This window comes from Cyrtonyx montezumae, unplaced genomic scaffold (assembly GCF_038088225.1).
Source record: "Cyrtonyx montezumae isolate F1298 unplaced genomic scaffold, pur_monq_1.0 scaffold_2, whole genome shotgun sequence".
Classification (NCBI taxonomy): domain Eukaryota; kingdom Metazoa; phylum Chordata; class Aves; order Galliformes; family Odontophoridae; genus Cyrtonyx; species Cyrtonyx montezumae.
In genome coordinates, this window is record NW_027071936.1 from 23,783,128 (window position 1) to 23,926,553 (window position 143,426).

The following is a 143,426-nucleotide window of genomic DNA, read 5'->3' on the forward strand; positions in this document are numbered from 1 at the left end:
GAATAGTTGTGTCTGTGCTTTCAAGATATGACATGTTGTCACTTTCACAGAGAAGTACTGTCATTTGATACTAACTTGGAGTACAGTGGAATGATTAAGACAAAATTAATTTGATTCTTGAGATGGGGAGGCTTTATTCCTCTCTGCAACACCCTGAAAGGAGGTCATGGTAAGGTGGGGGTCAGCCTCTTCTCCCCAATAACAGAGATAGGATGAGAAGTGATGGCCTCAAGTTGCACCAGGAGAGGTTCAGGTTGGATATTAGGAAACATTTAATCTCATTAGGAAGAGCAGTGGAGCATTGGCACAGACTGCCCAGGGAGGTTGGGGAGTCACCATCCCTGGGTGTACTCAGGAGCTGTGGAAATGTGGTACTGAGGGACAGGACATGGTTAGTGGGCATGGTGGGATGGGTTGGGGTGGGACTTAATGGTCTTAGTGGTCTTTTGTAATCTTAATGATTATATGGCAAAGGTTTCCTTTAATGACTCCCGTGTCACCATTTGGGGAGGAGCAGAGACACTGTTCCAGTATGAAAACCACATCAGATCATTTGACATCTGGTTTCAGTCTGAACTTGAACTGGAAACTTAAGTCAAGTTATTGGGCAAGGAGCACTTCCCCAAAGCTGTTTTAGGGAACGGTGACAAAACATTGCTGCTGGTGGCCATGCTTCCTATGGAACAGAAGCTGTTTTTCTATAAAGCGCTTCCTCAAAATTCCACTTGTGTTGGTGAAATTCCAGTTTTCCTCCCTCACTGTCTATGGAGAAGTCACAGAAAGCTGTTGCTTTCATCTCCAGACGTGTATTTTCACCACACCTTTTCAGCCACTAAATGCTGCTTGCTGCTTCGGCCACTCGTGGGTGGAGACCCATTGCCCGTCGCCCCTTTCTTCCAGCCATTCCTCCTACGAGAAGCACAGTGCAGCCGCCACACAGCACTCAGCCACCCACGGCCGTCAGGACGGACGGACACACCGCCCCACACGCGCCCCACACGCGCCCCACACGCGCCCCACACGCGCTGCTCGGCCCCGCCCACCCGCGCTCCACGTGCCTCTCGATGCTGACAGCGTCACTTCCGGCCGCGCGCATGCCTGCTGGGGGCGGGTTTGCGCCTGCGCGCTGCGGCGCCCTTCGCTCCCTCCCCCGAGGCGCGGTGCGGGGCAGTGCCTCCGCGGCTCCCCGGCTCCTCCCCTTCAACCCCGCGGCGGGCAGAGGCAGCGGCGGCATGTGATAGCGGGCACCCCCCCCGTCATCTCCGGCCGCCTCGGGGCCCCGCTCGCCATGAAGAAGTTCTCCCGCATGCCCAAGGCCGAGGGGAGCGGCGGCGGCGGAGCGGGCGGCGGAGCCGGAGGAGCGGGCGGTGCGGCCGCCCTGGGCCGGGTGTTCGCCGTCGGACGGCACCAGGTCACCGCCGAGGAGCTGCTGGCCGAGGGTAACGCTAGAACCGGGGCCGGGGGGCAGCGAGGTGCTCGTTTAGCTGCGGTGGGCCCCGCTGCAGGCCCCGCTGTCATGCTGCAGGGCGGTGGAGCCCGAGGCGTGCAGCTGCAGGGTTGCACGCAGCTTTGTTGGGCTCTGCGTTTTAATGCAAGTTTTCTTGGTTTTCCTGTAGCTTGCGGTGAGCACGCGTTGAAACAGCGGGGAGTTGTGCGAGTGCGCTTCCTTCTTCTGAGAGCAGAATTAGCAAGGGTTTTACAGCTTGCTTCCCCTAAAAGCGGGGGAGAGCTAAGGGTCAGGGCTGCGTCGGTCTGTTGCATCTCGTGAGAAGGCTTCAAAGCCGGAGCTATTAAACCCCAAAGGGCTTCAGAGCAAGGAGTGCAGGTGGCTGTTGTAAGTGCACGGGTAAGGTCGTGGCCAAGAAGCCACAGAGCGAGCGGCTGGGGCAGAAGTGCGTGCTGGGGAATGGTGGGACTCTCGCTGTGAGCTCTCCGTTCAGCCCCGCTCTTCCTGGCACATTGCAGCAGCTCATGAATGAAAAGTTTCCTTTTACCTGGGAGTTACTTCCTGACACTCATGTTTTCCTGTGGTGAGGTAAGAATGACTAGTAATTGTTGTCAGATGATGTATTGGTAATATTAAAGTCCCCTGTTAATATAAATCCTGCTTAACAATCCCCTCTCCGTTGGGGCAAGAACAACCACATTTTTTCCTCCAATCCCTCTGTGAGTTACTGGTTTTATTCTATGGAAACCCTGTTCTATTGAGCTGCTTGGTCTTGTCAGGTAGGTCCGATTATTCAGTGCTGGTAAAATACTATTTATGAGTGAGTTTAAGAGATTTATTTAGATTTATTTTATTTAGATCATGTAACAAGAGGTATTGTTTAATACACTAATGACTTTTAACCAACTTAACGAGCCTCTTTCAATATAGATGCATGGCAACATTCTGTGGTATGGACAAGTCCTTTTGCTAGCTGTTAGGATTAATGGCATGATGTGTCTGCTGGATTCCAAGTGTTCACCCCCACACGTTCCTAACTTTGCTTCTGAATTGACTTGGAAAACCAAGACCTAACTTTCTAAGTGATAAAGGCTTCCTGTAACTAGAACAAGTGGCAGAAGCAGTGCCAAAGGGCTCGAGTCATAACTACGTTCATTGTTAGGCTGTACTGATTTTAACTCTTGTTATATTTCCTTTGTTGGTACAGGTGTTACCCGCAAAACACTCCTGTAATCTTTTTTATTGCAGTGTTTTAGAAGCAAGGCCACGTAGCATTATGACATAGTTCTCTTGCAAAAGTAGTTTATATAGTGCTGTCTAAAGCACTGCAAACTTAAATAGTGAAATAGGTATAAAGGCCCAAGAGCTGTGCTTAGTAGGATCTTGTTTCTCTCATGTTTAACTTGTCTCTTTTCTGAATACGTCTAGCCTTCAGTAACCCTGAGCTCAGTATGTTGTTAGATGGAGTTATTTGGTTTTGAGATAGGTTATTCAGAGATTGTTTTTCCCCTTTCGTTTTGGGTTGAGCTTTGATGGGGGAAGTGAGTTGCTCATCGTTGCGAAGCATGAGGCAGAAGCAGAGAAGGATGGTAGATCTACACAGGAAGTGTGATGCACTCAGAGCGAAGGCCTGGATCTTTTTGTTGCACAAGAGTGCATGCAGTGAAGCAGAACTTTGGAAAATTAGATCTGATGCAAATATGGAGAAGTCTGTCTTTTCAAAGGTTTGGATGATGTACTGGCAACACTAAAGTTAGTTACGGGGTAGCTCTCATACTGAAAAAGGCTTTCTAGCACAGCAGCTGCAGCAAACTGAATGTGGAAACTATGAAACATCATTTCAAATCCATCTCAAATGTCAAATGCAAAACAGTAAATGTTGTGAACAGTGAAAAGGAAAATAAAAGCAAGGAACTTGCCAAAATATTTTTGATTTATGTAAGAAGGAGGTAGAAGGTTGTGGCTTCAACGTTAGGGTGTGATACTACTTCATTTTTTGCCTCAACTTGCTGTTCAGAAATATATTTAAGAAAAACAGTGAAGCTAATCTTCCTGGAGACTGTAAGGGTAAGCGTTGGAAAGTATTTTGAAATTAGAATTCCGTTCTATTATTGCCCTGATTATTTGGGAGATCTTGGTGTTGTGTTGAAACAGAGGAAATAAAACTTTTTCCAGGTTTGAGCCTGTCTTCGTGCCTTTAGATTTAGCAGGCAGAGATGGGCATGGTAAGCATTCTGTGCAAATTTAGTGTGTTGGTGTTTTTTCACTGAGTGCAGGTAAAGCAGGGAAAGCCACTTTGGGATGTTTAAAAAAAAAAAAAGAAATTAGGAGGAAGGAGGGAGGGATGGTGTGCAGTAGCCTAAAACAGGCTTAGTTTGAAAGCACAGAAAGATGCTCACTATACTGCTTCCTTTGTATTTCCTATTTCGAATTGATCAGGGCAGTCATGGGGTGTATGTAATTGTCTTAAAAAATAAAGCTGCTGTGTAGTGTTTTCTTTTGGTTTTGGCTGTGTTTGGGGTTTGTGTCTTTTGTTTTTCATCTTCTGTGGTACAGCTAATAATCTGCCATTCAGTACCTTGCATGCCTTGAACTGATGTTTCAAAAGAGCAACTGTTTTAATGACTCCTTCAGGCTGGTTGTTCTCCTGTTGCTTGGGACAGCAAGTGTTGTATCTGTCCACTTTGTGATTTCTTAATAAAGCTGTATTTATCTAGTCCAACAGCAAAACGGGTTAATTTCGTGTCAGATGCTAGCCCCTTTTAGGCTACAAAATGTTTGTTCCTTTGGAGTTACTACAGAATGAGGCAGGAATCCATGCCTGTCCTTGTTCTTTAAGCAGAAGCTCTTCAAGCCAGCGAGCTGGGTCTTAGTCCCCTGCTGAAAGAAGGGAAAGGATTGGTCCAACTTAGTCCATCTGGAGTTCATACTTTTTCGAAGCAGTTGAAGGTTTGGAACTTGCATCTGGAAAATACTGTTACTTTGTGAAAGAAGAATAGTGCTGCTGGTAAGTGGTTGTAAGCTTGTATAGTGGGCTGGCACTGGTGGGCCTGGAGCAGTCTTCAGTTGAAGAACCCTAGGCTGTAAGAAGTGGTGCTCTAAAACAACAATAAGTTATTATGGTCGTGAACTGGGAAGGCTAATCTGGCTGTGGGTAAGCTGCTGTGAAGTGGATTTCTCAGGATCATCCAGTAGATACTATTTGCCTGTGACCCTAGTTAGGGATGAAGAATATGCTTGTGTACTTTGAATGCAAGAGGGGGATAACTTACTGAAAACCTCAGTTCTGGGGAAGGAGTCTGCTGATGGTTTTTGCAGGAAGCAAGAGAACTCTCATCATGAGGTCTAAATGCTTTTTTCCCCTCTGACTATCCCACCAGTAAGCTCGTGGAGGTGTGGAGCATTTGTGACTTGCTATGGAGACACTGGTTAATAGCTTGTGCAGTTGGTTCCCAGTTCTCAGAGTACTGTTTTTCTGTGAATGACTATATCTGGGGCCAAAGAAGCTTGGGGACAAAAGCATCTCAAATGGTATTGCTTTTAAGTTAGCATGTGTTTGTATTACATAAAATGTTTGCTTCATTTCTTTTTTTAATATGATAGTTAAATGACTAGTGTCTGTGAGCTGGATCGTTCCGCTTAATCTGAGTGTGCACATACTTGATGACATGCATTATTTAGTTGATCTTTCATTTTTATACTGTCCAAACAGTCCTAAAGCTGCTTTAGTGAGGAGTGCACATTCTGCTCTTCGAGGTCATGTGCTCTGCTTTTGTAGGTTGTCATGCTGTTGGTCTTGTTTCGTTTTCTTTTTATGCTGACAAATATATTTTCTTGGATGTGTTTTTATTTCCCTGAGGAGGAAGGGGAATCTTAAGATGTAACTGTCATCAGAACTGTGGTCAGAATTGTGTCATGTCCAGGAAGGAGACACGCTAAGCTTTCCAAATTTCTCCTCAGAATTAGGATCACCTTGAAAGTTTCTCTGTCTTAGGCATATTAGCAATTGCATTTAAACTGCTAGTTCAAATAGACCAACTTTCTGACATGCAGAAGTTTCTCCTGCCCTTCTGTTCGTTCAAGTCCTGTTTCACTGAAGCTTTCATACGCAGATTTTTAGGGGTTTTTTTGTGGTTAGATATGTAGGGAATTTGCAGTTGAGGAAGCTGCTGTGGATTCTTAAGTGTGCCAGTGAACAGCATCCACTGCTTTCTCTCATGAGCATTTGACATCTCTGTTTGCTCTGCAGGGAGGAGTGCTCTTGTAATGATCTGTTAACTTGAGTACTTGAAAGTGATTAAGTTGGTCCATACCCCATACTGCATTTAACTTAGAGATCCTGATTCTGCAGTGTGCAAGATGCAGCTTAATCTCCAATGTGATGAATGTAGCTGTTGCAGTGTCACTGTTATGGCTCTGGTATGGTGATCTCTCATACAGCAAGCTCAACCTTTTGATTACTGTCTTTCTTCATAGGTTTAGTGTTAATGGAGCACAGCCACTTTCTGCAGTAACTGCTATTTAGTTTTCAGTAGGAATCCAGGTCAGTTGCTGGGATAGATCAGAAGCTGGAAGGTTGTCTGGAAATATTACTTGTGGATTTTGAGTTGGGATTGGTGGTGTCGAGTTTTCAGGGTATAACATTACTGAATCTGTGCTTACACATGATCTTAAAGGTTGTGCCTGTTTCTCATTCTGTCTCAAGCACAGCTCTGCTTTGCTAATATTTGAGCAGCAGATATAACTTGTTTAAGTTTGGAAGGTATGGGGGGAGGAAAAAAGTAGCATAAGGACTTTCTGACTTTGATTTTGACTGAGTGCGTAGAAAAGCATGCACAGCTATGACATCAGTCATGAATGGTGTTCTCCAGTGGTCGGTACTGGGGCCTGTCCTGTTCGTTATCTTTATTGATGGCCTGGACGAGGTCATCGAGCGCGCCTACAGTTAAGTTTGCGGATGACGCCAAGTTGGCAGTAACGATGTCCCTGAGGGTAGTGGGACCCTACTGAGAGATCTGGACAGTCTGGATTGATGGGCTGAGGCCAGTGGGATGAAGTTCAGCAAGACCAAGCGCTGGGTCCTGCACTTTGGTCACAGCAACCTCAGGCAGTGCTTGGAGCTTGGGGTAGAGTGGCTGGAAGACTGTATAGAAGAAATGGACCTGGGGGTATTGGTTGATGCTCATCTGAACGTGAACCAGCCATGTGCCCAGGTGGCCAAGAAGGCCAATGGCATCCTGGCTTGTATCAGAAATAGTGTTGCCAGCAGGAGCAGGGAGGTGATCGTTCCCCTGTGCTAGGCACTGGTGAAACAGCACCTTGAGTACTGTATTCAGTTTTGGGCCCCTTGCTTCATGAAAGACACTGAGGCCCTGGAGAGCGTCCAAAAGAAAGGCATTGAAGCTGGTGAGGGGTCTGGAGCACAAACGTAGTGGGGAGCAGCTGAGGGAACTGGGATTGTTTAGACTGGAGGAGACTCGGGGAGGCCTTATTGCACTCTACAACTGCCTGAAAAGAGGTTGTGGTGAGGCAGGGGTCAGCCTACTGTGGCAGGTGGACAGTTGGACTAGATGGTCTTAGAGGTCTTTTTCAACCTCAGTGATTCTGTGAAGCAGCCCCAGAAGTAAGCATGACTGCCTTATTTCAAACATGATTTCAGAATGGCAGGGTGTGATAAGCTGAAAAGAGTTCTTAAGTAATGGAAATAGGGGGGTTATGCTTTAGTGCTTGGGATTTATCTTCAGTGTTTTCAAGCCTAATGCAGGCACGTAACCTGCAAGTAGAGTGTTGTTTTGCTTCTTACAGTTTGTCAGTGTGTTCCGTGTAATAACAGCCCAAACCTGAGGTGTCTTCAGATATTAGCACATGATCCTTGTCTTACATGAGTGTGCAAGTGAAAATACTGTTTCGTGTAGCATAGTGCACAGAGTGCTTTTAACCTGAGTTGCAGTGATGTGTACACAGGAAGCTTGCATGCTACTGAGTGCGCTACCTTGATGTACTCAAGGAGAAATGCCATTCTCACAGTACCAAGTAGCTGATTTACAACATCAGGACTTTGCTGTTGCTCACCCACTCTCCACAGCTGCTTCATGTAGTTAGAGAAATTGGCAGAACAGTTTAATTGTAATCTGACAGTGGTGTCTATTGTACGACCAAGAGCTGATTTGGCTCTTAGGCATGTGGTATAATGCCCTGCTCTTCCAATTGTCACGTTGGTCTTTGTCTAAGGACAGTCATTCCTGCACTTCACTGCACATGAGCATGCGGTGTAATACCTCTTTGGGCTGCAGATAGTTCATAGAATCATAGGGGATGGAAGGGGCCTCAGGAGATCACCGAGTCCAACCCCCCAGTTGTTCCTTTTTCAATGAAATTATCGGATTAACTTCTAGGGGCCCAGCAGTAGTTAAACTCTGAGCAAGTAGCTTGGAATCTGATAGTTCTGAGCTAAGTTGTTGGGAGAGTGGCCAAGAGTGAGATTGTCATACAATGAAGCGACTTGATTGGAGCAGTATCACATTAATACAATGCAGTCTGAAGCCATCTTTCCTTTGCCTGATGTTGGCAGGCGGATCAAACAAATGAGGGTGCCATCTACTTGTTCTTTTTCCTTGTGTATGAGTTTTGGTAAAACAGGCTAATATTACAGTAGCTGTAATAGAGGTGTATATGTGCAGGTCTTTTTCTAATGTAAAACTCCTGGACAGCCTTGAGGGATAATGCAGCATGAAATAATAGGGAATATACCTTAATCTGTTAAAAGCCTTGATATCTCTTTTAAAAAGAGTATGGTCTTATTTTGGGTGTGATTTTTTTTTATTGGTTCATCTCATGGCTTTCTGGTTTAGATGTGAGTATTTTGTGTGTCAACGTAGAATAGCAAAACTTTGTTAGCTGATAGAAGCAAAATTAACTTTCAGGTGGATGTTCAGTAGAAACTAGTGACTCTGGAGAAGACGTGCTTATTTGTTTGGGTTTTCAGTGTTGTAAATCATTAACTGGTACGTTATCCCTCTGGAAGTACTTGTACATCTTTCCTGTGCTTGGAGAAGTAAACACCGGAGTCTGGGTCCCTACCTAGCTGCTTAATTAGTCTCCCTGTCCTTCTGCATCTGGGAGCAATGTGAGCATGCTTTAACAAATACAGGTGTTAATTGTGTGGACTTCGGTGTTTTCCTAGTTGTAGGTGTGTGTTTTAGCTGTAGCTGTGTGCACACAGTGTCAGGTGAGCGTCTCATTTTTGGCTAAATAAATTGCAGTACAGGTTGAGAGGGGAAAATATTTTGCATAATCGTCGAGGTTGTATTTCTTGTCTCTTGTTTCATGGCATTGTTTTTAAGTCTTCATTCTTGAAAGTGCTTAATTTCTTAACCTTGGGCTATATTGATTTTATTGTAGCTATTTTCTGCCTCCATAAGACTTGAGATAAGTAGGTTAGTGTAAGTCAAAGGAGTTGCAGCTGTCATCAGTGCTGTGTTAACTGACACTGTGAATGCTCTGTGCCTGCCAAAGTGTGCAGTTGTAAGTGTGTCAGATTACAAGTGGTTCTAGTAAACGTTTTATTTTGCATTTGAGGCTAATTGGAGACATAGACACAGTTGGTCACCTACTTGCTTAGGATGTTGTCTTTTTCCTAAGAAATTGCTGGGTTTAATGGCGTCTGTTTTGGAAAGTTTCTCCTCAAGTGTTTTTATAGGTTTAGCTTAGAAGCTGTTAATATCTCAGATGAACAGCTGCTTCCTGAAATGTTTGCCTACTTCTAATACCTTAACCTGAAAAGTTTGAGTTCGGTTTCCAGATCGCAGTGATACCGAGCAGCAATGCTTCTCTGCCACAGATGGTGTCATCCCTGGTGTGTCTTTCTGCTGCAGCAGAGATGTCTTTGTCTTTTATTTTCCTTTCCAGTATGGTGCGGGTTCTGTTTTTTTTTTTCTCATCATTTTCTAGCTATATACAAGGAAGGAAGATTAAGTCCCCTTCCTGTTCTGCTGGTGGTCTTGGGAATCGATTTTTGGTTTCTTGATTGTCTGTTGGTTATGAAGATGGGAACCCTTCCCCTCCTCTCATCTGATTAATGCTTATGCTTTCCATGCATTTGGTTGTCCAGGTTGGATAGTTTGCGCTGGTAGCAGTGGGACATCTTAGATATGCTTGAGAACCATGCTCTCAAGCTAGAAGCAAGTTGAGGGAAAATGCACAGTTACAAACTGGAATGAAAGGAAATAGACGTGATCTTAGGGATTTGATTTAGTGATGTGGGAAATATTTCTTCTGTTTTGAATAGCAAATGACATTTTGCGTTTACTGCTGCTTTGTTCCTGAGCAACATCAACACAGATGTTACAAAACACCAAGGCTATGTTGAGGAACTGAAAGCTGGTTATCTTCCTGTATTCTCTCTGTAAAACTTTTTTTGACCTTAGTTCTTGTCATGTTTGCCTTGCCTCTCCTGATGTAAATGGTAGAAATACTGAAGAAATGATTATGAGAGGGAACAGCTCTGTCTTTTCTTTGTCTTGTTTTTCATGAGGTGTCAAAGTTGGTATTGATCAGAGGAACATCACATCCCCTTAGGGGAAATCATTATCCTGTAGGTGGAGGAACAAAGGAAGGTGAGGGGATTTGCCCACAGTCACACAAGTCTGAACGAGAAATAAGGGCAGAGTTAGGAACTTCCTGTCTCTGAAATGGTTTCTTCCTTATTGCTGCTATCACATACTGGAACGATGTGGTTCTTTAATTATTGTATTGACCTCGTCTGCTCTGTTTGTTCCTTGTTTAGACTGTGATTTGTCTGTGCATTTTGTCTAATGAATTGCTATTGTTGCAGCATTTTGCTGTTTTTTGTACAGAAGAAGAGCTCTAAAAATCATTGATAAATATAGCATGTTGTTATGTTTTAGCTTAGGATGAAAAGTTGCATGTGCTGCTACTTAAAAAGCCTGTTGCTAAACCATGTTTTTAGATTTTAGTTAATTACTAAAGGACTTGAGTGAAGCTGTACTAAAGCAGTGCTTTTTTGGAAAGACAAGCTGTGGACAAACAAGTTAGAAGCTGCTAGATGTGCACTGACTTGGCCTGAGCTGTTTAAGAAGTCACAGAGCCAAGTACTTGTTGGATTGCAGTGATGTAAACAGGAGGTTTCACTACTGACCAGGCTGCTGTGCTAGATACAGAAGATCAGGTCAGTTATTGCTTATGTAGAGTTGCTTGGCTTCGCAAGAATTCATGAAACATCAGGGAGATCATTTATTCTCTGAATGAGATATCCAGGAGGCCCTTAAGCTGCTGAAGACAGAATTATTTTATTATTATTATGATTAAGGCAGTTGTAAAAACAATGTAACCACGCAAACACACATCAAAACGAAACACTGCGTGCTGCATCTAATTTGGTCAAGTTCTTCAAATCTTCATTTGAATTCGAAGTACTACCTTTCCCAGCATTGTGCTTTCTTGAGGTATGCCATTTAATTGTCTTCAGCAGGCAGACTGTTTTGTTTTGTTGTTTTGGCTTGCTGTGTTATTAAACTGATGCTGGATTACATAGCTACATCCATAAGAGGAGATCTGTGTTGAAGGTATCTTTGGGCGTAGGCAGTAGATTGGTCACAGCGTTCTCACTTTCAGGGATTAACCTAGAGTCTTCTGTGCACCGTGAATAACTGCCTTGTTTGGAGTTACTGCTGTTGACTGCCATTCTCTTAAAACGTTTAATGCTTTTGGTGATTTTAACTCTTGTTTGTTAGACTTATCTTGCCATTGCTGCTTAGGTAAAGTGTTCCAGCTGCTCGCACTCCTTGGAAGTTTCAGTGCTTCTGTCTAAATTATCATGTGTCACACTGGAGGTCTGAAAGTGTTGTTAGAGAATGAATCCTGAGCATGAAGTAAGATAATTGAGATAAGTCTTAATAATACAGATGTCTGGTGTGCCTGTGAGGGTATTCTCAAGAATACAGCACGTACAGATAGAGCATTAAGGTGCCAAGGAGAACCATGTCTTAAAATACTTCAGAGTCCCATTTACTGGTGTAAGCAGGGAGCAACTCAGACGTGTTTCTGTTTATTGGTCCCCTGTCCTCTGTGGTCCAGGTAGAACTATATCTGTTGCTGAGAGTTGAAATGCTCACTGGTATTTGTAGACAACTGTAGAAGACAGAATGAGAAATCCTTATAGCTTTAAATACTCATATTTGAATATCTAGGTGTAACAGAATTTTATGGAGTAACTGTCTGGTACAGTGAGATGTAAAAATGGTACAGGACTCAATGTTAGGGTCCTCCAGCAATGAAGAGGTCTGAGTTTCATTGTGATGCTTTGGTGTGCTTACAGTGCCATTAAAACAAAAAACAAAAAAAAAACCTGTAAACCAGAGAATCTTCATGTGACATCTGCCCGGGTCTGATATGCTTTTAGTGCTTACTTTCTGCTTGTGACACTTTGGTTTCTGATGCAGCAGAAGGTGGTACTTCTCCAAAAGGCCATAAAATGACATTTTCCTGAATCTGGAAACCTTATGCTCTGCCTTGTTTCACTGTCAGTTTATGATATTCAGTGGGTGAGTTATTCATCTGCAGGGTAATGGATCGTTTTGCTGACTTAGCTTGCTTTGGATTCTTCTGCTCCCATATTTAAATCACAGTTAAAATAAGGATTTCAAGGAAAACGGAAGATATGCTACAGAGCAAATGGGGATTGGTTGGAGAGGGGCTTCTTGTATGTTAACCATTTGGTATGGAAGTAGAGTTTGGTTCCAGAACAGCTGTGGTGGCTGTGTGCTGTGAGTTCAATGCATCTTTATCCACTAATTTAAACATTTGGTACCTGCACTTTATTTGTCCACTTGTTTACAGTTTTGGAATTCAAAACAAATTAAAAAGAAAATCGGTGATGAAATTCACTGGTCAGGAGAGATGAGGAAATAGCCTGCCCATTTGTGTGAGAGATGAGTGCTGTTCGAAGTAATATTTCTTGTGCTACCAGATGTTGGCTATAGGCTTTTTAGTCAGTGTCTTGGAGACTTTCAGCAGCTTTGTTGTGAAAAGTTGAACAGGAAGCACATCCTGTCTGAAAGCATCTCCTCACTTGCATCTTGAATAATAGGACATCATTGAATAGTATAACATCTAGCCTAGTAAGGTTTGAGAGTCATGAGGCTTAATGGCACCATGAAAAGGAATTTAATTAATTCTTCTGTCTTAAGTTACACAGTTGGCATAATCACGCATAGAAATGTTTAGTCAACAGTCTTGACCTTGAACAAATGAAACACAGCTCGGGTTTGTTTAATAGGGTTCTGTTGTGTGAGTTTGTGCTTTAAGCTTACTGTTTGGAAAGGGAGGTTTTGATGAGAAGTTTTGTCTCTTGGGAAGAAATCTTTTTTTGCTCCTGCAAACAGTTGTCACTGGTGACAAGTGTTCCTTGGCTTCAGAAATGGTGATGTTGTTGCTTGAACTTGCAGTTTTTACTCCAGAGCTGGTTTGCATCAGCTAGGGAGATTCTGAAGTGCACAGCAAGTAAAGGAAGCAATTGAGTAATGCAGTGCACTGTGGATGAGAAATTCAGCAACAGTACTTGACAAACCATAATAGGCTTGTGTATGTTCACTTTAGAAACGCTAACCTGCTCTGTAAAGGGAAAACATGCTTATTTAAGTATCCTGACATATACGAAAAGTCCATGCTTGAAGCAGGAAAGGCTTTGAGGAGAGAAGACAGAGTGATTGGGTTACTGTAGATCTTAAATGTAAGAATGACCTGAAGATTTGTGCATCACTTGAGAATAGCATTGTTCCCTGTCTGGAAGGCAGCTCTTTGAACACCTAACCAACTGTTGTGCGGTCTTCATACACAAAACCACCTGAACTAACTTCATGTTGAAGATTTTCCTGTTGCCCATCAGAGCTGGGAGCAGTCTGGATTAGTCTCTTGAAACGTTAAAAGCATGGATTGTTTCTGTGAGAGGAAAGCTCTTGACCTTTTCCAAGGAGAGGGAGGGAAAAGGAAGAATGAACCCCTATAGAACTCTGACCTTTGTTATGTCTAGCTTGCATTAGGTTTTGATAAAAATGATGTTTCAAGTGCCTGCACGAAGGTGCATCTCTGGAGCTTTAAGAGCTGACTTCTGCAATGAATGTAGCTCAGTGGATTGTGACTTGTTGCCATTCTTATCCTATTATTTCCTGCATTCAGTTTCTGTTACTATAGATAATGGACCCATTGAGTACTGTCAGTGTGATTTCAGAATCTGAAGCTGAAAATAAGTTCGTGTTCTGATCTGCACTATCAATTAACTGCACTGTTGGTGGTCTCCTGGTCGTGTTCTCATACTTACTAAGAGAATAAATGTTAGTTGACTTCACAAATGAGCGTCTGTTAAATATAGTCTAAATGTATTAGATTTTCCTTTCAGTGAATAGGAAGAGGTGTTGATAAGATAGTATTACAAAGCAACTGAGTGGCTGTGACTAATTCTCAGACAGCTTGATTCAGGATTGAGATGTGGAGAAGCTTTCCTTATTTTGTTTAATGAAAGAGATAGACAGGACAATGAGTTTACCCTAATACAGTGTTCTGTTGTGGGTGAACAAGGTGTCATGTGAAATACCAATACTTGCCTTATTTTTATTTTTTCTTTGAACTTAAGTTTAGTGAGCTACATGGTATAGTTTCATCTCCCTGAAGCTTGGCAGCGTATCACAGAAAATGCAAGTGCTTCTATTCTGGGAGCTGTGTTGAATTAAAATAATTTACAAAATCATCTGCATTAGGAGATTGTTTTCTCTTCTTTCCTTTGTTTCTATGGAAAAATAGCAGAGGCAGTCAGAAGTCAGCACAAAATCTGTGCCCTCATTAAAGGAATCAGCGGTGGCTGGCAAGTCACCTGGATGCTCTGAGAAGCATCACGGTAGAGCAGCATGATCATCTTTAATGCAGAACACTGAGCTTTGTTCCTTTGCTGTAGGCTAGATCAAAGCTGGAAGTATCTCAGTCAGCCGTCAGATGAAATGTGCTAAAATCTAGAACTTGGATGTTACGCTTAAATTTGGAAGTTGTCTGTAGCAAATGTTGTTGACGAGCCAGCAGAGAGCTGTGGGACTGCAGCTAACTAGTGCAAGTTTGCTCCATGTAGAAAAGGATTATTCTGAAGTCTGCATCACCTCATTAAACTGTAAGAGTTTTAATGCTGGGTTGACAGAGTAAATATCTAGAGAGTCTTTTTGTGTATGGGAAGCTCTCACAAAACAGTCACACTGCCAACTGTAGCAAGAAAAATGACATCCACTGAGTTCTGTGGAGGCTGCCTATTAACAGACCAATTAATAGCTGCTTGCTCACACACAAACACATGCTTGTCTCTGACTCATTTTGCTTAAAGGATTTTTCCTTGAGAGAAGGATGTTTCCTGATGGAAGAGGGAGAGAAAGTTTTACGGGGGAGAGGGTTTTCAGAACTTAGCCTGCGCTAAGTTGCAGTAGTCCATCTTGGGACTAACTCAGTCTTGCAAGGCGGGAGTGAAGGCAGTATTAGCAGAGGTGGTGGTTAAGCACTCCAATTGAGGCTTTTTTTATTAAGCTGTAATTTCTCTCGTGGGAAGAAATTGTTCAAAAGCCCATTGTCCAGCCTTAGGAATACTTCTTTGCAATCTTTCTTCTTTTAAACCTAATCTGGGACTGCTCTTTTTCTCGTTCCTCTGCCTTCCACCCCTTTGCTTTCTTGCCTGCTCCCTGTTGTCCCCCTGCGAGGGCTTGATTCTGTTATTTCTGAGCAGTTTGCTGATGCGTCACACTTGGTGTCAGGCCTTTGGTACTTGCTCTAAAGAGAAAGTAGAAATGGTGTGAAATCTGAGTGTGAGAACTTTGCTGAGGATAAGGCTTTGTTGCTGCTTGATGATTAGGGGAAAAAGCACCTGTTAGAGTCACTGTGTGTGGGTTTTACGTTGTGACTGCACACTATCAGTTCAACTCTTTGTTTTCAGTGGGTAAAAAGTGAAGTTCTTTGTGTGTGTGGCTCATTGCTTTGTTGTGTATCTGTGTTCTTCCTGGAAAAAGAGAAACCAGATTCTTTTATTCTGGTTTATTGCCTGTGCGTGTCTGGTGTAAGTGTTATTTTACAGTTGGACTGCAGAGAAAAGAAATCCTAGAGCGTCTGCTCATAGGTGGAGGCATTGGTGCAGTTACTGGATTGGGGTATGCACGGCAGATCTGCTGTGAACGGGGTGCAGTTGTGTCCTGTGGGGTTGCCCCGTGCTGCTTGGTTTGTAATTGATGGCTGCTATTTTCGTAGTGCTGCTTTAAGAGCAGATGGTGGTTTGGAGAAAGGAGTGCTTCTGGTCTGAACTACCCATGGCATTCAGAGGGTGTTACACAGTGGGAATTCATGTGGGCAGGGCAGAAAGCTGCTATAGTGGGTCCCTTTGAATGCACTGACTGCATGCACTGGATAAATGCTGAACTCAAGATGTGTGTGTAGAAGGGGTTTATTTTAAGGGTGCAGAGCTACTTCTGCTCTGCGAATGTTCTAGGAATGCTGAGCTCTTATGCTTGCAGACCACCTCTGTCAACTTCTCTTCCAGTTGAAGCTGTGTCTCAGAGCCTTGTGCTGAGACTTGTGGAATATGTTTTACGAGGAATATATGCACATATATACATACACAAGTATGCATATATAAATTTATTTATTTATACATAAAAAATGCTGTCACCTAATGCTTCCTTAGTCACCAGGAAGGGTGCTTCACAGTGCTCCCCAGCAAATGGGCGTGCACAGGTGCCATGGCTTCAGTTGGTAGCCATGCAGCCCCTGAGGTCAGAGCGTGGCACCTTCCCAGCAGCTGGGTAGCTGCTGCTGGGCTTGGGGCAAAGGTTGGCTCTGCAGTGGGGTTAGTAAGATGGACTGGGATGACAAAAGCTGCATGACCTCTGATCTTTTCTCTACAAGCACTGCATGGAGTGTGAGGTATATCCCAGCTGTTGCAGGATTTCTTCTGTCAGTGGAAAACAGAAAGCTTATGTGATATGTCCCATTATTCCCTCATGCAGAGGTTCCTCGGGAATTACAGTCAGTGGCTTCCTGCTCCTATAGAGACTGTGGCAAAAAGAGTGCTGTAGCAAAAATTCTTTGTAAGGCCTGAAAGCTTTATGATAAATTTGTTAGCATGCAGCTTCTCGGACAACCACACTGTGTTTGGTATCTGAAAGAAAAATCTCCAAAGTTTGAGTTCTGCACTGTTTTAAGGGCTTGACTCACAAACAGGTGTTAATTTTATTATCTTGAAGAACTTAACTGTTGTTCTCTACGTAAACAAAAGTGCTGTTTAGTTTGCTTTAAGTCTTCTGTGCACTCAGGAGTGCCTTTACAATCATATCTGTACTGACTATCTGAAGGGGGTACTCCTGCAGAGGAAGGACTTCCCTCCTTGCTTGAACAAGGCAGTTCTTGATGCTGTCAGGATATTGATGCTATTATCCTAATAGGATGCCAGTGAATGCACGCTGTGACAGAGCAAAGGGGGAGCAAAAATCAGGATGGAGAAGAGGCTTGTGTGTATCAGGATCACAGAAGTACAAGAATGTGCTGTGCTTTTCTTAAATGCTATGAGAAGATGTGATCAAAACTGAGCAGCAGGAAAAGACTCTTGACATTGGCTCGTTTATGGATGGTAGGGTTACTTCGGTTTCTGCCAGCAGTCTAGATGCTGCTTAATGCTTACTGAAAAATGACCTTTCCCACTGCTGTATATGGATGTGCATGTGGGCAGTGATAACTGTCTTCTCATGATGTCATGGTTTTATTTTTTTTGCAGAGAAGCAGTTATGTTTTCTTCATGTTTTGTGTCCTGTTTTTCTGGAGGCTGGCTTCGATGTTGTTGTTGCAACTCAGAAGGTTATGGAGGTTGTTGTTTGTTTTAGTTGTATTTTTTTTTCCAGCAAAGGATGTTTTTTGCTAACACAGCATGCACTTGGTGCGTTTAGTGAGCCCTTACTGCTGCTGTTTGTTATGGGCTTGCAGGGACGTTTCTTGCTTAGAGCCTATCTGCAGGGCATTTGTGCTGCTACCTGAGAGGGAGAGTGTGCATATCCCATATTTTGAGTAGATTCATAGCCCCTAAAATGATTCCTGTTTGTGCATATGGCTTCCAAATTACAGTGCTAAGAAGGCTGTGCAGAACCAGAAGGTATGTAACTTTGGAAAAAGGGCATCTCTGCTGAGTTTTCTCTACTGAAACAGGGTCAGCCTGGTTTCAGTAGGTACTGGTGACATGAAGATGATCATGAGCTCCAAAATTAGAGAGCATGTATGTAGACAAAGTGATTGGGTGTCAGGTGATAGAGTGAGACGGTGCAAGTAGTGCTTAAGGCAGAAGTTGTTAATTCACAACACAAATGAATGCACCTAAATTATTAAATTACTTATGTGTTGTGTGTTAGGTTATTTGAAATTCAAGAAAAAAAAAAAGCTTATTGACCTGTGGCTGGTTTGCCATTTTAGTACAGAGATAGATAAGAGCTTACATGTCTGTATTGGGTTGGGTCACTAAAAAATCATCTGCACTTCAGTCTGTTGATCCAGCCTTGTAGATAGAAGGGCACGTGGCCGTCTTGTAAGTCAGTGTCATGTAAGGCTGAGAGCAGTATTTGCTTCAAAATAGAAACTATCCTTCAGGTTTTTCAGCTTCATTAAGGACAGCTTGATATCCTAACTAGAAAACTGCCTCTGGAACTAAATTAATCTTTTTTTTTCTAGTTTTATTGTCTATATATCTATAATAAACAAAAATTTGTTTGGATTATTTTTCTTGGTATTCTTTGTCTTCTTGAAACTGTTACCAGTCTGAAAGATTACAATGATTGCAGAAGATTCTTCAACCTTACTCTTTACCAAAGCAAGCAAAGAAGATACTTTGAATTCCAGCAACTACAGTTTCCTGATTGGAGTTTCAAGAGTGCGAGGTGAAAAATAAGTAGAAAGTTGAGACTGATGAAACCTTAAATGTGCATAGAGAAAAAAGTAAGAAACTCTCAACCAGGAGATGTAGCTGTTGCAGAATTTTTCTTTTAGTTGTTTTCAAATGTGGTTGTTAAGCTTCAGTGTTCTTAAAAATCAGAAGTATCGAAGTTGTCTATCAAGACCTCAAAGACTGCCAGCCTGTTGCTGGTTGCCCCCTTGGTGAAGAATTTGTTCTAGTCAGCTGGTCACTGCACACTTGTCTTGAGACCACTCCTGGCACTTGGTGGTGCCTCTCGTCAGTGAGGGGACTGGGAGGAGTCCATGAAATCCTGAGGAGCTGGGACTTGACGTTGCAGCAAGTAAACAACTGAAATTTGAGAAAGGATCCAGGATGGTAATGATGTTTGATTTATTTTTTTTATGTATTGCGTTACAAGAAACTGAGTTCATTTTCTGTCTTTGCTGACATTAGATAACTTCTTTTTCCAGCTTTTAAAAATGTTGGTACAATGCCAACTGCTGTGCTGACTGACTCATGGAAGTAGCTTTGCTCAGACTCCATTTGTGGATCTTGGGGCAAAGCAACTGCTGGTTATTTCTGATTGTTTTCATACAACTTTTGACCAGGATGCCTATCTGGCTTCCCCTCTTTCCCCCCCCCCTCCAAGGTGTTATTGAGAGTTTGAGTGTTTATAACACTGTTGTTGCTTGATTTGATGCTTTTGGTGGCAAGTTTAACAAGAAAGTATTGAAAAGGTTGAAAGCTTAATGGTTCAGGGTTGCACTTGGTAAAGGTTGCTAGAATGCTGATGACAAACATCCTATAAATATTTATAGACCTATTCAAGTTTTGTTCAGAGTTGATCCATTTATCAGAGAGCCCAGTGGCATTTTGTAGTGGAGATAGCACTTACTAATGGAAAAAAACTTTTCAAGGTCGCATGTTGCTCCTTTGCAAAGTAGGGAATAGTTCTGCTTTCGTGGCTGTTTCAGAGTTTAAGTATTAGTTAATATTGCCACCTAATGGCAAGAAGAACCCTTATCTTGATGCTTTTTCACTACTCTTTTCACCCAATTGTGACTGATCTGTTTGCATGAAAATAGGTGCCGAAGGAATGTGAAATTCAACGTTCAATCTTGTCCTGCTGCTCGGTATTGAGAATATTGACTACAAAATAGTTTTAAGGGTCTATAAAGCTGGTTGAAAAGACAAGAAGTGATTGTCTTCCAATAGTCAGAATTTTGTGCTTTACCTGGATATTCCTTTATATTGCTGGTCAAGTCTTTTTTTTTTTTTTTTTTTTTTTTAGGATGCTGCTAAAATCTTCCAGTAACCATTGTATGCATGCCACATTATTTAATCCCCAAAGCTGGTGGGATGCCATGTGAGATTGCTTTGGCCCACCAGGGTCTGGCCTTAGAACTAGAGTAACTCAGGGGCACGTGTCAGTGTTCCAGGGTACCTTGTGTAAATCAGCTGTAGCTGAAGTGTAGCAAGTTGTAGAGTTTAGGTTGCTGTATTGCAATTGGCACCAACTCTCTTTTGACAGCATTAATACCTCATTTAGCTAAATGAGCAGTTCATTTTTAAGGGTTTTTTACATAAAGAATACATCCTAACACAACTTCCCTCTTTCAACTGTAAATTCTAATGTTCGCATCAGTTCGAGCGCATGAGACTTGTATCAGAAGAGGCACGCTGTGCTTGATGAATGCTGGTTGCTCATTACATTGTGAAACTTGAAGTGTATCGTGCATTTCAGTGGGCTACCTAATTATTAGTGTAGTTAATCCCTTTACTTCACATATTTCTGTCCTGATTTTATGGCTTAGTTCTTGCATGAGTGAAGTTCTTACGGCAGTAGTTGGCTTACTATCAGATGGCAGTTAAATAAGGAAAGCACGGTCTGCCCTGGGGCAGAGTTCTTCAAGCTGTGGGAAAGCTGTCTGTGAACCTTGGGATGATGTGCTTGGAGGCCTTGAGCAGTAGTTCAGAACTGAAAACAGATAAAAGAGGAGAGTATGGGTGCTTTAGTTTATTTTTTTTCCTTTGGCTTGTTGCCTGAATGTTTAGAAGTGTTTTCTGTGCAGACTCTATCTCTTGGCTTCAGTGAATAATTACTGTTTGCATGTTTCTTTTTCTACCAGTAAAGAGGGAGAAGAAAAATGATAATGAGGGGCGTGGAGGTGGGCTTAAGTGTACATCATGTGGTTGAGTCTTCTTCAGTCTCTGCTGAGAAGCTGTGTGACTTGAAAGTCATGAAAGATACTCAGTTACTTACTTTACATCTGTTTTTGTCAAGAATGTTTAATGTTGGTGAAATTGATTCAGTTGTCAAATTGCAGTAATTTTGTCAGTGTTTTTAACTCCTCACTCCATGACTGGCACAAACTTCATTTTTCATTGTCATAGAAGAAAGAGAAGAACTCAGCTTCACTGGCTAGTGTTTGTGTTTTGTTTTGTTTTCCAGGTGGCTTCTCAACTGTGTTTCTGGTGCGTACCCATGGTGGGATACGTTGTGCGCTCAAACGAATGTATGTTAATAATGTGCCAGATCTCAACATATGCAAGAGAGAAATTACTATTATGGTAAGAAATGACTTATTTGTAACTGGAGAATGTGTTCATTTATAATACGCATATATCAAATTTATTTTTAATGACAATCCCTTTCAGACCACCTTTTCACTTTTATGTGCAGTACTGCTTTGCACAGGCTAATACTGAGTGTAGAGCTACTGTGTGATTAATTTCTAAAGCAACTACAAAGGAAGTATAATTTTGCAGTCAATAATGTGATCAGTAATTTTGTTTCCCAATAAAAAAAAGTAATCTTTTCCCTGACTGTAGTGATAACTGATTCTAGAGCCCTCTGCTGGACACAGTTCTGCTAATTGAATTATACTACTGGTCCTTACACGGGCAGTATTATCTCTGCTGGACAGAAGCATGGTCTTGCTAACCAATATGGAAGTAACGGATATGGCTGTAGCTCAGAACTTTGAACAAAATGACATAATCACAGGTTCTGCTGTTTCTGAGCTGCTGACTAGAAAACTGAGAAAGCAGAGGGCTTTATCAGACACGCTTGGATTTGTGATGTCAGGGCAAGAGAAAATCAATTATATTGCTTTCTGGCAGATACTGTGAGGGTAATTTATTTCCATATGCCTCTAGTTTAAACATGTTATAATCATAGCACCTATGTTATCATTGAACATAAGAGCTTCATGTATGTTAAACATAAATGGGCGGAAGCTGTACTGCATACAACAACACTGGTATTGTCAGACATGAAATACGAATGTACCTAATAGTATCTTGCAAAATGGCTCTTCAAAGTTGATGTGTTTTTTTACTGTAGCCTTTTTCTCTTAGGGATATCTTCAGTTGCTTCTGTGTTTTTTACTTGATAGTAGTTCAGGCTATAAATGTTATGACTTGCTTCCAGCTACTTATGGTTGAGGGTTTTTTTTGTTCATAGCATGAGATGCTTTTCTTCAGTGTAGATATTTCTTCTTTTATAATATTGAGATTGGGAATTTACCTTCAAATGGACATGAGTAGCGTGATTCTTCTCTCTCCCTCTCTCCTTCCCTCTCCCTACATATCAAGACTCTAGTTATTGCTACTTGATAATGTTGTTTCTGAATGCTGCAGTGAGGATGTTTACACTGTTGAGCAAATACCGTAAATAAACATTCTTGGTTGAATTGTAGGTATAATGAACTTGATATGTAGCAGTCACTGAACTCTGCTGTCAGTGATGAACTTATGTTCAGTTTTGAGTATTTTATAAAGTTTAGTGCATATGGAGCCAGGACTCACTTTGAAGTCATGAATGCTTCTAATGAAAACCTCTTATATTTATTTGTAAGCATCTTTCTGTGCTGAAGGGTAATGTGTATTTTCTTTTTCAGAAAGAGTTATCTGGACACAAGAATATTGTGAGTTATTTGGATTGTGCTGTTAACTGTATAAGTGATAATGTTTGGGAGGTCCTCATTCTCATGGAGTATTGTCGAGGTAAGAGATGGCTCTTCTGGTTTCAGAGCCAGTGCGAGGGAAATATGTTACGATCACTTGAGATTATTACCTGGTAGTGTTCCTTTAATTCAAAAGGATAGCCTGCATAACTCAAAGCTGCAATCCATTCATTTTGGCTTATTTGTTTGTGCTGGTAGTTACATATTGAATTGCGGAAGTCTGAGAAAATGCTAAAGTCAATTTCACATAGCTTACTTAAGAATATTTAGAAGCAGGGATATTACTTCAAGTAGAAATTGAAATAGTTCTGTTCTACTGTTTGATTAAACATGTAGCTAATATATATTTTGATAGGAAAGATTGGGGAAACTTCTGGCAACTGTCCTGCCTCTCCTATTTTTTGTTTTAAATCATAGGTTCTTTAATCTTAACGTGATGTGTGACTTGTTCTAGGTGAGCATAATGTGGTTAGTGTTGTTGATTCTGGGCATGCAAATAATAGTCAGGTGTCCTGTTTCACAATGTAGCTGTTTCAAACAATATGCGAAACTATGTTACAGACTTCCCTGACTCCCCTCCACTCATATATACTAGAATAAACTTGCTGTTGAGTTGTCGGAGTGAATGTATCTGCCCTTTCTGTGAGAGCTCTTGAGATTCTGTATCACTAGTAATCTTTTCTTACAGTAGTAAATATTAGAGTAATACCTCTTCTGCTGTAGTTCCTGGGAGCGGGTTCCTCAGTGTTCAGCCTACACAGCTAACTGTGTTAGATTTTTCTGAGCCTGGTGTTATGGATAGCTTATTGCCACAAGAAGCTTTTGTTCAACCTTACTTCTGACTCTTCACTTCTAGATTTGAGTTCTGCCTGCATTATTTTGAGGCCACAAGAGCATAAACCATCAGATAACTGGATGATGTTTTCTTGTTGAAGGCCTTCGTATTTAGGAGAAGCACTCTAAGTCCCCATAGGCTGATTTCTGTTAAATGAGCATTATCATGGGAAGAGACAAGTATGATATGTGAAATTACCTTAAGAAACAGGGAAATAACAATTCTTCATCTTAAGAAGGAAACTATGTAAGGGTGGATTAAGGTGGATTAATGTCCTTGTTTTCTTTTTTTCTAAGTCTCTCAGAAAGACAAAGAAAAGTTGTCTGGATTATGAATTACTTTGAACTCTGTTGGGTGACAGCACTTTGGCTGTGGATCTAAATGCAAGAGGCACTTCTGGGGGAGTGTCTTTCTGTGATGGATGCAACGATTTGATAGAAGAATTTCAGTTGGGGATGTTTTTGTTTGAGACCGTACCCTTTCTGCCTAGGATCATACCAGTGGAAGTTTGGAAACAGCTTGATTGTGGTTGTTTTTTTTAAATCAGTGACACAGGAAAGCTGAATTGCACATTATAAATTCTTCTGACATACAAATAACCTACACTTCTGTACATAATGGGAATTATTAAAAAGTAAAATTCTTTGGTGTTCCTTCAGCTGGGCAAGTTGTGAATCAGATGAACCAGCGCCTGCAGACGGGCTTTACTGAGTCAGAAGTAATGAGAATATTTTGTGATACCTGTGAAGCTGTTGCACGGCTGCATCAGTGCAAAACTCCTATAGTTCACCGGGATTTAAAGGTATGAACCTGGTACCTAGAAACATCTGGGTACAAGTTGATGATACACTCAAAAATGGCTGGAAGTGCAGGAACTATTTCACTAAGACTGACTTGTAGTTAGAGAAGCACTTGTAAACAGAGAAACTCAGACAAGAAACTGAAATGCTGTTTTGTTTTTTCTGTTAACTTCCTTGTTAGGGCAAGAATGCATAGTAACAGTTACAGTGGAAATTAATGTAATTATTTTAATCTAATGTTACTGTTTGTGTTAACTTCCTTTCAAGGTGGAGAATATATTGCTAAACGACAGTGGAAATTATGTTCTCTGTGATTTTGGCAGTGCTACAAACAAATTCCTTAATCCTCAAAAAGATGGTGTTAATGTGGTTGAAGAAGAAATTAAAAAGTAAGTTCACATTTAAGTGATGTTAAAAAGTGATGGTTGTGATGTGAGACAGCTGAGTGTGTTATTGTGCATTAGAGAAAGACCTCTGAGTTGTGTGTGCTTACTTTACTATTAAGGATTTTCATTTAACTGTTAAAGATGATTACATTCAAGTTGATGTGAAAATAGTTCAGTTGTTTTATGAAGTACTGATGTTGCTTTTTCTATTTACCTGCTATTTTTGCAAAACAGACTCACATAAAATAAAACTTGAAAGCATGTGACTTCAAAATGAAATGGGTCCTAAATGTGTGCCTGGTTGCTGACCTTTTTAGGAGTTAAAATTTTAACTTCTACTATATTATTATGATTAAGGATAAAGGTCTGAGGGAGAAAAGCACAATAAATTAGCGTTAGAATGAACTTAAGTATGATCTTAGTTATGAGTGCTGTCTGTATCCTTTTCCTTAAGACTGGTCAGAAAATTGTTTTAATTTCATTGCAAGCACAGTATTGAAGTATATTAATTTAGTTTAGTCCCTTCAGGCCATCTGCTGCAGAGAATTAAGCACAGATTACTTGCTCTCAAGTGACCAAGTGATACGTGTGTGTTCTTTCATTTCTTCAGAGTACTTTGCTGCTTTTGTAATGATTTTTCCAGGCTAGTTTTTTTTCCTTTCAAAGCATAGAATCATAGGTTATCTGAAGTTGGAAGGTACCTATGATGATCATTGAGTCCAACTCCATACTGCATTTTTTGATGTAAGATAAAGGCCGTTATAGGACTCAAAATCTTTGCAATGACTTCTTACTGCAGTATTACAGCAGAGCGACTCTTTCATACTGAAGCACATGTATGGGGAGCTAATGTGAGGAGCACATTTTATCTGACTTTAAATTATCATCCATAACACTAAATATTATGTTACTATTCCATACCTTCTGTGATGTTGTAAACACAGTAAATTATTTGCATAGGACTATTTCTGGTGTATATTAGACACTTGTATCTGTGAATGGTATGTGTGTGGCAAATGCACGAAAAGGCCCTGTTGATTCTGAGGCATGTTTCTCATCTCTTCTCTTGCAATTGTGTGCATTTAGGTATACAACACTATCGTACAGAGCTCCTGAAATGATCAATCTTTATGGAGGGAAATCAATTACTACCAAGGCAGATATCTGGGTAAGCAAAAAATCAGGTTCTGTAAAATATGGAACTAATTAAGAGAGGGAGAAGCTGGCTAAAAGTAATGTAGTGAAGCTGGAAAACTAATTATTTAAAATGAAATATACAATGCAAGCATATAATGCGGAGTATACGTTTCTGTGGTAGTTAAGTTTTGTGTAAATAAATTGCATACAATATGTGATGAGCCTGTTAAGGAAGAGATGAAGTAGACTTTCTATCCATTTTATTTGCTCACACTGGTGCCTGAATATCATCAAAGATTTCTCATAGAAATTTGCTCATAGCACAACATGGGAATCCGTTTTTGTTAGACGTGCTTAAGAGCTGTTACGGTGAAGTAAATAAGAACTAAATTCAGCAAAAACACTAATGGTATCCCTGGGTGATGCCAGAATGTGAATGCAGCCCTTGGGTTAGGCTCTACTTTTTGTAGCTTGTTGTCTAAAACACAAGTTAGTGGGAAAGAAGGCCCTTTTAGAGCTGCATTGTATATCAGCTTGTCACATCAACTGTGGTTCATAATGCAGCTGCTACATAACACTGTAAGCATCAGCTGTAGCTAGGATGCAATTAGTTTCTTGTTGGTGCTTCTTTATTGTGTAAATGGCTTGCTCTCATCCTTTTATGGGGCCTGTATTTGTTTTTACAGGCACTTGGCTGCTTGCTGTATAAGCTTTGTTTCTTTTCACTTCCCTTTGGAGAAAGTCAAGTTGCTATTTGTGATGGAAGTTTTACTATTCCAGACAATTCCCGATACACTCACAGTATACACTGTTTGATAAGTAAGTATCTGGGCAGCACAGCAATTCTTTGTGTTGTAAATCAAATAAAACACAAACAGTGCTATTGATGTAGATGAGTTACTTGGGTAGATGTGCATACTGGCTGGGGTTTTGAGTTAGCAGTGGGAGTTGCTCATGGCTACCATGTGCCTTTTAACTCTTGTACTTGTCTGTGAAAGGAGGCTTGCTTACTCCCTAGACTCACTGAATAATTAGGGTTTGAAAAGACCACTAAAGATCATCTAGTCCAACCATTCGCGTAACTGGAGACTCTGCCACCAGGTACAGAACTGAGAAGCTGGCCTGGAGGGAGGTAAGGAAACCTGCAGCAACTTCTTAGAAACTGCCCCAAAAGTGAAATTATTGAGCCAGATACAGATCAGTTTTTCCTATCAGTTATTGTGTTCTAGGCATGTAATGGATGAGTTAATAGCTTAGGAATTAAAATAATCAAAGAAAACACTTCTGAGAACTGCACAGTGAATTATGTATCTCAGCTCAGAGCTTTCTGGTTTCTTTGAGAGATGTGGATTTTCTGTTTGGGCAGCCTTAAAACAGATGCAGAAGGGAGATAAATCAGTAGCTCTCAGTTTGTTTGCCACGATCTTATGTACCTTCTTCGGAGTTTCAGATTAATGGTATTCACTATCTGTGTTAGACAATTGGGTTAACTAGATGAATTTGTAGTTCAAATTTATTGTAGGTACAGAGGTTGTAGAATTGTAGAGGTTGGAATGACTTCTGGAGATCATCAAGTCCAGCCTCCCTGCTGAAAGCAGGTTCCCTGCAGTAGGTTGAGCAGGAAAATGTCCAAGCGTGTTTTGAATGTCTCTAGAAAAGGAGACTCTACAATCTCTCTGAGCAGACTATTTCAGTGCTTTTACCCTCACAGGAAAGAAGTTCTTTTGCATATTGCTGTAAGACTTCTTGAGTTCCAGTTTTTGCCTATTGTCCTGTTGTGTCACACCACTAAAAGAGTCTGACCCCATCCACCTGACTCCTGCATTCTAAATACTTAATACTTGATAGATCCCCTCTCAGCCTTCTCTTTTCCAGGTCTCTCACCCTTTCCTCAAATAAGGGAAATGCTCCATGCCCCTAAGAATTTTTGTGGCCCTCTGCTAAACTCTGTGTAAAAGATCCTGTCATTTTAGAACTGGGGATCCCAGAACTGGGCACAGTGCTTCAGATGCGCCCTCACCTGGGCAGACTAGATGGGAAGAATCACCTCCTGTGCTGTGCTGACAGTATTCTTTTTAGTGCACACCAGGATATCATTATGGCCCTGAGTACACACTGCTGGCTAGTGGCCAGACTGTTGTCCACTAGGACAGTCAGGTCCTTCTCTGCAGAGCTCCTGTGCAGCAGCTTATCCCCTAACCTGTACTGATATATGTGGGTGTTCTCCCTCAGGTGCAAGATGCTATACTTGCTCTTGTTGAACTTTGTCAGATTCCTCTCTGCCCAACTCTCCAGTCTGCCCAGGTTTTGCTAAATGACAGCATAGCTTTCTGCTGTGTCAACCACTCCTCCCAGCTTTCTATCATCAGCAGACTTGCTGAGGGTGCACTCTATCCCTTTGTCCAGGTCATTGATGAAGATGTTGAACGAGAGCAGATCCAGTACTGACCCCTGGGGAACACAGTAGTTACAGGCTTCCAACTAGATTACACTGGTGATCACGATCCTCTGAGCTCTGCCCGTCAGCTCGTTCTCAATCCACCTCACTGTCCATTCATCTATCCTACACTTTCTAACTTCATTAGAAGAATGTTTTGGGAGACAGGATCAAAGCTTTGCTGAAGTCAAGGCACACAGCGCTGCTTTCTCCTCATCTACTCAGCCTTACCAGTCAGAGCTGATAACATCATAGAGCACTTCCATGTTTTTCAAGCATGATTCCCTCCTGGTGATTCCACACTGGCTACTCCTGATAATCTTCCAATTGCTTGGAGATGGCATCAAGAATAAGTTGTTAGATTGCCTTTCCAGGGGCAGAGGTGAGGCTGTCAGACCTGTAGTTTTACTGGGTTGTCCATCCTGCTCTTTTTGAAGACTGGTGTGATTTTGGCTATCCTCCAGTCATCAGACACCTCTCCTGTTCTCTAAGACCTTTCAGAGGTTTGGCAATCACTTCTTCTGGCTCCCTCAGATGCACAGAGATGAATTGTGTGGTGCTGTTTGTAGTGGTTTCACAGCGTATAACATAAATCTGAAAAGGTTTGTGTGCAACCCAAAGGACCAGATGAAACTTTGGTAAAGGTTTGACAGCATGGACAGTATGAAGGAGAATATTGGGAGCGCCTAGTTCTGAGGGCGGTTGTGTGTCTGTTATCTGAATATGGAGATACCGGATCTAATATATGCTGATAAGGAGTGTTTCCAGTTGTCTCTTTCAACTTTAAGCAAGCTTAAAGTTCAACTTTAAGAAAAATTAAGGAAATAGAAACGAGGTCTTATGAACTATTCCTCAGTATTCCTCAGTCTTCAATGTGTAGAGCACACAGTTTGTATTTATATAGTAGAAAATACCATATCCAAAACATGTTCTTGAGGATGCATATGTTATGGAGAATTAGCAGTTACCAAGCCTTCTGCAAATGCTGACAAAGTGAAAACTTTCAAATGATTATTTAATTTTCTTTGTGCTGGGCTGCCAGACAGTGTTACTTTGAGAAGATTACAGGTTCTGATTCTGTCTCTTTGTAAGCATCAATTCTGATTTATTAAGTTTCTGTGAACTGTTGTGCAACATTAAGCATTGCTTTATGGTATGAAATATATGTGGGTGGGGAAGAATCTCATAAGCTAAACTTCTCTTTTTTTTTGGAAAGGAAGCCACACAAAGTTGCAGCTTATCATAAAAGGTATTTAAGGGACTTGTGGCTTTGTTTTAGTTCTTCTGCAGAATGCAAAAAAAAAAAAGTGTTAAGGTGAGCATTGTCTGCCTTGTGAATCTGATATTTTGGGATCAAGTGGCAGGAATTACCTTACAAGAAATGTTTCCACATAATGGCACTGTCATTGTTAATTCAAATCAGCTTTATTTTGTAAAAATCCGTTAAAAAATGGAATTTGCTGTAAACCATGCTGGCTGTGAAATAGTAGCTTCAAGTAAAATTGTATGATCTGTCTAAATGATATTAATACAGAAAATGTTTACATAATTCTGTATGAAACCTTGTTTAAGGTTGACTGCAGTGCTGCATGGTTTCAGAAATGCAGCTTGTATTTTCTCATTAAAAATGGTGACTTAAAATTCCATAGATTTTTCATTTTCTTTGTGGCTGAGTATCTTTTAGAGACTTTTCTGGCTTAGAAAAAAATATTTCACCTTTAAAAAAAAGGTACCTGATGATGTACTAAGTATCATATTGTAAACAAATAAACTAATTTATTTGCTTGATGGATACCAAATGTTATGACTGGGGAAAATTATGTTTGATTGTTGCATCAGAAACTGTGTTTTGTCAGAAGATCCTTGCTGTCTATGCAACTGTAAGAGTACATAATGTACAGGACCTACCAGACAAAAGATGGTGTAGGAGCTTAGTGTGATGTTGACAGAGATCTTTGAATCTCCTTATAGCTGCACAGAATCTTGCATAACCCTAGAAAATTCTAATACTGTCTGTTTTTTTGCTGTTTATTTGAAATTAGTACTTCTGTTAACTATCCTTTCTGCAGCTGATAGTAAAAATATCAAATAGCATGCATCCTTATCAATCATGTTTTACCCTGGAAAACTATTTGACTTGACAGAAAGCATTTAAAAAAAAGAACGTAATCATTCTTTCTGGAGTAAGCTCAGTTGGTAGAGTCAGTTGGATGAATGTGTTCTTGTTGCTAGCATACTGCTTTAGTAGGCTTTCTGCTGTTGAACAATGGCAATTTGGTCTTATCAATTCTTGCAGGATACATGCTTGAACCAGATCAAGAACAGAGACCTGATATTTATCAGGTATCTTACTTTGCCTTTAAACTTGCCAAAAAGGATTGTCCAGTGTCCAATATTAATGTAAGTAATCTTTTTTCCTTGTGCTTTCAGGGGTTTTCATAGCATTGAGAAAAGTAAATCAGCTGAGAAGTTTTCAGTTTTTTAAACATTGTATTTTATTGTATTCTAAAATTTGGAACATTTCTTGATACTGTCTAAACAATGCACTTGCATTTTGAGGATGTATTATGTCTAATATAATTAATACCAAGTACACTGTAGAACTTAGTTTTCTACTGTAAATATGTTGTCTTAATAGTATGAAGTGCCAAGAGAAGTTTCTAGATAAACCATGTTTTTCTTCTCAGTTATCTGTCAATTGTAGCAGTATGCTGAAAAGGGCTGCAATGAACTGAAAGTAAATCAAAATAGTGCATTAGTTAGCTGACTTTTGTGTCTTTGCTTTGCATGAGAGGCCAGACTCCCTTTGAAGTTCTGAACCTTGCATCAAGATGACCTAATTCACTGACCAGACTGCTGTGCCAAAGAATTTCAGGACATATCAGTAGTGTTCAGTTTTATAGGGAGATTCCCAAGATAGGCATTAAGATGTTAGGAAAAAGTCAATGGCAAAATTAATTTTGAAACAAATGTCATTTAATGACATTAATGTTACCTCACTGTTGGTAGTGCATGAATGAGCTGAAGTATCTGACATAGCAGTGAGTCAGACCAGCAGTGTTTCCATTTTGTACTTCTGTAGTAAGTAACAGAAAATAGAAATAGTGCTTGGTAAAAACACTTTCAATCTACAGCCATGTGACCAGGTTCTGCATGAAACTTTGCAGAGTGAAGGATTTGAACTCAATTATTTGACTTGTAATGATTTTTTTTCAGGATTTTGTGCTTCTAATTTATTCACATTTATTTTTCCAAGAATTCTCCTGTCCCTTCAACTCTTCCTGAACCTATGACAGCTAGTGAGGCAGCTGCTAGAAAAAGCCAAATAAAAGCAAGGTAAGATGTGGCTTCACTTTTTTTTATTTAATATTATCAAACTGCACATTTGTCTGTAACTTTTTTCATAATAAAAATCATTCAAGTCGTTCATTAGAACAGATAAAACTAGATTTGTAAGTGCTTCAACTGAGTTCAATTTTTCTTCGATTGTTTTGAGAGTCCACTTATGAAAAACTGAGATACTAATATTCCGTGTTACAGAAAAATGTTCTGGTGCTGAGTCTACCAATATGTGGCTTAATTACTAGCATTTTTAGCTATAACAGCCAGCTCAGCTGCAACTTCATTAGCCTATTGTGAATGAGAAGCAAATATTTGGGCTCACTTAAGCCATATATAGATACATCTATGCTCTTTTAAGGTAGCAATTGGTTTTGTTGACTCTGCTGTCAGTTGGTGAGATGGAGTTGAGGGATGGCATAGAGTATTAATGGAATCATGTTTTAAACTCCACCTGCTAGGCACTACTGGGAAAGCACTGTGAATTTTCCTACTTAAGTTTTTCTAACTACATAAGATACTGAAGGTTAAGGCAGAAAACGTTTAAATAGGATTTCCTAAAGAATTAGTATGAAGTGGTTAGGTACTGGAGTTCAGCTGGTGCATTTGTGTTTCTAGGCAGTGAGACAGTTTTTGAAGATGCCAATACTTTGGAGCTTTAATCGCACTGCATCCAAAGTCCCATTTTGAATATCTTCCTTATCCTGGAGGAGCATGATACAGTGCTAATGTACTACAGAAAGACACAGATATTTAGAGAGGTTTATAAGTGGTAGAACTGCTAGATTTTAAATCTCGTATGAGACTGGAAACTAATTAACAGATGAGATTAAGAGAAATCTTACTCTGTGTGTGTATATGAGAAGCAACCATAACTCTAGTTGCAGGATCACTGCCTTGAGTTTTCCAGGTAATTCTTATTTAGTGCTGTAAACTAAGGAAAGCTTGCACAGAAATTTAATCTAGTGCTTTATTCTCATGGTGAATAAGGCTGTTGCACAGCTATTTCTGAAAGTGTTCTGCAGCAGTCATTTCTCCTATGGCTGTAGTGAGTGGTGAGAAGTAATGTAGGAAACAAATCTTGAGGTATTTAAATTACAGCTCACTTGCATCTTTAACACACAGTTTACTTCTGAGCTCAAAGAGATGACATAATTTGAGTACACAGCAGTTATTTTTATGAGGTCTTGTCTATGGAAATATTGTTTCAGAATAACAGATCCTACTGGACCAACAGAAACCTCAATTGCACCACGACAAAGACCAAAGGCCAATTCAAGCACTGCTGCTTCGAGTGTTCTGACGATCCAGAGCTCAGCAACACCAGTGAAAGTACAAGTTCCTGGTGTATTTGGTAATCGTGGGCAAAAAGGTAATGTGCCAAAGTCTGAGATTTCAATGAAGCAAATGGGGGAAAAAAAAAAGCAGTTTCTTTTCTCCTCAATCTTTTAAGGATAACCTTTGAAACTTAAAGCTAAGTAGATACTACTTTGTCAATAAAGCCCCGTACTTCATCCCTTCTGGGTGACTGAATGTGCAAGTAGTAGGTTTGATCAGGTGCCACAGATGCTAAATACCAAAAACTGAGAAGTGAAGGCATCTTTTTCCTCAATGTGTGCATAATACTGACTTTAGTTCACCTAATTTCTTCATTGCAGGAGAGTAGTTCATACTCTTTCCTCTTCCAAGAGGTTCACTGAACTCTTACATAAGAAGAAAATGCTTTCATTGTATGAGAAAAAATGCATTTCCTGTGTGTACTTACTGTGCCTCAGTCAGTTATTAGATATACCATATAAAAACTTGATTCCTTTAATGATTGACCATGGCACTTTTTACATTGCGCTCTTGGTGCAATAGCAAAGCAACAGAGGACTAATTGAGAGAAATCACATGCCTTTTTGAATAAATCCTTTGAGTTTTTCATCACCTCATTCAAAAAGAGTAATGTCTGTAATAAATAATCACTCAAGTAGTTAAAAAAAAAACAACTATAAAAACTATTTTGGCCTTGACATGCTAAATGACAACTGTCAGGGCAAATGAACAGTTAAATTTTAGAAGGCAGCACGTGTGAAGTGTTGTTTTAATATTACAGGGACCCCAAGACCTGGCAATGGTCAGGAAGCCTTGCTGTCCCAAGGGACCAATCAGCACCATCCACAGCAGAACAGAGTTCTCCAGCAGCTGCAGCAGGGGGACTGGAGGCTGCAGCAGCTGCACCGCTTACATCACCAGCAAAAACAACCATCAATTCAGGAGGCTTACATTCAGCAGGTATAAGTCCCATATTTGAAATGCATTTCTTAAAGAGCAGTGTGTTGTATCTGTTAGCATTTCAAATCATTTGGTAGTTAAACAGTATGATCTGGTTTCTGTCTGCTAGGAGAGAGAGAGGTTGTAGCTGTTGCAGCTCTTGTTTTTTTGTTTTTGTTTTATCTTTGCAAGTTTTTCTTGCGTAGACATTGCAATACTTAACATGGGGAAGTTATTTTCTCTGTGCTGTCTTGCTTTTGTTTCTTGGCCCAGAATTGCTACTTGCTTGGAATCAGCACTAGGTGGCCCAAATAAAGCTTTTCTGTATGTGTAAGTGTGCTCAAGAGAAATATTAGGAATGAGCTAGATGACAATATTGTGCATGTATGAGCCGGTGTAGGTAGGCTGTCCAAGTATGAGTTTTAGATGTTCTTGCATTCTCTTGGCCAATTATGATTTTTTTAGTTGCTCTATTAACCCAGATTTTTCAAGGATTATCTGTGTTCTAACACTGTCCAGCTTGCTTAATTTAAGCAACTACACTTGGCATGTACAGTACTTGTAAAGAGAAAGGAGTAGATCAGACAAGAAGTTTCAGAATGTGTCCAAAGCACCAGTTAGTATTTCTTTTTTCCTCTGTTGAGCCATGTTGCTATTAAAAAGGATGGTTGAACTGCTTTCCAAAGAGGTGTAGTACTCCTGAAAAGTGCAGAAGTTGAACAGGCAGTGCAGAAAATGTATTCTAATTTTTTGTTAATATCTGTGCTTGGAAGCTTTTTTATTTAAAATGCATTGAATGAATTACTGGCTGATTTTTGGTTATGTGATGTCTTAACTGAAAAATGTTGGGGCTCTAAGGTGATACTGAGATCAGCACTTTTTCTAAATATCTGTGTATGCCAAATGGGGGAACGATGAATTCAAGATGTCTTTGTTTTTTTTGACTGTAGTATCAACAAGCAGTGCACCAGCAGGTGATCCAGCAACAACTGTTGATGCAGTCTGTGTACCAGCAGCAACCTTCCCAATCTCAGTATCCTGCTATGGTATGTCAAGAATGGAATGTCGCTGATAGTCTTCAAATATGTCCTATGTTTGTAAGACACTGTGAAGCTGCAGCAGCACAAGTTTGTGAGTAGTTATAATGAGCTGTGGACTTGGTAAATATCTGGAATGTTATTCACTTGAGAGGGGGAAAAAAAGTAGTTCATCCAAACTCAGCTGAGAAAACTTGTCTGGCACTTCAGTATTACATGTGATATATAGTCTAAACTTTGGTCAGTTAAGTACTAATTGGAAACATACTTGATGCTTAAACTTTCTGGTAATGACCTCAGCAACAAATACAAGTTCTTCTGCAAAGCGATAAAACCACTGTGGCATCAAATTTCTACTTCAAGCCTAGGATGACTAATTAGTTAAACCATCTAAGTACAAGTAGCCACTAACTACTTTCACAGGCAGTGTGTTGTGTCTATACATAGCTGTGCTATGCAGCATTTGCAGTTTAAGTTATACCTGAGGAAATCATGCAGGATTTCTGCGTCTTCAAGTAGTGTGAAACCAACAAAATACAGTTGGCACACTTAAACTGATTTAGTACTTCAGAAAGAAAGAAAAAAGGAGAATAGCAGGTTGTTACAAGGAAATAATATTGTTTACAAGCCTAAATAGCCCAGAGAAATCCTTGCCTAACTAACACTGCATCTGTAGCTTGTTCTTATTTTGCAGTAATTATGAAGAGCTGAGCAGTAATACGTTGGAAGAGGGAGAAACTGTATGTTAATGCAGTCTCTTTTCATACATGTACAGGACAACTCTGGTCCCTTGCTGACAGTCTTTTCTATTATATAGTTGTTGCTAATGCATCTGTCTGGGAGGCCGATGTTGTCGCTTGCATAAGAGCTTCACATTGACCTGTCAGAATGTTAGTAATGTGCTGACTGTCTTATTTAGGTGCAGCAATATCAGCAGGCTCTTATACAGCAGCAGATGCTTGCTCAGCAACAGCAGCGATCACAACAGGTGCAATCTCCTGAATATGTCACTTCTCTACAAGACTTCTCGCCAGCCTTAATCTCCTATTCTGCATCACTTCCAGTACAAGCTGGAACAGTGGCAGATTCTCCCTATGCTACAAGCAGGCAAGTATTCTGACACAAATATACTAAGGGTTACTATCTGCTTTCTGTTGTTAACTGTAATGGGCACTACCAAATCCTTTCCTTGGAAGTTAATTGCTTCATCATAAGGTATTGCTAGAACTAATAAATATATGCTGGTTAGTGGTAAAGGATAAAGGCATGAGGGAGGAGAGCAGGACACAACTCATCAATAGATAAGCCTTATCAAACTTCTTTAACAACTTGTATTATTTCTCTCTTTCATGGTTGTCTTCCAAGAAACAGGCTGCGAACCACCTTGCTGGGAGGTCAGCAGCGAAGACTAAATGAAGTAATGAATATGACACTCATTGCAGACACTAATTTTTACCACTTTTTATTCTTTAATCCGGTTTGTAGGATACAGATTTAAGATGGGCTTTATGATTCTGATTTATTTGATTGGAGTTCTTACTCTTCCATCCATTTATCAGTGGTCTGACTTGTACTGTGTAATGGAATATATCTAATTTCAATAATAAAGACTCATTGCAGAGGCCCCATACATCTACCCTTTATTAAGAAAGTATAGTGAAAAATGACTGCTTTTTGAGTTCTCACCATGAATAGTGTGTGGAATTAAAACAAAGCAGCATTAAAAAGAAACAACAAAAAAAAACCTAAGCATTGTGGGCTTGCTAAGTTTTACTGATGTTCCGACCTAAGTTAGTGTTAGCCAAATAAGCACATAAATCCTATTGTTAATACATCTGAAAGAGAAGCCCTTTGCACTTCTGGGAACCCTGCTGTCTGTGGTTGCAGCCGCTGTTGATGTGTAGGCTTTCTTCAGAGTTGCAAGCTTCAGGTGCCGCTGTCATTCATAGTTACTTTGCAGTATGATGAGAAAATAAGAGGCAGAATGTTTTCCCTGCTGGCTGTATTATTGATACGATATATCAGTGTGACAGATTTGGCTTCATGGCACTAATCAGGTGGTGTAATGTCTAGCAGAATGCTTTCCTGCTAGTTTGTGTCCATATTTGAGGTTTAACAGCTGTTCTCTGATCTAGCCTATTGCCCGAGGACTTCTGTTACAAATACTTTTATAAAGAAATAATTCCAGTCTGAAAGTTAATGATATCTTTAGCCATACATAAATAAAATTTTGTACCCTGCTGTTTGACTTTAAGTCAGTGACCAAAGAGTTAGCAACAGTCGGCAGTGCTTAAGGATGATCTTGTAAGGAGAGAAAAGCGGTAGAGCTAATTTGCCCAAACTTGCTTAAAAGTGCAGATGCATCTTGTGACAGGCTTTCTAGCATCTTACCAAAGAGAAGATTAAAATTATGAATATACTTTCTAAGCTTTTTTGTTAAAAAAAAAAAACTGTTTAAGTATAGAAATGAACACCGTTAAGTAGTTTTTCATCTTGCTAAGTTTTGAGTATTGGCTACAATTAATAAATCAGCAACTAAAATGTACAAGGGTTACATACTGAAATAATGCAATCAAACCGTGTGTTTTTAGTTGATTAGTTTTATCTTAATTTTTAGATGCATTTTAGATAAGCTGTTAGTACATATGTGTTGTGTATGCAGTATTTTGATGTAATATAGCATCTGTTTTTGTCCTGATAGAGAATCCTGTAATGTTCCTTTCTATTTTCTTTCTATGGACTGACTTTACAGGTCAGGCATTCTTGATGCTGAGGCAATTACCAGTTACCCAAAGCAGAGCATCAATAACCCACCTGATATGTCAGGTTGGAACCCATTTGGAGAGGACAATTTTTCCAAGTTGACAGAGGAGGAGCTGCTGGACAGAGAATTTGACCTGCTAAGATCAAGTAAGGGACACTTGAAGGCTTATTTTGCTTCACAGTAAATAAGGTCTCGGCAGTACCATCACCTGTTTTACTGAAGGGCCATACAGTCTGTGTACAGAATTCTTTCTGAGCATTTGAGGGCAGAGTTGGGCCTGTCTCCTTTCCTTTCCCTTTCTGAAAATGTGTGCAATAGGAGATGACTGTCTAAAACTGGTAGCTACTGGCTGAAGTACTGCAGAAATGGCTCTATCTTGGTTTTTAAGTCCTGCTTATGTCACCTCAACTGTCAAAAAGCTCTGACTAGCGGAGGTATTTAGCTGCTTGCTTCATTCCTCTTCAGCTCTTTTTTCTTGCACACCAGAACAGAAGATTTTGTGGGTCTGATGTGTCCTTTGAAAATGCCTGAAAGAAAAATGATCTATTACATTATGTTAATGTTTTGTAATGTCCTTTTTGATGAGTGGCTACATGTAAGGGCTGCTTTATTGTTCTGGTATGGCATTAGTTGAATAAACTTTTTTTCTCTTCAAGTCAGTTATCTCAATGGTTTTTACTTGGAGTTAATTTTTTAATTGCTTAACACGTTTGTTAGATGCTTTTCCTGAAAGCTAGTTCTGTCATTTGCAAGACTTATAAGATGTGACAGTGTCAAAATATATATATTGTACGTACTTGACTGACTCAGTACGTTTGCTGCAATTAAAAGCACAGTAAAGCTAAAATTCAAGTAATGGTGGGGAAGAAACGATGCTTTCAGATGTCTGTGGATTTCTGGATGGTTAATTATAGCTGATCAAGAAATGCATGCAACCTGTTCATCCTTACAGAATGTCATTTGGTATTATTTTTGTCAGCGTCTGGTGGTAGTGATGGTTTTCACTTCTATCCTGTGTGATTTCGTAAGACTTTTGTTTTGGAGATACAAATGTAGCTTACACTTGTTCCACAATAAAATTACTGTTCTTGCTAGTGCGTGGGGAGAATGGGTATTGTACTGGCTGAAGAGTGAATGTTCTTTGCAAATTTAAGTTCCAAAATTGGAGTTCTTCCTGGTAGTAGAATTGAATATCCTAGGTTTATTCTTTCCAGTGGAAGCTTTAGAAAACATTTGAAATGACACACTCTTCAATCTGGAGCAGGTTAGCTTGAATCAAAAATTGTGATGTTACTCATTTCTAGAATCCTTACCTGGCTGCTGGATTGCTGACTGTAGTTATGTCAAATTCCATGAGTTTGCTTTGGCTGAGCCATGTGTTACAAACAAATTTGAGTAGAGAAGAATGTATTAACCAAGAATATACTTGAAATGGCTTTATGAAAAAGCTGGAAGATACTGCATAGATATCCTTTTGCCTAGGGTAGCTGAAAAGGCTGCTCATATAGCAAGCTGAGGAAGTAAAAGGTGCTAGGTAAAACAAAGTAAAATAACCAAGTTTCCTGATTTTTTTTTTCAAATTTAAGAAAAAGTTACTTGAGTTTATGGTTCTAGAAATGAGATTTTTCCTTGTAGGCTCTGGTAAGCTCTCTCTAAGGGTGATTAATGAAGAAGTTCTCTAACAGTCTTTGGCACTTATGTTATACGTATTTTATTCTGTATACCTCATCTTAAAAACTTCTGACATTGTGTTAAGTTTGGACTAAGGAAACTTGACACAGAAGCAAGCAAACACAAAGCAGAGGGTTACTGAGATGGTGATAAATTTGTATGAAAGCCCTGACTGCTCCTGCTTGCCAAAGAGCCACAACTGATCACTGCAGTGACCTCATAGCAACGCGGCCCGATTTGTGTGTGCCAAAATGCTGAATTATTCACTGTATTCTGGTCAGTATCTATTATCAACCTGCGAGTGCACTAGGGGGCAGGCTTGTTTATGCATCATATGAGATGTGATTACAATTTTTCTTGGGCTTCGTTTCAGTTAAGAGGTCCAGTTGATCTGTGTTTGTGTACACATAGATACATACTCCAGGGATTTGAAGTACCTTTCACTTTGTTTCCTATTACAGGAACATCTTAATAGCTTCTGCTGCAATGTGACTGCCTCCTCTGCATCTAGAACGGAAATATTTATTCTTGATTTTGCCTACTTGTACTTGCTTAAATTTACATGGGGTAATTTACATGGGAGACTTGTTTAAAATTAAAGATTATGGCTGTCTTTCCCTCTGTAATGCTTTCTGCAGTTTCCTCTGGTGCATCTCAAGGATCAGTGCTCAGTTCTCTTTATATCTAGGCTGTCTTTTATGAGAGAAACTCACTGTTTTACTGCCAAGTACTTTTTCTTCCATTCTTGAGTTTACCGTGAATCATTTTGCCCTCTGGAGGAAGGAGAATTGAAGACTTGGGTTTGTTTAAGAAATTGTTTTGTGACTGAACTCAGTGGCTGTCCTGTGCTGTAGAACTTGTATACAGTGTTACCCAAGTTTGTCTTTTTGCTGTGTTACATAGTGCTGAGTATGGCATTCAACATGCTCATCCTTTCTTTCTGCTTCCGTGAGCTTCTTTGTATTGTTGAGCTGACACATTACCCATTAATTGAAAATATTTTGATCTTGCTTGTTACACTATTGTATGAATTACTAAATGTGCACGGCCGCTGTTAGAGGATCAAGATATGATGACTTTTTGTCAGGCTAACTTTGCTATTTGATTTCATGCATATAGTAGTATAATGCCTTAGTGTGCTTAGTGATAGGTATTGCTGTGACGATTACCCTTTCCATGAAAAAGGGAGCTAGCTTTTAGAACAGAACACCTTGCTTAGACTTAGGGAAGATTTCTAAAGTAAAAAGATAATTGCTGTAATAAGTTATGTACAGCTGTACTTCTTGTTAATGAGCTTAAATGACTGACTTGGTATGAAAGGTCATCTGTGCCATTTGGTACCTGATAGGTCTCTGTCCTGTCTGCAGTTTCAGCTGCATTTGCATTCACTGAGAAGTGAATCTTGGGTCACTGCTTCAGAGGTGCTGCATGTGAAGCACAATAATGCCAGTATGGGCAGTCCCCTTGTCTGCTTCTGCTTGGTTGAGATTGGAGAAAGCATGGCTGCCTGTTGTCTCCAGAGCACTGTTTGATAAGGGTTTGATAAGGGGATGTGAATCTTAGTACAGAATGGACAAAGCACACTTGTGCTTCAGATGGAACTGTTCTTTTCCAATAGCTTTAGCTTTGATTCAATGCATTTTCTATGGGAAATGAAGTTGGAAAAAATAACTTATTCAACAGTGTATCTTATTTCTTCTTGCATGCTTAATATTTCAGTCCATTTCATTTTCTGCTCTCTGTGTTGCTCAGGTAGGAAGATGCTATCAGCTTCTTAGGGCTGGGATATCTGTAGGCCTATATGCCAGCATTAGGAGGGATGGTAGTTCAAGTTATTGCATGCTTCAAAGTCCTTCTAGGTTTTGACTACCTGCAAATGGGTGCAAGTCAGTTCATTCTCCTCTGGAGACAGGAACTAGGAACAATAGAAGCCTGCATTGCTGAAGGTGCAAACTGAAGATTGGGTACATGCAGAAGCTATTCAAGCTAGACTTCTACACATCTTAACTCAAATTGTTCTTCCACATGGCTGCATCACTACTTTATCTCCCCACCAGAAGTTCCTCAGTTGGGTTTAAGTTTAAAGTAGAGACTGCCTGTGATAGAACAGCTCCTACTTCTGATTTCTTTGAGAGTGTAAGTGTAGATAAGAATAAAACAACTGAAACTATGGATGCTTTTATGTGAGGAGAACACTTGTCTGTGAAAACTGGCATGTAATTTCTAAACTCGTGTACTTTGTACATAGAGCTAATATGCATCTGCCTGAAGTAGATAAGCTTGATGTCCTAGTCCTGGTGATTATCTAAAGAAAGCCTCTTGTTTCTTGTGTGGAAGGGCTGAGTAGCACATGTGCAAGGAGCTGGATATGCTGCTTACGCACAGTTCAGCTAAATCTCAAAACTGCATGTTGACAAGGAAGTTATGCTACAAAGTGTTTGGAAGAACAGCTTCTGCTGTGAAGGGGGGAGAGCAAGATGCTGCCTTGTGCTAAGGCTACAGGACAGTTGCTGAGGATGGCAAACCTTGCCCCAGTGGTGGGAGGTGATAATGAGTCTTCCTGGACTCACTTGAGCTGCAGCGTGGTGGCTGGGCTGGATAGTCTGGAGCTCAGTGTGACCTTGCTTTTAAAGAGGAATTTAGGCAGAAAAACTGTTGTCCATTCCCAGTGCTTCTAATTCTTGTGTTGTTAAAAACCTTGGATTAAAGCCTTTAGTAAACTGAAAAATGAGTATCACAGGAGTTGAAAATCATATAAAATAAATACTGCACTTCTCTGTATATAATGGCACAATTTATTTCAAATTATTACGATTTGTATCTTTAATAAGAAAGTATTCCCAGCAATTCTGCTGTGACTGTTAACTTTTTTGTGGTGAAGGCTACTCAAAACTTGGATTAAATGAATGATTTTGCCTTTTAGATGAGCACAGTGGTTTAAAAACCTCAAGTACAGGTGACTAGTTCTGATTTCTGTTACATAGCACATAGGAAGGTCTTATATTCAGCCTATAAAGGATTCCATCAGGAAATACATGTTGGTTTTGATCAGGCAGAGATATTAAAAAGGGATCTGTGCAGATCAATTTTCCTGAATGGTCAAGAAGTATGAATTCAAGATATCTTTAAAACAAAAAGATAATAATAATCAGTACTATATAGCTCATTCACCCCAAAGATAACGTATCATTACATTGGAGTAAGACCTGCCATTTTTATTTTATTTTATTTTTTGTTCTGTTTCATTTTATTTTTTACAGACAGGCTGGTGGACAGGAGAACAACTTCAAATAGGAATGTGGAGCTACATTCTGCTCCACAGAAAAGTCCTCCCGAAGATCCCTTTGGTTCTGTTCCTTTCATTTCTCACTCAGGCAAGTGACATCTGTAACATCGCTACCTCGTGTGTGTGTGTGTACATACATACATATACATATGTATGTATGTTGAGTATGTGTGTCCACTTAAATGACCAAAGATAAAGGTCTTGGCTGCCTCATGATGTGGGTTCAACACGTTAAAAAAAAAGTCTATTACCTCCAAATAAAAATTTCTGCATCCAATTCCTGGTACTTGGACAGTGTGCAGGCTGTGTAGTCTTGACAGTGCAAACACATTGGACCAGTGCAGTGTGAATCACTTGTATAAAACTAGAATACTTATGCTGAAAGCAAATAAGTTACTAAGGACAGATTTCACATCCACATCTACAGTCTACTTACGTGCTTCTTTAGTTCAGTTCTTCAGCCATGTTAATAATGCATGTTCCTGGTGTATTGAATTGTCATTTTTGAAGCAGTTTGATTCAAAACAAATATCTTGCCATATCTAAATTTGGAGGGAGAAGAATTTGTTTTCATTTTGACACTTTTTTATTTTACCTTAGAAGCAAAAATAACAAATGTGTCCATTGACTATGAATGTGAATCTTTTATTTTGCGACTTAATGTTTTAACAGTTTCTTGATCAGCACTTTATAATTTTGATAACCTGAGGCAATGTAAAAACCTATGAGGATCGATGGTTAATATGTGAATGTTGCTTATGGAGCTTCTTACACACATCCCTACAAGTGCTTGTGTAGGGATGAAGTTGTTCTAATATGCCTTCTGTTAACTGTTATCTCAGTTCAAAAGCTTGAAGTGCCTTAAAATAAATCTCTTCTGAGTCAACCAGAGTTAAGATGTATGTTTACTTTTGCTTTCTCTTTGAGTTCTTAAAGATGGCTTGCTAGGTCTTAATGCTCACAAGTGCTCTGCTGCTATACACTCTTTAAGTGTCAACAAGGTAGCATTTTTATATTTTGGAAGATAGTTGATGGTAAAAACATGTTTCTGTATCTATGCCCTCTGTTCTTGTCAGAAAGTCTTGAATTAGTTCCCTTAAATCTGTTACTCTAGTCACTTGATTCTGCTCACTTAGTTAAAGATATGGCTGTTTTCTGTCATTCGGTTGTAATTTAGTAGAACAATGCAATGTGAGAGCAACTCTTGAGTGAAGTAGTATTCACTGTTCCAGTGATGGCCAGTTTGGAAGCGTTTACCCTCTGGTTTTCATAGAAGAGGTTGTTTGTGTTATAGGTTCACATTTGAAATAAACATGAGTTACCTTTAATCTGAAGTGGTAACTGTCGTGTGCTTGTTATTCTGCATTTTGATAAGCATGTGTCTAAGGATCACTTCTGTTTATTCTTTCACCTTGACCTTTGGCATCTGTCTGCTCATTTACGGTTTTAAGATCATTATTTTATAGCTTAGACTTCATTGAACAGCTTTGTCATGTTACGCCATGGTTAATCTTTAATTCTTGACATAATAGAAAATTGAAAACTATATGAAAGTTTGGTCATGGATTGAAACTGACATTTCATTGTGTTTATTAAAAGAAGACAAAAAGGCCCCTCAACACTCATTGTTCAGTAGTTTTTTTTATCCTCCTCATAACTGCCATGTAAACTAACGTATATATTAGCTTGATTTCAAGGAAGGTGCTTGAATTCAGAGTTAACAGTGAATTACACTTAGCTGATGAATCTGATCTGTTAAATGCTTACATCTGAAAATATCTTCAGGAATCTAAATTGTTTTTCCCCACAGAATTGTTCTTGGAAATGTCTTTAGAGCTCGTTGAAGCCAGCCAAGAAAGGAAGAATGATGTTGACAGGCACATTTTATTCCTAGTTGAGGGCTTTCTTGAAGAAAGGAAAAAAAGAAAAGAAAAAAAAAAGGAATAAACAAATGACCTTAATTTGGATTTCTTCTAGTTCTTACCACTGCTGTACAATGTTATTTTCTGGCTTGTTCCTTATAATTATAAAAGCTTTAAGAGATGTGTACCTCATTCAAGGAATAAGAGAGAAGGTGACCAAATAGAAAGTGGAACATAGTTAATGTTTTAAACTATTCCAGTATTTGGGAATGTTGTGTTTTAACCTGGCAGCAGCCAAGCCCTAAACAGTTGTTTGCTCTTTGTCCCCCTCCCTGTGAGATGAGCAAGAGAATTGGGGGTGGGGGATGGAACAGAAACAAAGAATACCCAACAGAGAAGAACTTTCAGACTGAGGTAAAAATTATTTACTAATACAGAAAAGCAAGAGGAAGAAAAGGACAACAATAATTATGTTAAGAATATAATATGTATTTATAAAACAAGTGATTCACATTCAATTGCTTACCACCTGCTGACTGATGCTCAGCTACTCCCAAGCAGAGGCAGCCCCCTTCACCCCCCTCAGCCAACTCCCCTCAGTTTTACAGTTTTTTCACATGATGTTATGGCATGAAATATCTCTGGCCTGTTTAGCTCAGGGCTGTCCTGGTTCTGTCTCCTCCCAGCTCCTTGTGCCCCCCACTCCCTTGCTGGCAGAACAGTATGAGAAGACTGAATGGTATGAGAAATTGAAATGTCCTTGGCTCTGTACAGCACTGTTCAGCAGCAACTAGAAACATTGGTGTAAATTGCCATCAACAATGTTTTTCTCCCAAAGCTAAAACAGCATCATACCAGACACTGTGGAGAAAAGGAAAAAAAAAAAATCAATTCTGCTTCAGCTGAAACCAGGACAGGTGGTGGTGGTTTCCTCCACCCCTTCAGTAGCAGAGGTAAGTACTGGGAGGAACTGAAAAACCCACCTGATCAACATATGGTGTAAGAAGCTGGTGCCATCAGAAGAATTTTGTTTTCTGTGATCGTGGAGTAATTTATTGAGCACCATGCATGCTGGTGACAGATTTGTCTACCTGTCTTGAAGGGAAAGGATCCTAGCCCCGGTGTTGGCAAGGCCTGTTGAGAAGGATTTAATCTAGATTTGAAGGGGAGAAGGGATGAAACCAGACTTGCTAGAGTTGAGCCTAGGGGCAGCATGCCAGGTTTTCTGCAAGACAATTCCAAAATGTCAGAAGTCAAGCATGTGGGGTAGAAGGCAGGCTTGGCTAAACAGGGATCCAAAGCTTAGGTGAAAAAGAAAGTGTATGGCTGCTGGAAGCAAGGTCAGGTGACATGGAAAGACTACAGGGATGTTGCTTACTTTTGTGTGGCCAAAGCTCAGCTGGAGTTGAAGCTGACCAGTACTGTGGGGGGCAATAGAAAGTTTTCCTAAATACGTTAACAACAAAAGGAGGACCAGAAAGAACGTGACTCATTACTTGATGAGAATGATTATCTTACAAAGAGGGGCATAGACAAAGCAGAGATGTTTAATCCCTTTGTAATCCCGCAAGTTAGAGGACTATGACTGCAATAATGATCAACTCCCAGACAGTCCTAAACTTGTGCAAGATTTGCTGTTCTACCTGGATGCACAGGAGTCCATGCGAACTGATAGAATTCACTTCAGGGTGCTCAGATTTGATTGATGTCCTCACAAGACTTCTCTCAATTAGTTTTTCTACCGTCTTGGGAATCTGGAGGGTTCTCAGTTGACTGGAAGCTGGCAAACGTTGTTCTAGTTCTCAAGAAGCATAAAAAAGAAGACCCTCATAAATACAGATTTAATTTTTTATCAGTCTTGCTTCAGTGCCTGGTGAAGTTACGGAGAAAATCATGCTGGGAGTTACTGGAAAAGACCTAAAATGCAATGGTATCATTGACCACAGCCAACACATGTCAGTGATGTGAAGGTCCTGTTTAACTAATTGAATCTCCTTTTATGACAAGGTCACTCATCTAATTGACCAAGGGAAACCAGTTGATTTTATCTTTACTGAAATCCCAAAGGCTTTTGTTACTATTTCTCACAGTAGTCTTCTAGACAAAATGTTCAGCATATGACTAGACAGAAATAACTGATGGGTGAGCAATTGGCTGATAGGTCAGGTTCAAACAGTTATAGCAAATAGGGTTACATCAAGCTCCTCAGGGCTCTGTTTTAGGGCCGTCACTCTTTAATGTTTTCATAACTGGATGTAGAACTAGAAGGAGTTTTGAGTAAGTTTGCTGATAATGCTAAATTGGGAGGAGCTGTTGACTCTCAAGGGTGGAGAGGCCTTTGCAGAGAGATCTAGACAAGTTAGAGAGCTGGGCAATTGCCAACCACGTGAAGTTTAACAAGAGCAAGTGCTGAATTGTGCACCTGGGAAGGGGTGCAGACTAGGGATGTGATGTTAGAGAGCAGCCCCACAGAAAGGAATCTAGGAATCTTGATCAACAGCAAGTTGAATGTGAGCCAAGTATTTCTGGTCAGCCAGGAAGACCAACTGCATCCTGGGGTACGTCAAGCATGGCATTGCCAACTGATGGAAGTGTTTGTCCTGCTGTACACCATAATAGTGCAGCTTCACCTTGAGTACTTTGTGCAGTTTTGGGCACCACAGTACAAAAAGAACGTAAGCCTATTAGAGAGTGTCCGAAGAAGGGCTATGAATGTGTGATGAGTCTAGAGAGGAAGGTGTATGAGGAGATGCTGAAGTCATTTGAAGTCTTCAGCCTGGAGAAGAGGGACTGGGAGAAGATCTCATTATGGCCTATGGCTTCCTGACAAGGAGAAAACAGAGGAGCAGGTGCTGAGCTCTGCTCTCCGGTGACAGTGGCAGGACCCATGGGGAATGGCATTGAGCTGCATCAGGAGAGGGTTGGGTTGGATATTAGGGAAAAGATTCTTCACCAGAAGGTGGTGAGTATGGAACAGGCTCTCCAGGGCAGTGGTCATGGCACAGAACTTGCTGGAGTTCAAGAGGCATCTGGACAACGTTTTTATCCATGCCTTCTGTTTGTGTGGTCCTTTGTAGAGCTGGGAGTTGGACTCAGTGGTCCTTATAGGTCCCTCCAACTCAGGATATTCTATGGTTCTGTAATTCCTTAGTTAACCAGGACAGGGTGTGAGATTGACCTTGTTTCCTTATTGTGTGTGTCTACATTGCAAATAAGGAGTATGCTATCACTGCTCAGCCAGGTCTGATTACTGACTTGACTTCTTGAACCATTATGAAATGTTGATGTTATCAATACAGATTACTTAAAATTGAAGACAGAATGAAAATTTGATGTTATTAAACAGTGAGTTCCTGTTGAAGTGTTCAGCTTTAACAAGCTTTGGATTGGAATTGTGGTCTGTTTCTGTTTTAGTTGCTGTTGTGTGACATGAGTATTAGGTTCTTAACTGATACTGTACGTGGTCTGCAGCTGGGTAGAGTCACTTAAAAAATTTCTCTTGTTTAGGAGGTTTTTGGGTAATTTGAAAACACTATTTGACTAAATAATTTTATTATCTGATAGAAGATACTTGCAAAGAAATCGAAGATCCTGTATTTAACCTTTTTTTATGTAACAGCTTAACGTAATAACATAAGATGCTAATAGTCCAGCAAAATAAGTGCAATCAGGTATGTTCCCACATGTCTGGGAAAGCAATGCAAGGCCAAGGAATATGCAGAGACTGAAACTGGAAATCTGAAAACATTTACCACCGTATCTGGAAAGATTCATGGGGTGCTGTGAGTGGTGTATTCTAGGAATTTTCCCTGGGAACTTTAGAGTCAACTTCAGGTTGCTGCTGCAACAAAGGTCGCCAGGAAGGATTGTCTGGAACTGGATGATGTAAGTCTGCCTGTTCATCAGAGCTCTGCTGGCAACTCCTCTCAGGTGGGAATGGACATCAGCAGCAGCATGTGCATCACTTGGCCTGAGCCAAAATACTGTTGTATTTCTTCTGTTTTGTATCGTTCACACTTGGTTTGTATCCCATTAAAAGTATGCTTGAAAGTGCCACATATGAACTGGCTATAAACACTATTTTATTCCTCTGTATCTGTGGAAAATAGAAATGACTTAGCATGTGAGGTGGCTGGAGGAGGAAATTGTGTTCAGAAGGAACTCTGCCATTCAATCTGATAGATTAAAAAAAAAATATTGCCAAGATTTCTCTAAAAGAAAGAGGGGAAGCTAAAAAAAAAAAAAAAAGAGAACCATGAGATGTTTGTAGTGGAAAAATTGGCTCCTGTAGTCAGCATTTGAGAATGGAAACTGTTGGTTCACAGGTATGTTAAGCAGCTTTTGTTCATATGTCTTTTGTCAACATCTTGAGTGCTTCGGAGACTCAGACAAGATGCAACTTGTCTGCTGTTTTCAAATTCTAAAAAGCAAATATAGTTTAGTTTGCTGTGAAAATTCTGGATTTAGACTGAGCTAGATTGCTTTGTCTTTTTTTCTTCCCTTCAATTTAATTCTGAAATTGACAAGAGTAAGAAAATAGTTGAGGCAACTCTCAAATGATGCAGGTAAGCTGTATAAGGAGTAGAGATGTTGGAAAACTGACTGAGATTTCATTACAAGTGCTGATGTGAAGCTGTCTGCCAGGCATTTGGCTCCTATGGAGGATCTTAGTGATGTGGCACTTCTTACAGGAATAAAGCTCCTATTCTGTTCATCTGTTTCTGCTCTCCTGAATGTTAGTAAAGATTGTCTTTTGTGCTGCAGACGTGAGAGTTCTTGATTAACTCGTTTGGTTTTTTTGAACATAGGGAGGGCAACCATTTTCCAGTTTCTGTGTGCTCTCTGTGTGGAGACCAGGGATAAAAGGAAGCTCAGTTCTATGGTGTCTCTGTTTTGAGTTGTGGGTTGCCTTCACTTGTTAGTGTCTGAATGATCATTCTATGTGTATGGTGTGTGTGGCTGTGCCAGTGGTGTGCTTTTTCTTTCCAAAATGCTTTGTAGCTTTGTGTTTGTTTTTTTTACCAGATCTTAGAGTAATCACAGTTGCCCTTTTCCACGCTTCAGCATGCAGACTGCAAATATTGGCAGGAATTTTTAAGCAGTAGATGATAGGCAGAAGTGATTTTTTTTCTAGAAAGTAAAGGTGGTAAGCAGTGCAAATCCATTACAATATTCAGCAGCTGCTGCTCTGGTTGTTGTCAAAGAAATAGTGCAGACTTAGTTGCAGTGTGCTGGTAATCCTTGGGCCTGACATGTGGCAAATTGCTCTGAAATGATGGCGGCAGTATGTTACCAATTCCAAGAAAGCTGAAAGCCCTTATGCCCTGCTCTTTGGTCACCCCCGCGGTACCCTCCAATGATGAACTAGCAGAAGGCATGTAATTACTGACGTTGTTAGAGGGAGTTCATCCTCTTATAATCGGATGTCTAGAAAAAGAACATCAGAACAGAATTTTTCCTTGAAGATTGGGATCTTCTTATATGATTAAAGATGTTCCACCTGGCTCGCGTTTGAGCAAAGAACAATCGTCTCCTACAAGATGCAAACCTGATTAGAAGTGTGCTAATCTGAACAGTACATTACAAACAGATGTTACTCCACATATTTCAGCTTTGTAATAAACATTTATCTGAACAGCCTATATAGCAGTTTAGTTTGAGAAGATTGCATGAAATCAACATGATGGAATGCTTCATTTTTGAAATCTATTTGACCAGAGCATTAAATTGTCATTAACAGAGGAATTTTTTCCTTTGGGGGCATTACGTTTCTATTTGTAATGTTTTTAGTAGTCAGTTTAATAACTTCTTTAGGAGTGAAAGATGTGAATTGTAGCTTGAAACACTAGAAGACGTTCCTGTCATAGGTTTAAAGCCAACAGCTGTGTGGAGGAGACTTTTGTTCCTTCTGTTTGATTTTGACACACATCCACTGCAATTTTCTCCATTACTCCATCACTGGAAGTAAACTGAAGACATTGCAGATGAAAAAGCACATCCAAAACCAGTTTCTTTCATGATTTTGGGCATGTCAGCCTGAAAAGTATGTGAAAGTAATGTACTCAAGTCTGCTTGGAGCAGCTGGCTGTTCGTTTACAACACCCTGACCCAAACAGAAGAGCAAAACAAGATATTTGCTGTTTCTTGAAAAACAAAAACTGGGAGGGAAGGGGGAAGAAAGGGCAAGTCAGGTCACCACTCTTGAAATTCTTGACATGAATAGCTCTTTCTCATCAAAGTATATAGCAGGAAGAGTTGCAACCAACAGTGTCATTTGACATATATTGCTTGCTTTCTTGATGGGATTCTGCATGTGGAGTTGTGTAAGTCCTGAAATTTTCGTACTGTTGAGCTGTTACTGTAGCATGCTAAAGCAATGGTCTGATTGCCAATGGGTAAGGAATGTGTACTCACTTCCTGACTTCACCCCTGTTCTAGAGATTACAGTTAGATTTCAGAAAGAAGTTCAGGATGCTGATCTAGATTGTCTGTAGACTCCAGGTGATTGATTTCCAAGGTCACTTGCTGCATGTTTTCAGCAAGAGTAACAGCTGTAGGTGTGCCTGTGGCATACTAGGGTGGGTTGTATGCTGATACCAGTGCATGGGATGTGTTTTGGGAGGCTGATATGTGTCCAACTGTGCTTTGTCAGCTTCTGCTTGGTGTACATCCTGTCCTGCCTGCAGAGGTCTGCTGAGAGCTGAACCTTGTGTGGCTTCAGTTACGTGTTCAGTATATGTGAGCTGCTGTTGATACGGTCCCTTTTTTCCTGCTGGTATCCTTTGCACTGTGTTTTCCACCGAGTATAACTGTGGCAGCAATTAACAAATAATATTTATATTCTTTTGTTAAGATATATTCTAGTTTGCCTCTTGTTCAAAAAACCTTTCAAGTCTTCAGAACGTGGAAATTGTTTAAAAGTATGAACACTGTCAATATCCACTTGAGGTTTGTACTCAGATGCTAAAAAGGTTGTGTGTTATTTTCATCATGTGCATTGCTAGAATCTAACCTAGAAATATTTGGGTTTTTTTTCTCTCCTTTAAATCTAATTACATTTATGTTAACATTAGTGTTTCCGTAAATACGGCAAACAGCAGGATTTGGAAGATGTGGGGGTTTATAATGCAACGTGAAGACTGTACCTTAGGGAAATCTAAAGCAAGCAGTCAAATCCAGATTCTAATTTAGTGGTAAAGCAAATATGTAGTATTTAAAATTACAGTAGATAAGAAGCAATCTGACACCAGAAGCAAACAAGAAACAGCTCAAAGCCCTAATCACCTGATGTTTTCAGTCATTTTGGTCATCTCGGTTTTAAATCCATACATAAAATACGTTACTGTGGAATTCCTGTTCTAAGTTTGGGTATAAATGCAAAATGGCTGATGAATAAAGAAACTAGCTAGCAATTTTATTTATTTATTTATTAAGAAATCTGTCTTGTAAAACTTAACATTCCAGTTGAAATCTAAGCATAGAGAAAATGGCTTGGTTCTCTGTTGGAAGTTGCATGCTTATCTGTGGAAGGAGGTATGTTCTGAAATGAAATAGCTTTTTGTTTTAGAAGAACGGGAGATCGTGACCTTCTGCTTAATTTTCTTATCGTTATTCTTCAGGTTTTTTTTGAGGAAGAAGGAGTACATGTATTCATCCCTCTGCTTTTTCAGTCCTGAAACCACACTGAGTTGATTATAACTCTGCTAAAAATAATTGCTTAAATTTAAATGGAAGGTGAAGCTGGTGCAATGTCGTGAGTTGAGCTTATTAACAATTGCTTTAATGAGGAACATCCCCTGTTCCCAGGACTGTCAGCTGCTAGAGATTTAGGAATTTGGTACTGAGTACTTGTGTTCGTGGTGCACGGTATCTTAATACTTCAGGGTGATTAGTGAGATATGTTAATGTTTGTAGTCATGTAGAAGTGAACTGGATATGGCTATTTGGTTATCAGTAAGCTGTTATTGGCCTAGCTGTGCAGTTTATGATGAGTTCAGTTCTTCTGGTGTTGGAGTTTGCTGCTGTAAATACAGTAGCATTTATCTAGATCATGGGCTGCATTAAAAAAAAAAATTAAAAAGCTAAATGTGCTGATGGAGCAGAAGACTTTCCTAGCTTGGAGAGTTAAATAAACTCTGAGTTTCTTGTGGCTTTTGAAGATACAGTAGGTATTTTGGTCCAGACCTGGAAGTGCTGAGATGAACAGGGATCTAATGATTGTGGCAATGAATTGAATGGACTCGAGATCCTTAAACTTATACCTGACTTTTTTCTACCCAAAAAACAGAAGAGATTGTCCTAGGTAAATATTATACTTGTCCATTTCTATTGCTTTTTAGTATAAGTGAATTTAGTAATTATTAATTACTTAATAGTAAGTAAGTAAGCCTTAGTAATTTTTTGGACACTTTTTGGCAGCTGAGAAAAACTGTTTTTCATAAGGGCTTGGAATCTTAAAAGGGCTTTTTTCTCTAAAAGCATTCCTTCAAATGAGCAATGAGATTGTACTTAAGGATACCTACTGCTCCTCTTGTGGGAGCAAGACACAACGGCTCATCTCTTCTACTGGAGGATGTTACCTGCTGCTAGTAGCACAACTGTCAAGACTGAAAATATTCCAAAATTGAAGTTTCTGGAGCTCCTTAGTATGGTTGCTGTGCTTTGGTAATAACATGTGTGGAAAGAGAGGTCTGGGGTCTCTTTTGAGAAATGTATGTCTAATTAAGGTGTGTAATTCTTCACAACAGACAGAGGTGTGTAATAATAGCCCAACTGAGCGTGGTGCTCCTTGCGTGCTGCTTCTGCAAACCCACACTCATTTGTGTCTGTTAGCTTCTCTTCTGTCTGTCTGCATTGTGAAGCAGTTTAATCCATTCACAAAAATGTGGAAAGTGGTACATTTTTATCCTTAGTTGATTTGATAAGAGTATGTTGCCTCCAAGTTTAAAATGCCGTTAACGTATGGGCATCATTTCTACACTTGACTAAGAGCTGAGGTTTAAAAGAGGGTGAGATCTTGCTTGATGTTCACAGGGCATTAATACTGAAAGCCCTGATTTTAATTACAATCATAGAATAGAATCATTAAAATAGGAAAAGGTTACGAAGATCACTATCAACTCACCATCACTGTGCCCCTTAAACCATGTCCCTCAGAATAGAAAATAAAACTCTCAAAGTGATAATCTGTCAAGTCCACATTTTCCCCACTGTACAGTAACAGAGTCAAGCAACTAAATATCTTGGAGTAGGATAAATTTCTTGTCTTGTAATTAAAATGGAGGGCTCTAAATTTCTGTAAGTTACTCTAGGAGGAACACTAGATGGTATTAGCCATCCACTACTTGGTTACGTGTTTGTTAGATATATTTTGAAGTATTGATGTATTTACGTAATCAGTTCTGTCTGTGTAAAAGTTTTCCTGTGTTTTGCACGTAATTGCTGTTCTTCTGAGCTGGGTCTTGACTTCCCACTACACTAGGGTGTGCACCTCACAGCTTGCAGCATACCTGATCTTTAGCAGTTAAGAATTCAGCTCTCTTCAGGGAAATGGTCTTATTAAAAAAAAAAAAAAATTGTTTCTGCCTATGGTATGTTGGGGACCTCCAAAACATTGTGGTGGCCTCATGAAATATGAACTTAGGAACAAGGACAATGTTCTTGCTGCTTTGCAAGCTTAGAAGTGGAATCGTATGTGCTATGCACGATCTCAGATGCAACCAACATCCTGCACTGCGTGAGTTTTGTCCCATGACATTGAGTGATTTGTACACTGAAAAGTAAGCCCCTAAAAATTTCAAAGCCTGAAAAAAAAATTTTCAAGGCAGGTACAATATAGGAATAAAAGCAAGTGAACTGGGAAAGATGTTGTAATGCAAGCAGTATTTCCACTGTGTTCATCTTTCCTTAATTGAAAGCAGACATAAGAGCTGCGCAGCTTTAGTGGCTTATTGAGAGGGAATTTGGTTTTGACACTGTTCTGATCCCAGTCTAAAGATCGGTACCCACGTAATACTCAGTCTGGAGCTGCTGTAACAGAGCCCTGTTGCTGTCAAGTTTTAGTACTCTATGTGTATGGCGAGCTGAATTGTCATTGCTTTTGTTGATGTTACCTATTCAGCTGTATTTCTTTTCAAGTTTATATGATCTGGGTCATAGAGAAGAGGACATCTCAAGAGCAAATATACTTTCCCCAGTTATAAAGCTGTTTTGCTTTTCATTCCTATTCTCTTCAAATAGACTACTGAAACTCAAGTTTTGCTCATAAAAACCTCTGTGCAGCAGCATAGCTTCAACATATTGAAACCTGTTTTGCTTGTGTGATTAGTACTGTATTAGTGGCATTGTACAAATGCATGTACTGTCTACTGTTGCCTTCTGTTTGTGCTGACAAAGTTTTTGCAGCTCCCAGCATTTCCAAGCCAACCACTCTACAAAAGAGTCTTCTTAGCTCTAGTTGTTAAGTGTCAGGGATAAAGATGTCAGAACAGAATAAATGAGGTTTCGTTCCCCTGGAGAAACTAAGCTGATGGATTCTAATTGCAAACAAACAAGGAAAAAAACCATTTGTTTGAAACTTGTTAGTTTGTTTTTTGTTTTTTTGCTTGAATTGCTACACTGGAAATTAGAAGGGACTGGATGTAGAGCTTCGGTGTCACTGCAGAAAGATGTGCTCAAAGCATGTATTTGAAACCCCAAGGAAGTATCACCTATAAAAACAACAACAACAAAACCAGCACTAAGTAAAAGTCTCCCATATTGCTCTCTCAACATCAGCTCTGTTGAGAGAGGCTGTTGCAGCTGACACTGAGTGGTCACTGGCACTTGGGGGGGGTACCTCTTCAGATGCACTGGTGGCTCAATTTCTCAGTGAAGAGTCCACGCTTTTTACTAGTGATTTAGTGGAGAAGTATTCAAGATTATTTTCACTGATTACATTGCTGTTTCCCCAGAGATATCACTGTCTTGTATTTGTGCCTGGGGAGTTAAGCTAGAAGCTCTAACTAATCCCTCTTGAAAATTTAGGTCTGATTTTTAGTTCTTTTCCCTCCATTTTTACAGAATATATGTTTGTTTTGTTTCCTTTAGCGCGTGGCTGTTGTGAATAAGTGTTTATTTTAGAAGTTGTTTCAAAATTATTTTTCAATTTTTCTCAGATTCAACTGGAAAACAAGTGGATAACTCAGCCAGCAGCCCAGGAAACAACTTAGGGACCCCAACCAAAGGTGGAAGACTGAGTCATGCTTTTAAAGATCCCAGACCAGGAAGGAAGACTGCAGAGGGACAAGTGACAAAAGGCGGTGATGAGTCAGAGAGCGATTTTGAATCAGATCCTCCATCTCCAAAGAGCAGTGAGGAGGAAGAAGAACAAGAGGATGAGGAGGTCTTGCAAGGTGAGAATGGAGACTTCAATGATGACAATGATACCGAGCCAGAGAATTTAGGCCACCGCCCCTTGCTCATGGACTCTGAGGAAGAGGTGGAAGAAGAGGAGGAGGAGAAGCAAAGTTCTGACTCTGAATCTGATCATACCAAACAAAAATTTGTGGAAGGGCTCTCAAGCAGTAGATTCAGAGATGTCATGGGCAGCAGTGAAATTAAAGAACCCAGTTTAATGCACACACCTGAGGTGCCAACTACTGTCATCAAAGTGAGCCCTGGCCAAGAATTTGATGTGTTTGGGGCAGTGCCCTTTTCTTCTCTTCAGCCTCGGGCAAGAGAGAAGGGTGACCAAGATGTCTCTTCTCAGACTGCATTTCCCAGCCTGAGCCAGGAGCAGGATGACTTCGATGTTTTCACCAAAGCTCCTTTCAGCAAAAAGGCGTCTCAGCCAGATGACCAGGTGTTGGGAACGAAGACACAGTTCTCACCCACCTCACCACGGAGTGTTGACATTTTTGGCTGCACCCCATTTCAACCCTCTCTCCTCCCCAAGATGAGTGGGAGTAAAGAGGACCTGTTTGGGCTGGTTCCTTTTGAAGAAATCACAGGGAGTCAGCAGCAGCAGAAGGTGAAGCAGCAGCGCAGCCTGCAGAAACTGTCATCCCGCCAGAGGCGTATGAAGCAAGAGGTCCCGAAGAATAATGGGAAGCGTCACCATGGCACCCCAACCACCACGAAGAAGGCTTTGAAACCCAACTACCGCACTCCTGAGAGAGCCCGCAGGCACAAGAAAGCGGGTCGCAGGGATTCGCAGAGCAGCAATGAGTTCCTGACCATCTCTGACTCCAAAGAGAACATCAGTGTTTCACTGACGGACAGCAAAGACCGAACCAACCCTTTGCAGGCAGATGAGAGTCTGCTGGATCCCTTTGGAGCCAAACCCTTCCACCCTCCAGAGCTGATGCGTCATCCTCAGCATCAGGGGTTTGGTGACAGCCGTGGGGATCATGGTGCAGTGGTAGTGACTAGCAGGTCTTGGCAGAGCTCCTTGCATGGACCAGTACATGCCGGTGATGGGCTGAAAACAGATGATTTTGGTGCAGTCCCCTTCACAGAACTGGTTGTGCAGAGTGCACAGAGCCAGCAGCAACAGGCGCTAGAGTTGGATCCCTTTGGAGCAGCTCCATTTCCTTCCAAACAGTAAATGCTTCCAGTGGATCCCTCCTTCCACCTGAGTTGCTTAGTAGTGAGTTCAGTTAGTGGAGTTATTTATCTGGTTGGCAGGGAGCTGGGCTGTACAGCTTATTCAAGTAAAGAGAGGCATGGCCAGCTTGCACGGTGGAATGCAGAAAGATAGCAATTCTGAATTTTCTTTTGAGGAGAATAGAAATAATTAAAAAAAAAAGCAAAAAAAAAAACAACACAGGAGCATCTTTTTCTGAAAGTTGGCTCCCAGAATATAAAGAGATGGGATTGTGAATTGGTGTCCGTTGCTGACATTTGGACCTGGAACGTGTTGTCATCTTGCACTTTTGCATCACCTTCTCAGCACTGGGCAATGTGCTGTAATGGAGGGAAGGGGAACAGGCAGAGATCACATGAAAAATGTTTTCCAAACTTTACAGGTAGGCTGAAGGAACTATGGTTCTTCTTTGTCTCAGTTGCACTAGACCTAAGAACCTAAACGTACTAATATCCAGACTTACATACTGGGAATAGTCAAGTCTTCACTTCCTAAATGAAAACTACCTTTATTAATAGTAAAATAATGAAGCCAAGTCATCAAGGAGCTGTGGGCCAGAATTCCAGAGCATGGCTGTGGCTTTGTACCTGCTAGACGCCTATGCAGCTGCAGAGCTGAAAGGCAGATTATTTTTTTGTGTGCCTAAATGTTCAATTTTATTTTTTAATTTTTACAGTAAGTGCCATTAATGTAAAATAGCAAACTGGAAGTCTAGAGTTAAAACTAAAGATGCAGAGACTATAACAGTTCATGAAATGGAATCTGAATATGTAGAGCAGTAAACCAGCAGGGAGGCAGCCAGTGTTTGCAGCACTTTGAAGACTACTCAGCACACTGGGGAAGAGGGTGGTTTACGTGAGAAGGTCATCTGGCATGGATGGAGCATTTCGGATTCTTGGAACTGTGAAATGCACCATCGGTTTTATCTGACTACAAATTGGGGTTTGTGTCTGAAAATGCATTTTCTTTTCCTCTTGAATTTCTGTCACAAAGAAAAGGTGTGTTGTGTCAAAACTCATGTTGTTTTATAAAATGATAACTTTATGAAATGACTGTAACCTAATATTTTCAACTTCTGATCAATCTGTTATTGTTCATAAGTGTATTTTTTAAGGAAGTTTGCTAAATGCACTGAGCTTCGAAGAAACTTCCCTGGACCCAGCTTTGTTTCAGAAGCAGTAGCAGCAGGTAGCCTGCAGGTGCTGTTCACTGCTGTAGCAGTAAGCTGCATTTCACACCGCGACGCCTTACCAGCAGGATCGCTGTCCTGCCACGTAGTACCTCTGAGACATCGGGTGCACAAGGCATGGCTAAAAGCTTGGAGCTTGCAGTGCTGGTAGTGATGGGAATGCAACGCCAACCGGCTCGTTGGAGAGATGTGGTTACCATGTCTAAATGGTGACACCGTGTGCTTCGTAACTCCGCTGCCTCACAACCCGTGCCAAGCCACGTACACTGACTGCAGAGTCCATCAGAATGGTGCACTTGGCCTTGTTTCTATGGCAATCCTAAGGAAGTGGAAGGAGGCAGCTCCTCTGCTTGTCTTAGCTTTACATCCTGCTCCTCTGAATGTTGAAGAGCGTTCCATGTTTGTGAAAGGAGACTGTAAGAATCGGTGGCTGTTTCGTCCTGCCTTTGTCTCCTCCCCTCACAGGATGTGAAGTGAAATATTGAGGGTTGCGGGGTTCGAACTCTACTGCTGTTTTTTGAGCTGTTTTTGAGATTGGTGAGGGTGGGAGGTAGATCCCTTAAACATTTGCTGAAAATGGTGTGTTAAAGACAAATTCCTTTTCTCCTTTTGGAGCTCGTTTTGATGAAATGCTGCCTCACACACCCAGTGAATTTGTTTCCCCTAGACCTGGATTTTGAATCTCACTGGTAAGTGTCTGTACACTTCAGTTACCTTCCCCTCTTTTTTTCTCTGACAAGGTGAAAGAGAAATTACAGCTCTGCTTGTTTAAGAATGACTTTTTCACTTAGAAGTTAAGCTTTTAGGAGTATGTGAGTAGAAGTGTTTCAACTCTATTTGCACAGGAGTTTCTTAGGCTTTATTACTACTGTTCTCACCAGTTGTTTTTTTTGTGCCAAAGGCTGTAAGAACCGCATGCCAAGTCTGTAGCATTTTCTGATACTCAGGTTAACTGCGATTTTGTTTTTATGTGCGTGCTTATTAGCTGCCTTCCTGCAGTTTCCTTCTGAACTGTCACTTTCCTTGCCTAAAGACAGTTGTTGGAACAGAATATTATGAATAATGGGGCAGATGGGTGGGGAAAAAAACAAGAATAAAGCAACAAGCAACTGACCTGTAGTCTTAAATACGGCCAGCCCTCATTCACACCATGAAGTTACTGCTTTCCCCAGTGGAAGAACAGCTTGAGGGCTGGCACAGCCGTTAGGTGCTTAGTGTGGGCCTCAATTAAGGTAAATCACAAGAAGAAAGAATCACATTTGATTTTTGTCTGATGTCTTCGAAGCTTCAGGTTGAAGAATACAACAGAATTTCTTTGTGTGGTGGATTTTTGACTTTTTTTTTTTTTTTGACAGAGTGCTCACACATGGTTTTATTACAGTACAGAAAAGCTGAAGTTGAGTTGTATACAGAAACTGATAGGGGAGATAAAAGCAAACTGTAAACCCAAGTTACTCTGAAACTGGCATTGTGCCTCTGGCTGCCTCTGAGTTGCGGCCAATGATTCTTGCTTTCTTGTGGCCTTAATAAGCCTTGATCTTTGTACTATACTTATGAGACAACTTTTTGCATATGTGCAATTTCTGTTCCTTGAGTTAAAAAGATTTTTTTCTCACGACCGAGATGAGTATGCCTCACTGTGTTGACTTTATGTGGTCTATTTGGTTTGCAGCTCGGGTTTAAGCTTCAGCTAAGGTTTGACAGAGGCAAAATGTGGTACTGCTGGGGAATGTGGCATCTTTTTGCCTTTATTCAGCATGTGTGCCTCTCTGCCTGTGCACTTGTCTTTCATAGAGTGTATCGTGACCTTACCTGAAATACTGGAAAGACCATGTGCACTTAGACTTGTACCATAAGTCTGTGAAGACAATGATAACAAGGTAAGGAACTGACGCTTCCCTTCCACCCAGAGATATCAACTGATTTTTTTTAACAGTTCTTTCAGTGTGCTGAATGACTGAAGCATAGACCTGTCAGAACCAGCTGCTTAGGACAGAGTTTCTGTCAAAGGTACTAAGGAGCCTTTTATGGTTACGGTCACTGAAAGAAAGATAAGATGTAGAGTTTCTCTGCAGACTCTCAATAGCCGTGAGACGTGTGGAATTGCTTTTGCTGACTTGTGTCATGTGGGACCTGCGGAAACCAACCTTCAAGGAAGTAATTTTTAATCATTCTGGATGTCCCAGTTAATAAAACTAAGTACTGTGAAAATAAGTTGGTATATTTGCTACTGTGAGAATAAGAGTTTATCTGGATTTTTTTATACTATATAGTGTATTTTTATATATGAGATATATATATAAAATATACACTCGCTCGCACACATCGCACTGTGTTTTTAGTAACATTGCAGCCACAATCATTTTGTTGGAACAAGGAAGAGTGAATGAGGGAAACCTGCAAGAGGAAAAAAAATGCAATGGGTGGCTGCTGAGTTATTTTTCTACAGCGCTTCTCTTCAAAACAAAATTGAGGAAGCGGTGTGTATAGCTAAGTTTGTGACTAAGGCATCACCTAATATTAAAGACCGTAAAATCTATTTTAAAATTGCTGGCATTCAGCTTTTAAGTGCACTTTCCTGAACTACACTTCCATTTCTTCTTAGACTTCAAGTTTTTAAAGCTTTTTTGTGTACCACTAAACAGAGAACTTTAACGTTTTTTTTTGTGAAACTGATGTATGTCGTAAATACTGCAGTTGTTAAATAAACAAACGTGGTAACAGTGATTTTGCAGGTCTCCTTAAACATGGCATTATTAAGGATTCTCATTTAGGCTGCAAGTTATTCTATAAGCAGTTATTCTATAAGCAGTGCTGCTTCTGGTTGCTTTTTGTGGCTGTAGGTTCCTTTTACTGTTAATTTTAGCAATTGTTATATGAGCAGCCCACTGTTGTCATCTTGGTTCAACTTCTTGATAATACATTAAGTCCTTAGGTTCAGTATTAATCCTTTAAGCCTTCCTGCTTTCAAAACCAGAAATGGTTTTGAAAGGAAACGTTCAGATTCCTAGGTGCTAACTGAAGCTTTATCCCTTTTCAGTGGCCGTAATTTTAATATTCATTGCTTACTCCAGACTTAGTTCTGCACTTAATCTTACAGCTGTTTCTTTTCACTTGATTTGACCCATTCTGCCAGTTATTTAGCCAGAGCAGTTTTTTGGAGACTGCATCTACTGGTTTTACTCTTACTTAAACTGAAGAAAATCAAAAGTGTAGAAAGATTGGGAGCTGTAGCAGAACATGGGTACTGTAGCTCATTCCTGGTTGTTCAGTCTTCTGCCTGTCACCCTTTACAGACACTGTGGTGCAGCAATTCATGTGTCATCTAAGAGTGCTCTGTTAAAAATGTTATGAGTAAACATCGAATGAACCAAAATTTATTTACAGGTTCAATATTTACAGAAAAGGCCATCATGCAGTTTGATACACTTTGTAAGGGTAATAAAAACGTACAACTTAATGTTTTCTTATCTGGTGAAAACTGCTACAGTAGTTGGTTTGAAATCAAACAAAAAAAAATAGCAAACCGTAAAGTATGTTTTCAGTACAGAGTCACACATTCTTCAAATGTTTTTGTTCACGTAACACTGAAAACAGGTTTTAACAATTGCAGGGTCCTTGTCAGGCTTCAGCAGTAGTCATTTAGTGCACTTGAAACTTGCTTTGCTGTCAAGTTTAAAAAGAAAATCAGTGTTCATACTGAAAGGCTCAGAAGTCTGGGATTTGAACTTCAAATGCATTTTGTTCTTTCCAGTAACTGTTTCTGGAGCTGGGAAGAAAAAGAACAGCAAATCCTCACTGAGCTTAACTGACAGCATTGCTCTCCAGTGTACCAGTAGAAGAGGAACGGTCCTGCCTCCTCTGTCCCCGGCATGAGATAAATACTTGCCAATAAATGTCTGTCACTATTCCCTTGGCCACATCTCCTTGGCACGTACCTTGTGTGGAAGGCTGAGGGAGCTGGGAATATTTTGCCCAGGACAAAGGCAGCTTCAGTGGGACCGAAGAGCACCCTGCCAGCCTCCAGGCTGACACCCACTGAGCTTCTTCATGCTGGGCACCAGGTATCTAACAACCTGCAAAGCTGGCATCTCCTTAGTGGTGACATTACAAGACATGGTTTAACTGCACACTTAAAAAAACAAAAAAAAAAAAGGCTGTCTTTTTACTGTGGAAAGCACATGGCAGTAAGTCACTTCGCCTAATGAAGTGTCATCTTGAAAGGCCAAAGTTTAGCGATTTGAATTCACAGCAGTCTTACTACTTCAGGCTTGTTATTTGTACCTGCTAAAAGAACATGAACTTAGAAAAAAAAATTCCTTGCCCCTCTACTAAATTCAAGGTAACAGCAAGCGTGAGACTTCTCCTGAAATATTTCACAAGGTTGTATTCAGAAGCACCAAAGTGCTGTAGAGAGATTTGTTGAAGTAATGGCACCACCTATACTTGAAGAAGCAATTCAAGATTTGAAATCAAAACGGATGTTCTCTACTGTATCTATCTCCCAGAAAAAGGGAAACAACTAGAAAAGTACAAGACTCCACTGACTTTGACATTATACACTGCTGTACCAATGTTGAAGTGTACACACATAACTTAGATGATGATTCTGAAGGATGCAGCACGCTGTAGATCCAAGACCTACAGTTAATCATAGTTTTAAAAGCACACTACTGGGAGCAGGTATTTTGTTCTGTGCTTGATTAAAACCTGAAGACGTGGCATACGGGCTTGCTAGCTTAGCAATGGTATGCAATTCTCTTGTTCGTATTCGCCAAGCAGGAAAATAATGCAGTGCTCTGAGTACTTTTTTTACAGCCCACCTTTTTGTTGTCCCACTCGAAGGAAGACCTGCTTTGTACTTGATTGCAGAACAGGAAATGACAAGAAGAGAATCAGATCTCAGAGAGAATGGCCTCAAGTTGCACCAAGGAAGATTCAGGTTGGATGTTAAGAAATAATCCTTCTCTGAGAGAGTGGTCAGGTGCTGGAGTGGGCTGCCCAGGGAGGTGGTGGAGTCACTGACCCTGGAGGAGGTGTTCAAGAAACATTCAGATGTTGTACTGAGATGCAAACAATGCTGCTTTTTTTTTCCCCAGTGTTCCTGGTAATTTACCATCCCAGTGATTAGGGTAACAGTCCAGAAGTTGGAAAAGAATCAATACTTAATTTCATAGTTCTGCATGTTTGTAAGGTTCAGACTCCCATAGTCAGAAATTTCACTGCAGTGCCTTTGAAAGACATTTGAGAGGAAAAAAAAAGTCACTTCTTATGCAAGGTAAATAATCGACTCTTACCTGACTGTCCAAAAATCCAATGCTTAGTAGGCTAAAAAAAACTGATGAAAACCCTTAATTAAAGGCTACGTAGAAAGAAATGTTGCTAAATGCTTGCAACTGTTGTCAAACAGAGCTGTTATGGACCTGGCAGAGATCTCTCCAGCCTGCTCTAAAACTCTGCTTGAGGGCACTGCAGCCTTCCAGAGCCTCACGCAATGCAGCAGCAGCAAACTGCCTGCCATCAAGGTAGCTGCTTGTTCATTCACAAGAGAACACTACACTAGTAAGCATTTTCTCTGAGGGAACTAATTAAATTAGAGCAACTAATAGAACCTTGTGACATGTTAAAAGCAGGATTGCTTAACTCTCTACTTATTAAAACCTCATATTCCCATAAGCACAAAGACTGCTCTACCTTCACTCATAAGTCCACGCTGTGCTCAGGACAGGGCTTGCTGTGTCGGTATTGCATGATGTACACTGCAGACTGGTGCCACCAGTACAACATCACTACTGCAAGGATGTGCCATATTTGGTGACTAGAACCGAGGTAGTTGAGCTGTCCTGTGGGGAATGAAAAGGGAAAGTAGTGGTTAAATTTGCAGTAACTCATGCAAGGCAAGGAGCAGGAAGACTCTTCAAAAGCTCAGTCGCACATTCAGCTGGCTGGGAGACAGTGTAAGTTCTTCAATGAAGAGAACAAAAGTCATCTGATTTCTGTTTGACTCAAGGGCACGCAAAGTTTGACTTCTTTTGGTGTCAGTGCACAGTTTCACTCTACGTAGGAGCACTTAAAGTAGAACATAATCAACTGTTCTCCCATAGTAAACTCAGGGCTCACAGCAAATACTGTGACACTGCAGGAAGCTCAACGGAAGAAAAACACCCACAATAGAATTTCATACCTGGAAAGTATCTTTCTGGAACTTTAGAAATATAGAACAGAAATGCTACAGCAGCGATGAAATACATTACAACCACACGTGGAGCAAACTCCTGCAGAAGAAAAGGAAACTTTCTTACTCTGCTGTAAGGTAAAAAATATTATAAAATAATTATTTCAAAATACATTTAAGAAAAAAAAAAAAGGCATGACAGAATGGAATATTACTTTGCACATTATCTATCAAACAGAACAGAATCCAACTGAGGAGCAAATGCCAAAACTTGGAAAAACTCTGAATGGAAGGCCCCAGGAATACTACAGACCAGGCTGTAAATTAACCAAACTAGGTGCTGGAAAGCTACCCACTCACATGAGTTGTTGTCTTGTTTGTTTGTTTTCCAATAACAGAGTTTTATTGCTGGAAGCAGAGCATATTCTCTGAAGTCTGGAAGGAAAATGAGTACCAGTATCTACCATTCTGCTCTACCAGGACAAACTAATTGGGAAGGGAGAGGTAGCAATGATTGCTTGCTTATTTGACTTTTACAAAGTGAGTCTTCAGTATCTTGTCTAGAGATTGTATTTATTACCAACACTGCTTTTCCAGATTCAGCAGCAGCCTTGGACCAGGCTAAATCAGCATCCTGGAACATAGTCCTCCTGAAGTGCCAGTCTTAAGAACTTTCACAGGTACCACGTGCTATGAAAGCAAAGGTCTTTTTTAGTACCACTAGAGCCCTGGCTACTGGCTGTGATTCCTGGGGGAATATTTTAAACCTTGGGGCATAATTCATCTTCTTTAGCAGTGCTGTACTTCCTGTTTTTCAGAGCTAAGTAACCTTTACCATAATTGTAAGTGGTAAAACAAGAAAGGGAAATTAGTTGGGTAACTTAACGGCGATATTAAACAAGTTATGCGTGAGAGACAGTAGGCTGTGTAGGCAAATACCAATTCTGCCACAAACCCGGGGCTCAGAGTGGGATGACTTCCCACCCGTGTCTCCTGGATCCCCTCACCTCTGCAACCTGTGCATCCTGACTGACTGCTTCCCACTCGCCTGCTGACTCAGCTCTGTGCTCCAGCTCCTCGCCCTGGGGTGTGCGAGGGCGTGTCTGACCTGCACAGTCTGCTCTTCCCCTCAGGCAAGCACACCGTGGTCGTGTTTGCATCCAGGTGGGTCTTCTCACGGTGCAGCTTTAAATCAGTAAAACAGATTTCATCTACTCAACCTGTTTATTGGCTTTCCATAAATCGGAGCGCTTGGGCTGTAACATCTGAAGGAAATCTGTGCTTTAGGAAATCTTCACTAGCTCTACTTCCCCCTCGTTTCCAAAACGAGACTGAGGGAAGACGGTCAGTGCAAAGCAAAAGCAAATCTAATTTCTGTATTATGTTCTTTTACCTGAACAATAGCTGCACCAACGCCGCCGTTGAGTGAAACCCAGTGGATAGTAGGAATAATGCCATATCCAGACACTGAGCAAAAGATGATGGAGCGCAGCCTGCGCCACTGCTGCGTGAGGTAATTGGGATGGATCTGAACAAAAAACACTGCCAAGATCATTGCCAGCACAGTGATTAAGTACACCTGACGCCAGTACTGAGGAAAAAGAAACAAAATCAAGTTCGTAGGTTTGCTCATCTGAGGTGAACTCTGGGTAGAAAGTCTGTGTTACTAAATGCAATGATTTATCAGCGTTCTTGTCACTTCCATGGCCACAAATGACTGTGCTTAAATTAGCGTGTTCTTATTAACCCACTAAAGGGGAAGGGACTCTTATTTCACACTTAGTGAAGACAGTGTGTGAAATAAAACTTATATTAAGTATAACAATGCCTAAGAGGACTACTTCAACTATCAGATCACTACAGCCTTGTACAGGGAGCAGGGAAGTTACAAAAGTGGAGGTAGTTTAGAACTCCAAAGCAAAATAAGCTCATTTCTCCCCCATATAAATGTTGGAAACATTTGAATTACTTATGATAGGGGAACATCCCATTATCGGCCTCATGCATTTGACAAAGGCAGGACCTGTAAAGTTTACACCAACTTTCTAGTCATTTAAATATTGTCCAGAGACTCATGCAATTGACAGCTTAAAATTAATCTCTTAAATTAATCGGTTACTTCTGCAAGCAAAGTTGTGCATAGGTCAGGACCCGTTCCTATTTCTATCACTGTCCCCTGATGGATGTGCCACCTGGACACCAAGTGACAAAGCCCCTTCCTGACACGACGATGGGACCACGGGAACAAGTGACTCAGACTTACTTTACTACAATAAAATGCATAAAACACGCCTGATACGTAGCAGCCTAGGATACCAATGGAAATTCCTGCGTAATCTAACGCCATCCATCGTCGGCTGGTCTTCTCTGAGCGATGACAACAGAAGAGATGATATCCTACTGAGCAAAGCATACAGACCTACACAGATATCAAAACAAGGACACATTAATTTCTTGGTAACAGATGGGGATTAATGGGGATTAAGCTTCAACTCTGAAGCTTAAGAGTCCAAAAGTGACTTATTACATGTTTTACCAAACTGCTTGGTGTAGACAATTATGATTTCTGCTCGTAATCAGTGGAAACTAGCATAACCTCTTTTGCAGATGAAACAGAAAACTTTGCAGGACTTGATAACTGCAGGCTGCAGCAAAAGAAATGAGGGTACTGAGGCCTAAAGCACGTGGCCAAGAGCGGTGCCAGCACACACAGGAGCAGGACCCTGACTGCCTAAGTACAGCCAAAATGAATTCAGTGAGGCCCAGCTACAACAAGCAGAAACCAAAGCCCAAGTCCACCTCAGGTACCAGCACTGCAACTTTGGTGTGGGAAGACAGAAGCGACTGACCTCCCACAAATCTTGGCTGGCATCAATTTATTTATTTTTTTCCCTGAGAAACAGAATCAGAATAGCTGGACCTGAAGGGGATCCAGAAGGATCACTGAGTCCAACTCCTGGCTCCACAAAGGACCACCCCAAATCCAAACCCTATGTATGATGGCATTGTTCAGATGCTTCTTGAACTTCGACAGCTTAAGGACATGGCTACTGCTCCAGTGCTTGACCACCCTCTGGGGAAGAGCTTTTCCCTGATATCCAACCTGGTGTTTTTGTATTTGCATTCAACAGGTGTAAGAAAGGGCACAACAGCAGTATTGCACCATCCAGCAGGGGAGTTCTCCCCTCTACACAACAGTTTTCTATACTCTTCAGGGAATAGAAACAGTATTCGTCAGTCATCAGAACTACACTGGTGGCCAGGCATACTTTTTTAGCATAATCTAAAAAAGCTTCAGCTGATGATGGCACACATGAAGCGCCATCAGTGCTGCTGAGGGCAGGTTTAATTTGAGACATGCAAACTTGTCCATCTTGGGCAAAATGCACAAGAATCCCAAGTCTGGCTGTACATTAACATCAAAGAATCACCAAGGTTGGAAAAGACCTCTAAGATCATCTAGTTCAACCATTGGCTGTACCCCACCAAAAAAGACAAACCCACGTCTCTCAGTGTCATATCTCCACTGTTCCTGAACACCTCCAGGAATGATGATGCAGCCACCTCCCTGAACAGCCTACGCTAATGCCTCACCGCTCTTTCTGAGAAGAAATGTTTCCCAATATCCAACCTGAACCTCCCTTGGCACAACGTGAGGCCATCACCTCCTGTGATTGTGTAGGAGAAGAGGTTGACCTTCACCTCACCACTACCTCCTTTCAGGCAGCTGTAGTGAGCAGTGAGGTCTGCCCCAGGCCTCCTCATACTGAACTACCCCAGCACCTCTCGTTAAAGCTCATGCAATCAGCCCCAGCCCACTGATCCACGGCCGAATTTTGTGCTCTAGTTGGTGATCAAGCCAGGGCCATTTGTGGCCACAGCGCCCAGCAGAAACCAGAACACAGCCCCAGCCTGCCCAGCTGGCGTTCTGCAGCCTCTCTCCTAGGCCAGCCGTGCTTTGTTCTTAGAAGACACGGCTCAATATCGAGCCGGTGCCCCACCTGGAAGCAAAAGAGGCAGACGGCGCAGATAACGAAGTCCTCGCGGGCGGCGCGGGCGGCGGGCAGCACCACGGTCAGGTCGCGGATGCCCAGCGTGAAGAAGAGCAGGAAGCCCAGCAGGTGGCTCCAGATGTTGACGCTCTCGTTGGAGAGGATGAAGAGGCTGCGGGGAGACGCGGCGGGGCTGAGCGGGGCTCCGAAGCCCGCTCCCAGCCCCGGGGACGGCCGTACCTGCGGAGGCAGAGGCGGGAGGGCAGGTAGGCGCGGTAGCCGTCGGTGATGTAGGGGTTGTCCCTCAGGAAGACGGGGATCTGCTCGTAGGTGTACAGGCGGATGCCGCGCGGCAGCAGCACGGGCCAGTACTGATAGCCGCCCAGCTCGATGTAGTGCGCGCTGCGGAGCAGCTTCTGCTGCATCCTGCCCGGCCCGCATCGGCCCGCGGCCACGCGCGTTGCGGCGCTCTGCGGCGGGCGGGCGGCGCGGGGTGATGACGTCACGCCGGGCGGAGCGCCCCGCGGTGCCCCGTGCTGCCGCCTGCTGGCGCTCAGCGGCGGGCGGGCTTCGGAGGGAGGGGATGCCTCCCTTCTCTGGTCCCTTCAGGCAGACCGGAACGAGGCAAATGGGGCAGAAAAAGGCGGTTTTAAAGTGAAGATGGCTGGCTGCGTGCGAGAGCTCTGGCTAGTTCATCGCGCAGCATCAGTTGGATCCCTCGCCACACATCTCACTCTGCTTCTGGGGTTGGAGACAAGAGTGGGGATCCTTGCTCATCACTTACCCCTCCCCTCTGTGGTCTACAAATGTCTCCCATCGTTAAACGTGGAAGCCCCTCGGCAGGATTCTATGGTGGGAATGGAATGTTTCCCGTGGCAGACAGATCCCTGCGGTAAGTAAAAGATGGAGGATGATGGGCATTTGAAACCTGAGAGTGATGATAAGGGCCACGTGTTCCATCCCAGTAGTGAAACAATCGCTGTGAGACATAACCCCTCGACCTCCACGTCACACTGTTGGGTTACACAAATTAAGCAGCTCGTTCCTCTTTAGCTTGTCTTCCTTTCCATATGGCGTCTCTCTTTTTGCTTGTTCTCTTGCTTGCTCTTAGCTAAACTAATAATCCTACATCATAAAGTAAATAAACACATGGAGAAATACATTCTGAAAGAAGATCCCTAGGCGTAGTTTTGACTGGAGGAGAGCAACCAAGATAGTACAGACAGCTATGTGCAGGATGGAGCACAGGATATCCCTTTGGAGTCACACTGGGTACCAGGGAAGTATGGTGTAATACAACACCTTGAAGGGGCACAGTGCTAGGAGCTGGGCTGGTAGCTCAGTGATCCTCACACATGATGGGGTCACGGAGGGACAGAGAATCCAAACACAGTTTCCTGGAAACAAAATCTTCGGAATCCACAAGGGAGTTATTTTCAGCTTGGTTGGAAGTAATTCATCCAGCGCTAGATATTTCTGTTCTGTGCTGGAAGTCCCGTTCCATTTCCATCTGACCTATATCAGCTGTGATAAAAATAGGAAAGAGCCCTGTTTTGGTTAATATATGCACTTGGAAGCTGGAATCTCTAAACCAGACCAGTGGGATCATGATAATGACAACTCTAGATACTCATATCCCTTTTACTAACCAGTATCTGCCTCCTCCTCCTCTTTCTAATACCTGGAGAGTGAGGGAGACAATATTTATACACACACACACACATGCATTTAAAGGAATGAGGATGTAGCTGCCAACATTACTTTGGGTGAAAAAACCCTGACCATGCCAAGAAGCCTCTGGCTGCTGCTGTGGGACTGAGCAGGGAAGACAGACAGCTCCTGCTGATAAAGGAGAATCATTGTTCACTTGAGTGGTGACTCACTTTTGTCAGGCCGAATGCAGCTTAGGAAGTTGCTACCAGGTTAAAAGCTTAATTTAGTTTTAATTGTCCCTCGAATCATTAGCTCAAGGAGAATATTATACCTGGGAAAAAAAGAAGAAGAAGAAAAAAAAAAAAGGCGTTGTTTCCAAGCCCTGTGCAATTTAAATTAGATCCCAAGTGCTTCAAAGAGTTCAGTCAGAAGGAATCAGAGCTGACAGCACTTTATTTTTCTTTTCTTTTTTTTTTCAAGTAGCTTTAATTGGCTGTTAAGTTTAAGCTTTGAAGCTTTGATAGAAGTAGCGTTACAGGTTAAATTAATAGGGAAAATTGAGAAACAATTAGGGCAGCTTTAAATTAATTACTTACACTATTTATTTTGAGCTTATTGAACAATTGTCTTATATGCGTAAGAGATTGAAATTAGCCATCTGGGCAAGATAGCTTTGACCTAAATTGACCTTCTTGGGTAAATACCTAACTTGCCCTAATTCCTATGCAGTAGCCCTAGTTCTACTGGCAGATAAGCTTAATTGGGAGTAACAATAAACGTGCATGAGAAGTTCCATGCTTCTCTGTCAAAACTCAGATCACCCATGTGGGCTTTTAAAGAGAAGGCTGAGGAAGTCACAAATGACCTAAGCTGTTTCTCGTTAACCCAAACAGCTCCCTGCTGAGTTCAATTCTTTTATGATCTTCAGCATAACCAGATAATATCCAATTAAGGTGGATAAAACAAATCCTTAGCCTGAGTTTAGCTTCTAGTTTCAGGAAAATACAGGCAAAACAAGCAAGTTTATTTGAATTAATTAACTAGCATTAGCTCTGTGGTACCAGCAGCATCCTTTTATGTTTTGCTCCTTTCTGCACTGCTGGGGCTGTTCTGCCTGGAGAAAGGTGGGCTCTGGGGAGACCTGAAGGTGGCCTTTCAGGATCTAAAGAGAAGCAACAAGAAAGAAGGGGACAGACTCTTTAAGAAAGTTCTGTTGTGATAGGACAAGGGAAAATGGTTTCAATCTAAAAGAGATGATTGAGATTGGATGTAAGGAAGAGGAAATCTTGTTTGAGCACATTTTCTTTCAAGTCATTTGCCCCCTGCTTTTCTCCGAAAAAGAAAGCATAAAAGCAGTGCAGAACGAGGCCGATGTTCGGCGCAAAAGAGACCCCGAAAAACTCAGGGACCGCTGTGCGAGGTGGTTCGTGGCTCCTCCTGCAGGTGTCACTGTGGCACTGTGCTATCAGTCGAACATCTCCATTCCATCCTGGTGGGACAGCGTTCGCCGTACTCGCCAGCTCAATTAGCTGCCTCTTCATTGACTTCCTAATTAACAAATAACCGGTTGTGTGACTTAGGTTCTCATCTCGGGCGCGCTGTTGCCTGCAGAACCCCATTAGTGCAAGAACGGAACTTAGAACTGGATAGAAAGTGTGGCTTGCTGTTGGATCCCACTCTTAAATTCTCAGGAAGATGTCTCCCAAGCGTGAGCCGTGGAAACCTGGCTCTCGGTAAATTTGTTGTGAGCAAACAAGTGGGTGGTGCCCTGGGGCTGCTTTTCCCACTGTTGGAATCTGGTCCCGTGGGAGAGCCCGACTTGCTCTGAGCTCTCCGGAGCAGACAGTTCAGTGCCTGCGAATGAGATCTGTCATTAGTCTGACCTTAGCTGAGGAAATGCATTTGGGAGTGCTGGCGGAAGGTATCGCCTATCTTCCTTTGCATAACACTTGCAGCCTGGAGACTTTGTCAGGGTTGTGTCAGTGCACAGCCGCGTTCCTATTTGCCTGTGTATGAATACATCCATGTTTTCCCTGGGGGTGGGAAGAGGAGTGTCCCCTTCCAAACTGTGTGTGTGAGAGTGCATTTCAGTGCAAAGCCTGTGAATAAAACATAGGTGCTGCTTTATGACCATAGTGATCGTATATTTATCCACGTGCATAAAGCACTTTCAGTTCTGTAGGTACGTGCAAATAAGGCTTACAAATGGCCACGGGTAGAATGCATTTACCAACTGCTATACTGGGAGATAAAGTTATTTAAAGCCCCTTGTTATCTAAACCAGATATATCCTCCCGTATCTTTTCTTGGAAGTGGCCAAAGCATCTGTCAAATTAACTGTCTCATGTTGGTATGTGGGGTAGCTACACACGGGAAAATAAGGTTTTCAGCTTTGTGAAGTCTTTAAAAGAGTGAAGGGGGGGAGGAGGAATAAATACAGAGGTAACCCTAATCCACACACTGCCTTTGTGAGAGCATAATATATATAATAATATACTTAGGAATGCAAGTGCTTTTTATGTATGATAACTACATAGACCTTCCTACTGAGCAAGCTTGCTTTCCAGGCCTTCCTCCACAGAGATGCATCTTTCTCCCTTGCACTTCATCTGCAGGGTTTGAGCAGTGAAGTTCTCAGTGGTTTCCCATACCCCACTCCTCGGCACAGAACTGGAGCAGCTTCCAGCGCTGCCCGAAACAGAACGCCTGACATCTGTCGTGGGGGCTCGGCTCTCTTTTCCTCTCCCCGTGGAGAGATGCATGTGCAATGTGTGCAGTGAAGTGACTTGTTTTGGTAGGGCTCTTCCTTAATTTTTTTTTTTTTTGGCATTTCTGTTTTCTGATTCAATCCCTTTGGCTTTCAGTTCCAGCCTCTGAATCTCAGCATCTGTCAGTGGTGCGATAAATTCTCTTTGGTGATAAGAGAACAGCTGCCAATAGCAAGAGCAAGAATGGCATTTGGGCTTTTTCCTGTCGTGTGAGAGCTCGCAGTCAGCAAAAATGCACTGTGCACACAATGGAAAGAGGCACTTCTTCTGCCCAGTCTACCTTTTTTTTCCCTCCAATGTAGCAGCATCTCTTCCATCCATGTTAAGCAGACACATATGAACAATCATGCAGCATAATAGAGTCCCAAGTCTAAAGGGCTGGAATTAATTGACAAATGGCTTTTTTTTTTCTTTTCCTGTGTAGGTTCTGAAGGTGAGGGGACAACAAAGGAATTCATTTATATATTTGTTTTAGGGAATGAGGAGATTTTTATGGCAAGGAAGAAGGCATGGAAAGCTCCTGAATAGTGTGGATTGGTTATTGCCTAGTGCAATAACTTGTTCCCAATGAAACTGGTAGATTGGTAGTGAGGAAAGAACTCCTTTCCGTGGAGTCCTGAATTTTAGAGGTATAGGAGTCGGGGTTTTATATTGTTGTTGGCTTCTATTTATTTATTTTCAGGTTTGAAGGTCTTACTAACTCCAACTTACCCATAACATTTTATCACAGCTGGAATTTATGCTGTGACAGAAGGCATTTAGAGATGAACTGTTTTGACTACCGAGGTTTTGTTTCTAGCTGTCAGGAATCTAGTTGAGTTATTTACAATGATGATGAAACTCCAGGACTTGAGAACTTTGGTCAAGTTCTTTTGGACAGCTGTGTGGCTTTCTGACTCAAGTAAAGTAACAACAGAGACATTGCTGTGAAAGCCTCAGTCTCACCTCACATGTCAAAACCTTGATATAATTTTTTTTTGCTAGAGGGGAACCATGTTACTAAGACACAGTTACACAGCAAAGTGGCCCTTCTGTCAAGTAGTTCTCCAACTGTATTTGACAGTTGTGCTTATTAGAATCGTTTGAGCTGGAAGGGATCTTTGAAGGTCATCTATTCCAACTTGACGCTTGCTTCTCATTAGATTGTGAAAGAGGAGACAGACTTGTTTTTCAATGATGCTTAGGCATCTCTTGAGCTGCTCAGATGCTCAAAATACTTTCTTGTTATCGGAGGGGGGGGGGGTTACCTGCTTGTTCCAATACTTGTAAATCTGTACTGTCACATGTTGTAGATGTGACAGGAGGTATGTTCTCAATCCTCAGTAAGGCCTGGATGCTTCACATTTGGGATCATCTCACTCACCTTCCCTTAGGTGGAGCAATTTTTAGGCCCCAGCCAGGAATAGGAGTGGCTTTGGTCTGTCTGCAAGGGATTGATCATTTTGTCCTGTCTGTGGTACAGAATATACCAGAATGCAGCCTCTGCATCGTAAACTGGGAGAAAGTTTTGGATCTGTAACCCAGGTCTACCTGGGTGTGTAGACTGGTAGCCACAGTCAAGCAGATCCTGTAATCGGTTGAAGGAAACATAGCTGCAGCTTTTGGTCTTGAACAGGTATGAATAATGCAGCATTGGTATTTGCAAGTTTTGCTGCCCTTTGTAGCAATTGGTGGTAGAGTTGTTTACACAGCAGTTTCACGGCCCAATGTTGAGGGCAGTGCAGGTGAAACTTCATCAGGAATTCAAGGTGAAATGAAATATTGGCCTGCAAAAGGAAGCACATCACTCCAGGGCAACAAAAGTTAAGTTGATCTATCTTGTTTTTTCCTCAACTATTGATAGGAGAGTATGCGAACACCGATTTTTTTCCTGCTTGTGCTGCTAAGTGCCAAAATCTCTGTTAAGTGGTGGTTGTATAGCCTGAGAATTTGAAAAGTAAAAAAAAAAACAAACCTGTTCGCGCTGCCATCAAAAATATTTTGGAACAGAATAATTTGAGAAAAGGGAAAGAAATAATCATTTTGTTTTGCTGACTGCATTGTAGATCGTTGCCTACCTGCCAGGACAGTGTTTTACTACTGTTGGTTAGCTGGTCTTAAGAGATGTTAGCTTTTCTTCAGTTACATTAATGACTAAAATTGGAATCCCACAGAAGAGATATTCCAAAAGATACATGATTAATGTTCCCCTTCTCGTGCTCATTTTCTGTCTGGTTTATGTAAGTCAAGACCTTTTAGTGCAAATACATATGGAGGAGATAACTTACCAGGAAACTTGGAAGGTCATTGGAAAAGGAAGGACAGCGTAAAGCAGCAAAATATTGAAATTGTTGTTAATTTTTTTTTTTTGAGTGTGTTTTGTTTGTCTGCTTGTTGGGCAAGCAGATGCCTGGTCCCATCTTCACATAATGCTGAGGGCTCTTGAATGCAACTTTTCAGCAACTACTTGGACTAAAAGCTCTTTGCAGAGGATGAGATTAGTTCCCTTCTTTCCTGTGTCTCATCTTATACAACCTATTCCAAAAGTGGTTGCAGAACACTTGAATTTGACCAACATTTAACATTCTGTTACACTTCTGCTTTTTTTTTTTCCCAATGCCATACTTAGGTAAAACAAGGCAGCAATTTAACTCCCTGTTCACACCGTACATGGTTAAGCCATAAGGAGTTTAAATTCTGCTGCTCTCACCCAAAGCTCATCTTTATTCCCTTTCATCTTTTCTTACAGCCTGCAGAACTGATGGATGCCTTCTGACGGTCTTCCCTGCCTTTTTCTGAGTGACTGGGGGATGGAAAGCTTTCTGCTGCACAACAGACTTATCTCTGAAGCCACTGTTTTGTTAGCTTTTGTGTCACTAGGAAGTGATCCTGCAAACATTTGAAGTGTGCCTCTTCCCTTTCCAACACCTTTTGATTCTCGTAGATGTGCTGAGTGATAGGAGTGAGTTATGGAAACTTACAGCTCACCCACTGCTCTGTGCTGCTGGGGAGGGATTTTGAGTGATAACTGGAGTGAAGAGTGAACATTATGGAGTGATAGAAAGTGAGTACAACTCCACAGCTCGTTCGCTTGTCCTACAGCCATGAATCACTGAGAACATTGGGTTGGATGTTATGGGCATTTCTGGCAAGTGTGGATCTTTTTCACCCCCCAGTCAGCCCCACAAGGAGACAAACAGCCACAGATGCTTTCTCCTGACTGGAGCTGGAAGTTTGAAGGGCAGCTGAATTTGCTAATGTTCGTGCTTTGATACGGAGTGTGAGAAATGTTGATGAGGCATGAGGCTGAACAGCTTGCTCTATTGCTGCTGTATCGGCTCTGCAGTGCTGACAGTAGTTAAAAAAATGGCTTTGGTACATAAGCTTAGTTAATATATAGAACTTGGAAGACAGCTAGGAACAGCTATGGGCACTGGGCACACTCTCTCTCTGTCTCTCTCTTTTTAAAATAGAGTCACTTTCCTGCCCAGAATTGCACTTAAATTTTTGATCATTTCAGTGTCATTAAGGAAGGCTGACATTTTGGGAACATGCATACAGTATGAATATGAGTAACAGTATCCATGCAAGGGGACGTGCAAGGAGGTCAGGGTTATTTTCCTGGATGCTGGCAACGGTGACATTTTTGTCTGAAGGATAAAGCTTTCTGTTCTTTTTGCTGAAATTTTAGTCTAAAGCACAGGCTCAGGTGGTATCCTTTAAAACCATAGCCCCATTCAGTGGGATGTGCTTTCTTGGGTGCTTGGGACATATTTGTGTGAATTTTCCTGAAGATACCACTGATAGAAGAAATCTGCCATACAGCTTTTGACTTTGTTCTGTCTGTTCCGTGCGTGGCTCTCTCTATACAGTATGCTGAGAAGGAAGAGCAGTAGCTCTACCACAGTTAGAAATGTGGCTGCATGTGGCATGACAAAGACCCAACAGAACACCATTTTTGTGTTCTGAGGATGTGCTGTCCACCTCGGATTCATGCAGTCTAACCTGCATTTGTTCATTCCCACTCTCCTGAGGTACACTTCCATATCCAGAAGCTGGGGTCGGTAGTTCAGGGAGCAAGTCCTCTTAGTTGCTTCCCAGATAGATGAGTGTGCTACTCCAATATGGAACGTCCAAACTGAGCAGCTGTGATGTCTGTCGGTACATGGAGATGTGCTACTTCCAACTGGCACAACAGGGAGTTGGAGGATGAGCCTGGGAGAAGAGGTCCCTGTTCATTGCAAGGAGTTGGACGAGATAGACCTTTAAAGATCCCTCTCTAAGGATTCTATGATTCTGTGACTTCTACTGCACACTTATCTCTCAGTATCTTGGTCTTGATTTTTTATGGTAGGGTTTGTGGGATAATTTACTCTATTAATGGTTGCAGACACCTTGACTATTGACCAAGAGGTAAGCTCTGTCCCTAAAATCAGTGATGAATTGCCCCCGCTAGTCTCACTGACTTCAGTGTTTCAGGAGGACTGCTGGTTTTGGAGACAGAGTTCACTCTTGAATGCTGGGATCTTTCCAATGGAGTTCTGAAGCCTGTTCTTACGCAATGCAGAGGACTAAATAGCAGAAGAGACAATGGCTTTCAGCTTTGTTTAGCCACCTGGTATTCATCCTTGTATTCTTCAAGTTAAGGCAGTGCATCATTCCTTGGGAGCAGATGCCATATACCCACAGAATTACTGAGAGAATATTTATCAGCTTTTCTCCCTTCATTACATTCACTGCCTACCCCCCCCCCCCACTCCCCTCACGAGAGCTTCATTATCTCAGTGTTACTTCTGACATGAGCAGATCAAACTTTATTCCCTTTCTGAATGTCACTCTCTAGCTGTCAGTGGGAAGAGACCAACTGTGGTTGTATGAGTGCAAGTTTCTGGGCACGCCACGTGAGAGGCATTGGTGAGCTTCTCGCAGGCTGCTGGAATGCTTTTCTTGTGTTTTTGTTTTTGCTCTTTTTGCTTTTTTTTTTTTTTTATGGACTAGTAAATTATTAGGACGTGGACTTTTCAGGCAGGCTTGCCAGGTTTTCAGCAGTCATCCCAGGCGGGCTGCCTGAAAAAGGTTTGGCACTGCATCACATGGAATGACCGATGATATGTCATCTATTTTTAATGGGCAAAATGTTTTAATAAACACTCTCCCTCCTAAAACACTGGATTTTAACATAGGTTTTAGCCTTGAGCCATGTAGCTACCCAGCTGTGAATTTTATAAGGCAACAATCTCCAGATCATTAGATGTTATGACTGATACTCCAGCTATTGTAAGAGTAACTATTTCCAAGCACTAAAAAAGTTTCAAATAACACTTACAGAAAGTATGGCTCTGCTTGGAAGATTTCCTCGCCTTATACATCAGACTATTTTCTTAAGTTATGAAGATGGGCTTCTGCTGTCTTCTAGAGAGCCACAGGTGTCTGCTTTTTCAACTGCTGACTTTTGTGCCGGGCAGCTTCAATCACACGACCAGATAAATTAAAAAATGAATATTATTTTATTTCCACTTAATTCCTGCATCTTCAGCCAATCCAAATTCAGGTGAAATTTGAGGCAAATTAGACCTCAGTTTGGCTTGCCATGGCTGTATCACAGAAGAAGCCCATGGTTTTGTTTTGGTTTGTATTCTGGGTACCAGCAGTTGCCTTGTTTTACTTGGAAATGTATGGAACCAAATCTAGGGATGAATGATGATCCAGTGACCCATGTTTGTGCAGCCAAAGTCCCTGCTCTATAGTGACTTCCATGCGATGGTCAGTAAATCATGCATCCTTCCTGAGATCTGTTCTCCCTGGTTCAGATCTGCCACCAAGTTCAAATTTTTGTCCCTCTCAACTATGACATACCTCTTACGAAGGCTTATTGGTCACTAAATATATGTCCTTATATGTGAAAGAAAGTTGGTGGAGGCGAGGTTCTGGTTTGGCTTTTACTTTCTTGCCTCTTCTCTGAACTGTAACTAATTAATGAAGTGGATCTATAGCTATATTAAAGAGCATAATTGTATGGTTTTATAAACATCAGATTATTATTTTGACACCAGTAAAATGTACATGCATTTTTAGCATGCACATCCTCTCCTCCCTTTTCCTGTCTCTTGTATTTGACCATTAGTGATAGAAGACCCACATCCCTCAAGCGCTGTGGTCTCCGAAGCTCTCAGAGGGATCTATGCAGCCTCATCACCTTAACTGTGAGCACACTCTGTGGGGCTGGGTTCAGTTCTGCCTGGCACAAAGAATTCTGCAAGCTCCCTCTCGTGAGATGATCCCATTTCTTGCAGCCAGCCAGGTTTCCCTCAGCCCCATGCAACTGCTGTCTCCGCTCCGCACGTGATGTTTGCAAGGGACAGGTAGTTAAATGGCAAATAAATCTGATTTCTTTCAGATGAAAACACGAGTCGGGTATGTCGCTGCTTGTTTTTGCCTTGATGGCCTCATCTATTAGGCAGTGATTTCTGGCACTTCCTCTTGGCTGCTGTCACCCCTCACAAACCCCATCTCTGGGGGCCTGATGAAGTTGTGTGCTCCTGAAGCAGGAGCCATTCCTGCCCCGGCATAGCGAACTGCAGCGCAGCACTGCACAGCCTGCGCGTGGATCCAGTTAAGTCTTGAAAGACTTTGTGGGTTATGACATTCCCCTAAATGTGCTGAGCTTTCTTTAACCTTTCATAAAACATTGTGATCTTTATGGACTGTATCATATTGTGCAGTAATGTGCTTTATTGTCCACAGAATAAGCTTTTCTTAAAGATAATTGGAAAGCTGGAAATGGCTGCTATCGGATGATTTTTTTTTAATACATTATTTCTGAAATGGGCCTGGTGTAATAATGACCCTATCTGTTCAAGATTTAAGATTTGTCTTGGCAGAGAAAATTGATCCATTTCACCTTTGTCTAATGGAAATTTTTATCTGGGATTATCTGTTTATGTAAATGAATGTTCCTCTGAAAAGGGAACTTGAGGGGGCTGTAAATCTCAGTGACACTTTAGTTTCATGGGGGGAAAATTGGAAAGGATTCTAGTATTTATCTGCCTGAAATTGGTTATAAAAACAAAATTATCTTCATGTACCTCCCGCATCTGATGTTTCCTGGAATTTCATTACCTTTTTGAGTAATATGACGTTGCACTATATGCAGCATTCTCTGTGATTAGTCCCAGAATTGTTGGGGGGTTGTGTCCTGGCATTATAATTATCGGGAAAAGGCAGCCTGTTTGGGGCAGAGGGATTCTGATTCCGTGTACCTAAAGTACCAATTAGCACAGCCACATTATTCATAGAGCTCTGGGCGGTGCATTGGAAGTACACCACATGACAATTTTCCTTAGGTATGTGTGGTAGTTTGTTTTGGTGGGCAATTCTTTTTTTTTTTTTCCAACAAACTGAGGAATGAATCTAATTACAGGGAAAAATGTCTTTGGCTAATCAGCTTGTGTTTGCTGTTTGCAGAGCAGGGCTGTGAATGTAGCATTTACACTAATATTTTGTATATCTTTAAGGGCAGTTTCACTGTTAAAGACACAGACAAGGCTTCCTGCCAAGTTTTGTCTTGAAACCCAGATGACACGGAACCAAATGGGCTGGATCCCAACGAGTTTTGACATTGAACAAGACAAAAACCAAAAAATGTTTCCATGTTGTAATGATGTGATAGAGTCAACTGTATGCACCTGGACGGAGCAGGAGAGCACACACCAGACAGAAATGTGCACTTAACTCAGGAAACTCATATGCATGAAGGTATAAAATGGTGCCACATAGTTTGAAATCTAATAAAGTGGTCTAATATTTAGAGCTGCTGGTTGCACAGAACCCTTGACAATCAAATCAACCCTTTTGCCTTGCTTCCTAACTAAAGGTAGGAGCTGACTTTGACACTCATCATCTGAATTTTCCCGGGTTGATTTCAAAGGAAGTTTGGCCAAAGGCTGTAAAAAAGAATGGGTTTCCCCTCTGCTGTTGAAAATCATTGTTGGAGCTGATACTGTATTGAGATGCAATATGATGATTTCAATGGCAAGTTGTACTTAGAAGAAATCAAATGGGCATCTATCCACAGCTTTCACTCCCTGCTACCCAGCAGATCTTTCTTGAATCTTGAGTGTCTTTGTGATGGTTTATTTTACTTCCACAAAAGTTCAGGAAGGAATTTTCGCTCCCTAAGTTCTTCAGTTTAGTGACTTTCTGCTCTGTGTTTCAGGCAGTCTGCTAGAAATATACATTATTACCAGCTCATTAAATCCAAAATAAATGAAGCGGAAAATTACTGAACTCCATGGATTACAGTGCACCCAACTCAAAATAGAAATGTGTGATTAAAAACAAAATGGTCTGCATTTTAAAAATGCAGTAATAGTTTTGGGCCCAGCTGGCAAAATATCGCGAGATGTTTCTCAGGACTGAACTGACGTAAATTAAATCTCACTGAAGGCACTCTCCAAGTGCAGTATTCTTCTGAGAGTGTATACTGAGAAATTGTGAAGGAAAAGATACATTTGTACTAGAGGGAATGTAATATTAAATAGTTGAAAACATTGGTCAGGTTGATGCTTGAACTTGATGATCTTGAAGGTCATTTCCAACCCAAATAATTCTACGATTCCATGGCAATAAGGCATCCCTAGGCAGAAGTCTCCAGTCTTGAGGACAGTTTGGCTGACAGCACAACTATTCAACATTAAATACTAGCATAGAAGTAAATTAACTCCTTGGTTCTGAAGAAGTTGTGTGTGTGAGTATACACATATGGACAAAAGGCATCTTTAATCTCTCTTTGATTTATCTCCTGTGTTTTTGATAGGGTTTTACTATAGCTTAAAGAAAACAGAAATGGTGAATTGTTTTTCTGTGTCTTCTGCATTTCAGAATTGATAGCAAAGAAGAAAATGAAGAGTTAGGAGCGGGGAAATGTGAAAAGACAGGTAGATGTTTTGCAGCATAGATGAAACTGGAACTTGATTTCCCCGTGGCATTTCATCAGACCATTTGGGATCTGTAAAGCAGATTTGCATAGATCATATCATTCCTCATAAGGCACAGAAAAAGGGAATGTTTTACAAAGTGTGGAATAAAGTACATTAAACATTAAAATTATAATGAAGGTTATTTAATTAAAAATCCAGAAGGATTTTTTTGTTCTTTTTGTCCCACAACAAACATATGTCAGTCTTCAGCTGCTACTGGGTTGTGTTTTGTGTGTGAGTGGGAACTGGAGACATATCTTTTTCCAGCACAGAATAAACAGCATTGCAGACTTGGAATTGGGGCTTTCTTTACTTAGCTGAATTTAGTGTCTACCTGGCTGCTGTATCAGGGCACGGCAAAAATGCATCTCTGTCTTTTTTTTCTGCAACCTCGAAGAGCTGTTACGCACAGTGAAGAAAGAAAAGGAAAAAAAAAAAAAAGTGGACCATCTGTAGATGCAGATGGGAATCTGTGGACGGTGTACAAGTTGCAGTCACTGAGTGAGCAGAGATGCCCAAAATATGTCATCCAAATTGACCAATCAGGCTGGTAAAGGGAACATTAGCCTGTTTGGATGCGCAGCCATCCAGGCCCACCCCAGCAACTGTGCAGCTCACGTGGGCACTTATGGACTTTTCTTCCCCACTGCTGCTCAGCAGCCGCAAATCAGAGCCACTTCTGCCCATCAGCTCCAACATCCAAAGACTAGCAAGCCTTGTTTTGGTTTAGTGGTCTGTATTGGAAGAAATCTCTTTTTTTTTTCCCTTTACTTATTTCCCTTTCATAATATAATGCAAGATCTTTTACAATATTTGTTTGCTCACAGGTGTAGCTTGATTATGATGTGTTGTGATGCTACAGTTAGTGAATAGTTTGGTCTGTCCATGAATTTGTTTTGTCAAGTAACAACTGGGTCTTCTTCAGTGACTTAGATTTCTTTTCTGTTCTGAAGTACAAAACCCTGACAAGACTGCATTGTTGGGTAATTTAATTCTCAGGAGAAAATACACTGTTTCTCTCCTATTCTCGAAAGCAAGGTTGATCTAAATTGGAGGATGTCAACATTCCTCTCCACCAAACCAAGTGAATCTTGTGATTTTATTGAAGGTCAGGTAGCTTGTTTTGCCTTCATCTAAAAAAAAAAAAAAAAAGAGAGAGAGAGAAGGGAGGGAAGGGAAGGCGAAAGGAAAAGGAAAAGGAAAAGGAGGAAAATGAAAAGGAAGAAAAGGAAAAGGAAAAAAAGAAAGGAGAAAAAGGAAAAAGAAAAAGAAAAACTGAAAGGTTGAAGCAAGCAAGCCAACAAACAAAATCCTCATCAAACTTAGTCTGTTTTTCATAGGAAGTTTTCATTTCTGTGCACATTGTCCCAGACATGCATCGTCCTGCCTTGGGAGATGGGAAAAGTGCAGCACAGGGAAATGGTGGTTTTAGCAGTATTTTCTCTCAAAGCAATTTTGACCGGTGGTGAAAAGACACATTTGTTCTCTGCACACTGACGGGCCAGTGTAGGTAGCTGGAAATTGGGTAGAGGAAGGGACAAACCTTGATGTACATATTCCCAATATGGGAAAAAAACACAAAACACAGTGATTACTTAGGTGTTGGCTCTTAGGGAGAAACTTTGCTTTCAGGACCTTTTAAAACCTGAGCCACAGTATGCAAACTTCCCACAAGACTCAGACCTGGGCTGGCAAAAAGGTGCACATCCGTACCTCAGCACAGCTTTGGTGCTGATGTGGGGTGTGAGACGCAGACACCCATAGCTGCTGTTAAAACTCCACTTGGATTTTCAGATCTCAGGTAACAGAAATCACAGCTCGGCTGCTCACACAGCACAGCATGACTGTACTTAGGCACACTGCATTTGTTTGCCCAAGTGTCCAAAGCCAGTTTGCAATTCCAGAAGTGCAGTTGTGGTCATGGCAGTTCAGCCTCGCCAGCATTTTCTCCGTTTGTATTTCACGCCACTCGTTCTTTTCAATGTGCCTGGTGCTTTGTGAGCTGTAACACATCTCCGAGCCTGCTTATGCAGGGCCACAGAGCAACAAGCCTCCTTGTAATGCCTTTCAGCATGGCACCATTTATATTAATTGTGTCACTAAAAATATTCCCTTTTACTTAGGGGAGCACAGTCTGCCTCGCAAATCATCCAGATAAGGAGAACCATGTCCACAGTAGGCAGCATTTTTAAGGCATGGATTTTTCCTCCAGTAGCTTTAAAATAATGCAAACTCAACTCTCTCTTGCAGGAATGGATACAGAAATCAGGTGGATGCTCCTGGCTGGCTGCCGTGGCTCACAGCAGAAGTGTCTGCATTTGTCTAGAAACAAAATGGTGAGTGCAGCCCAAAGTTGTTCAAAACTTCATCCTTAGGTGCTGTAACAGCAGTGGAACCTTGGTGCTGTTGTGCTTGATATTCCACGTGTTTGGTTATGTTTATGGGTTGTTTATTGCCCGCTAACTGGAAACACTGAAAATACAAGGGAGATGTGCAGCAGAGTGGTCAGGCAGCTTTGGCCTCAGATGGATGAAGGTTTATACCTCAGTCAGTGGCTGTGAGCTGCAGGGAGGTGCCCTCTGGGTCGGTGTCAGTGATGGCTGCCCAGCCTACAGGTAAAGAAACAGAAGCAGAGGAGACACGGTGGAAACCAGTGGCAGAGCTGCATCTGACCCCTGCAGCTCTCAGTCCACAGCAGCAGCTTTTCTGTTTTTCTGGATCATTCAGCAAAAGCTTGTGGAGCAGTGCCAGTGCCAACTCTCTGCAGCAAGGTCTCAGCAGAGCTCTCCCCTCCCACTCTTCCTGTTCCTCTGCTACTTATTCTACCTTCCCTGACTCCATGCTTTCCCCTCGCCTCCTCCCAGTCTCTCATCCTCTTCCCCCCCACCCTCACCCAACAACGTCTTAGGTTCTTCCTCCTTGTAATTTGTCGCTAATCAGCTGTCAGCGTTGGAGCAATGATGAGAGGTTCATCTCTTGCTGAGGGTAATGGCCTTAAAAGTCACAGAGTCAATGTCAATGGGATCGCTCCAATTCAATCAGAGACCTGAATGAGAAATGGCCCCCGCTGACATTAGCACTCATTTTGAGCCCAAGCATCTGGGCCCTAGTAAATAACCATCAGTGGGTGGGTCCGGGGGACAGGTCATTAGCCCCACGAAAAATAAATATCGTTTCCCTTGATGGCTGCGAGTAATTTAGCTCAGACGAGGAAATTTCACCCTAGATTAAGTATGATGAGCCAATATCAGTCAGAGGAGGCCAAACAGTGAGAGCTTGATGAGATAGAGGGAAATTTATATGCAGCTGGCTGAATGCAAGATGAGCTTAAAGAAATGATGTCCTCTTCCACTTTTTGCCGTGTGCAATGCCGAGCACCACGTCTCCTGCCACAAACACCCCCCCCTGGCACTGCTGTGCCCCCGAGCTGTGGACATGCACTTGTACACACCCACCACCATCTCACTCCCAGTGGCCCAGCTCTGCTTCCCTAAAGCTGACACTGAGGCTACAGTGTCCTACGGCTACACCCTGAGCACGGTTCGGCATGATGCAGCATCCAGCTTGGTGGGAGATCCTTCAGAGGGACTCCAAGGGTGGCTGGGATAGGATGGCATGGACATAGGGAGCTGCAATAACAGGAAAGCTGAAAGCAGACAGAAATGAAATGGAAATGGTGTAGAGAAGTAGGTTATTTTAAAAACCAAATGAAGGGAGGAAATGAAAAGAGAAGGAAGCAAGAGGCCTTGCTGCATCAGGACAGCTTTTGGCTGCTTCTCAGCAAGGCACTTTTTTGGTGTTGGAGCCAATAGACACTGCAAAGAACAGAGGTCAGATTACTTATGTGGCAGAACAGGTGGCTTTGTCCTGGATCTCTTTCTGCCTGGTGAATTTCCTCTTGCCTGCAGTCTCTATTTTGACTCAGTAAAAGCTTTCAGCTGCAAAAGACCAAGAAACAGATGAAAGCCAGTTCAGAGCATGGTTGTTTCTTGTACAAAATGCTTCCATTAGAAGCTAGAGATTTCTCTCTATCAGCTAACCCTGGCACACTGTACTCCTGCTAATGACAAAGCATTTTCACCTGAGGTTCCTGTGAATCTCTTCTGTCACTGTGCTACACTCCACCACCAGCAGCTTCCAGTGCAGCAGCAGAAGCATTTTTAAGGAAGCAGTGCTAACTGTCAGCATTTTTTATGCCTACCTGAGCAGACACAAAAGCATCTTTGTCAATATTCTACTCTTCATCATAAAACCTCTGCTAAATGCTGGGTCTTGCTGTTCTGCTGAAGGGTTACCAAAACAGTGCAGAGCAACCAACTGAAATATCAGGGGGAGTACATTATATGCTTCCCATTGCACCTGGCCTAAAGACATCTGGCTGCCATTGCAGGGACTTCCTTCTGTGAAGTAAATCCAATGGGTGTCTGATCAGTGGAACTATGACAATTTACCCCAAAAGAATATTTGCCCAGGATGGGGTATCTGAAACAAAGGCAATATATATAGAGAGAGCTAGTACATAGGTACACCCTGCTTCCAACCTGGTTTTGAATGGCCTTTACACTCTCAGTATCCAGGATCTGCAGCAAGGATGGTGTGTGTGTGAGGTTGCCATGTCTCCACAACCAGGCTGCCCTGCAGTACAGAGGTGTTGGGCAGAGACTGACTCTACCTCCCACTTTGGAGTCTCTTCCCTTTCCTAAGCTCACCTTTCCCTTCAGCCAATGGAGTTACAGATTTTCTCCTCACCTGAAGGTCTTCCTGTGTTTGACAGGGGGATGGGATAGTGGTTCCCACCCTCTGGGGTGATGGTGAGGTGGCAGCACAGCCCCATTTGATAAAAATAGAATCCGGTATTTCATTCTGCACAAACTTCTGAGATTTCAGCTTTTTATCCCAAATCAAGGCAATATTTGTCTCTCTGACAATATATCTAATTATATGTGGTTTTGTTTTGTTCTAATGTTGGATATTCCTGAGGCATGGAAATTTTGGATTTTCAACTTTCCTTCTTATCTCCCAGTGGCATGATATTATTAGCTGAAGCAGGGAGGAGAGCTGCTTTGTGACTCAAGGTAAAGCAGTGTATCTGAGAGAAATAAACACACTGACTGAAGTGTTCTTAGAGATGTGGAAATCATTGTATTGTCCAGAGCACAAAGGAAGCTGACAGGTCATTCCATAACATTTATCTTGGAGGATGTGCTTTTTGTGAGTGGAGACTCTTGCTGCTGAAATGCATGTGAGCTTCTCTCCAGTACTTCTTTTACATATTCTTTGCTCCTGCCTCTTGAACTTGTCTTGCTACTTGATGGAGCAGATCTTCACGTTCTGTTGATTTTGATATTTTTTTTTCAAATTGCAGTAACAATGACAAAAATAAAAAATAAAAATAAAAAAATCTGCACTGTGATAATGGGAAAAAACAATTCAAAAGAAAGAGTAGGGTAGGAAAGGATTACTTTCAGAAGATAGAAGTTCTTCTATAATGTGGTTTTCTTTGATTTTTTAAAAGTCAGCTGTCCTCCACATGGGAAGGAGACTTTGTGGAAGCATGCCTGTCTGCTGCAGTTCTGCCTGGGTGCTCATGTAGGACTTGCTCATGCTGGAGACACAATCCTATTTGCAGTGGCATTTTGATGAACTTCTCAGAGTGGTACAAGAGTTTTTATATGCAACAGCTTTTCCGCTCTCTCCTCCCTATTTAGGAAAAAAAATCCTTTGTCAGGACTCCGTTAAGACTGAGCATAGTTCCTTTTGGAAGATGATGGTTTGCATTTGAAACTACTGCCATCAGCTTTATTTATCTCTGAGGATTGGTGTGTGGGGTGGGTCATAGCTATGGAGCCCTTCCAGTAATCAGGAGCATCTGTATGGCATTATGGAAATCACTGGAAATACAATGGAGGCAGAGAGAGAGAGATGTCTGTCAGCTCTTAACCAGGACAGAATTGTACTTCCTATGCTATAAGATACAGATAGCTGAATTTGGAGGTTTTTTTATTGTATTTTTCTACCATGAATGGACTTCTCCTTGTAACAGCCTCCTGCTTGGTTGCTTCAGCCCTAAATATCTTCTTTCTTGTATACTTAAGCTACAGTGTGCCTCTTTTCTATACAGTATGAACTGCATTCTGACCTAGCACAGACAGATGTAAAGTTAGCAGAGTTATAGCCCTTAGGCTGGACCTGGCTTTGGCCCCATTCCTGCACTGCTCCTTTGCCAAAGCAGAATTTACCATTTCTGGTATATATTTCCTTTTCTCTCCTGGCCTCTGATAAATGTCATTCTCCAGGATGCAGGATCTGTCCTCTTGATCTCTTGCACTGGTACACAAACAAATTCACGAACAACCCATTGACAAAGTGCTGATGGTAGAAGGGGTGATGATGAATTGGGAGCAATTATAGCAGGTATTGTATGCATCCTACAGCTGACGCCAAACTTCCCTTCCAGTGCCAGTTGCCTTCTATCATCTGGTAAATGGATTGGATGTGGGCTTCTCCCAATTAAAGCCAGTGAGGTCATATACTTCCTAATTACAAGCTAAGCCCATTGTGTCTGAATGTGACAGACATGTGCTTGGAAAATTGCTTTTAATGCCTAAATAAACATGATGAACTAAATGGCAGATTTCAATCATGATTGGGAGTGCTCAGCCTCTTGAATTTTGCGCTGACTTTCTGATAGCCACTTGTTCCGCCGACCACTATCATGTGGGAACAATGTGTTCTTGGCATCACCATGCTTTTGCGGGCCCTCACCCTCTCCCTTTCACTAGGACGTTAGTGTTTGACAAGAATACACAGTATGGTCACAAAATGGGGAGCAGTACCACCCTCCTACAAGAGCAGGTGAGGACTGTGGTGGGATAGGCAAATTGAGTTTACACCAACAGTGGGTGAGAGACCAGATCTGGTACAATACACATACAGCAACACTATGCAGGATGGTTTAATAGAGAATTTGTGAATGATGTTCAGAAATCATAAGGGACTGCTGCCGTCCTTGGGGCTGGGAGATGCTCCCAGTAACTTAGGGAATATTCTGGACTGCTTCCAGACAGACAAAATGAGTGACTCTGAATTCAGACCCCTAGCATGACATCAACCTCCTGTGCTACAGATTTGAAGAACAGACAGTAAGACCTGAGTAGATAGTCAGGAACAGGCTTTCAGGAGCGTATGTGTGTAAGATGATACACTTAGGCTAGCCCAAAGGCAATTTAAGTGTTACATTTTATTTCACATTGAAGGCCTGTTTCCCAGGCAGCTTGCTATTGCTTACATACATATTAGTTTCTATTGGTAGCATTTCCTGCAGAATTATCTAAACTGACCAAACCCTTACTTGTTATTTTCTTGTGTTTCATAATGGCTGGCAATAACACTAACAAACACAAATGCTAATTGTGCTTTGCTTCTACTGCATTCATTGTGTGGTGCTTTGTTTGCTTCTGAAAACTTGAGTCTGAGTAAGGCAACTGGGGTTATTTACAGAAACCAATTACCCTCCTAGCAGTATCCAAAATAGATGGTGTCATTGCAGAGTGAGCATGAAGAAGACCATCAACCCATCATGTTTTCCAGCTCCTGGGAGCCAGCTGCTTATATGTGTGCCAGGCTTTTATGCAGTGACTTAACGTGCTTGAGGGTTGGCCTGTAACAATGCGCTCTGCCAACATGTGCCCTAAATTCTTGATACCAGCTGAGATTCACAACATGCACAGCCCTGAAGCATTAACCTGATGAGAGCATGCAGACTTTTTAGGTCCAGCTGAACATGGACAGCCAGAAGATCTTTCTGGCTCTCAGACACAGGCAAGTGCTCTGATCAAATATGTGTTGGAAGGAGGTTGTGTGTATCTGTGTTTCTCACACTTGTTTCCCAGGAACATCCTTTCCTCAGGGTCTAAGTTCAGCCAAAGACTTGAACAGAATCACATAGATATTTCAAGTTACACCTGAGCAGAAGGATTTTGTCACGGCAGGATGGAAGGGGGAAGTTTGGGGGTTTTTCAGAAGTAGGCTTCGTAAAAAGAGGTTTATGTCAGGTTGAAGTCTTGAAAGGTTAGGATTTATGTCAGGATTGGATTCAGGACAGTTTTTCTATTTTTCTCTTCAAGGAATGGTAAGGTCAGGAAAGGCTTGAACCTAGAGAATGGATATTTATTGTGGCTTATCACTCATTTCCAGAGACAGTTTTTCACATGAGCTCACTATTAGACCCTCTTTGAGTGGCATGGGTGTTTGCTGGCTTTAACATAACATGTAGTCTACTCATACCTACTGCTGCTCGGTAGGGCCAGGTTGGATGGGACCCTGGGCAATCTGATCCAGTATTTGATCTAGAAATTGGCAATTCTGCCTGTGGCAATGGGGTTGGAATATGACAGTCCTCGAAGCCTTTCGCAACCCAAGCTGTTCTATGATACTCAGCACCAAGTAAGCAGCATTTCCACTGGGACTGGGGAGCTGATGTTTGTGATTCAATAGAGGTGTGAAATAGATACAGCAAAGACTTGGCCCAAAGCTGGCTCAGACAGGCAGTATCATTTTGTCTGCTTCAAATGGAGTGATGAGATAGTGTCTGGTAGTCTTGTTTTAGCATGCTTAAGTATATACATACAGTGTAATTATGTGCATAACTTTAAGACTGTAAGCGGCTCTCTTCAAATCAGCTCTTGAAGTTATATGCCAGAATAAGCTTCCAGCTAGACTGGGACTTGACTTGACAGGTTCCTATAGAGCATATCAGCGTGCTTTCCTTGTGCTTTGCTCCATGAGTTCCCTAGTGCTGCCTGACCAGGGAGTGTTCTCTTTCTGCCCCCTTGTATGTACATGGTCTCCGACACAGAACTGAAGCAATTGCCTTTGCAAGCAGTATTTTATCATTGGAACTGATGGGTGTCAAACTTACACTGTTGTCAAGATGGATGTGCAATGCTTGGGGCCTACAGTAATATGTTGTGCCCTGTTGTTTTATGTCGATAGCACGCTGGTACAATTTACATCAGCTATTCTTTCTTACCTTGAACTATAAAGTACGGCAGCTGTTGACTTCTTATTTACAGCACTGCAAGTGTTTAGGCTATGCTTCTGACAAGCACACACAAATTTCACGGTGCTCTGCATCTTCCCCTACTCCGATAGACTAATCACGTGGGTTGATTATGAGACACTCTGCAAGAAATAACTAGCATGAAACAGAAGAGGTCAGCTCTGAAGATCTGGTGTACTTTGCTGTTGATGTTAGAGTTCTCTCTCTATAAACTGCTGCATGTTCTTACACTGCTTGCAGGAGCTTTGCTCTCTGAGAATAGCAGTGGATCAATATACACAAAAATTACTGGATAAGTGGAGATATCAAGTCTGAATGACTTATGTTTTGTCTTTCCCGTGGGAGACATTTCTGGAAGTTGAAAATGCAAATAAAATGTGGATGCATTCATAGTGAAGTTAGGTGGGAGCTGTTGCTGAATCTGAGCTCTCATTGAATACTCTGCTGAATCCCAGCTTTAGATCAGCTGTGTTCAAGCATGAGATGAAGGCTTTATTACCCTAAGATACTGGCATGGGAGAAGGGTTGTTTGCTGCAGTTCTGCAGAGGATTTCTATCCTTTGCAAATGATGTGAAATGAATGCTGTTTATCTGGCACAAGGTGTAGACATTAGAGACAAAACAGGTCTTGCCAGTAAGAGCTTCGTTCCTAGGGTGTAAATTTAATAGCATCAACCAATTCATTTTAAATGACCTGGCTGTTGCAGGCACAACATTTTCTGGGAGAAAAAGAAATGTGCAGGCAGCCAAAACAACAGCTTTGATCTCTTCCTAACTTTTTGTAAGGTTAAGTGAATGCCATGCAAATGTGGATGCCAGGAGAACATCACTGGTTCTGAGGCTAAAGAATAAAATTGTGCTCAAGCGAGTGCTCTTATCTATGGAAGATGTACTTCTTCCAGTAGAAGTGAAATGAGTATTTCCTTGAGGACATGGAAAGTAAGTACCTGGCTCTGCAGCAGAATCTTTATGTGAATTTGGATTAGTCACTCAGGTAAAATCCTCAAAGGTGTCTGCTTGTTGACTTCTTGGTAGTTTCCTATGGGATATAAATGATAAAGTGTCTTTGACAACCTAGGTCTTGTTCTCTTTGGCTTCACCAGTACAATTTTCACTGCTGTACTCAAAATGCAACCAGGCAAATGCTGGAGTCATTCTTCAGTGACTTTGCCTTCTGCTACAATTGTGGTTTTTGCGAGGATAAACACAGTGAGGATTGTAAAGTGCCTGCTGTATAATAGGAGCCATGTAACTACCTGACATGGATAAGCTGCTCTTTTACGTCTGTGTCTGGTAAGAAAAAGCTTTATTTATTCTGACAGCATCCTCTAAGTGCTGAGCATCCCCCTGGGCTTCACCTGATGCCTTCAGCTTGATTGCTGCCAGCCCTGCAGCCTTCCACTAACTCTTAACCACACACCATAACTCACCCACTAGCCCTTTGCCTCAATAGAATTCATTTCCAGAGGCCTGAATCCACCACCACCTCTATTGCATTGTGCATAGGACCCTTCTTTCTATCACTGCAGCCACAGAGAACCAGTGCACAAAAGCAAGTTTGTGGTTGGAATTTGCTGTTCCTTTTCTGTCCAGATGGTCACTTGCGGCCCCACTTGACCTCTCAAGTACAGGCTCTGGACTCAAAAGCAGGAATTAGCAGGCTTCATCTTCTCCTTTGCAGCAAACTGTGAAGAGTTTCAGCAGGAGGTTGGCTTCAGGGAGAGGCAATGTATTGGAACGCATTGCAAAAGACACTTGGAAGAAAGTGTGGGAGAGTAAATGAAGTGCCACTTTCTGCCTGTAGCTTGAACTCACTTTCCAGTGTGCTTGGAGGGTCCAGTGACCCCCGCAGAAAAGGAGAACTCCCTCAGTTGTTCCACAGAAATGTTTTCATTGAGAGTGGTCCCTTCTCCTTGAGTGGGCAAGTTGACTCTCCTTGGTTCTTGCGACTCTGCCCTGCCCAACCCTCCTCCTTTGAGCATCCCTTACCTGCAGTAGATATAACACTTGAATGCTAATGGGAGTGATTTTTGTCACATAAATGGTGAATGCTGGTAGCAATACGGTGATGGAAGGATGGCTTAGGATATATGCACACACTGTGGCAGGTAAAAGTCCCTATCAGTACCACCATCAGTTTGTGGATGCTGAAGAGTGTCTATTTCACATTAATTCCAGGTGATTAGTGACAGAGCTAAGCTTAAGTTTGGTGCTCATCTGCTTTCTTTTCATGCTTTCTCCTACAGTGATCTATTCTTTTCTGAATGCTTTATGATAGAGTAAATATTATATTTATTACTTTGGGCATGTGAATGGTTCTGTACCAGTCTGGGACTCCCTGCCAAATGTGGTAAGTTCATTCTTGGTTTCCTGAAGAGTGATTTCAAATAGCCAATGACAGGTTAAACTGCATACATGTCAGACAAAATTGGCAGTTGTGGAAAGTTCCTAAGTAACCTAAGAGTGTGCAATCATTTGATGTTCCTGATGCTTTTTTTCTCTCGGTCGTTGCAAGTTGAACTTTTTTATTTTTTTAAATGCAGGAGGTATACGATATAATTCAGACCAGTCTCTCTGATGGTGCCAGCAATTTGGAGTCAATAATTTTGCTTTCTCCTGTATTAACACGTGGTTTTGGATCCTGCATTATCTGCCTTCCCTTTCCTTGCTTGAGAGTAGTGTAAAAACAACTTGTAGCCTTAGTGAACCTCAGTCACCTCAGTGTTTTGAAATAAGTAGTTGGGTCTTCTCTTAGTTCCAGTGACATCCTTATGGCTAGTCACTGGAAATCAAATGCTTTTCCAACAGGTGTAGGTGTGATTGCAAAATGTGACCGGCTTCTTCTAGACCTCCAGGCTGGATGCTAGAATCAAACACAAACTCATTATTTCACCTCCGTGGTCCCCAGATCAAGATTTTACCCAAGCAGATGCTACGTAGAATCTGAGCATTTCAACATTTGGCTCTATGGAAAGAAGCTTTCTCAAAATGCAGAATGTCAAACACAGAAGCTAGCAGCCAGCATACAGGAAAACATACTGCACAAGTTGAAAGGTTTCAAGGAAGGCGTTCTGGGATTTAAAGTGTCACTATCAGCTCAGCACTGTGGTCGTATTGTTCACGTGTGTCAGCTCTGGGAAGAGAATGTCTACCTCCTGAGTTGCTGTCCAATGTAACAGCAAGATCATTCTGTTTGTGAATAGATGGCATTTTAATCAATTGAAAAAAGCAGCTTGAGCTGGCAAAGCTCGTCTTGCTTCTCCCTCTTTTTTCTCCCCTTTCCAGCACTCATTTAATGCAGCTAAACTGTGGCCAGAAAGATTTTGTAGAGAGCAGTTCCAACAACATTCTCTCCAAAACTGAGACACCCTCAGCTCCTTATTTCTGCCAGGAGCAAATTTTTAGGAGTGATTGATAAAGTCCCAGGCCTGGGGGCTTTGTAATGGAAGTGCTGACAGACCCTTAACTGTAGGATTGTGAAATGCAATGCTGTAACACCATGAATAATATTCATGAATCTGCTGTAATGCTGGATATTATCACTCATTACCATTGTAAGAAAGGGGTGATTAAACTAATAGTTACTGAGAGACATTTCTGGTGACAGGAGGCAATGATTAGGATGAACTGACTTCAATATACATTTAGAACTGGGAATAATGGGATGTGGCAGGAAGCCAATAAGTGAACATGGCCCACAGCTCTGATCAATGAATTACTTTTTTTCCACTTTACAGCGGTACATGGTGTTTAATGAAAAATCAATAGCCCCCTGTAATTCAAAACTGTAATCAATCGTTTGACCTGAAGCTTTCCTTTTTTTTTTTTTCTTTCCTTTTTTTCCTTTCCCTCCTCCCTTTCCAGAGATGTCTTCAGCTGAGGACACAGTTCAGCTGCAAGGTGCAGTACTTCACGGGGCTTGCAGAAAGAACCTGACACAGGTCTGCTGCAATTCACACCAGCTGCAGAATAAATAGCTGAAAAGTCTGGGGATGGGCTAGGTTGGGTGTTGCTGTAGTTTTGCCTTCCCTCTGCCCCATGCAAGGTGGGGAGATGAAATGGGAGTGCTTTGTTCCTGCTTTCCCTTCTCATCAGTATTTGTAAGGGGTTTTGGAGCAATCAGTTCCATTCAGATACAGCTTGAGGACATCTGTGGCCTGAGGCGTGTTGAGAATAGCTCACAGGTGCTCAGTAACACCACAAGGATTGTTTCTGAAGGAAAATTTCTGAAGGAAAATTCTTCCCATTAGGCAGTATTCAGGCCAGGTAAGTCCTTGGGATTCAGCCAAGCTCCATCAATTGACACCATTGGCTCTGTTTTGTTAAGCCTCTCTTTTGTATAGGCGTGAATTAATTCATCTTTCTTCTGAGCTCACCAGCAGAGGAGTGACAGAGAAAAATAATGCAACTGAGCATCTTTCAAAAATCTCGGAACTGTACTTTATACATGTAGGTAGACCCTGGCATCAGCACGTGTCAAACGATTGTTTTGTAAACACCAGGAGAAAGGAGGAACATGGTGCTAGAAAAAGAAATGTTACTACTGGAGCTGTTGATGCTATCTATCCAGGGTCTTACTGGACTAAACAGGCAGCAGGTGTGATGTTGATGTAAGCGCAATTACTCCTGATTTGCACTAGTGAGAACAGGAGGAAGAGTAATCCTGGCAAGTCTCAGCAGCACCTTCCTTAGAAGGATGGCACAACAGATTAGCAGCATTTCTGGTAGTTCCAAGGGAAGTTTCAATAATAAAACCTTTCTCTCATCAAATCACCAGAGAGGGCAGTTTTTAGGAAGTTAAGATTTAGCTACTGGAGTTTAGGTTTTTCTTTTTATTTTCCCTTCTCTTTCCCTTGCTAGCTGCTTGCTGTAGTCTTGTCATCAGAATCAAACATTACCTCCAAAGGAAGAAAACAAAATACTAACAATGGCAATGACTTGCCTACTGCAGGATTATTCTGTGCTGCCTGTGCCTGACTGCTTTACTCAGTCAACTTCTAAATGATTCAGTGACAAAATGTCACCCTTTTCCATTCCAAAACAACTCACAAATGAGAAGGCTGTTTCTCATAACCTAAATGCAAAGATACCAATTTGCTATGTCATTTTTGGTTCCTCTTTTACTACTGACTGAGCAGTTTTCTTCCTTGATATGTGGGCAAAGCTAAAGTTGAGAGCATCTCTCTGGTTCCTTACTCCTCACCCACACCCCCTTGCTATTTGTTGTAGTGCACAGGGAGAAGAGAGCAAGCACATCTCCTGAGTTTGACGGCTCCCTTCTGCTTCTCTGTCTTCTGCGGCTGCTTCTTTACTGCGTTGACTGTTAGCTGAATGGCTGATTTCCTGGCACAGGGACAATGCTGGTCCCTTGGCCAGCTGAGCACATGCAGTATTGCCAAGCAACACTTTCCAATGGGTTGTGTGTGCCACAACTCTTTCTTGGTGTCACGTGGCACAATCTTCTGATATATTTTTTTTTCCTTCCATCCAGCGAAAATGCATTATGCAGTGGGATGTGGGAGTGAGTGGGTAGAAATGAGATCTCAGTGGGCTGGGAGAAAACATGAGAGTCCCAAAGAGCTGAGAAGGTTGTTCCTTGCTCTGTACTAAAGCTATTGAGGCTCTGAACAAGGAGAGTGGATGTCACCCAGAAAGAACTTCTCCTGGGATAGCTGATACCAGTCCTCTTGGGCTTGCTCCCCAGATATGATGTGAGACCTGAACATAGCACTTAAAGCACTCACACTAGTTCTAAATGTCCTTTTTTGGCCATTAACATGCGTGTATAGCTTTTATTTCTCTTTGATTTCAGGAGCCTGAGTAGTGACACTATTATGCTGCTATGGGCTCATGCCAAAGTGGTCTCTGCTGTGGTTTCTTTTCTCTCCTGCTCTTCTCACTGTCTTTGCTGCTGTTTATTCTGAAAGAGGGCTTTGGGATTTGGCTTCAGAATTTGGAGTTAATGCCTTAAATGAACAGAAAAAGGAATGAGGGAACTGGCTCCCTGACACCACATCCATCATCACTGGAATGGTGGGTATCAGGCACCACCAGGCAAGAATGCTGCTGATGACAATATGGGAGTCCAAGAGGTAATAAAACTCAATTTGGATGTTGCAGATCTCATCCCATGAATGGAGTGAGTGAATTTGCAATAACGCAGCAATTGGTGCAATAGCAGCTTGTCAGGCAGCTCCTAGATCAACACGAGCTCTCAAGCTGTGGTAAATACACTCTGCATCACAATTATGTAACAGAGCACATCCTGTCCTGCACTCTTGCTGAATAAAAAGGGCTATCTCTTCAACTGGTGCAAATCGGGATGGTGCCATCGACTTCAGTGAATGAGGACTTAACCCTGGGACAATTCTCTAACATCTCACTCTCCATCTCTTTATCTCATCTCATGCCACTTACAGATGAACCTGTGTTCTTACCTTCTGCTGCTTGTATGACTTAATTGATTTCTATTTTTTTAAATGCTATTTGTTAATTCACATTGTGTCTTTTGCCGACCAATTATATGCATGGCCATATTGTGTGACTGCAGCAGTCTGGTGCAGTGCAAGGAATGCCACATCATGTGCGACGCCTCATCTCCATGAGTAACCTTGTCACTGTGCTAAATGAATACATGAATACAGTACAGCCAGGAGAGATTAAACGTATTGACCGGTGCCTCTAATAACCATAGAAATGTCATTGTTTTTCATTTTTTCCCCCCTTTCTTGTTTTTCTGACACATTTTGGTCCCCTTTTTGCTTTTCCCCTTTTCCCTTAAGTAGAGATGACACAGATCAATACCTTTGATGGAAAGTAATAATCAGGCCTATTAAGTGACAAAGGTTTACTCTGTAACAGCTGTGCTGGCGGGAGAGGAGAGCTTGTCTGACTAATGAATCATGAAACAATCAGGCAGTAGCCATTTGTGTTTAGATCTGTAAATATGGTGTGGTTCAAGTGCCAGACCATCTCCAGCACTCCAGCTGGGGGCACAGATGGTCCACATTCAGAACAGCACAAGTGTAAAGAAAAGCTTCCCCCCCCCCTCCCTCCCACTATTCCCCCCACCACCACCCTTTTCCTTCTCTGTCCCATGCTGCCCCTCTCAGAGGAATGGATCAGCTTGCTTTAGGATAAACTTGTGTTGCAGGAAAGTCATAACATCACCCCTCGGACTGAGCAGCTCCTGTCCAAATGTTTGCTGTTTTGCTCATCAGAGGGGGAAAAAAATCACAGCAAAACTCAAATTCCTAAATGCTCTATGAGAGATTCCCATGTTTTTGACTAAGAGTGGGTGTTTATTCCTCGCTTTCTATCCCTTTGATTTCTTCTTTATTCCCTAATAACAGATTTCTTCCTGAAAGGCGTGATGATGTCAACTTTTTAGTTCCTAAAGGACGGTTCAGTGGCACATCAGGAATTCCAAGCTGGAGTACAGGCCCATCGAGAGAGGTGGAAGAATAAAGTTGTGAGGGAACTCTGTTTCCTCTCTCTTGATTTCAGCTGATTCTAGCCTCCAATACTAGTCATTTATGTCCCTTCTCCTTGCTCCTGTTGCAGGAGGCCAAAGATTCCCCAGTTAACACTGATGATGCTTCCCATTCTCTTTCTTTTTCCTAAGAGCTTATGCCATGATAATATGTTGAATGTTTCCTCATCTGCAAAAATAACAGCATATCAAGTCATTCTGTTTGGGTAATATATGTAAGCTTAATTTTCATGAGTTTCACTGTTTGAAATATGGATTTTAATGTAGTGAATGAGAGATATGTAGTTTTCTGCTGTCTCTTACATTTATGGAGCTCCACAGAACCCAAGCAATGGTAGAAAGTGTGAAACAGATCATAATTTCAGACGATGAAGATCTTTCTATTGTTGGTCTCTGCCATTGGAAGCTTAACTACCATTTGCAAGGAAGCTTTCTTTCTAACCTGAAACAGTTGTTATTATTATTATTATTATTTTCCACAAAACATATACATGTTTCTGTGTGTGTGCATGCTTTCATAAATATACATGATATATTCATTTACCACAACCTCCCTAACCCGAGCACTTTCAGCTGTAGCTCAGCTTGTTTTTGTGAAAGATGCTATTCATGTGATGGTTACTGCAAATATGTATTCTTTGGCTCTACTTTCAATCTTTTTAGCTGCAAATTGGTGAATGAGCATGTGATGAAGTGAAGAAATGACTTTATCACTCACCAAAGTTGTCTTGCTGGCAAATCCATGGAAGTGACAAAAGGAGAACTAGGTGAATGTTCAGCCAAGTGATTGTGTGGGATTAGCACTTTTTGTAATAGAGATGCTGGGTAGTAGAGCAAATGTTTGCACAAATACACATCTGTCTAAACTCTAGTAGATTTTCAGATAGTACCTGAAAAAGTCTTCATTTCTGTCATTGATTAACGAGGGAGGTGGTACAGGGTTACCATTGTTAGGTTTAGTCAGTGCTGGAAAAAGATGAGTTATGGCACCGTGATCTGCTCTTCAGACCTTCCTAAAGAAGGCAACACTGGCAGAAGAGACAGCTTTCCATTCTTATTTCAGTTCTCATTTGTCATAGGAGTATCAAGTTAGCTAACACCTCTGCTTGTTGTCATTGATTGCTTTTACAGATTGCCACTCCCTTGGCAGCTTCCTGGCCACAGAGGTGAACCTTCCAGGAAATATCTTTCCAGTGGCTCTTACCTGAGGCTGAGGCTCCAGTTGGGACACCCTGTACACTTCTGCTCTTGGTCTCTGATGCATCTTCTGTGATCGTACCTTACACTGCAAATGTGAGTCAGTGTATTTGACCTACTGGTAATTTATGCTTAGTTCAGTCCTGCTGTGTAAATAACTCTACAGGAAAATACACATCCCTGTGTGAAAGGCAAGTAGGTTTCTTGTGTGTGCAGTCCAGCTGCTTCTGATCCCTTGTCAGCCTACAGTGGACAGAAAATGTAAAATCTGAGATCAGAGGTTGCAAAATCTCCCAAGTCAGTCATCATTGCTTGAAGGTTGAAATGGCTGCAAAGAGAGGAGCAGACTGTGGGCTCTTAGCTTGCAAAGTCTGCTTTCTGTCGCACAATTGGAAGAGAACCCAAGAGGGGTCAGTGAACTGATTTCTGTGGCAGTCCCAAGAGTTGAACTTGGTCACTCCTTCTACAGTGAGTTAGAAGACAGATCTCTGAGGAGCACTCCCTGCTTCTCCAAAATGACCTGAAATTGAGTGAGATTTAATCACCTGAATTTTGGGCTGTATGAAGTGTGCTTCATTAAATTAATTTTACTAAATAATTACACAGACCTGTTCAAGCTGGCATTGTTAACAAGAGAGGTTGATGGCTCTCTTCATTTGACAGTGGTTTTCATTGCTCAGTGTCCTTGTGGAAGGCTGGCTTTGACTCTAACTCCCTCTCTCCTGAGTAGCAAGGATGCACTGATAACTCAGGATGATGCCATCTGAAATAGTGATACAGAGCAAAAAGGGAGAGGGAACACACTTTTTTCTTTTCCAGTTTTAAGCCACTATTTTGTGTGGACAAAGGAGCAAATTTGCTTAAACCATAAGAAATACAGATCTTGTGGACTTAGACAATACTGCCACTCTTTCAAAAAATCACATTGTGTCCCAGCTCATTTAAGCTGTTGAATGGTTATGTCATGCAAAAAGGTGGATGAGAGAGTAGCCCCAAACTCTTTCAGCTTGATCTGTGCAATCAATAAAGCTCACTAAGGTAATTACTCTCTGATTTAAAACCCATTCTTCTATTTGCAGTGTTATTTGCTTGCACTGACCAAAATGCTGCGGAGAGCAAAAAAAGAAGTTTAAATTAATCTAAAAAATAGTTTCACCAGGAAGTTATTTTCATCCTCTCATCTGATTACCTATTTTCCCTTTCTTCTTTCTTTGGGGGGGGGGGGGGGGGGGGGGGGGCGGGGAGGAGAATAATTTTGTTACGAGCAAGGCTTAATTTTGCTTTTTGAAGGCATCTTCTTAGAAAAAGCAACTGGGGCCATGCACAGCTGGCTTTTGAAAATTGAGTTTCTACTGAAACTTCCCTGCTATTATCTTGACAATCTTATTATTATCAAAGCATGCAAATATTAGGTGTGACAATGAATGCTCACGGCAGGGAAGAACGTAACTTGGCCATCAGAGGAAGAGGGCCACTAACAATTGTGCCCCCTGTCACAAAAGCCATAATAATTTAATATTCTCATACTGGGAGTCTCCATTTTGTTGGGCCTGCATAGAGCTGCTGAGTGCGTTGTTTGCTTTTGGCCAAATCACCAGGGCCGTTCCTTGAACATTTTGCAAGACTTCAAATAGAGGATCATGCTGATAATGACTTGAGGGCAGGATTGTTTAATTTTTTTCTGTTTTTCTTTTTTTTTTTTTATGCCTAGGAATAAATGATTTAACTATTAAACTGAGTCAGGCTTCTAGCTTCTGAATGTAATTTATTTCAAGGTTGTGTTAAACTTGTTAGTAGATCAATCGTTTTTCTTCTTTTGCCAGCCTGCTTTGCAAAAAATAGGGAGGACAAATCAGCTAAATGTCATCGCCTCAGTATATTTGAAGTGTCACATATTGAAATAATTAACAACCAGCTGCATTATCTGGGAATGGGTTTTGTTTTTTAGGATTGTGTTTATTTGAGCGCTTAAAACTCCTCACTATATTACAGGAGGTGTTAAATGTCTTATTTTAGAGGCAAGTAACTAAGCAAATTGGGCAGATATGAGATTTTAATGGCTGTTCTCTCTTCTTTGCACAGGTCTGCTAGCTCGTACAGAAGTCAGACACTGGTTGTCCCAAACCTTCCTGGAAGACGCCTTTCAAAACCGATTTGTTCCATATCCACTTTGAGTTGTATAAAAGAAAAGCTATGCAGAGAGAGAGAGCTGAGCCTGGCGGAGCTGGCTGCTTGAGATGGATTCTTTGCAGCACAGGAATAAATGATTCTGTCACTCCCAGGAAACAGAGCCCTGGGTCCGAACTTTTGTTTTCAAAAGGTCTTGGATTTATCTGTCTATAGCATGAGAAAGCTCAGCAGCAACTAAAGGAGCAAGGGTGATACCAGAAATATCACAGACAATAGCTGCTGGTAAGTGGTCACTTAAAAGCTGTTAGTAGGCAATATCTCTTTCTATTCTTCACCTCTGCTTGTGTGTCTGTGTGCATGTACACTGAGTGCATAAAATTTAGTAATCATACATCTGAAAAATGTTAAAAGTGGCTTAGGAAAAGTTTTCCAATAAATATAGCGTTACACTTATAAACACATGCTGGAGATTCCCATGACCACAGGGGTCCTGCCTCTTGTTTAACAGCCTGGTGGTCCGAAACATCAAGGTCAGAGTGCAGCTATTGGTCTGCGTGCCTATTGTCTGTGCTTCCAACTTAGGCTGGTGAAAAGGATAATCGTGTCTGAGCCAACCTCTGCTTCCAAGTCCGCGCCATTGGAAGCCTGTTCATGAATTATTATGGGGAGATGCTTATGCTGGGTGGCCATTTAGAAACAAGGAAGAGGAGGAGGTGTCTTTCTGCCAAGTGGGTACTGGGAGCAAGGTTTGGGTTAAGTTAGCTTGAGGCATCGGGGTTAACACCTTTGATCTTTCTTTGTTGAATGTGGTGGGATTTCTGGCACACACAAAAGCAGGGTGGCAATTTCTGCATTTCCCTGGGGCTTACCAGAACAGACGCAAGCCTGTATATATACAAGGTCACCATTTGTTTTTAGCACAAAACTAGGAGCTCTTCTCATGCTGCAGGTGTATATCACACAGACCTCAGCGAGCACCGGCTTACAGGACACAGGGGGACCAAGAGCATATGGAGAGAGATTTGTCTTTTGATATGCCTGCTGTCCTGGAGACTAGGAAAGCGTTTTCCTTCTCGTGATCTGCTGCATTTCTCCCTCCCTATCTTTCTTTGGAAGTCAGAGAAGCTACAGTTGGGAGAGGAATAGAAGAATACAGGAATAGAATTGTTGCTGGTGAATAAGGGGTTGCTTGTGAAAATCCAAAAGCAACAGTTTGCTTAGAGGAAGAGAGACCATGCTGCTTACACCACTAAGCTCCAGCTTCTTTCAGTCTGTAGCTGAAAACAGGGCTTCAGACAGGAAGTATTTCTTTAGCTATGGACTGAGTGTCTAGCTTCAGGAATGTTGTTGTTCCTATCATTAGTACCTCAATATCATCCAGTTCTGCAGTCAGTAGTAGTTTCTTACTCTGTCTCTGAGCTGTTCACAGCTCTCTGAAGTTAAGGGATGCTAACTGCTGGGGTCAGGTTTCCAGCACATTCGATCAAATGTGCCTTCTGCAGCCTGTTGTTTCTGGATGCTGTGGATGTCAGTACAGTGGGCTGAAAGAACCTTTGCTCAGCATAGGCTTGCCAATTCCCAGATCCTTACAGCACGGATAAGCAGGTTACATTTAAATTAAACTTCCTACAGAGATTCACAGGGTTGCACCAAAAATACCCTGTAATTTGGGGGTCAGCTGCATTCCCATTACTGCCTTTGCAGATCCTTGTTCTGTGAATGCATGCCAGCTATGAGAAGGGCATAGTCTTGGATATTCTGAGTCTTTATTCTTTATCAGTGCTTTCTCTGGACCAGTGTTGGAAATCATCTGTGGGAACAGAAAGTCCTTAGTTAATGCTAGTTACAACAGACATCAAACTACTACTGGAAAAAAATCTTTGTAGAAGGATGTGGGCCATTACAGGATGTCTTCACTTTGTACTCAGAGTTGTTAGTGCTTTGGTTTCATTGCTGTTGATTTTTTTTTTTTAAACTTAAGTGTATAGGCCTCTCCACAAGCAACCTGTGTCTTGGGAAGGCTTTAAGAGGCCAGCTTCTGCAAACAGATGCTGTGATGTCTTAATTAAAATCACGTTCATACATATGCTTCTCCACTCCCAAGAGAATTATGCTGGCTCCTCGCTCCAGAGTGGAGTGATCTTTTGGCTCATTTTCATTGCTAGGCCAAGGACACATGTCCCAGGTTCTGTGGAACTCCTGGAAAGAGAATGCTGGGCCAAGTCTTGTCTTTAATTCAGTGTGTCCTGGGTTTGCCAGCATCAAAGTGGGCTGGGGAGAGCAATGCCATGAAGAAACTCCACCTAGGAAAAGAGAAAGGTGTTAACATGAGGCTGCAGAGCTCCTCAGGAGCTCAGGGAGTCAGTGGCAGGCGCAATCCAAATCAGGTAACAGTGTGGGCCAGACTATCAGTGGCTGGATCCTGTAACTATCAAAATGGTGATCACTGAACTCAAAGTAGCCCTATGGCGAATGGCAACAAGGGCCTAACATGGCATACAAACGTCTTATTACTTTTCATTTCTTTTATTCTTTCCAAGTTATGCTGGAGAACAGCAAACCCTGAAAAATGTATAATGTTCTCACCTACCATTGTGATGAACTCGCTGTGTGCACCAATGGAGAGCAGTGGCAGAGAACTAAGAAAGGCACCCTGGACTTAGATCCAGCTGACTAATACTAAACTGAAAGAAAGTCTGCTCTAGCCATTGAACTGTCTACATCGAGGGAGATGAGAATTGCAGCTAGTGTGAGATAGGTGCCTAACTGTGAGAATCTTTCATTACTTATCGAATATTGCTGTGATTCAGAGCGCATGCTGCTGCTGCAAGTGAATGAATACATGTAAAGTGTTTCTCAGTCTGCAGACAGAGCCTGCTTCATAAATCATGGGAATTGTTTAAAAATCCTGAGCAGATGCCTACCGCACTGCTGGTAAGCTTGGGGTTAACTGGAACCTCACCTCCTGGTCCCTCTAATTGGGCTTATTTGCCATGGAGAGGCTTCCTGTGCCGTTTTGGAAACTCAGGGATGTAAAAAAGATGGAGCAAAACCAATGCAAAGTGGGCTTAAAGTGACTGCTCTACTAAATGTCAATGGAACAACTAAATATAACCCCGAAAGTAGAATTTATGCTTTGCACTCCTTCGCTTTTTTATTGTGGTGAGAAAAAAGCCAGGAACTCAACGGGCTGTAACTTTAATAGGTCATTCCAGCCAGTGCTTACCTTTACAAAATCCTGATAATACAGAGAAGACAATACAGTGATCAAAAGCAGTGATGAGATTTTTTAGCAGCATTAACCGTCATGACCTAGCAAAATGAAAGAAAATGGTTTAACAGAACTGTCAGATCCAATATAGCTAATAAAGGCATGGATAAATGTTTATTACGTACCGGAGACAGATCATTTCTGTACAGAAATTGAGGATGACCTTTACTGATAACTCTTATCTGCCTGATATCCTGAATAAGAAAAAGAGAGGGGGAGAGAGGGCTGCGCTATTGCTGATATTTATGAAAGGTAGAAAAAAAATTACGTTTTGCAAATGATTGTTTTTAGAGCTCTCAGGAAAATAAAGATATGGATGCTCATTCTGCACTAGAGATCCTGGGCTCTGACTTGGCTGTGTCAAATGTAATGAGCATCTCCAACTGGGAGACTTTTTTGTAGGCTTTATTTTCATGCAGCTATGTATATTTATGAGTGTCTGTGTTTGGGGGACTAATGGTTGCACTCACATTAATTTTTTTTTTTTGTCTGTGTATGATGTTCCCAAGGTACTTGATCTTCCTGCCAGCACCCACACCTGAAAGGAGATTCCCAAAAGAAGCCAGCTTCCAAAAGATCTCAGCAAGACTCGGTAACCAGACTTGTGGAGGAAAAACTGGAAATTTAGGCCATCTATTTTGGACTGTAAATGTGATGCAAGCTTCTTGAGGAAATCTTGCCCTTCCGTTCCAGGTATATACAAATTGGCATGTATTTGAAATGTGGGCATTGCCAGTGCTGAACCTGGCAAGTGAGGCTGCAATGATCTCATCCTGCCAACCAACCACCTAAATACAGGGCAGACAATTTACCAGGCTGCCTGAGGCTCCAGGGAGGTACAGTGATCTGCCAAGTAGATGAGTAGAGTTGTGCAGGCAGGGAAATCAAAAGAACAAGTTCATCTCAGGCTTTTTTTCTCATTTCCCCTAGGGTTCAAACAGTTGAGACCTGACTTTCGTTGTACTCTGAGTATAAAATGATAGAATCATCAAGGTTGGAAAAGACCACTAAGATCATCTAGTCCAACTGTTGATCCATCCCCACCATGACCAGTACCCATGTCCTTCAGTGCCACGTCTCCACGGTTCTTGAACACCTCCAGGGACAGTGACTCCACCACCTCCCTGGGCAGCCTGTTCCAATACTCATTACTATTTCTGAGAAGGGTTGTTTCCTAATATCCAATCTGAACCTTCCCTTGTGCAGCTTAGGGCCGTTTCCTCTCATCCTATACGTATAATGTAAGGGTTTGTTCTCTTCTCTGTGAGCCAGTGCTGGGCATGCAGCAAACATCACAACCTACCTGTCAAAAAACTGACAAAAATGAGGTGTAAAGGTAATAAGAATCAGGCCTATTACAGGCAGTTAATCATAAATAATGCTGTCTCGGTAATGGTTGCAATTAGTTACAAACTTCAATCGTCTCAAACGTTTGCATGTCGGCCAATTATGCTGTAGGAATTATCAAGTAACCCATAGCACATTAGCCTTTTGTAATGCCATTGTTTGGAGCTGCTCAGGTCACCAGATCCTCGCCAGGATGAATTAGCATAGCTCTCCAAGGTACAATGGTGCGGCGCTGATTTACATCGGCTGAAAGCTGTCCCTTTGTCTGTTGGAGTTGTAGCGGGAGGAAGTTTAAATCATAGCTTTGCAGTGGAGGCTCCTCCGACCCAGCCTCACAGAAACAATGGTACGTGTGTTTTCTCTCTCCCTCGGCTGCGCAGATGACTTATGAGATGCCAACGGTAATGCCGAGGTCTGGTGGTAGCTCAACAATAAGCTGAAATCGTACTTTAATGGTGCAATTTGAAGCAAGGAAGGGAAACACGTAATTAATGAGCTCATCTGACTTCTGCAGAAGAGAAGCCTATCAGATAAGGGAATTACTTAAGCATGCTGATGAGCAGCTTAAAACTTCCCCATGCTCTTGCTTTTTAATATGTCTTTTGTTTTCGTTTTGCAGAACGGCAGTGGTGTACTGTGACTGCTGTTTCCTGACGGCAAGTATGTTTCCTTTATAATAACCTTGACTCCTAAAAGGCATTTCTGTGTCATTAACATGGTAGCTCCATGGACTGAAGCCTGGAGAGCAGGCCCACAGATGCTCTGCATTATTTTGAGCACTTGTAACACTCTTTCTGATTAATCCCCAACTCTTACTTACTTATGTTGGTCAGGCAGCTTACTACCTGTCTCTTTTGCCTTGTGCATGGATTTTGAGATGCAGTTTCTAGATCTCGTGGCTGGTTTGGGGCTGTGTGGTTTCAAAAGGAATTGCTTCAAAGAAAAAAACCTTGGTGAAATTAGTTGCAGTTTTAAAACAGAATATTTTGTCAAAATCGAATTTATTTCAATGAGGGGCAATCACTCTAATGGCTGAGAAGAATGCAAAGATTAAATGAGGTATGAATGGCTGTAAGATGGTACAATTACCACCTCAGAAACAATATATTTGTAAAGTTAATTCCTCTTGAACATGAACAATCTCCTTACACTTGACCCCTCTCTATTGCCTCTTCCATGCTTGAACTCTCCTTGAACTTTGAAGATCCATCTTGAGAGTATGATATGGCCATCTCTTTTGCATCTGGTTATTTTAGCTCCAATTTGCAGCCCTAAAACGGCAATTATGGTGATATATTGCTCAAGTCACCCGACATGGATTAGTATCGGGATCAGCGCGTTTATGCACAGTAGTGGTGAATGGAGACTACAGCTATGATTTTAAATGACTTGATTAATTTCGAAACAACACTTCAGAGTCCATTACATCCAGCAGGTGTTGGGGTTCAGACTGTCTTCCCTTAAGCAGAGAAAACATGTCATATTTATTGCTTTTTTTTTTCTCTTTAACGTTTCTTTTTATTTTTTCCTCCCCTCCATCCCTTCTTTCTGTAAATGCCCACGGCCTTGGAAGCAATGTGGATGGTACTCCCTTTTCATAAATCAGAGGGCAAGATTCAGATAGTCAAACTGTAATATGTTCCTTTACAAAGTTTGCTGGGGATGCAGCATTATTAGTATCAGTGTGAAGACCATGACTGGCTGAACTGCAAGGCTGTTTTGTTGGCTCAGGGTCAATTAAATAATGCCGAGCCTGCATAAAACATCTGTTTTAATGAGCTTTTGATCTACGAGTGCTATTTGAGACTGTGAATGCCTACTTGTGAACTCCTCTGACTTTATGCCAGGCAGGTATTGCTGCAGAGGATGCTGGATGCCAAGAGCAGACTCTTCATCACCCTACCCCTTGTCCTGGGGTCATTACTGTAGTGAAAGAAAAGGACAGAAAACAGAGAAAGCATCTGAACTTGAGGAATGATTGCATTTGGATAAAGCAGGGAGAGTCATGATGAAAACTCTTCCAAACATCACTGATTGTAGCGGCAGCCTTTTGTGATGATCAGATGTCATGTGCCTTTATTTGAGTCTTTGTGGCCTGATCTGGCTGCTCTCTGTGCCTTGTTTCAACTAGAATTCCCATTCCAGGCACCCAGTGCACACATAAAATAAGGCCCTATTCTGTGAAGTGCCACTGAAATGACTGCTTGATGGCTGAGGTACTCCTTCTCATGAATAATGGGACAAAAGTTTGGGGCTAATGAGAAGCTCAGGGTTGGAGTGTTTGTTTTGAAGACAGTAGTGTATTCTGCAGGCAGTGGTGTGGAGGCAAGGGAAATTCTGGCTGGGGTCAGGAGTTTCCCAAAGGAAGCAGATTCTGTTTGCACTGAAAGTGTAACTCCTCTTAGCAGGGCTGACAGTACATCAGTCTGCTCTGAAGTCTGCTGAATGGGAGGAAGCCCATCCATGCACATGGAAGATGCCTTCATAGGGCAAGCATGGCTGAAACACAGATGAATATCTTCTTGGAGAATATGAGGAAATAGATACAGAACCTCTCCAAAAGCTCAGTTTGAAAGCAGTACCCAGAGTTGACCACGTGCTGAGTGAGCCTCTGTGACACTGCACTGTAGGAACAGTGCTGGTTGTGGAGCAGATGAGTAACTCATAAACCTCTGTGAATGAATTGTCAGGAAAAAGCGTAGTGTAATTAGGAAGTGCAGATGATTATTTCTTGTGGTGGAGATTATTTGAGATGACATTCCTGAAGGGAAAACAAGCAGTGGAAGGCTTGTTTTTCTCTTGGCACTTTATCATGTAGGTGGTTTTTCTGTGGAAGTGGTTTATTTTCTAAGAAAAGTTATTTTATAATGAGAAAGAAAGTGGCTTTATAAGCTCTTCCTAGCAAAGTGCACTTGAATTAATGTGCTGAAGCAATTCTTGGATTTCTGATTATATTCCCTATGCTACAAAATCTTCCTTTACATGACACAAAAGACACCACTGGCACCTGAACATTTTTGTCTACCTCATATCTGTCATTTCTTTGCTTTTTTTTAAAATCTCCATCTAGCTAAATACTTTTTTTTTTCTTTTAATTGGCATCATTTCTTGAATGGCAAGGTTGGAAATGCAAATTGACATGTTACATTTAAGAACATCCCTTGTTTCCAAAGACCTTTTTGATGTTAAAAAGAAAAAAATAAAATAAAAACAGTAGTGTCTTGCTGACCATCCTACCCAGTGTCTTCTTTGGGAAGGTTCCCTAAGTATTAGCAGGCATTGTCTGAACCTTTTCTTTAGGTGAAGGTCATGCTTTTGCTCTAGAACAATGTGTATACTTATTTTAAACTCAAGATGGACTTTGAGTGAAAACTGAAATCCAAGTGTGCCCAAACGCAAAAGGCTTAGCTGACCCGTTAGTGATGCAATAATAATCATGCATTTCAAAGGACTTCACCATTTACTGTCTCAAATTGTTTTCTTTTTTTGGTACAGCTAACCTCTGTTTTCAATATTCTCCTTTGTCCATGGGTCAGCAGTGCTTTTCCTGTGGGGAAAGCCCTGGGCTGAGATCCAGGTTGCAGGTTACATCTTTCGGTGCTGGGTGATAAAATGGGGAAAGAAAATAGACAGTTTTTGTCCTGTGGCCAGTACTGTGCATCTATCTGCATTTCTTCTCTTTTAAAATAACTTTTCCCTGTTTATTTTTTTCCCATTTAGAAGGCACTGAATCATGTCAAAGTCTCGGGATGTCTCAGCATCTCTCTGATTCCTCCCAGAGCTCATGCTGATGTTTTCTGGAGGCGGGGGGGGGGAAGGGGGTGGGTGGCAGACCTGAATCCTAATCTGTGCCATTCAGGACACTTGGTGGTCCCCAGGAGCAGCTCAGCAAACTGCAGCCATGGTGTTTCCCACCTGTGGCACTGCGGAGCTGGCTGAAGGGATTGAGAAACCATTCCTTTTGAAGCCGTTCCTGACCTCGGGCGTGTTTCTGTGCAGGCGATGTGCTGCCCGCTCTCCTCCCACCCTCACTAAGCAGTGAGAGTTTGCATGCAAAGCGCAGCCCAACTGCGGCCACTCCACGCAATACCCGAGTCATCACATTATTTGTATTCCAAATCCCATTCCTCAACACTGTCAGTTTTTTCCCTTGCAGAGAAGCGAAAAGACCGTTAAAGGGACTTTCGGTGACATCCCCCCTGTTTAATGAAGCTTGGAGTTATGGGCAAGTGCCTCCAAGTGCCGTTATTATCTGCATGAGTGACTGAAGGCCGAGGGTCTGGCAGTGTGCAAAGAGCTCCACCACAAATGTGCACATTGATCACTGCTAATCAGCCCATCCGGGTCAGGGGTGCTGCCGAGACAGAGAGCTCTGCAAAAGCTGACAAATGGAGCAGCAGAGCTTGGGGGTTAATGTAATATTCAAACAGAATGAGGTATTCATTTTCTTACAAGCTTGTCACTTTTCCCTTCCTCTGACATTTTGCAAGAGAGTAGAGCGAAGAGGCAGGGAGACGGTGTATGAGAGAAATGTCCTAACCAGAGAAAAAAAAAATCTTAGCATGTATCTAACACGCAGTAGGAAAAAGGGATGGGAAATCACAGCATTTCTACGTCCTCAATTTTTTTTTTTTTGGTAGTGTTTTGCGTTCTTTTGTGGTAGGATTTTTTTTTCAGACCCACTGTTCTGAAAGCTGTGTGCAAAACACACGGTGTGTGTCATTGTCTTACTCAGGCTTCTTGCAAGGGTAAGAGAGGCTTGAGTAATGACAGGTCCAAGTTCCAGTAAGATCTTTGCAGATTCAATAATTACTCCAGCATTACAGTGCTGAAGCCAGCTGCTGAGAAGGGAATTGTCCTAAGAAAACCTAGAATGCCTGTGAGCTGAGCTGCAGGATCTTGCATAGTGCAACGTAGCTTCAGGGTCTGAGATGGAGCCAGGATACAGCTCTGGCCCTGGATAAATCTACCCGTTCTACCTCTATACAGTTGTGGATCAGAAAATAATTCTTGAGAAATTAATCCTGTTTACCTGTTTACACAGGTTGACAGTGATGGGACAAGAGAGAATGGTTTTAAACTAAGACAGGAGATTTAGATGAGATGTTAGGAGGAAGTTTTTCACTCAGAGGGTGGTGATGCACTGGAACAGGTTGCCAGGAGAGGTTGTGGATGCCCCATCCCTGGAGGCATTCAAAGCAAGGCTGGATGTGGCCCTGGGCATCCTGCTCTAGTGGCTTGAAACTAGATGATCTCTGAGGTCCTATTCAACCCAGGCCATTCTGTGATTCTATGATTTTTATTTATTTATTTACTCAGCGGAGCTCCTTTCCCATCAGAGGAGTCTGAGTTTTTGTCATTTATTTTGTCTCTCCCCACCGTTTCCTAAGCATCTTCTTACTCTTGTAAAGTTTGGGAGTATTTTTATCCAGCTATCTGTTACAATGAGGGCATTAATTGATTTTTGTTCATTTCATCCCAGGTGCTGAGTAATTGAGTGAGTCTGCTTAGTGTGACTGCAGCTCTTGACCAGGAGATTTCATGGGGATGGCAGGAGGAAAGCTATGGCACTACAGGAGATGTACACTTCTTGTTTTCTGTCTGCTCTTTGTACTAGCTTCATGCTGAAGTTAAAAGTAGAAGGTGAGAGGAGGAGGAGGAAAGGAAACATATTGCTTCCTGTCTCGTACTTTTGGAATGCATTGCAACTCCAGTTGAAAAATAGTGAATACAACCTTTTAACTTCTTGAAGTATAAGATCCGACAGGAAGGTGTAGTAACAACTGCAACAACACGTTGAAAAGTCCTAATATCTCTTAATCTTTCCCATGTAAAGCCAACAGCACAAGAGATGGAAGAAAAACTTGTGGGTTAGGTCAGTGGGATAGGTCCTGGGAGGTGTGAACTCAGCTCTCATTTCCCACTGGGGTGGTAAAGCACCCTGGGACAAGCAGCTGATCTTTGCCCTCCTTTTTTTATCAGATGTTTTCAAATGTTTCTATTTCTTCTGTCTCTTTTGACTGTCAGTTCTTTAAGGCTGGCATGATTTCTTAATGTTCTTTTTAAAGAAGGGTTTCCTTCTAGTAACTGCCTGTCCTGCTGTATGGAAAAGTAATATTTGTTAATGCATAGAGGCAGAATTATTTTATCTTCCTTTTACTAGTACTACAGCCTCCTGGCAGCCTGTGATGTTGAGAAGCTAGCATTGTTTCACTCTAAAACAAGCTCCATCTCCTCATCAAGCTTCTGCCTCAGAGATTCACATGCAACATTTCAGTTTCCTCAACCTTTAATCACGTACCTGACCTGTTATGAGCAATGTGCAGGTTATGACCTCTTCCCAATAAACAAGTTTTAAAAAAGCTGCCATATCAGATTTTTTTTTTTTTTTTTTGTAGAAAATAAATGTGAGACAGCAAGGAGATCTCATCACTCCAAGCAGCGCTCCTTTTACTGGGCCACTCTCTTCTTCCCTGCAAGAATTAATTCAGAGCTGTGGAAAAGTGTGGCTGTCCCACTGAAAAGAAATGCTACAGTTCACTCGAGCATGGAAAGATCTGCTGTTTTATGGGGATTTAAGTATGCTTAATAAGGTAAAGTTCTTAATGAATTATCCTGAAATCAATGCTGTCTGAGGCACTTTCTTCTGCTAGTTACATGTGATGTCAAGGTGAGTGCAGATACCTTGCTCGTCTGGACCACTGTCCCTTGGGCATCTGATGTTTCAGGACTCATTAGTCATTGTGACAAACGAAGAGGGTGTTTAGAGAATGCCGTGAGAGTTGTTGCCAGGTCTGTGGGCCCTGATTCTCAAAGATACACCGTGCATAACTTGTGTGGGATTGCAGTAACTTTGAGCTGTGTCTTGATGATGAAATGATTTTATTAGCTTCGTTCTCCTTCCTATCTTTTTTTTTTTTTTTTTAAGAAGTGAAAGAAATGGAAAGTGATAGTGAAGGTAATGGTATTTTTGAGTGTGTGTGTGTAACTACTGTCATCTTCGGAACGCTTCCTGACAGCTCCAGCAACAGGTGGTGAAGGTCAGATGCGGAAGTGGGTGGATTACCCTCATCGAGTGGGGGATCACTGCAATGGTAGGTAGGACAGAGGATGCTATGCCTAATGTTCCCCTTTCAGGCTGTGATCTCTATATCTGACCAATTTCTTTTAATGCTGCTTAATTTTCCCTCATTTTTCTCTGTCAAACATGATGGAAAGCATGTTTAAGCTTCCCAGTACCATTCTCTGCAAGAAATGGCACACCAGAGTAATGTCATTGGGTACCAACCTCGTGTAAAGCATTATAAATATTGGAGACTGGAGCATCAGTTCAGATGTTTTAATGTGGGCACTTCCCTTGAATAAATTCCCCTCTGCTCTATAAATTGCCACCTGATCGGCTCACCAGAAGTTTGAACATGTACCCAATCCTCAATAGCTTCCTCCTTATGTTACTACCCACATTGACTTGGCCTGGCAGGTGCAGAAACTCTGGAAATGAATGGAGGTGAGTATCACAAATTCTGTTATTGCCTGTTGTTGGCATTGGTGCGCAGCTGAGGTCTGTGGTTACTGCAGGGGAAACATAACAACCACTGACAAGACTTTGTTCTAAACAGCCCCAGCACTTTGCTGTTTGTTGATGATATTGATTTTTCAAACAACATTTTTTATGGCTCCGTTTCCTAGTATTTCTGTGAGAAGCGTTTAAGCTAGTTTTAGACCAGGATGCCATCACAAATGTCAGGAAAGTAATGTAATTTTTCTCAAATAGCCGTGGCCTTGTTGACACATAGCTCCTTTCCACTGGAGGCTTAGCACGGATAAACAGCTGACAGTAGCAATGCACATTTGCTTCCTAGCCCCTGTGGATTATTTCCTGAAGTGTTCCAGGATAATTTGATAGTAGATGAACTCAACCTTTTCCTCTGGCTCCTTCTGTGATGATAAAGAAGTCAAAATAATGGGAGATTGGTTTCCAGCGAGTATGGTTGGTCTTCCTTTTTAACATTAGGGGGAAGCTATTGAGGTTTGGGTATGTGTTCTAACTTCTGAGCAGTTAGCTGTGGCTGAAAGAGATGGTAGGAATTGTGCATTTTCCTCTAAGAGGAGGTAATTGGGGCAGAAAATATTACCTTGGTCAAACTGCAACCTAAGTGGACTGTGGTGGAGAGTTTAAAAAGAGGAGAGAAATGCTCAACTCACCTAGTCATTTTCCCTCTTTCCCACTAGATGGCCGGTTGTGTTACAGCCGCAAACCTTTTTCTATCTTGCTATCTTGGAAGCTCTTAATGACATGCATGCATCACAAGCTGCCAAAGCCCATGAAGAAAGCTAGAAACAAATCTCATGATTCAGGCAGGAAACTTTTAAGCAATACCCTGCTGGGTCATCAATAATTTTTTTTCCATCGCTTGAATTACATAATTTTTCATTCCCTATAGAAATACTATTTAACAGGAAAAGAAAGGGACAGTGTATCTGTTAGAAAGTCAGGAATTTTAATGAGCAACATAGCTTGAAACTATGTTCAAGACAGAAGAACAGTATTTAACCATGTTTTCCTGTTCAGTTTCCATGCTACTTGTTTTGGTTTTTTTTTGTTGTTGTTGTTTGTTTTTTTTCTTTTAAATGGCTTGGCACTGGTGTATCCTTCAAATGAAATTTATTACTGTCATCTTTACATTAATTTTGGATGCTTGATCAGAAATCTGATCTCTCTCTAGCTTATATGCTCACTTCCCAATAAAGCAATTAAACCCCAGCTGCTATGCAGGAAAGAGTGTCTAGGAGTCAGAACCACTTTCCAAGGATTGTTACAGATTGCTCTTCTGTCCACTTTGCCTGCAAATATTTTAATTGCACTGAAAAAGATGGTGAATGTCTGATATTTTGCTTTGGGGTGGAAAAATCTGAGTATCCTTAAAATGGTTCTCAGAAATGCTTCTAAGGAAAGCAATAGCTCTCAACCAGCTATTCTTATCTGTACAGAACCAAATACTCGGTTATTGCATTATTCCAATCCTCTCAGAGAACTTACATTTTTGTTTGGTTTTTGTTTGTTTGTTTGCTTGCTTTAGAGCTGCCTTTTCTTAGTTTTTGTCTGGAAATACCATGATCTAGTGAAAAGCAATGGATCCTGTCATCCTTCTCTGTAGTTTTGTACTGTCTTGTACTCCCAAGCAATCAGATCACTTTCTTGTCAGTGGATTGTTTTCTCCATGTACTCCAGGACATATTTAGTCTGCATTTGCTCTCACATCTTACTCTTGGAAGTGAAGTACAAAGACTCTCTATGGGAGCTGCAAATAAATGAGAGTTAGATATAAAGTTCAAGTTGGAGAGAAAAAGGTCTTAATGCTGAGATCAATTATTTCCTTTCAGATAAACACAGAACTCCTCCAAAGGCACTGGAGCCAAGCCCAGGAGAAACTGGTGTGAGCAAGCAAGCAAGCAAGCAAGGATTGCCAAATGGTGAGATGTGTTGTTGACAAACTGGTGACAGGGAGCCTGCATGCTGCTACATACAGACCTCTTTACAATGGCCTCTGAGTTTTGCAATCAGAGAACAAGATTTTAATGGGTCCAGTTAAGTCCCATTAGTTTAAAAAGCAAAAATCAATCTGTATTATAAGAGAAAACTACACTCTCCACAATAAAGATTTCCCCCAGAATCCTGTATTGGATAGTTTTTTTTCCTCACAAACAGTTCCTGCTCCACTGGACAGAGTTAGGAACTGCTCCTTAGCAGTGGAGGTCATCTTTGTGTCTATCTGCCAACCAGAAGGACTGAGGGATGCAGCAGCCCAAAGAGGCTGGTCTGTATTTCTTAAATCCCCTGCTTGGAACTGAATGTTGTTTTGCAGAGTGAGGCTTTCCTGGATGTCATTCCAACTGTTGTACTGATGACAAACAGCAGTCTCTTTTTTTTTTTTTTTTCTAACAGATGTAATGGTAAACACCACCAGGAAAACAGGTTCCTGATGTTTATTGTGAAGTAATACATGCTGAGCAGAGATGCCTCAGTGACAGCCCTGTATTTCTGTTTCAGGCTTTTTTTTTTTTTTTTTTTTGTGGAAGAGCTTCACTGAATTCGTTTAGTTGCATCCTGATTTTTGTCTTCTAAGAGGACACATCATCAGAGAAGCCTAAAGTAAGTTTGGCAAGGAAGATGGCTCTTACTCAAGCTGTGGGTGAATGTGTGAGCTGCATGTTGAGCTGTTTCTTTGCTGACCACAAGGAAGGAGGTGCCAAGGACTAGAAAGCTCAGCTAAGAGTCTTGTTCAATGAGGATCATGCCAATGGAAACAAATCTGAGGTATGCTTAGGACCAAATACTGCTCACAGCAAAGGCAATAGCAATTCTGCTGCTCAGCTTAGTGCTACTCTAGGCTTTAACCATCTTAATTTCATAAAACAAATGCTTAGCTCCACAAACACCTCCTCACCTGAGCAGTGTCTTGACGTGATTCAGTTGAAGTTGAGAGAACCACAGGACATATAAGTTTTAATCATTTTCTATAAACTGCTCTATCTTTTTAGCAGTGTGGTTAAAGAACAAAGCTGTTGTTGATGCTAAACACCGCTCCACGCACAATTGACATCCTGATTTTGTTTTCTCAAATTTGAGAACATAAGACTGTAGGCCTTTGAATGCCTTTACTATGCACAAAAAAATGTGGGTTTTTTGTTTGTTTTAAATAAAAATTAATACCGTATCCTTGAACAGGACAGAATATATGTTAGATAGAAGTAGTGAGTTCACACACCCACTGTGCCAGTGGGTTTGCAGAAGTCTTCCGTTTGTGACAGCATACAACACTCTTGTGCCTGTGAAGGATAGCCTATATTTTGTCACCCAGGCTTCTCACAGAGAAAACAGTTGCTAGCAGGGATAAATATCAAAAAACTGAGACAACCTGACAGAAGTGGAGAGCTGCAGAAAGTAGGCTCTGGATCAGTAAGCTTAAAAACACCACTGCACACCTCTTTTATCAGTTTTCAAACAGGGTGTCAGAACTAGACATCTCTAAAGGAATTACGACATTCCTCCTAACTCCCCGGCACAGCACCCAGTGTTTCCTTACCCATCTCTTCCCCTTGATTCCTCCAGTCAGCCCTCTGCTACACACACATGTCTGTCTCTGCATTTTCCATCAAACCTGGAAATGCCTCCTGCCTGCCAGAAAGACAAGATGGCTCAGCTGCCCTGCAGTCAATCCGACAGCTTGGCTTGCACGGCAGAGCCTGGCCAGCCGCGTCACATTTTGACCTCCTTCATCTGCTCCTCTGAAAAGTTTTGGAGCCACGCAAACTTCTGATAGTGTTCTGCTCCAGCATGCCAGAGCCCCCCAAATGACTCCAGCAGATCCAGGCTGGGCCAAGGGGCTGTGATCGTATTTTGTTTTGGAAGTGGTTACTACAGTTTTCTTTCATTACATCTTTTCTCCACCTGAATCACTTTTGGCTGACACTACTAGCTAAGCCTGGTCCTAACCCTGGCACAACCTTAAGCTCTTTCTGTGGGGACAGACAGATGCTACATGAAATGCAGTCCTCTATGATGGAATGATGGCTTTGGTGAACAAAGGAAGGGCAACTGACATCATCTACCAAGGCCTTTGATACAGTACCACACCACATCCTTATCTCTAACTGGGAGAGATATGGATTTGAAGGATGGACTATTTGGTGGATAAGGTTGTTGTCAACAGCTCTATGTCCAGGTGGAGGCTGGTGTCAGCAATGTCCCACAGGCATCTGTATTGGGACTGGTACTCTTTAACATCTTTATCAACAGCATAGATGATGGAATTGAGCACCCCCTCATCTAGTTTGCAGACAAAAGCAACTTGAATGGTGCAGTGGATAGGACAGAAGAAAGGAATGCTACCCAGAGGGACCTGGACAAGCTTGAGGAGTGGGCCCATGTGAACTGAATGAGGTTCAACAAAGCCAAGTGCTTTCATGATTGATATTAGAGTGAGAGTGTGTTCTGCATGTCCTTTAATCAACATTTTTTTTCCTTAAAGCGCAAGCCAATACATCATGCATATTTTTTCTGCTTCCTTATGGAAAAAAGCCTTGCTGACTCCTGATGGTTTTTGCCCACGCCCCTGTAAGGAGGGGAGTGAAGGCAGTATGTGTGAGAGATTTATGTCTTGTGCTTAGTGTGAACTAGGTTAGCTCTGTCTGATGTTGTGTAGAGCCTTTAATCACACAAAGAGGCCTCAAGTCCCTCTGTTTTGTGCTGTAGTAGCTTTTCATTTTATTGCCACTTATCTTTTGTGCTTAGGGGTAAGTGGGGAAGATATGTGTGAAAGAACTTCACCCTGTAAGCTTGCTCTTCAGGTCTTTAGTTTTCATGGGGACTTTCCTCTCATTGTTATTTTTCAGTGCTCAAGTAGTTTCTCTGTAGTTCATAAATCCTAAAATAACTCCACTATGTTTGTGAATCTTGATGTGAAAACATATATGAAATTCCTACTGCGGCGGTCTCTGAAGAAACCAGCACTTGTTTATGGCTTTTTACACTGGTGGATGTAAAAGCTGTGGAGAGCATTCTTATTTATCTGTTGTGTCCATACCCCTTGTTTGGTTGCTCAACTGCTTTAATTAATCCATCAAACAGAGGTCAGGTGGCGAAGTATGTGTGCAGAATGGACATTCCTTTTGAGGCAGCGTTTTGTTTTATATGCTATCCACTGCTGCACTACACTCTGGGATTTCTGGTCACGATGTTGGAGATGACCTCAGTGCTGCTCCAGTAGCTAAGGAGAGCTCATCCATGTAAAACGATGTCAGTTAATAGTTAATTACATGAGGTGGTGCTCCTGTGAGAACAAGTTATCCCAAGTCATTTACAGCTACCCCTGCTTTGTTGTGCTACAGCAGAAAAAGGAAGAGCACTGAGAATGCTGCCTTGGGATCTGCTGCCCAAAGTGGACAGAGCAAGTGGGGATTTTGGAGTCCAACAAGCTCTTATGCTAAAGAATGAGAAACAATTTGCATATGCTCATCAAAGAGTAGGAATGTTTCTTTTCGTTTCCATCCTTATATCTCTAAGTGAGAAATATTCTGGAGTGCGCTGAGGTTCAAATTCTATGATGGGGCGTATTATTGTCCAGGGAAATGGAGCTGGGGGAAAGACAGTAGCATGCTTTTTTGTGCTGAGGTTGGGAGAAATAATTCTGACCCTGTAAGTGTCAGTCATTCTGTCTCTCTTTGTTTTGACACATTCAATTCTAGTGAGTAGTGGCAAAGAATATGAGAGCATTAGGGAGATTTGAAGTAAAAATTTTAATGGGGGGAAGCAAGGGGAGAAAAAAGCTGTCGAAGACGATTTCTGGCAGACAGACCAGTTCCTGGCGCAGACAGATTGGCTGATGTTGATTGCTGACAGCTTCTCCAGCTTGCTAATTACAACTGTAAAATATTCAGGTGAATGACAGTAACTTGAAATGTTAATTCTGCTTTTTTTTTTTTTTTTTATTTTGCAGCTGCAACTGTTAGTTGGCTATTGCTGTAATTGATGGACACTGGCAGTTGCTCAGACAGATGGAAATTAATACTCGTGTTACCGTTAGAACTCGCTTTCACAGTCACGTTTTTATTAGCCTCCCACACTGAATTAATGTGTGCACGATGGTGCGTGTAGAATCGTGGAGTCATTAAGGTTGGAAAAGACCGCTAGGATCATCATGTCCAACCATCAAGAAGGGGTAGCACAGATCCTACCTGTAGACCAGGCAGGTGCTTTCTCTGTATTGGCGGGCCATGTTAAAAGGTAGTGAGGCTGTGTCAAATGAGAGGCATCGCCCTGGTCATCTAGTGCTGAACTATGGGCTGAACCATCCCAGAGCTGAGAAAGCAGTTCAGGCTGGCTTTGGAAGAGTGGATTTGGAAGAGTGTGCTGAATGATACTGCACATGAAATGGGCTCAGATTGGAGTCATTTTACTTTTCTACTAGTGCTGTTAATGCTTATGCATGTGCAATTCTTACAATGTAAAGCAGTAGTGTGGATTTTACTATTAGAAGCAAAACTTCACTCTGTTGAGGGTGGAAGGAGAAAGATGATGGAACAAGACTGAAATGTTCTGGAAAGCAAATGCTTTCCAACACCGGAGCTAACAAAATATGGTCCTGTGTGCCTTGAAGCTTGGAGGTATGAACTCTGTTGAATAAAGTTTCACCACAGTGGTGATACCTAAGGTGCATTTGTGTACAGGCTGTTTCTGTGCAGTTCTCTTCCCTAAGGGAAATACCTTATCTGTATTTCTCCTGGGCTTATGTTGCATGGTATTTTATTCAGGAAACCATCTGATTTTAATTCCTGCTCTCATTTAGCAATGTCTTTTTTGAATTATTCGAAGAAGCACAATACTGAACTCTTTTGAGGCCCTAGAATTTCAGTAATCTCAAATGTTATGTTTCTCCTTCTTCAAGTAAGAAGGTTTGCTCACTGTAAGTCTCTGAGAAGTGTTACCTGGATGGGAGTTTGCTGCTGCAGATCCTGCTAAAGCTTAGAAGACAGAAATGCTTGCATTCAAAGAGAATGGAGCCATCCGTCCAGGAGATAGCTGCTGCTTCACTTGCTGGCATAATGAATGCAAGAATAGGCAGAAAGTTGAGAAAAAGTTTCTAGAAAAAGGTTCTTTAGAGTTCCCACGATCATGTGGGAGTTTTTCAAAATGTACGTCAGAGTTAATGGGAACTTGTGGTTTAACTTCATCAGAAATGCAGCTGTTATCTTACCTCAAGTTTTAGTCATGTGAGTTGAAAGCAACTACTATGATGATTGACAGGAAAATGCCCAGAGGTGGTAAAAGTACAAGCAATTAATAATGTGAATTATAGAGCCATAGAACTATTTGAGTTGGAAGGGACTTTTAAAAGCCATCTAGCCCAACTCCTCTGCAATGAACAGGAATATCTAGATCAGGGTTCTAAGAACCTGGTCCAGCCTAACCTCAAATCTGCAAGGTAGCAGTGAGGTGAGGTTTTGGTAAGTTATGGCATTATAGGTGCAAGAAACTATTTGAGAGAATGCTTGTTTGACCTGAAAGTCTCTTTGAGACTTTGGGACAAGGGGGCTGCATCAGGAAAAAATCCTGGTTTGCCTCAGTAATGATTTGTTTCAGCTTCCCAGGGCTTGGTCACTAAGAATGTGACCCCACAAGACTTTGCATCTTGGAAAGAGCTAAAGCAATTTAGTATATTCAAAGAGTTCCTCTGTAGCAGAACTGCAGAAATGTCAGCCAAACAATTTGAAGGATTCTATACTTTCTGAGTAGCAACGTCAGATCTGAAATTCTGCTTTGTTTTAAGTTTCCAGAACATATTACTTCAAGTTGATGATGAAAATCCTACTTTCCTTGGTGTCCAGAGATCGTAACCAAGTAGAACTTTCTTCTCTGGAGGTGTTTGTGAGCCATGTGTAGAGGTAGGCTGACAAAATGGATAGCAGCTCAGCCCTGGGAGAGAATGCTTCTTCTGGCTGTTTTGTTGTTCCTCCTTCTATGGAGGAAGGCTATGCATGCATGGTCCTCTCTCTCATTCTGTACCATATCTATGCTTTTTTTCAGGTGCAATGGAGTGGTGGTTCTGACCTCAGAGCTGCAGTGTCAGCAGTTACTAAGGATATCTCCACTGACCTGCTTAGCAAAGCTTTGCTGTCAATGTAGTTTTGCTCTTGCATGCAGTGCAGGAGATGTTCATGTGCTAAAGGTAGGATTGTGTTGCCCACTGCTATGTCAATTACTGGATATTAATGGCAGGATAGCATGCATATGCCTAAACTGGGAAGCAGAAGGTTAATAGACGAACAGCACCAGAAGATCCCATTTATCAGTTTCTATTTATCTCTCCTTGGGAGGTGGCAGGTTTACAGTAAATACCTTCTGTCCTCCTAATTTCCTAATGATGGGGATAATGATGGAGAATGGTGAAGTCATTAACTGGGACAGCCTCTGTGCATCACTCTGTCAACCACATCTCTCCAAGACCTGCAATGAAAAGTGATGGGCCCCAGCTGTTCACCAGATTCTCCTCCCTTCCCCCTCTCCCCATCCCCAACCCCAGTTGCAGGCTTAGCAGTTGGAAAAGGAAAAAAAAAAAAAGAAAAAAAACACAAAATATAAGACAAAGGGCTGGTCCAGGGCTATCCTTGGACATAGCTGTGCTATTTCGTTAAGGAGCACAGCAATGCAGAACAGAGGTTTTATTAAAATGAGCAGAAGGCAAAAGCAAATTGCACTGTTTGGGGTGAGACACTGGATTTTCATTGTTCTGCCTTCTGCTGAAGGATTTGTTAAATATCTGTAAAAATTCTTGGAACTTTTCTATATGAGAAGCATTTTGCTGAAATACTGATGTGCTGCAGTGGCTACAAAATGGATGGGCAAACAGCTCTTAAAGTTATAGGTATACTGGGAATAGAAGCACAAAGGGAATACACTATCCAGACTTCCTAGATCACAAGAGTGCAACAGGAGGTGGTGAAGTCACTATCGCTGGAGGTGTTCAGGAACCGCAGAAATGTGGCACTGAGGAACATGGTTAGTGGGCATGGTGGGGATGGGTTGGAGTTGGACTTGGTGATCTTGGAGGTCTTTTCTAACCTTTACAGTTCTTTGCAGCTGCAGTCACTTGTGGCCTTGAGTGTCCTATGACAGAGCTCTGCAGGTACTTACTGCTGTTTCCTCTGCAGAGGCTGAGAATCCGACCTTCTGCCTTGAAATCTTTTTTAAATAGAGGCCTGTCTGCAGTCAGGTTTTCCTATTGCATCTGCCATTTGTCAGGCTCATAAAAGAACTCTTGAGCTGTGGGAGCTTTGTATTAGAAGGGTTCATTAACTTTCAAATGTTTCAATTGAGAAATTTCAGAGCTCTCAGCAATCGACCAAGGTGGCTGGCTCAGCCAAGAGTGTCCCCTGACAGTCAGGTACAGATGTGATTGCTAGTCAGAGAGCTGTAAGAAACATAATAGTGTCCCAGAAAGTGTCATACTTGAGCTGGAGAGGCTTAAACCAAATAGCCCAGAGAGACCGTAAATAATTTTTGTTATTCTTTAAGGGACAGGAAGGCAGAGGAGCCCTTAGCCTTTAGTATGCTAGGAATTAAGTCTATGAGGTTGTAGTGCAATTGGGTCTCATTCTGGTGTGACTCATCATGTTCATAAGATGCCCTGGAAAACATGACAGGGGAAATGAAAGCATAGTTGTGATGAGAGAAGGGACTCCTCTGGCTAATCCTAAGCAGGTGACAAACTGTTCCTAAGTGCCTGATGCCAGAAAAGGTTAAGATGGTACAGGTAGGCTTTTTGTCTGAGTTAGGTCTCCATTACAGTGGCACCTGAGCAGAGGGATAGACTGAAAATGAAGGGTAATGAAACACTTCTGTTTGGGAGATGTGATGTTATCTAATTAATGCATTAGAAAAAAGACTTGAGTAAACTTTGCCTGAATATTTTTTTTCTACTTTGTCTTTACATGCTAGATGCTACTCTAGGCAATACTTCATGCAAGTGAGATGAAACTTGGGATTTTAGACCATAAGATCTCCTGGAGCTCTTAGGTGAAATACAGTTGTTAATGCCCCACTTCCTGTGGTCTGACCATTCAGTGTCCAGCCATGTAACTGCAGCAGTCCTGGGCAAGGTTCAGCAGCATCAGCTGTTTCTGTGGCCAGCCTCTCAGCTTTGACACCTCAAGCATGACATAAATCAGGCTAAACAGAACATGCAATATTAAACATCTGTTGACTTCTAAATAAGGAAAATCATATTAGTCACTCTGTAAGCAATCTGCATGATAATTTCAGGAAAGCATGAGGTGACTGTTCTATATATGTGAACTAGCTGTAGGGAAGACTGAAGAGCTGACAGTGGATAGAGCTCTTCCTTCTACGAAGTGGGTTTGTTGGAGAAAAAAAGACAAATCAAATTGTCTGCCACTGTGGAAATTTGTTTCAGATGTCTATAGAGCGGTATCTACAGCATCAGATACTGGGCTGAATGGAATCTGTTGCAGATATTGTTTGTCAACTGAATGAAATCTCACTGGAGCATTGTAATCTCTCCAAAATAATTTTTTCAATTATGTTTAACATACAGCAGTAGATGACTTTAGAAACCATCCTAGCTGACAGCCCAAAGGCAGCCAAATGTTATAGTCATTTTTAAAGGTACAGAGTGTCCATATTAACTCTTCGTCTATAGACGATTGAAAGAAAATAAGGTACAGAAGTCGTGCACCTTTTAGGGATCTCAGCACTTAGACCTGCAGATGTGGCTGTAGTTTAGAAATAAACAAACACGCAGTGTCAGTGTGAGGAAAATCAAGGTCTGGACCAAGCTCACGTAGAGACAAAATCGTTCAGGTCTTGGAGGTGTGTCCAAGTTCAGTTCTAACTGCATTTTTACCATTTAGCACTATACTGGTGCATTAACAGCAGCCTCTTGAGAATCCACTTCTGTCAACTGAAGAGAACTGTTTGAAGTAGGATGACTACAGATGCTTTACCTCAGGTTCGTTGATGTCATGTTAGTGTCCCAAAGGTAAATCAGAGAAAAACTGAAGTTGTTGATGTAATAATAATGCTGTTAATGGAAGTATTAAAAACAAGTGCATTCAGTGCATTTGTTTCCAGGTTATTCCTCTGGCATGCTTAAGATACTACTACTGTGAATTTAAGATCATGACTATTTTAAAAAGAGTCATCTAGGTATCCTGTACATATTGCTGATTGTCTTTGCTCGAAAGGAACATAAAATGATCCGTCTCTTGTGGCACCAGGATGTGTAAAGGGAATTCTGAGAGTGATAAAGAACACTAAGCACCTACTCCTCTTTTCAGAAGAGCACTGTTGTGATTTCTTCTAATGCAAAATAACCACCCTGCTTGATCATCTTGAAAAACTCACAGTATGAACTCTTCTCCCTGCCCTTTATACTAGCTCCAAAATATCCTTAACATTAGCTATATGGTAACGTGGTAATTATTTCAGCATTCACCAAGCATTTTGTTTGTTTTTTTTACAATCACGGTGATATTTTCATTACTTTCAATGTATCTTTTCTCTTCCTTTCCTTGCTCCCACCTGCAGTGGTAACCCATGTAGTTCTATCCTGTTAACCTTCTCTTCCCCCCTTCCTCCCTTCCCACCCATTTCTTCCCTTCCCCTCTTTTCAGATAAACCACTTGAGCTATAAGTTGTGGCCACAGCCCTCAGTAGACCCTACATAGAGTTTTCCAAGGGTTAAGTGCTATAAAAAGTCATCAACACCACGATGCAGAGTTATGACTGCCTGTTCAGGGTTTCTTCTTATTCACATAACGGAATGCATCTTCACATATTCACTCAGCCACAGTTATTCTGCCTGGCTACACAGGCTGAAGCTAAGATGCACACTGAACATTTCTGTCACTTTTGCTGTTCTGGCCACTACGCTTAGTCAAAGAGCTGGAAGGAAAACTCTCATTAGAGAAAAATTCTTTTAGCCTTTGAAAGCCTGCACTGGGTTAATGGAGGCTTTAGAGAGCTCTCCCTTCTGGTTAGGGTTGGCCTGATTTAGGCCTGAGGCAGAATGAAGAGAGACCAAAGCAGGCTTGAATGTCTGAGTAAGCATTATAGCTATAGATGCGCAGGATTTTGTTCATAAGGCTGCTGCTCAGAAACTGGAGGATAACCCCGCCACAGCAGTGAGCTGCTGGTAGTATATACTGTGACCCAAGAGAGTGCTGCAAACTTCTAGGTGGAAATGAGAATCTGTTTGTGGTAACTGCTAAAGCAAATGAGACTTATGTTGAGGATCCAGGTGATGTAGGTTTCTGTAACATAGGCTGGGTAAAAGAAGAAAACCAGTACAAAATATGGGTATGGTAGGCTTGCTTTTTCGGTGTTGGTAGTGGCTGCATGTAGGTAGGGGTTAGTTGTACACACTTCTGGGCAGTGTAAGTATGTAAAGGAGAAGAACTGAGGGCACTGTGAGCATTTGACTAGTTCCAGTGCATGTTGCTAATCTGGGCTGAAGGAGTAGGGCAGTAGACATCTACTGGTAGTTGAAAAACATCACTCATGGTGCACAGATGCTGAGGGTTGCTACGAGTGGTGTCGAGAAGTGGGAGCAGCATGTCGGTGGTCATGTGGCAGGACCTTTTTTTTCCTGGAAGGAAGAATGCCAGCTGTAAAGCTCCTAGAACTTATGAAGTTTCCAGGAGAAAGGATACAATGAAGGCAAATCTCTAGGTGAGCAAAGTGAAAATGGAATCCAGACAACTGAGATGGAGTGAAGGAAACATAGGGAGAATCACTGAAATGTACTTCGAATTCCTTCCAAATTACCCTGTAGCACTTCTGGTTGACAAGGCTTTGTCAGACCTGTCTCAGTAGGTCTGTCCCATCAGGAATCAGGGCAGAGAGGAAGGGACAGATGGAGGAAAGGAGACAGAGTACATGATCTTGCTCAAGGGACGTGTTAAATTTAAGGGTTTTTTTTGTTAATAGCTTCACCGTGTATTAGCGTCTGACCTTGCAGGAAGGATTTTTAAGTACCTTCCCATTCTCCCTTTGCTTTGCTTTCTGCTTTTTATCTTCTTAGAGTAATAAAGATGCTCAACTCCGGAGAGCTCCTGTAGGAATTGAATGCTTAAACACACAGCCTTGCTCTGGAAGGGGAGATGGAGGAAGGAGTGTTAATAGGAAGGGGGGAGGAGATCTGTCAAAAACAGTTTTAGGATTGATCAAAGTGGGAAGGAAGGAGGGGGTTGTCTCCTCCTGAGTATGTCATTTCAGAAGACTCTTAACTGCAACAGAGCTATGCATCAGTGCTTGGAGCACTGTACACTAAGAACTAGCTTTTGCTTGGAGGTTCTTATGTGCTGCAGAAAACAGAATTGATCTCTACTTGTGCTACAAGGCTAAGGAAGACTAAGACACCCTCTGAGTAGGAGAGGGTCCTTTCACTCCTTGGCAGCACAAGGCTGGGAGCAGGAATGACACTGGAACTTGGGTTGCTGTGTGCTTCGTATGCAACTACAAATGCAGCAGTAAAAGGAACGACTCACTTCTGTTTATCACGTTACATCTGCTTTGGCTTACAAGTGTGTCTATGACTAGTGGTTTTGTGTGAGATGCCACCAACCTAGGGAGCTGGGGCACTGCAGAAGAGGATAAACGGAAGAGTTACAGAAAGCAGAATAAGCAACCGAAAGGGAAACACATTTCTAATTCTTCTAGTGTAAAAGCTGAATCCTCACCAGACTAGGAGTAATTCAGTGTTCTTTGTGAGTAGACAACTGCAGGAATGATGCTGAGCAAGTGACTGCTTGACTAAAATTTTGTCACAATCTTTCCTTGCTGTGATGCATCCCATCACTGTCCAAAAATTAGGGCTTTTCTGTCACATATCTGCTTCAGTTCTTTCTATATATCAAGGGGGCAGATAGTTTGACTGCAGAGGGTCCTTATACAAGCTATCTGCATTGATATATGCAGCTGACTTTGTGCTGGGGATGGAAGGTGTGGCTGAGCAGTGAGCAGAAGCCACTGAGGTCTCCTGGAAGTGCATGTCAGGTTTGTGCACAGGTCTGAGTGAGTGAGTGATGGCTTGTCAGACATGGGGGAGTTTGGACAAGTGCCTGGAAATGAAACCCACTGAAACTTGTTAAGCATAGAAAAGCCTTCTTGAGCTCACAAAATCTGAAGGCTGCAAATTGCTAGGGGCTGGAGACTTGACTGTGTGTCCCTGTGTGCCTGCTGCATAGTCCTCTTACCAAGGTGTCACAGCATGCTGGGCTAGGCAGTTCCTTGGTGTCAGCTGCCAGAGTGGTTAAGAGACAGCTACTGCAGTACTAATGCATGTCCAAGATATCTGATTTATTACACCAATATGTATGTGGCTACTTACTGATTTACTCTTTTCTGAAAACTCTGGCTTGTTGGAGTTGTGGACTATGGGGCAGGAGAGTTAATTCCCCTGAAGTTAAGCTTCCTTGGTCAGGGGCAGTGATACATCTGGATAACTTCTGGCAGACAGAGTGGGAAATCTTGTGAGAGTGGATGACTCCTTGAGCATACAGAAGTTTATTAAGATATCAAAGGTAAAGATGAATGTAATGTCATGTTCTCGATACCTAAATGACTCAGGTAGGCTTCATTCTTGAAAGAAGGACTTTTTATCTTCTGGTTATAATACTGTCCCAGTTTTGCTGTGATCTGACCTTGCTCACCCTCTTTCTGAAGAGTTAAATCAGTAGTATTTGTTTCTTAAGATACTTATTTGTTGCTTCTTCTGGAACTGTTCAGTCTGAGAAGCAGCAGCTCAGGGGAGCTCTTATTGCTCTCTACAATTCCCTGAAAAAGGGTTGTGATGAGGTGGGGAACAGCTTCTTCTCCCAGGTAACAGCAATAGGACAAGAGGGAATGGCTTAAGATGTGGCCAAGGGAGGTTCAAGGTGAATATTAGAAACAGTTTCTTCTCAGATAAGATTGGAGGGGCATTGGAACAGCTGCCAGGGAGGTGGTGCAGCTGTTTAAGAACTGTGGAGTTGTGGCACTGAGGGACATGGTCAGTGGGCATGGTGAGGATGGGCCAATGGTTGGGATAGATGAAAAGTCTTTTCTAACCTTAATGATTCAATGATTCTTTGTGAGTGTGTTGTGTCTCTTGCAGTAGTAGTCTCCAGAATCTTCCTTATGCTGTCTCTATACCCACTGAAGGTTGGATCTTGCTGTTTTGCTCAACAATTTTTGTGAAAGATGTGAAGGTGCACGTGACCACAGGAACTTGATTATAAAACTCAGCAGAACTGTGCTATTGCTGAGGATCTAGTACTTGGAGAAGAAATGCTTGTGACATTTGTGTGTAGGCTACTACAGTTTATCTGCAATCTTAAATAAAAGCAAGCTTGAATAAACAGACAGGAGTATACCCTAAAAAATGTACAGCATGAGCATACTATTGTGCCCTAGTAAAGCAGGAAGATAGGCAACAGCAGGGTCAGTGAGGAAAAATTCCAGAGGTTTTGATTCACGTACTCCATCTACTGGAAGAATGCTTCCGAAGTGGTGGAATCTGAGTGCACAGTTGATAACAGACCATGGCTTTAAGGCACTAGCTGCAAAGCTCTAAGATCAAAGTGATAGGTGGCGAAAGAATTCTCTAGTGGTCAGCAGAGAAAGATTTTAGTTATAGTCAAAGAGTCAAGGAGCTGCCTTTTTCCTTTTTGCACAGCAGCCTCTGCTGTACAGCCTTTGTGTACCCCACAGTGTACCCCACCCCAGAGGTGCTATCAAAGCAGTAACATAGTATTGAGGTAATTTTGTACCCTGCCACCAAAAGAAAGGAAAATAGCATCTTAAGTGATGGGCCCTAAATCCAATGAAAAGAAGTCATTCATCGTGCATGTGCAATCATATTTTTTGTCCTCTCCTAAGACTGTGATAAGGCAGTCACGGTAAAGCTTACTTAAAATATGTTCAGTCTTTTCCTACTGACATTACATTTTTTTGTTTGTTTGTTTTCAGCTGAAGTTCTCTAAGTTAAGAGGATACATAGGGTTTAATTATATTAGTAAGAGCCATTGGATAATCCCAGAAGTCGTTTCTTGGTGTTTGAGTGTGTTTACTTCTGTAAACAACTATATGTAATGAAAAAAAAAATGTGTTTATTAAATTGCAGAAAGCTTACATGGGAAACTGATACAGGACTGTATGGAAATAATAATGTGATTAGTAACGAATTAAGTAGGAAATAATTAGTTATATAAGTATAATCTCCGCTGAGATTTATTTTCCTTTGGTTCTATTTAAAATTACTACTTTCATTTACATCACTGTCCTAAGTGTATCGTGTATGGAAAGAGATTAAATGTTAGTGGAAGGCAGAAGACATTTTTTTTACTAAAGGAGGTTTTTAAAATGGGAAAAAATATTTCTCAGGTTATAATATTCCCAGAGGCCCAAAAGGTGAGACGCAGGCTGGGAATTAGGTTCCTTCTTCATGTCAGTATGTGGAGTTACTGTTCTGTAGGTGAGCATTTAACTGCTCTGTCTGAAATTTACACTGGGAAGAAAAAGAGAATGCTTGAAACTGAGTTAGATCTGAACATTCCCAAATCAGAGAGCTTGGGAGTATCTCAGCTTCACAGTGGTGTAGGAAGCCTTTGACCTGCCCTGCCCTTAGATTGTACCTGGGCTAGGTAAAACAATCAGATCAGAGCAGAATCTGCCGTTGGTTTTAAGTTTCCAACAAACTGCCTTTATCTGCATAGTTCCACACAGCTAATTTTGCAGCCATTCCGTGATGCATCATCATAAATTGAACTACTGCTGAAGTCAAAGGGTAGGAGCTCATGTGTAAATGGATGCTCCTCAAATTCTCGTTACCTATTGGACCTTTGAGATCAGCTCTAACAAGCATAGTGCAAACAACAGCGGTTTAGTTTGTTGCATGCCATTGGGAAATTAGATGTGTTTGCCAAGTTAATGTCACTTAAAATTTGCAGTGACATTTACTGCATTTGACAAAATGTAGGAAAAAGAGGTTCCAATTAACCAGAACTTCAAACGCAGCAAATAGCGCCGTTTATTTTGGAGGCATGATATTCAGAAAGGTCAGTCTTTTAGCAAGCTAACCTCCACCATTTACAGTGCTCGCTGTAGCTAATGAGCACTTTGCTCAGTTACATAATGGGTGCTTTATGCAAAGAAAATCCTGATGTGGTTCTGTAGTTGATGTGCATGGTGAAATCAGTTTTACCCTATAGGTATGAACAGAGGAAGTGATGTATAAGAAATCTACTATAATGTACTAGAAAGAGAAATGCCTGTTCAGCCCTGGGATCTAACCATTCAGAAGGTGTGTGTGTTCTAGCAGGAAAACAACTGAAGGCAAGAGTTAATGTTTCAGCCAGTTAAGTGCTCTGGGAGATGTGGTGATCCCTACTCCCTATGAAGAAAACGACCTGAGGTTGAGGGAATCTGGGCATAGTCTTGCTGGGTCACATTGAGAGTAACAGTGAAGTTTCTTGACAGTTATTTTCATGTCAGGTGAAACAGTCACATCAGGAGTTCTGCCCTCAGATTTCTGATCTCAGTGCCAAGAGCCAGAAGGAGCTCCATATTCCCACCTCTAACTGACCATCAGCAAAAGGAAAGAATTTTGCGGTCTTAAAGTTTCTGTGAAGCACACAGAGCCTTATGTAACAGGGTGGTGGTTTTGAATTCCAACACAATAGTGCCTTAAACACAAGTGGAAATCCAGTGCTACTTTCTATGCTGTGTACTGTATGTTGACAAAAGACTGGAATGAAGCTGAAGTCCGTGGGTAGATTTATTTTTTTCAGCTGTCTTAAATATTAACATTAATCTGTTCCAAATAATGTATTTCTTCTGTCCGCATTAATGGCAGCTGCTGGTCCTTGAAGTGGTTTCATTTCTGCATTGGAACTGATCTCATGTTGTTAAGCTATCTGAAAATAGTCAGGCAGAGCTTTTGCAAATGGTGGTGGTTTTGTACTAAGTTTATGTTCAGAGAACTCCAACTATCAAACTGTTGAAAAACACACAGTTTAGGCTCAAAACCTTTCCTGATGCATTCTTGTACAGTTTTTTTTTTTTTTTTTACAGCCTCAACAAACAAAACCATGTTTATATCTTTTTCTACAACAGTTTTGTTTTTTTTTTTATTTAACTTACTCTTCTCCAATTCTTTTTGTTTCAGTCAAAACACAGCAGGGCAATGATGGCTGACAAACCCCAACTCTTTGAGAGGTTAACTTTTAACACACGCCATGTGTTTGAATGCCTTTGTTCTCAGCTGAGAACTTGGGGATTCCAATTTGAAGGCAGGTGAAAAATAATTTGATATGCTTCTTGGGTGTGCTAAAACTTTATATCTCTAGGACTGAAAAATGTTAACACTTACTGAACTATCAAAAACTCTCATACTGCGTTTTGCTTCTACGACCTTCAGTGGTTATAACATTAGGGTCACTACGCCTGCAGTTTCAGAGGAGTGTCTAGCACTGACAGTCAAGAACTTCAGTTGCAATTTACTGCGCAGCAAGCTACACATATTCTGATCAACAGCATTTTTCCTTACCTGCTTTGCTGTGGGTTCCATTTCAGTCAACAGAAAGATGGGAATATAGGAGAAAGCGGTATAAAAAGAACATTGGAAGAAAGCTTGGACTTTCTAAAGCCATTGGTAGTTTGGTCACAGGCCAGAACCAGAGTAAGATTTTTTTTTACTTTCAGTTAATGGGAGAAACAAAGTACTTGGAATGGTGGAAGCTGATTTTTTTCAGGCTTTTTGTAAGAACAGCTTTCTTGGACACAGTGAGAAAAATACTTTCTTGAATTAAATACGGCTCTCCTCATACTGAAGTCATAGCAACAAAATGACCTAACTCTCCAATTTTACTTTTTTTTCTCCTCTTGTAGTTGTTGCTTTAATTTCCTACAATATGTTATTCTTGTTGTTTAGAATCATGGGGAGGAGGGAGAGAGGGGAAACCAACCTGTGTAGAAATTAGCTTTGAGTTATTCCATCTGTGGACTCTTAATTTTGTCATGAAAACAGAGAAGCCTGGCAGGAAGCTAGCTTTTGACTGGCTTCATGTATCCTCTTGTCTGGAACTGGTTAAGAAAGTGTGGCATTTAGAATGAAAGCAAAAGCTTCATTTCTGGAACTCTGAGTGTTTGCCCAATTCTTTGACCATCTGTTTTTGTTGACAGCCACCTCTTTGTGTTGTGCCAAAGTTATTTTGGCTTTTATAATCTGTGTGTGTGTGTGTATGTGAGTACATGGTGGTGTGGTTGTGTGTGTCTGAATGTAGATCATTAGGGCTTTACTTACTGTGTATGATTGCAGGAGGTTGAATGCTTAAAAGCAGTTATCTTGAGAGGATTGAATTACCAGAAGAAATACGACTAACCCTGGCCTCTATTTCTAGTGGGACACTCCAATCCTGTCCATACTACTATCCTGTCCAAAAACTGTCAGCTTCTGCTGGCATTCCTTGTAACTTAAGTTGCATCACAGCAGTGCTCAGTATGCAAGTAACTGCCTCAAAAGTCACTAGCACAGTTAATAGAAGTGATGGAGAGCCCAGCATCAGCCCGGGCACAGACAGCACATCATTCTCTTCACTTCCAGAAGCTGGAACTGGGGCCTATCAGGCAGTAGTAGTTGTGGAGGTGCTTGGTCACATTAACATCTCTTGGCTTCACTTGTCTTCCATCCTTGATGTCAGAAGATAATTATTCATCCCCCAGATCCTCTGTAGGCTAATACATCTATTAGCAGTATATATCGGTGATCTACCAGAGAAGATGAAATTCAGAACCCTGCCATGGAATCACAAAAATATTATGAAATATGTCCTCAAAATCTTGCATATCACATTTTTGCTCCTTGATCATGCTTGTGTTTCTATACCACCATTTGTTCTACGCTGTTATAAAGCTTCAGCTTATCCTTCTATTGTTATTCTGAAAGGGAGATTGAGGTAGAAGTAAATTTTGTGCTGCTTTCTAGACTTGGTTATTCTAGCAGTGCCTTCAGAACTCCTGCCTGGCATGAGAGTAGGCCAGAATAACGTGTATAGCCCGTGACAGCAGCAAAATGAGGCTAACAAATATCCTACTGAGGATGCACTTTGACAGCTTCATCCATCCAGCTGAATTTGCATTGTGAGTATGAAATAGCTGCGTGTCATGGGCCACTGCCATTGCACACAGTCATTTATTTAATAACTCAGTGCACAGACATTAAAGGGGAGCCGTGCAACACTTCATTCTGTTGAAGACAAATAAGAAAGCTAGAGATGCCAGCATTTAGAAAAGTCGGGGTTGCACTGTTTCATCACTGCACTTTTAATGTTCAGTCAGGCAGTTCTTCAGGTGTGAAATGGATCAAATTTTTATTAATAAAGGTGACAGCATGGGCTGTGGTATGTCACAGGCTGTTTCCCCGTGTTGTTTTCCTTCAGGCTGAATATGAAGGTAGCCCTTGAAAAAGATCAGCTTATTCCCTTGCAGTATGAGGTACCAGAGTTATGCAATTTGCACTAGATGTTTTCTGGCACCATATGAACCAGGTAGGTACACCTGCTCAAAATCTTGACAATATTGTTATTTTTCTCTGGAGCATTGCTCCTTCACACAGGCTCTTGGCATTTGGTCAAGATTTTTCAGAAGTAACAAGTACTGTGATTCCATCCTTAGAAGGACTAATTTAAAATGATGAGGACTGCCTATAAATCAAGCTTCCTAAATATTTGTCTAAATAGAAAAACAGATAAATTAGAACACCTGAAATTGGTAGCTGCTTCTGACAACCAATTTGCAAACATGTAAGAGAATTCTTTTCTCTTTTTCAACTTATTTTCAATTGAATTCAGTTTAGCAATTTCAAGTTTTCCAGAATGCTTCTCTTCCAGAATGTTGACAAGTAGTATTCAGCTGCCATCCCAGATAGGATTCTCTGATTCTAACTTAGGGATTTCCATGTGAAAATTAAGCACGTGATTTGTTTATTTGCACAAACCCTTCCATTGTTAGTGCACTTCCAAACTGATAGGTTCGTTAATTTGTAAACAAAAGTGAAATTAAAGGAGAGCCTCCACTGAGTTTTGGGGGGCAGTGTGTAATGCTGAGCAAAGGTAACTGGAAGTTCATGGGTTTTTTTTGTTTGCTTGGTTTTTTTTTTTGTTTTTTTTTTTGTTTTGTTTGTTTTGCTTTGTTTTCTGTGAGAAATAGAAGTCAAGTTCTTAAACAATAGAGTCTATATGTCAGACTCCTACATCCTCTGCAGGTACTTAGATTTTTTTTCTGCAGTGAGAGTTGAGGACTCAAATTATTCTCATCACTGGGAGCCTAATTCTAACAGCACTGAAAAGATTTTAAGTTGAAAATAAGTCATCAGGCAAACTGGAAAGGAACATCAACAGTTGTCACTCCCCCTTAGCATCAGCAGTGCTAAAGCTTTTTGAGTGCTTTCCTCACAGCCAGGACAGTTTTAAACCTTCAGTTCTTATTTGCAGAATTCAACTGTATGGCCAAAACATCTCCTGGGTTACTTTGCTAAATTGCACATAGGAATAAAAGGTCTTTTTAATTGAAGCACTGGAAGAATTCCTGTTCTCAGAGGCCTGTAGAAAAAGTAATTCAAAAATGGAAAAATAAGTGCAGAGACTGCACAGAAATGAAGACCCAAAAGAGGGATGTTTTGTTAATTTTTGCTGAAGTGAAGAAAAATGTGCAGAAAGAAAACGGCCACTTATGACTGGTTTATACTTGAAATATTTAAGAAATAACAAAAGTATGTTCTCCAGCTTCTGAAACATCTATTGTACCCAAGTAACTATGCTATCTCTCTGTTGGTGTAAGTGGATGCCACCTCATGGATTTCAGTGGCATATCATCTCTTTAAACAAGCAAAGAGTGTCTTGGAAGGCATGTGACACAAACTGAAAGACTTCATTTGCTTGTATATAGCCCCGTGTGCCACTGACATGGAAGACTTTGACTTTAGGCCAGCGTGTGTTTGGTAAGCCAGGTGATGGAGTAGCTCAAAAATTTCTAACAGCATGAGGAAGTGAGAAGCTATTCAAGAGTCTACCGAGTGTAAAAAACAAACAAACAAAAAGCAAAGCGAAGACCCTGTGAAAAGTTCTCATTTCAATAGTAGCTGATCCATTCTGCACAATTTGCTTGCAGATTTCTTCCAAGATGATCTCTAAATCAGAATACTGCTAAAGGGAAAGGTAAGAGCCAGTTAGGTGGATGGGTAATTATTGTTCTCAAGTATTTGTCCAGTGCAATCATTTAATGCTTCTTGTGGAGTTCTTTAATTTTATATTACTGTCACTCTTGAAGTTCTCAGCACTCACTGCTGTAAGCTGTAAATGAACCCAGATACATTGTTCTAAACCTGTTTGGAATGGGGAAGCTGCAAGGGCTGCTTTTCCTGCTGCCCTTGATCCAGGTGCTGCAGTTGTATTTCTTCATCACCAGCTGTGACCATAGCAGACAGTGCCACCTGGCTTCCTTGCACCTGCACATCTGACTCCAGTGGATTTGCCTGATGCAGAGCTGTAGGTCTCAGATGTTAAGATTTTCCTTCAGCACCACTGGAATGTAAGCAGCTTCCTGTAAATGAGCAAAGATGGAAAGATGTATGCTGTACAGCATGGATGTCCAACCTTTAGGCTTGCCTGGGCCACACTGTGTGAAGAGGAATTGTCTTGAGCAGCTGTAAAATATGTATGTTGCTCCAAAAGTAATGCCTCCTATTTATTTACATGGAAACTACAACAGTTACAGTGAGCACAGTAACATTTTTTGACAGAGCAGCTTCTCAGTTACAAAATGCTACTTTTCAGTGTGGTCACCGTTGTTAACTCTGCATTTTCACTGACAGTGAACAAGAGCCTTTTTGCTGCACTTGTAAACATCTGCACCAGCAGAGGTGACCCACTGCTGAAATGTACCACCCACCACCTCCCTGTGCTCATATCCATTGTCTGGTCTCCATAAGTGTTCATCAAGCATTGATAATGACACTGATTTTCTCATGAAGGAGTTCAGTGACACCTCTGTGCTTCATATGCACTTCCATGTCAGACATCAGTTTGTCAGACTGACCCTCTTACTGCCATCTATCACATGGCAACAATATGGAACTGAATGTTGATGGGGAGGCTCAGCCTCTATTGCTGTACTACTAACATCCACTTCTGGTGTTGTGGGCCAACTTCCTAAATAGGAAGAATTACTTTCAGAGCAGCCCTCATAAAATATATAATACAGTTAATCTATATATGTAACAAAACTTATTTTAAATTTTAATGTTTATTATTATTATTATTTAATTAAAACATACAAAAAAAGAGATGAACTAAACAGAAAACCAAGGAATATGTGACCTTGTTTCTGGGAAACTTAGTGCCTCAGTCTGATTTGATGGCAGTGACTGCAATTCTCAGTGAGTTCTCAAGGTGTTTGTCAGGGATTTTTGATGGCTTTTTTTGTCTTCCTATGCTCCGTGCCTGAAAACGGCTGCTGAATGTATGTGTGCTGCCCAAAGCACTGACATGCATAAGGCATGAATGTGAAGTGAGGGCTAGGAGAGGGCTTATAGAAGTGTAAAGAGAGAAATTCTAAAGAGACTCGATGTATTTTATTTACTTATTTTATTGTGTCTGGAAGTGTTTCAGTGGCCTGTGGCTTTTCTTGATAGTTATACTTGATACTGTTTACTGGCAGAATATATTGCTCACTGAAAGCACTCCAGAGGTAAAAGCCATATCAGTAGATCAAATTCTACTTTACCATCCCGAGGAAAACTTTATACATGTATTTGGGCTTCATTTTGAGCAGTTTTGTTTTCTTGAGTATAACAGCACTTTGCAGTTCAGTGCTATGGTGTGGTCACAGGCCCAGAAAGGTGAGTGCTTGATGTAAAACCCTGTGAAATAAGCTGAGCTGCTTCTTATGAGAGCCTGTGTCAGACACTGCTGCTCATTTCGGATTTGTTTGCAGAAAAGACTGCTTTGAACGTGCTAGGTCGTTGTACGATCACAGAGGTGGCTTGATTCTTATTTATCGTGAACAGCTTCAGAACTGCAATTCCAAACCTCCACTTGTTCCAAAAGGAATGGAGATACACCAGCGTGTGAAGGCCTTCCCAGCTTTGATGGGAGTTGAACACGAGTATCTGTTTGTACCTTACTCTGTGTCTGTGAAGATGTCTGTTCTTCACTTGTGTTCAACTTTGATCTCGTTCCTGAGTAAATTTTCGCCTAGGTCGAGGAGGCAAGTTGTGACAGGCCTATGGCTCGGTTCCTGAATTTGCAGAGTACTTAGCTAAACAATGCAGCGCACTCACACGTGTGAGTAGCTTGTTAATTTGGATGGGCCCGTTGATGACCTCGTGGTGCCTCCAGCTGAGCAAAACGCGGGGGGAAGCTGGTTGGGGTGGAATAAGGCTTCCTAAGTTCAACAAGAATAGACGGAGAAGGGTTTGTGTGAGGATTGGCGGCACCATAAACAAAGCCTACGTTTTCGCTTGGGCTATAATGAAACTAACGGAGAATCCTCCACTTATTGTGTCGTACAGTATTCGTAATCGGTAACAGAAAGCAAATGAGTGAGTGGAGCTGGGGAAGATGCACACATCGTTATCGGTTAGCTTCGGACTTCTGCGTGAGTCATCTGGTGGTGAACAACCTTACCTTTCAGGTAACCTGGTTTGATTTTTGTTCTTCTTCTGTCCAACAAAAAACTGTCTCTTGATATCAGTGTAACGCTGTGTAATGTGCTGTTGACACGAATGCAATTTCCTCATAGTTTTTAAGGAGTTAAAATAGTTTGGCTGAAACAGTGTTTGGAATGATTTCGTTAAAATAATAACAAAAAGGAAAAAAAATCCAAACAAAACAGGTCCTGCAAAACAGAGAGGAATAATTAAGAAGGCAGATAAATGGATATGATCTGAATTACTGAATCTCCTTTTTTTATTATTTCTTGTAGATAAGGATAGGGAGAACTGATACACGATGCGCTCACGCTCCACATCACTTAGATCCATCTGTAAACGTAGAGCTGTTGCCACACATCCATTCTATATGCTGCATATTTTGCAAACAGCTACACCTACACGCAGACAGCACGAGGCATTAGGGCTTTGATTTCCGGGATGCTGTATGTACGTGGAGACTGCAAGCTGTGAAACGGCAGTCATTCCAAACCTGACTCAACTCATTTGGCTGAGTGTTAGCAATAGAATGCGCTGTCGAGGTGGGGGGAGAAGTGTCTGCTCTTTATTTCTGAATGGAGTGCTTAATGGCAAAGATTTTATGAAGTTGTAAGGCGAGCGATAGTAAAAACTGTAGTACAGGGCTCTTGCCATGTGTGGGGGTGTGCGCATGTGGATGAAGGCTACTTGGAAAATTCATCTCCCTCCATCTATGCTGTATCTGAGTTTTTATCTAGGTTTGTAATTTTTTTTCCCTTTTCTCCCTTGTGTTGTATTGTAAGAATAAGCGCGTGTTCTCCATCCTCCCTCCCTCTCTTCCTCCCTCTTTTCTCTCCCCCCTCCCCCCCAAAGCTGTAGGGCCAGAAGGTGGGGTGGTACCTCAGGATAATGGTAGCAGAAGGCGAAGGAGGCAGACAGCTGGCAAGTTCTGTCCCAATATGCTTCTCTGAAAGAGGCAAGGAAAATGCAGAAGATGTGATGCCTGAATGGCTCACTTTGCAGCAAAAGGGAAGATTAAAAGTAAAATTAGTTAACATCTTGCTCGTTTCAAACTGCCACACGCCAGCTTTTTGCTCCATGCCTCCCTCCACCCCTTGCCTTTATTTTTGAAGAGAAGAGGGAGAGAATCCTGGGGTTGTGCAGAAATCCATGTACTAAGCAGCACTTGTGAGACTGAGCTCACCACGTAGTCTTCCTATTAGCTCTTTCAGTCATCTCTATGAGAATGCCTGTTTGCTGCAGTTAGCTAGTCAGCTGCATTCCTCCATTAGAAGCTTTTATTTGCTGTACTAATACAACGTTAAACAAGTGGCTGAAGGTTTGGGGTAGGGAGGCTGAAGCAATTGGAATTGCTCAGTCATGAAAGGGGAGCAATATATGCATGCTTAGGGTCACCTAAGAACTTAGGGAGCTCTTGTCTAAGGAAGATCCTATTGCTGTCTACTGCTCCCCAGTGGGAGTGTGTAGATGGGGAAGGCAGGTGGTGGTGCATGTAAATTTTATTCATGTGGAAAACAGGGAACAAAAAATGTTTTTTCATAGGGCAGCTTATAATATTATCTAAAAAGGAGAAGTATTGTAACTTTATTAGCTTTTGCTTCTTGTGTTCTGCCAGTGTGACCAAAGCATCCTTTGTTTGCAGGAAACTAAGTGTGCGGAGGACTGGTAATACTGGAAATAGTGCTCTGAGTAGAGGATTTCATTGTGCGTGTAGTCTTGATGATCAGGTCCAAGTCATCTGAATGTCCAATTTTTTTTTTTTTCTGTGGGCTACTGTTTTGGAAGAGGTTTCAGCTCTATCCAAGCAGAACTCAACAGTATGTTGTGCAGTATCTGATTTTATATAGTGTTGTTCAAGCAGACTTCAGGTTCTCAACTAAGAAGCTGCTGCAGAGTATGAAAGTTCTCCTTGTGCCAAAGCCATGGAAAGGAATAAGGGAACTGATTTTAGTCCTTGTCCCCACTATTGGAAATGCTGACTAACCATCTCAGGATGTTGTTTTCACAGAAGTTATACAATCCCCCACTTTTCTCACAGTTCACATAGCTGAAGGTACTTTTGTTGGGTTACTATTTGTCAACTTGGACAGAAGACAGGCATACACCAGTGCAGAATGCTTTTAAAAAGTTCAGAGCCCCAAGCCACAAGTATCAGTGCTTTCTGTAGACCAATTATGCTGTGTTTGCAGATAATTCCCTGAAGTGCTTAACCTTGTAACAAGGCTTTATTCAATAACAGGTTGATAGTGGTCACTGATGTCAGCCTTGACACCGTTGCCGCTCAAGATTGATGCAGTCAGCAGTCTCCATGATGATAATTTGCAAAAAAACAGAAAAGCAATGAACTTATAACATGAATTTTTGCATAAGATCTCTAGCCCTGGAACATTGATGAGTAACAGTATACCTGATTAACTGCTTTCCTCTCTCTAGTTTTCTTACACTAGTCAGTATAGCACAACAGAGGGTAAGAACGCAGAGGTCTCCAGTGAGGATTCCTGTCCTGGTTAATGTGGAAGAAATGGAAGTACTGACTGGTCCTTCAAGTACTTAACTCCAGTTGTGGCCATCTGCAACGCGGGGGCTTTCCCAGTCGGTGGTAATGGTCCTTGTTAATAGCTCTAGCTACCCTGAATTGGCACTTAAGCGGCCAATTGCTTTTTGAACGAGCTCGTGACATCTGCAGAGCCACACAGAAAGGGGTTTCACTGCTCGTCTACTAGAGTGAAAAGGAGTTTGGCGCGCACACAGATGAGGCTTGTAGTGGGAGTGCTGAGTCACAGCTTGAAGCAGTGATGGAGCACCTGGTGGGAAGGCAGGGCCGGCCCAGGGGAGCTCAGGTGCATGCAGTGCACCTGAGTGACTGGAAAAGGTGGAGCCAGGATCCACCCCTTCCCAGACCTCATTTAAAGGCTGTCGGTGGAGGTGAGGCATCTCACTGGGCATCACTGCTACCTGAGGCCTTCCGAAGGTAAGCAGGCTTTCTTGCTCATCTTTGTCATCTTTGTATACTCGGCTGCTGTACTTGTGCTTGTCCTCCTTTGCTCCTAGAACTTTGCCGCCCTGCCATTAGTGCTGTGTTTTCCGTTTTTTCATCGTGCATTACGGGGCTGAAAGCTGTGCTGTGGTTGTGAGAATCACTGTGTTTTGGTAAATTGGCTTTCTTTTTGCAGCGCTTAGAACTTAAATGCTGTAGGCTATGTCCCTGCGTTAATTTAACTGGATCTAATCAACTATTCCACCACTGCTTTTAGCGCCTTGCAGCTCTCTTTGTGATGACTACATGCAGTGTCAAAGGTTATTGCAAGTAGTGGTTTCTTTCTGCAATGCTGGTGGCAGTTCTGACATCAGGATGAGTAAAAGAAAAGCTTGTCTCAGATGAAGGCTGTTAGATGTGGCAGAGATGCTTTTGGAAGGCCCAGATGCACAGTTACATGTGTTTCTCCACTATGAACTCATTCTATCTTGTTTTTTTTTCCTCCCTCCTCCTTATTCTCCACTGTACTTGCACATATGAATGTATGAAATTTCTATGGTGCCTGCCTTCAGATATTTTCCTGAGTATATCTAATGGGATGGGGGAAAAAAGAAAAAAAACACGTTAATGATGGAAAGTTATTTAGTGCTGCATGGAGTTAATTGCTTCTAATCACTGCTTACATCCATCTGGTTTTATGGTAGACAACAAACCTCTTCATTGGATTTGCTCATTAGACATACTGTAAATCACATCGGTGCTCTGGCATCTTGCATATTGTGCTCCCATTAGTTGGGCTGTGTTTTTGTAGAGCTGGGAACAAAGAATGGTAGGCCCTAGGAAGTGGATAGATTTCAGTCTCTGCTTGGGAGTGCATCAGTGCCTGTCTCTTGTAGGTTACCTTGAGGTTGGAAAGCATGCAGAAAAGCTGCCAAACAGCCACAATTAAGAATTCACAAGGACACCTCAGTAGCATGTTTTCCATAGCTCAGAAACTGAGGGTAATGTGTTCTGCTTGGGCTGAAACTAGGTATCATTGATCCTGGATTGATGAGCAGTGTAATTAAAAGGCATGAATTTGTTGTCAAAGAGCCATTAAGGTGAGAAAAGACCTCTAAGGTCATCTAGTCTGACTGTCAACCCATCCCCACCATGGTTACTAACCATGTCCCTCAGTGCCTCATCTCTATGGTTCTTGAACACCTCCCTGGGCAGCCTGTGCCACTGCCTCACCACTTTTTTAGAGAAGAAATTTTTCCTAATATGCAACCTGAACCTCCCATGGCACAGCGTAAAACCATTATGTTTACAAAGGAAGGACAAACTCCATTTAAAACCTGAAATGGACCTAATGTCAGCTCTGATTCTTTGTTTTCAGAAAGGTCAGTTGTGACGCTGTGAGTTGTCTCTGGACTGGTTCAGAAGCAGGTAATTCATAAGGAGAGAGACAAGGGCTGTTTGAGTTCTGATGGATAGTTTGCCTGAGGCTAAGCTGCTGGCCTGCACCACTGGTGAGAGTGGTCTCTTTTAGAGTAAAATTCTTCTGTCTGAATGTGTCTCTTTTGTTCCAATAAATAAATAAATGAAAGGATAACAGAGCTATAGTTTGTGCTGTGTTTGCTTGGAAATCTTTTTGGGAAGCTGTTTTTGCTGCATGTAGCAATCAAGTGTTGCTAAACAGAAACTTGCACAGGGATGAGGGAGAGAAAGGAGTGGTGAGTTCTGATGGTTAACTACACCTCATGGGAAAACCTTTTAATCAGAGGTAGGTGTAAGGTTTTTGTCTCTTCCATTGTTTCAGTAGATGTGAAATAGCAAAAATAACTGTTTTGGAATTCTATGCTGGGTCACTTGGTTTCTTTTTTTTTTTTTATGACAGCATGAATACGTGTTCAGTTTTTGCTTATAGATAATATTTTCTGTCATTTTACTTGGTATTAGCAATCTTCAAACACTTAAAGCTCTGTACTGTTTTATTGTAATGCCTTAAATGGAGTGGAGGGCTATGCGGTTCCTTCATACAGTAGGTGTATTATTTTGAGATCTTCCTCTCTGTTTAAAATGGTTCTGTAAAAAACAGACTTGTCAGTGGATAAAAGAATTCTGTAAGGCTGTGCTGGCAGGGATGAAA

General features: G+C 41.6%; 2 protein-coding genes and 1 long non-coding RNA gene across 8 annotated transcripts; 2 read left to right on the forward strand and 1 right to left on the reverse strand.

Annotated features, from left to right (window-relative positions):
- Positions 1 to 1,211: 1,211 nt before the first annotated feature.
- BMP2K (BMP2 inducible kinase) lies at positions 1,212 to 60,738 on the forward strand. Of its 2 annotated transcripts, XM_065736613.1 has the most exons (16): positions 1,212 to 1,439; positions 20,872 to 20,990; positions 22,322 to 22,427; positions 23,882 to 24,024; positions 24,290 to 24,411; positions 25,495 to 25,576; positions 26,232 to 26,364; positions 30,279 to 30,382; positions 31,239 to 31,318; positions 32,533 to 32,693; positions 33,420 to 33,598; positions 34,528 to 34,623; positions 35,534 to 35,721; positions 37,367 to 37,524; positions 42,310 to 42,423; positions 55,354 to 60,738. In XM_065736613.1, exons 1-16 carry the CDS (start codon positions 1,289 to 1,291, stop codon positions 56,781 to 56,783), a joined length of 3,366 nt encoding a protein of 1,121 aa, XP_065592685.1. In that variant the 5' UTR covers positions 1,212 to 1,288; the 3' UTR covers positions 56,784 to 60,738. The 2 variants fall into 2 exon arrangements, with proteins under 2 accessions (XP_065592685.1, XP_065592686.1); XM_065736614.1 differs by lacking the exon at positions 42,310 to 42,423.
- A 628-nt stretch (positions 60,739 to 61,366) lies between these two features.
- On the reverse strand, positions 61,367 to 68,606 carry PAQR3 (progestin and adipoQ receptor family member 3). Of its 5 annotated transcripts, none has more exons than XR_010622224.1 (8): positions 68,419 to 68,606; positions 68,188 to 68,350; positions 66,450 to 66,605; positions 65,580 to 65,777; positions 64,196 to 64,286; positions 63,706 to 63,854; positions 62,835 to 63,038; positions 61,367 to 61,780 (listed from the first exon to the last, which is right to left on the reverse strand). XR_010622224.1 is itself a non-coding variant. In XM_065736610.1 (7 exons), exons 1-6 carry the CDS (start codon positions 68,601 to 68,603, stop codon positions 63,712 to 63,714), a joined length of 936 nt encoding a protein of 311 aa, XP_065592682.1. In that variant the 5' UTR covers positions 68,604 to 68,606; the 3' UTR covers positions 61,367 to 63,038; positions 63,706 to 63,711. The 5 variants fall into 5 exon arrangements, 3 of the variants coding, with proteins under 3 accessions (XP_065592682.1, XP_065592683.1, XP_065592684.1); XR_010622223.1 differs by having other exon boundaries at positions 61,367 to 62,143; XM_065736610.1 differs by having other exon boundaries at positions 61,367 to 63,038.
- Positions 68,607 to 101,468: 32,862 nt separating this feature from the next.
- On the forward strand, positions 101,469 to 111,602 carry LOC136048427 (uncharacterized). Its single transcript, XR_010622173.1, has 3 exons — positions 101,469 to 101,718; positions 105,217 to 105,400; positions 111,537 to 111,602. It is a non-coding gene; the product is annotated as an uncharacterized LOC136048427 (long non-coding RNA).
- The last annotated feature ends 31,824 nt before the right edge of the window (positions 111,603 to 143,426 follow it).

What these genes read in the sequence shown, in the direction of transcription:
- BMP2K (XM_065736613.1), top strand. Translation starts at nt 1,289, where the DNA reads ATGAAGAAGTTCTCCCGCATGCCCAAGGCCGAGGGGAGCGGCGGCGGC. An exon ending in TCTCATGGAGTATTGTCGAG is followed by an intron (nt 22,428 to 23,881) that starts GTAAGAGATGGC and finishes GTGTTCCTTCAG; the next exon opens with CTGGGCAAGTTGTGAATCAG. An exon ending in TCTCCCTATGCTACAAGCAG is followed by an intron (nt 35,722 to 37,366) that starts GCAAGTATTCTG and finishes CTGACTTTACAG; the next exon opens with GTCAGGCATTCTTGATGCTG.
- PAQR3 (XM_065736610.1), bottom strand. Translation starts at nt 68,603, where the DNA reads ATGCAGCAGAAGCTGCTCCGCAGCGCGCACTACATCGAGCTGGGCGGC. An exon ending in TTGGTGCAGCTATTGTTCAG is followed by an intron (nt 64,287 to 65,579) that starts GTAAAAGAACAT and finishes TTTCTTCTGCAG; the next exon opens with GAGTTTGCTCCACGTGTGGT. An exon ending in TCCAGAAAGATACTTTCCAG is followed by an intron (nt 63,855 to 64,195) that starts GTATGAAATTCT and finishes CATTCCCCACAG; the next exon opens with GACAGCTCAACTACCTCGGT.